The 107,399-nt window shown below is 41.2% G+C and overlaps 4 protein-coding genes and 1 long non-coding RNA gene across 14 annotated transcripts; 2 read left to right on the top strand and 3 right to left on the bottom strand.

Annotated features, from left to right (window-relative positions):
* Positions 1 to 14,849: 14,849 nt before the first annotated feature.
* Positions 14,850 to 52,695, bottom strand: CCDC125 (coiled-coil domain containing 125). Of its 2 annotated transcripts, none has more exons than XM_048851048.2 (12): positions 52,451 to 52,695; positions 47,842 to 48,199; positions 45,954 to 46,012; positions 43,635 to 43,721; positions 40,482 to 40,559; positions 36,495 to 36,580; positions 33,279 to 33,361; positions 30,893 to 31,008; positions 28,100 to 28,207; positions 24,702 to 24,876; positions 15,788 to 15,921; positions 14,850 to 15,635 (listed from the first exon to the last, which is right to left on the bottom strand). In XM_048851048.2, exons 2-12 carry the CDS (start codon positions 48,158 to 48,160, stop codon positions 15,246 to 15,248), a joined length of 1,635 nt encoding a protein of 544 aa, XP_048707005.1. In that variant the 5' UTR covers positions 48,161 to 48,199; positions 52,451 to 52,695; the 3' UTR covers positions 14,850 to 15,245. The 2 variants fall into 2 exon arrangements, with proteins under 2 accessions (XP_048707005.1, XP_048707003.1); XM_048851046.2 differs by having other exon boundaries at positions 52,395 to 52,694.
* A 1,867-nt stretch (positions 52,696 to 54,562) lies between these two features.
* On the bottom strand, positions 54,563 to 61,865 carry AK6 (adenylate kinase 6). Of its 3 annotated transcripts, none has more exons than XM_048849631.2 (6): positions 61,413 to 61,652; positions 60,676 to 60,768; positions 59,798 to 60,046; positions 56,914 to 56,972; positions 56,135 to 56,280; positions 54,563 to 55,982 (listed from the first exon to the last, which is right to left on the bottom strand). In XM_048849631.2, exons 3-6 carry the CDS (start codon positions 59,919 to 59,921, stop codon positions 55,793 to 55,795), a joined length of 519 nt encoding a protein of 172 aa, XP_048705588.2. In that variant the 5' UTR covers positions 59,922 to 60,046; positions 60,676 to 60,768; positions 61,413 to 61,652; the 3' UTR covers positions 54,563 to 55,792. The 3 variants fall into 3 exon arrangements, with proteins under 3 accessions (XP_048705588.2, XP_048705591.2, XP_048705592.1); XM_048849634.2 differs by having other exon boundaries at positions 61,479 to 61,652; XM_048849635.2 differs by lacking the exons at positions 59,798 to 60,046; positions 61,413 to 61,652 and adding an exon at positions 61,684 to 61,865.
* A 6-nt stretch (positions 61,866 to 61,871) lies between these two features.
* On the top strand, positions 61,872 to 90,838 carry RAD17 (RAD17 checkpoint clamp loader component). Of its 5 annotated transcripts, none has more exons than XM_048849623.2 (17): positions 61,872 to 61,955; positions 62,728 to 62,829; positions 64,777 to 65,037; positions 65,711 to 65,794; positions 69,747 to 69,903; positions 71,159 to 71,295; positions 73,683 to 73,735; positions 73,831 to 73,956; positions 74,047 to 74,116; positions 74,941 to 75,052; positions 77,884 to 78,075; positions 81,193 to 81,278; positions 81,478 to 81,624; positions 82,116 to 82,262; positions 84,047 to 84,167; positions 86,527 to 86,584; positions 89,900 to 90,838. In XM_048849623.2, exons 2-17 carry the CDS (start codon positions 62,785 to 62,787, stop codon positions 90,165 to 90,167), a joined length of 2,064 nt encoding a protein of 687 aa, XP_048705580.1. In that variant the 5' UTR covers positions 61,872 to 61,955; positions 62,728 to 62,784; the 3' UTR covers positions 90,168 to 90,838. The 5 variants fall into 5 exon arrangements, with proteins under 5 accessions (XP_048705580.1, XP_048705581.1, XP_048705582.1 ...); XM_048849624.2 differs by having other exon boundaries at positions 61,925 to 62,082; positions 81,214 to 81,278; XM_048849625.2 differs by having other exon boundaries at positions 61,925 to 62,082; positions 86,532 to 86,584; positions 89,900 to 90,039.
* LOC125636486 (uncharacterized) lies at positions 82,506 to 92,811 on the bottom strand. Its single transcript, XR_007356615.2, has 3 exons — positions 92,725 to 92,811; positions 90,406 to 90,488; positions 82,506 to 84,789 (listed from the first exon to the last, which is right to left on the bottom strand). It is a non-coding gene; the product is annotated as an uncharacterized LOC125636486 (long non-coding RNA).
* Positions 92,740 to 105,640, top strand: MARVELD2 (MARVEL domain containing 2). 3 transcript variants are annotated; one of them, XM_048849627.2, is made up of 7 exons: positions 92,740 to 92,817; positions 93,579 to 94,751; positions 98,859 to 98,891; positions 101,232 to 101,365; positions 102,022 to 102,193; positions 102,648 to 102,698; positions 104,498 to 105,640. In XM_048849627.2, exons 1-7 carry the CDS (start codon positions 92,752 to 92,754, stop codon positions 104,612 to 104,614), a joined length of 1,746 nt encoding a protein of 581 aa, XP_048705584.2. In that variant the 5' UTR covers positions 92,740 to 92,751; the 3' UTR covers positions 104,615 to 105,640. The 3 variants fall into 3 exon arrangements, with proteins under 3 accessions (XP_048705584.2, XP_048705585.1, XP_048705586.2); XM_048849629.2 differs by lacking the exon at positions 92,740 to 92,817 and adding an exon at positions 92,856 to 92,996; XM_048849628.2 differs by lacking the exon at positions 98,859 to 98,891.
* The last annotated feature ends 1,759 nt before the right edge of the window (positions 105,641 to 107,399 follow it).

The raw sequence follows: 107,399 nt of genomic DNA, 5'->3' as shown, positions 1-107,399 counted from the left end.
CTTGCTGTTAACATTATATACATAGCACATGTGCTTTCGTTACAAGGTCGCATTTTGCCTCCCCCCACCGCGTGGCTACCCCCTCAACCCTCCGCCCTCCCCGTGGCTAACAGTGGGGAACATTTCTGTTTAGCCACAGGCAAACAGCCCAGCAGGAATGGGCTCCTCTGAGTGTCCCCTGAAGAAAAGCACCCTATTTCAACCAGGTGACCATGAATAATATCTCACTCTCCTGAGGATAACACAGAGAGATAAAGAACGGATGTTGTTTGAACGCCAGCAAACGTACACTGCAATGCTTTGTTGTACAATGATTCCCGAGTACGTGTTACTGGCCTGGAGTGGTAAAGTGTCCTACCATGAAGGACGCAGTAAGGCTGCCCTCCCCAGAAACCTTTTGCAAAGGCTTTGGGAGTACATCCAGGAGAGCCGCGAATGCCAGGGCAAAAGTAATCCTTTCACATGCTTGCTTTTAAACCATGTATAGTATTTTAAAAGGTACACTCACCGGAGGTCCCTTCTCCACCTGCCAGGTCCAGGAAGCAGCCTTGGGTAGGTTCGGGGGGTACTGGCTCCAGGTCCAGGGTGAGAAACAGTTCCTGGCTGTCGGGAAAACCGGTTTCTCCGCTTGCTTGCTGTGAGCTATCTACAACCTCATCATCATCATCATCTTCGTCCCCAAAACCTGCTTCCGTGTTGCCTCGATCTCCATTGAAGGAGTCAAACAACACGGCTGGGGTAGTGGTGGCTGAACCCCCTAAAATGGCATGCAGCTCATCATAGAAGCGGCATGTTTGGGGCTCTGACCCGGAGCGGCCGTTCGCCTCTCTGGTTTTCTGGTAGGCTTGCCTCAGCTCCTTAAGTTTCACACGGCACTGCTTCGGGTCCCTGTTATGGCCTCTGTCCTTCATGCCCTGGGAGATTTTCACAAAGGTTTTGGCATTTCGAAAACTGGAACGGAGTTCTGATAGCATGGATTACTCTCCCCATACAGCGATCAGATCCCGTACCTCCCGTTCAGTCCATGCTGGAGCTCTTTTGCGATTCTGGGACTCCATCATGGTTACCTCTGCTGATGAGCTCTGCATGATCACCTGCAGCTTGCCACACTGGCCAAACAGGAAATGAGATTCAAAAGTTCGCGGTTCTTTTCCTGTCTACCTGGCCAGTGCATCTGAGTTGAGAGTGCTCTCCAGAGCGGTCACAATGGAGCACTCTGGGATAGCTCCCGGAGGCCAATACCATCCTCCACTTGTCAGGGTGGAGTAAGGAAATCGATCTTAAGAGACCTTTAAGTCGAAATAAAGGGCTTCATCGTGTGGACGGGTGCAGGTTTACATCGATTTAACGCTGCTAAATTCGACCTAAAGTCCTAGTGTAGACCAGGGCTTAGTGATCTTTCCAATGTTGTTTGTACCATTAGCTAACTGTTGTAAAGCACTGTGAATAAAAGCACTATATAAAAAAAATTTATAATTAAACTTTTTGTTCTACAAATAAAAGCACACAACTCATATTTTAATATCAGTAGTCTTACCTTTCTAATGCAGTGGATGTGCCCTCTTTCCTGCCGCAGCAGCCCCCAAACTGGAGCTGGGAAGAAAGAGGGTGTCTCCCTCTCTCTCCCACCATAGCAGCCACAGAGCTCAGGCTGGGAAGGAGGGCCGTCTCTCCCCAGCAGCCGCAGCCCCAGAGCTGGGGAAAGTTGCCTCTTTCTCTGGCCGCCGCAGCCCTGCACGTCCCAAATTCCCACCACCCCCACACCTGCATGGCTCCACTAATTAGGTGGGTGGCCCTTCATTCTCTTGTATGGTGCCGGCCAGGTGCGCACCTTAGAGGGAAATATCCACAGACCACCTGAATGGAGCTCATGGACCACAGTTTGAGAACCTCTGAATTATATGATCACATACTATCCCTAGCCTTGGGCAAGGAGACTGGTATGAGGAGGGGGAGGGTGGAGATTAGGACTGGCTGGATGAGGAGATGAAGACCAGGCCTTACCCAGCGTGTGGAGGAGACTAGGGGGAGGGAAACAAGAGGGAGGGACAAAACTGGCACAAAGGTTGGCTAGTGGGACAGAGGCAAAAAGTCTGGGTGAATATGAGAGCCCACTGTCATCCAGCATCTGCTGTGGAACCCAAGATTCCTAACTCTCACCATTCCTCTCTATTTACAGCTGCAATTGAAGTCAACAGGAGTTGTGCTCTGCCTATATCAATGCTACATGAAAAATCAGGCACTAAGTGACTCAAATTGGGCACCCAAAATAAGTGGACACTTTGGATCTTAATCTCTCCTTGCCTCAGATCCTTATTTGTAAAATTAGGATAATAATAGCCTGTCACCTCAAAAGACTGTTATTAAGAAAAAATAATTAATGTTTATGAAGCACTCAGATACTATAGTGATGAATGTCACAGTTTCAGGGCAACTGCAACTGGATTTCTCCCACCATAGTCTCTGGAGGGCACCCACTTGAAGGTTTCTGGCTCCACCTCTTCTGGGTGGAGACCCACATCTCCCTACATCCTGACCAGGAGTTTTAAGGCTGCACAGTTGCCTGTCTTACCATATGATATCCCCAGCAAGCCGTGCTTCCTCCCCAAAGGCTGTGACCAGTGTATTGCCTGCAATTGTAAGTTACCACACAGCTCCTTCTAAGTAAGTGTGTTTATTCGTATGGTAAAAGCATTACAGAGAAAACATTAAAACAATAAAAGTTCTTACATACATGTTAAAAAGCTTGCCAGAGGTCACCCTCAGCTCCAACCTAGCGTTCTGGTAGGCGAGGTTGCTCCGGGGCTGGAGCACCCACAGGGAAAATATGGTGGGTGCTGAGCACCCACCAGCAGCCCCTCATCAGCTTCTCCCCTCCTCCCAGTGCCTCCTGCCCACTGGCAGGCCTTGCAGATCAGCGCCTCCCACCTGCCACAATCAGCTGTTTTGCGGCATGCAGGAGGCTCTGAGGGGAGAAGGGAGGAGCAAGGACGCAGCGCGCTTGGGGAAGGGGGCGGAACTGGGTAGGAAGAGGTGGGGTGGAGGTGGGGCCTTGAGGGAAGGAGCGGAGTGGTGGCAGGGCCTCGGGCAGCACCCCCCAGCACATTGGAAAGTCTGCGCCTGTGCTGGTAGGTTTTAATCCTTCAAAACCCACAACTGGATTTTCTCTGTTAGAAATATATCTCTGTCTTAGATCCAGAGCAGAACAAAGGCATAACCTGTTTCTTTATATAGCTTTGATCTTGGCCTTGTGTACCAGGTAATCACCAGACAAAAAGACCCTCTCCTCACTGGGTAGCTTCAAAGGCTGGGTTTTTGCATAACTGGAGATGGGTAATTTGCATTCACCTCTCCTTAGGGATTCCCCAGGAGATCCACTTCACACTTATTATCCCACAAGTCCATACTTGTCTGGCACATTTTCAATATAGTCTTTTGAACTCCCAGGTCTCACATCACATCTCTCTCCTAGAGAGGTTACATACAATCCCAGCCCACAATAATACATACATTTCGTGCAATGAGATCTTCCTAAGACATTGCAGAATATTCCCATATCCGTTACAATGAGCACCATGGAAAAGCCCATGAGGAAATTAATAATTCTATCTTCAGAGCAGGGTTTGTATAATATGCAGTAAATAACGGATATGGGAATTTCCTGTGAGTACTATCCATTCTGTGCACTGAATAAGGCAAGGGTCCTATAGGAAAAATAAGTTGTGATCACAGAATTAAAGACTATCATAACGTATACACAAAAGGAGGATGAATTAAGGTTATACAAGTAACCTTACATCACCAGCTTCCTTGTACCACTCTGTCTTAATCCTATTTTGAAGCAAACACTGCATGAAAGAAGGATTTTTTTTTCAGGGGAAAGGCTAACTTAAATTGCTAGTTGGTAACAGTGTCAATTATGATGCTTTTAAAAAGTAGTAATATAGCCAATAGTAACTTAATCAGAGACCAGGGTCACTACTGACACACACACATCTGCACTCCAGTCAGTCACCTTAACACCTTTCATTCATAATGGCCCTGTTCCACACTTGAGACTGTTGTAAGACTCTGCCCTGGTCTACACTAGGACTTTAGATCGAATTTAGCAGCGTTAAATCGATTTAAACCTGCACCCGTCCACACAATGAAGCCCTTTATTTCGACTTAAAGGGCTCTTAAAATCGATTTCCTTACTCCACCCCTGACAAGTGGATTAGCGCTTAAATCGACGTTGCCGGCTCGAATTTGGGGTACTGTGGACACAATTCGATGGTATTGGCCTCCGGGAGCTATCCCAGAGTGCTCCATTCTGACCGCTCTGGACAGCGCTCTCAACTCAGATGCACTGGCCAGGTAGACAGGAAAAGAACCGCGAACTTTTGAATCTCATTTCCTGTTTGGCCAGCGTGGCAAGCTGCAGGTGACCATGCAGAGCTCATCAGCAGAGGTGACCATGATGGAGTCCCAGAATCGCAAAAGAGCTCCAGCATGGACTGAACGGGAGGTACGGGATCTGATCGCTGTTTGGGGAGAGGAATCCGTGCTATCAGAACTCCGTTCCAGTTTTCGAAATGCCAAAACCTTTCTGAAAATCTCCCAGGGCATGAAGGACAGAGGCCATAACAGGGACCCGAAGCAGTGCCGCGTGAAACTGAAGGAGCTGAGGCAAGCCTACCAGAAAACCAGAGAGGCGAACGGCCGCTCTGGGTCAGAGCCCCAAACATGCCGCTTCTATGATGAGCTGCATGCCATTTTAGGGGGTTCAGCCACCACTACCCCAGCCGTGTTGTTTGACTCCTTCAATGGAGATGGAGGCAATACAGAAGTAGGTTTTGGGGACGAAGAAGATGATGATGAGGAGGTTGTAGATAGCTCACAGCAAGCAAGCGGAGAAACCGGTTTTCCCGACAGCCAGGAACTGTTTCTCACCCTAGACCTGGAGCCAGTACCCCCCGAACCCACCCAAGGCTGCCTCCTGGACTCAGCAGGCGGAGAAGGGACCTCTGGTGAGTGTACCTTTTAAAATGCTATACATGGTTTAAAAGCAAGCATGTGAAAGGATTACTTTGCCCTGGCATTTGCGGTTCTGCCTTTGCAAAAGGTTTCTGGGGAGGGCAGCCTTATTTCGTCCTTCATGGTAGGACACTTTACCACTCCAGGCCAGCAACACGTACTGGGGAATCACTGTAGAACAAAGCATTGCAGTGTATGTTTGCTGGCATTCAACCAAAATCCGTTCACGCGGTGGGAGGAGGCAAAATGCGACCTTGTAACGAAAGCACATGTGCTATGTATGTAATGTTAACTTTCAAGGTTTACCCTGAAAGAGTGTAGCCACTGTTTTATAAAATGTGTCTTTTTAAATACCGCTGTCCCTTTTTTTTTCTCCACCAGCTGCATGTGTTTCAATGATCACAGGATCTTCTCCTTCCCAGAGGCTAGTGAAGCTTAGAAAGAAAAAAAAACGCACTCGCGATGAAATGTTCTCCGAGCTCATGCTGTCCTCCCACACTGACAGAGCACAGACGAATGCGTGGAGGCAAATAATGTCAGAGTGCAGGAAAGCACAAAATGACCGGGAGGAGAGGTGGAGGGCTGAAGAGAGTAAGTGGCGGGCTGAAGAGAGTAAGTGGCGGGCTGAAGACAGGGCTGAAGCTCAAATGTGGCGGCAGCGTGATGAGAGGAGGCAGGATTCAATGCTGAGGCTGCTGCAGGACCAAACCAGTATGCTCCAGTGTATGGTTGAGCTGCAGCAAAGGCAGCTGGAGCACAGACTGCCACTGCAGCCCCTCTGTAACCAACCGCCCTCCTCCCCAAGTTCCATAGCCTCCACACCCAGACGCCCAAGAACACGGTGGGGAGGCCTCCGGCCAACCAGCCATTCCCCCACAGAGGATTGCCCAAAAAAAAGAAGGCTGTCATTCAATAAATTTTAAAGTTGTAAACTTTTAAAGTGCTGTGCTTAAAGTGCTGTGTGGCATTTTCCTTCCCTCCTCCACCACCCCTCCTGGGCTACCTTGGTAGTCATCCCCCTATTTGTGTGATGAATGAATAACGAATGCATGACTGTGAAGCAGCAATGACTTTATTGGCTCTGCAAGCAATGATTAAAGGGAGGAGGGGAGGGTGGTTAGCTTACAGGGAAGTAGAGTGAACCAAGGGGCGGGGGGGTTCATCAAGGAGAAACAAACAGAACTTTCACACCGTAGCCTGGCCAGTCATGAAACTGTTTTTCAAAGCTTCTCTGATGCGTACCGCGCCCTCCTGTGCTCTTCTAACCGCCCTGGTGTCTGGCTGCGCGTAACCAGCAGCCAGGCGATTTGCCTCAACCTCCCACCCCGCCATAAACGTCTCCCCCTTACTCTCACAGATATTGTGGAGCACACAGCAAGCAGTAATAACAGTGGGAATATTGGTTTCGCTGAGGTCTAAGCGAGTCAATAAACTGCGCCAGCGCGCCTTTAAACGTCCAAATGCACATTCTACCACCATTCTGCACTTGCTCAGCCTGTAGTTGAACAGCTCCTGACTACTGTCCAGGCTGCCTGTGTACGGCTTCATGAGCCATGGCATTAAGGGGTAGGCTGGGTCCCCAAGGATACATATAGGCATTTCAACATCCCCAACAGTTATTTTCTGGTCTGGGAATAAAGTCCCTTCCTGCAGCTTTTGAAACAGACCAGAGTTCCTGAAGATGCGAGCATCATGCACCTTTCCCGGCCATCCCACGTTGATGTTGGTGAAACGTCCCTTGTGATCCACCAGAGCTTGCAGCACTATCGAAAAGTACCCCTTGCGGTTTATGTATTCGGCGGCTTGGTGCTCCGGTGCCAAGATAGGGATATGGGTTCCGTCTATAGCCCCACCACAGTTAGGGAATCCCATTGCAGCAAAGCCATCCACTATGACCTGCACATTTCCCAGGGTCACTACCCTTGATATCAGCAGATCTTTGATTGCGTGGGCTACTTGCATCACAGCAGCCCCCACAGTAGATTTGCCCACTCCAAATTGATTCCCAACTGACCGGTAGCTGTCTGGCGTTGCAAGCTTCCACAGGGCTATCGCCACTCGCTTCTCAACTGTGAGGGCTGCTCTCATCTTGGTATTCATGCGCTTCAGGACAGGGGAAAGCAAGTCACAAAGTTCCATGAAAGTGCCCTTACGCATGCGAAAGTTTCGTAGCCACTGGGAATCGTCCCAGACCTGCAACACTATGCGGTCCCACCAGTCTGTGCTTGTTTCCCGAGCCCAGAATCGGCGTTCCACAGCATGAACCTGCCCCATTAGCACCATGATGCATGCATTGTCAGGGCCCATGCTTTCAGAGAAATCTGTGTCCATGTCCTGATCACTCACGGGACCGCGCTGACGTCGCCTCCTCGCCCGGTATCGCGTTGCCATGTTCTGGTGCTGCATATACTGCTGAATAATGCGTGTGGTGGTTAATGTGCTCCTAATTGCCAAAGTGAGCTGAGCGGGCTCCATGCTTGCCGTGGTATGGCGTCCGCACAGAAAAAAGGCGCGGAACGATTGTCTGTCGTTGCTCTGACGGAGGGAGGGGCGACTGACGACACGGCTTACAGGGTTGGCTTCAGGGAGCTAAAATCAACAAAGGGGGTGCCTGTACATCAAGGAGTATTTCAGGCAGGACTGCACGGAGGGTTCCAATAAGAAATGGTGCACCTAAGTTATCGTTGTTATTGGAACAAGGAGGTTAGCCTGGCCTCTGATTGATACATGGCTAGATTTACCTCGCTGCACCTTCTCTGTGAGTGACTGCAGTGTGACCTAGAGGAATGAGTCCCCTAGACAGGGGAGGAGGCAAATGAGTACAAAACAAATCTGGTCTATTTCTTGTTTTGACCCACTCCATCTATCTTTTACATCTTTGGCTGGCAGCAGACGGTGCAGAAGGACTGCATGCCATCCACATCTCATGGCTGCTCGGCAGAAGATGGTACAGTACGCCTGCTAGCCATCCCCATCTCTTGCCTGCCTGGCAGAAGATGGTGCAATACGACTGCTAGCAATCCTCATCTCTTGCCTGCCTGGCAGAAGATGGTACAGTACGACTGCTAGCAGTCCGTATCGCCTGCCTGCTCACCATAAGACGGTTCAATAGGACTGACTGCAGGACTAAAGAGAATGACCTGGTCAAGTCACTCCAAATGTAGTCCCTGCGCCCATGTCTGCCCAGGCGCTCCCAGCCGACGCGGCCAGGAGCACCTCGGACACGATGAGGACGACTACCAGTCGTATTGCACCGTCTGCTGCCAGAAGGCAAGGGGTTACTGCTACTGTGCAGCAAAGCCGTACCGCGTCTGCCAGCACCCAGGAGACATAGGGTGACGGTTACCTGAGCGGGCTCCATGCTTGCTGTGGTATGGCGTCTGCACAGGTAACTCAGGAAAAAAGGCGCGAAATGATTGTCTGCCCTTGCTTTCACGGGGGGAGGGAGGGAACGGGAGGCTGACGATATGTACCCAGAACCACCCGCGACAATGTTTTAGCCCCATCAGGCATTGGGATCTCAACCCAGAATTCCAATGGGCAGCGGAGACTGCGGGAACTGTGGGATAGCTACCCACAGTGCAACGCTCCGGAAGTCGACGCTTGCCTCGGTACTGTGGAAGCGCTCCGCCGAGTTAATGCACTTAATGCACTTAGAGCATTTTCTGTGGGGACACACACACTCGAATTTATAAAACCGATTTCTAAAAAACCGACTTCTATAAATTCGACCTTATTCCGTAGTGTAGACATACCCTCTGTATCTGAATGCTGCCATTTCTTCTCCCCGACATAGGAATTATAATTTATATTTTAGCTATCATAACCAAACCTTACGAAAAGAATATTCTACAACTATTAGACTGATTTTTGTCAAAGCATCTGAACATATTCTCTTATTTTTAAAGCCCTCTAGCAGAAGGCACCATTCAGCATGCCGTCTGCTTGCAGCCTATGCTCTTGTGGAGCTAAGATTGGTACATTTAGTATTTGTTGCAAGATCTCCTTTACAATGCTCAAGGCCACAGATACTTTTGCACTACTTACAAACAATTCCATTATGATTTATATCGTACTTTCAATCTGCATGGAACTTTACAAGTGGCCAATTTCTCAAAGCTGAAAACAATTATGAGCCAGATCAGTTGGGAGGAAGAATCAGAAAAATCATTTAAGAACACCTTTCTAGATGCTCAAAAAAACACAATCCCAAACTCAAGAATGCCATACTGGTTAAAAAAAGTGACCTGGTATAGAGGGGAAGTGAAAGAAGCTATAAAAATAATACATAACAAATGGAAGAAGGGGGAAGTTGATAGTAATGAATATAAATCAAAAGTAAGGAATTGTAGAAAATTAATAAGGGAAACAGAGGAACACAATAAGCCCCACAAAGGGAGAATATTTGTCTAAGTACTCTGGTTTGATAGAAAATCACTGCTAGACCCAAGAGGGAAGAGAAGAGGGCAAATGGCCTGCAAAGACAGAAACTGCCACAAGGGTGTGTGTGCATGGATGGAGCCTATCTTTGGCCATTGCATTAGAAGCTTTATAAACACTTAAATAAGACTGTCCCTACTAGAGCTGGTCAAATTCACTGGCAGGTCCAAAAAAATCAGAATTTTGGTTTGGTTTGGAGGGAACTGAAATAGCTGTATTTCGTGATTCAGAAGCTGGAAAAATGTCATTTAGCCAGCAGTTAGGGCACTTAACTTGAAGGCGGGAGGGGGAAGAGGTGACTTCAAGTCCCTATTCCAGAGCAGAAATGAAAACCTTGCATCTCCCTCTTGCTAGGTTGAGTAGCCTACCCACAAAGCTACAGGGTATACTTGAATAGTCATTCATCCAGAGAGGGAGTGACACTTTAGTTCAATATCTCGGGCACTCACCTTAGAGGGATGGGACACCCAGACTCCAGTCCCTCCTGCACTATTTGTGTGTACAAAGTGGAACAGGTTGTTGAGAGACTGAGAAAGATCCCCCAACAGACTAGCCTATAGCTTGGTACGTCAGGTACTCACCACACACAAGAGAAAACTGGGTTCAAGTCCCTGCATTGCTCAAATGTCAGATGAATGCCTTAGCTTAACATTATAAGGGGAAGTGTCACTGCAACCAGTCCTGGTGCCTAAGTCTCCTTGTGAACCCAGCCTGAAAAATCAAAACAAGATGTTTCACAAGCATCAAAACTGTTCATTTAGATATTTCTGATTCTTATTTATTTTCTAACTTGGACTGAAACAATTTGCTGAAGTCGACACAAATTTGCAAAATGTTGTGGTTGACCCGAATCTGCCTTCTTTGTTTAAAAAAAGTTTCAGACAAAAAATTTCACCCAGCTTTAGTCCCTATCCCAGAGAGCTTAGAGTCTTAGATAATGAAAAGATGCAAAAGTGGAAGAAACAGACAAAAGGAGGGTGCAAAGAGCACAGAAGGATGAATGAAAACATCATGCACAGCAAACACCAGTGCCCAAGACCCATTGAGATTGCTGTCCCAACCTCTCCATGCAGAAATAAAAAAGGCCATTAAAAACCTTTCTGAGGTGCTTTCCTCCCACTTCAGTGGTGGAGCTGGAGGCCAAAAGTGAACTGAGCTATTCCTGATTGAAGCTGGAATGTTTCTTTCTATTGTCCTGTCATACAGTCCAGCAGATGGTGTCTGAAAGGGAAAAATTTGCATCGTTAGCCCTTCATTCCATCAAGGGCAAGACTTATGACACCACAGTGTGCCATAGCTTCTGCCTTTTGTAATTCCCTTATGTAAGGTGATCACATTCAGAGATTGAGAAATAGATGTTCTATTTATTTTACACTTTTGCCTCCCCCCCACCCCCCGATAAACGGCAGAACTCCATGTATTTTGGTTCCTTGGCCACACCATTTGCTGCTGCTGCCACTCCTTGCTTCAGGATTGTGATCCAGCACCTAGATGACTTCGAAAAAGTACTTAGGCTCAGGCCTTAAATTCTCATAGAGTATTTCCCACAATTCCCTTTCCCCCATCATTCCCCCATGCTTTAAAAACTCCAGGGGGGTTGAAAATATTTACCAGATCTCTGCTTCAGACAGCTCCGACTGAATTTAATCCCTGCTTAGGCTTTACTATGAGGATAATTTTACAAATGTGAATTAAGTGTAAACTGACGCAGTACTGTGTCACCAGCCAGCCTGAAACAAATGAATGTCCCCCACTTATCTCAAGGGACCGTAAATTTACATTTTCATTTGTTGTTGGACACACTCGTCTAGCTGTGGTAGGAGTTCAAGTCACCTCTGCCTCTGAACACTATTCCTTGGGGAAGCAGGAGTGAGGGGGAAGCAAACAAATTCTCATAGTAGGTATCGCTAGTGCACTCTCATTACTGGATGATATTATGGAGTGTATGATTTTTTGTTTTTGTTTTTAAAAAACACATGCACCTGAAAGCAACCTTTTTAGGAATATTTTTATAAACTTGGAAAATAAAGAATGCACATAATATGTCAAACTAGGGCTTTGTCTACACTACACAGCTTTTAACGACAGGTCCATGTCACTAAAAGTCGGGCAGTGTAAACGCTGTTTATCAGCACTTTTGCCAACAAAATACTTCCACCCCATATGAGCAGGGTTCATGTTGTCAACAGGAGAGCACGCCTGCCAACAACGAGCCATTTACACTGCCACTTGCCACAGCAAAACTTTCGTCTTTCGGGGGGGGGGGGGGGGGGATTCTTTAAGCACCTGTGAATGACAACATTTTTGTCATTCAATTGGCGGTGTAGACAAAGCCTTAGTCACTACAGAATGAGTAATTAAGGAAAAAATGTAAACATTTAATATACATGCTACACAAGAAAAAAAAAGTTTTATGGTCTGTTTTTCAGAGGTGCTCAGCAACCCAATCTTGTCAACAGAAGCACCTTTGTAAAGTTAGGCCACTACTGTAAGACTCCATCTAATGTACACATATATGTATTGCCTGCATCACTACAATGCTGATTGATATAATACAGAATTTCATACTCAAATTAAAAACAATATATTCATTTCTGTAAATGTTACAATTATCATACAATATGTGAAATGTTTGTGCCAGCATTTAAAACAATTTTAGAGAGGAAAGAAAGATGGGTAAAGAACAACTACAACATTGTTTAAAGATATTGCATTTCACATTTGGACTAATAAAAGTATTTTAATTCACATGCAGTTGATATTTCACAGAAATAAAGTCACCACTGATCTGTCCAGAAAGCACCAATTGTATGTGGACTCAGCAAGTAAACTTTTCGTGTAGCTTTCCTGATTTAGGAGATATAGTTAAGACAGTGCTCCTGTAGAACTGAAAATGTAAAGATAAATACAGCCATAAATTAACTGACAAGGAACATAGTGCATTCAAAAAGCCCCAAAGGTATATTTTTCTTACATTTATAGATCCCATTGACAATCATGTCATTCTCAAGTTACTGGAGTTTATTGGAATTTTTTTATTAACAATTATAATAAAAAAACAATAGTCTTTGCTAAGTACAGTCATAAAGACTTGTATTCCTAAATAAAAACTGAAGAGGATGTAAGTACAAGCAGTCCAATAGTAGTAAAACATTTAACAAATATTTTAGCTTATATTGAGATTTTATTTCAATAAAATGTATGTTTAAGTTTCAAAAATATTATTCTCTGTGGTTAAATTTCATCATTTATTATTCATGTTCTGCAAGCACCTAGTGAGGGGCTATACTGTACTAGTTGAAATCCCCACCAATTTCCAGGGAAACAGTATTGGGCCCAGAATCTTTTAATTTATAGGAAATTCAGTACTCACGGAACAGTGACAAACAGCCTTGGCATAGCGTTGGCAGGTGATCTGAAAGATTTCACAGCTCTGCTAATGTATCTTAGGGACGATATGCATTCTGAAATTGTCTGTGTTAAAACATGTTTGGGAACCACCATGTTACAACTCTGCTTTGGTCCTGGTCTTTGTGGATAGGACCAATGTTATAACCAGGATAAAGTACAAAACAATTAACCTGTTTTGGACTTAGTCTTTATCAAGTTGGTCCCCAGCTGTATTAAATCATCACGCTTTAAAATAGTCACTTTCATAACATAGATGGGAGCAGGATTTGGGCCTGTTCCCCAACTAATTAACAGCAAAATTCACATACCCTTCAATGAGACAAGGCTTTTGTCCTTAGTCCCTCAATATACTAGTCGTTAGCTTCCTTTGAGCAGAAACTACTGATCATTCCAAATTTCCTGAATTGCTAACAGAGCTGAAACCTTAAAAAGTATATTGTTCTTTTTGCTAGTTCCCTGTCTGAACCTGAGCATCCTCCATTATATCAGAATTGGTCTGCGTACAGATTGTTAAATACTATTCAATGAACATGTATGTAAGCAAACTGCTGTTTTCCTGAACCGTTTAGCCAAATAATATTTGGTTTAACTGTTTGGTCAAATAATATTAACTGAAAAGATTTTACTCTAAGAATAGCAGCAATATCAATCAAAAATATTCAAACTTATTTTTTCTGGTACTCAGCCTGTTCTAGCTAGAAATGGAGTTTATTATGTAACTATTTGCTGCAAATGCAGCCAAATAGAAATAATATTTCAGGAAATGACAAGTACTTGCAAATATTAAAGAAAGCCATGGAGTGATAGATATTTTTAATGAATGAGACAAAACCAACTTGGAACTGGAAGGCTATTTCCCAGAAAGTTTCAGTGTAAGTCAACTTTTGGACTGTGTCCAAATAGCTGATAAAAATTATGTTTAAGTGTAGTCTCAGAAACTTAATACCTGATGATAAGTAGGGCTCTACCAAATTCACAGCTATGAAAAACACATCACAGACCGTGAAATCTGGTCTTTTGTGTGCTTTTACCCTACACTATACAGATTTCACGGGGGAGACCAGCATTTCTCAAATTCGGGGTCCTAACACAAAAGGGAGTTGCAGGGGGAGGTCAGTTGCGGGGGGGTGTCACAAGGTTATTTTAAGGGGGGCTAGGTAGTATTGCCACCCTTACTTCTGTGCTGCCTTCAGAGCTGGGCGGCTGGAGAGTGGCAGCTGTTGTCCGGGTGTCTAGCTCTGAAGGCGGCACCCCACCAGCAGCAGTGCAGAAGTACGGGTGGCAATACCATACCATGCCACCCTTACTTCTGCGCTGCTGCCTTCAGAGCTGGGTTGCTGGAGAGGCGGCTGCTGCCCTACGGCCCAGCTCGGCAGACAGCAGCCCAGAAGTAAAGTTAGCAATATCATACCATTCCCTCCTTACTTCTGCGCTGCTGCTGGCAGTGGCTCTGCCTTCAGAGCTGGGCTCCCAGCCAGCAGCTGCCGCTCTCCAGCTGCCCAGCTCTGAAGGCAGCGCCTCCGCCAGCAGCAGCACAGAAGTAAGGTCAGCAGTACTGCAACAACTCCCTACAATAACCTTGTTACCCTCCCACAACAGCTTTTTGGGTCAAGATCCTTTCAATTACAACACCATGAAATGTCAGATTTAAATAGCCGAAATAATGAAATGTATTGTTTTTTAAATCCTACAACCATGAAATTGAACAAAATAGACCATGACTTTGGTAAGGCCCTAATAATAAGGTATATCAAAACACTGGTATAATTATAACTTACATAATAAAACAAAACAAACACTGAAACCATGAAGCTATTAGTTGCGACTTAATCTGGAATGGTCTTTGCTGCTGTGTGTTATATACAGGATTTTGAAATGCATCCAGCATTGCTAATGTTAATTAATGAACTACAGATACAGCACAGCACGACTCTTGGCTTTTCACACATTTCTTATGCCTTCTTTTTAAGCACATGGCAGAGTTGGAAGAGAATCAAATGTTTTTTTAACATCTTTATTTTGGTTATCAGACATAAGAGGAAAAGAACAGGTAAAAGACAAAACCATCCCCACAGCAAAAACAAGCCACCTTGATTAATTAATCTTTCCAAAAATTTTTGACCGACTTTTTTTCATAGTAGCAGGCACACACAGAAGCAGACAGTAAACAGACAGTTTATAAAGTCTAAAAAGGCTTTTACAGTACAACATAATTAAAAAAATAAGTATTTTAACATTTTTAACCTGAGTACTGAACTATGTTCTTTAGAAAAGTAGTTCATAAACCAGATATTCCTGGAATTTTATTACAGAATTAGAGTTTAAATTTAGGGATGCCTAGGACATGGTCTGCAAGGCTTACTTGTGCCTTGGCACTATCACAAGTTATTTTTTAATTCCGAGTGCTCTTGATATGTACAATTCATATCTGTAGTTTCAGCTATACCTTGCACATAATTTTCTTTACAATTCCTGGATGGCCAGGAATGTGATTTTTTAAGTGGTCTTGCTGATTTTTGATATATTTTCGTGTTGAGATTTGAGCAAGTGTTGTCCTGAGAGCCAAGATTTTGGCAACATGAATATTCAGGATCAGTTGACTCTTGAGATTCTGAAGCTGTACACTGATGGTTCTTCAGAATAATGTTCTCTCCTGAAAGATTGGTTTCGTTACTCTGCTTTGATGCATCTTCTTTTTCCTCCATTGTACGAGCCAGCATATAACTAACCTTTCTTTGATGAGCCAAAGCCTCTTCTTTATCATTCAACTGTATTCGTATTAAAAAGGAAAAAGGAAATCTAGTTTATAAATGATTCCTTAGAACATCATCATATGTGAGTCAACAATATTTGTTTGCTCAGAGGGAACAAAGCCAACTTTGATCAATATGCCTTTTTGAGATTTTTTGAAGATACTAACCAAATCTATTAGCATCCTAAGGATTTCATGAGGATTATCCAATTCTTCCATTTTCCTACAGTCAGCATCAGAAATAAGCATGCCCGTCAACTTTTGTCCCAGATTTTTCTTGTTCCCTTGCAACATAACAAGTCCTGAGAAAAGGAATGCACTTCATTTGAAATACACAAGGACATGAAAACTAGTATTCTTTAAGCAAAAAAGAGGTTGACTTTGGGAAAAAATATACATTTACAAAGTAAGATATGGAAGGAACTACGGCTTATAAAGTGGTAATCCAAATTATAGTTGACTTTCATTGGACACAATATGGAAAATGGTTTTGCATGCAATGCTGTGCTGGCCCACACCAATGATAAAAATAGTCTTTTTATTGCAAACATGGTTCAACAAAATGGAAACTTCTGGAACTGCATGAGAAATACACTTTGGCTCTTCTATAAAGACTGTGAAGTCCTTTAAGATCTACTGATGAAAAACACCATACAAGAGACTAGGTATTATTATAACAATCCCTACTTGTTTTGTTTTTTGTTTTCTAAAAGGGACACTATATGCTAGGTTAAAAAAGGTTTTTTGAAATAAATGTAAAAAGCTGTAAGTCTTAAACTGCTAAATAGATATTTTTTAAATTTCAATGAAGATTAAAATAAACGAAGGATAAACTATCCTGAGTTAAGTCTAGAAATATATGCTAATATCCCACTATAAAAAGAGTGTGGAATTTTTAAGTTCTTTTTATGTTTGCTGAAGATGCCTCAGGACATATAATTAGCGAACAAAGACACCAGAATAATCAGTAGTTTAATGAAAACTTCTAAAATATATCCCATGTCAGAATGTTACATTCTGGGGGCTCTTTAGCAAACAAAGAAAAAACCCCAGCAGATTTCACAAACCACAAGAGCAGTGGGTCAGTGGATAACACATGGGACTGGAAGTGGATTCTGTTCCCAGCTCTGCTGTGGATTAATGAACAAAGCACTTAATATTTTCTGTTCCTCGGTTTTCCTATGTGTACAATAAGGATAATGATATTTACTCCTCTCCTTTACAGATCAATCTGAGATCTGCAGATGGCCAGTGCCAAGTATTATTGATGATAAGAATGTTTTCTAAAAGTAGTTAAAACTTGTTTTTATATTATGCAATATTTCTTAAATTGCCTAGGGAGTGGGGGATATTCAACACACATTTCTGTGCTTAATTCAAAGTTGTAATTCCCTTACCGTGTGAATTTATCATACATCATAATTAAGGCTAAGATTCTGTCACACATATTTTTAGTAAAAGTCACGGACGGGTCACGGGCAATAAAAAAAAAAAATTCACGGAAGCCCGTGACCTATCAGTGACTTTTACTAAAAATATGCATGACAAAATGGGGAGCTGCAGGCTCCCCACATCACCCAAGGGCACCTGGGTTGGAGGTGCAGGGTCCCCTCACCACCTGTAGTGGTTCCAAGCTTGGGGCACCCCGGCCACCCATGGAGGCTCAGAGCTCCATGCTTCCTGCAGAGGCTCAGTGCTTGGTGCCACCTGCAGTGGCTCCGAGCCCTGGGGTGTCCACGGAGGCTCCGAGCCCCATGCCACCACTGGCGGCTCTGTGCTCCCGGGCACATGCAGCGGCTCCATGCTCCAGGGAGCCCACAGCAGCTCGGACTTCCCGGGAGCCCCGCTGCCCGCAGCAGCCAGGAGTTTGGGGTCTCCCCGTTGCCTCAGAGCTCTGGGAACCCTTGCCTCCGCCCCAGCTGGGAGTTGCCTGCAGGGCAACCCTGCCTCCCTCTGCGGCTGGGAGCTTGGCCCCCTGAAGTTCCCAGATGCTAGGGATCGCAGGGGACCCTACAGCTCTCAGGAGCTGGGGGCTCAAGTCACCAAGGTCTCTGGAAGTCACGGAATCTGTGACAAAATCATAGCCCTAATCATAATACTTCTATAAAATAAATTAGTACTATCAACAAATTTTTCTCTTTTATAAAAAAAATATAGCAACTAAAACTGTAGGTTAAATCTTGCCCAGAATTAAGATTTGTAACAATAAACTGGTATAAATCCTAAAAACAATATAAATCTTTTCACAAAAGGTCATTACAATTCTAAATAAAAGTTGTTGTTGGTTTGTTTGTTTTTTAAAAGAAAAGAGTACTCACCTTGTGCAGTAACTGCGGTTCTTCAAGATGCGTGTCCTTATGGGTGCTCCTCTTCAGTTACTTCAGGTGCCTCTCAAGCCATTGGTCAGAGATTTTCCATTAGCAGTGTCCATTCGACTCACACATGCCCTCTATACAACCACAGGCCACACACCAACAATATATAGGGCTGCACAGGCAAATTGCCCTCAGTTCCTTCTCTATCTGACCGTGCAACAAAGAGCAGTCTGAAGCAGGGGGGAGGAGGGTGGATAGTGGAGCATCCTTAGAGACACATGTCTCAAAAAAACAGAGTTACCCCACAAGGTGAGTAACTTCTTCTTCAAGTAGTGTCCCTATGGATGCTCCACTTCGGGCAGCTCCCAAGAAGTATCCCCACAGGGGATGGGGAGCTTCGGAATCAAGTCCAAGACTGAAGACAGTAGAGCAGAACCAAGTGTTACATCAGATCTGATGGCAAGAACCAAGGCACAATGTTTAGAAAAACTATGCACTAAGGCAGAGCTGCTAGATGGGCCCATCTCAAACACTGAAAGGTTTTTGACTAAAGCTGTGGAAGTTGCCTGCAATCTGGCAGAATCTGTATTATCCTTTGGAGGGGTATAGCACCAGCTGCATCGTAGCAAGCAATAATACACTCAGAGATCCACCTTGAAAGTCTCTGTGAAGAATTCATGGATTCCTTGAATCTTTTTGCAATAGAGACAAACAGTCTAGATGCTTTCCAAAATTGCTTGTTCTGATCCAGATAAAAGGTCAATGCTCATCTCAGATTCCATGTATGAAAGGAGGTCTCATGCTGAGTGGTTTAGGGAAAAATACCAGTCGATGAATAGAATGGGTAAGATGGAAATCCGTCAGCACCTTAGGTAAGAATTTTGGATGTGGTCATAAGTAGACCTCGTCCTTGAAAAATATCATAAATGGGGGGGTTTCCCACCAAGGCCCCATTCTCCCCAACCCTGTGGGCTGACATGATAGTGACTAGAAAGACCATCTTCATAGATAAATGAAACAAGGTGCTAGTCACCACAGGTTCAAACAGAGGTCTCACAAATTATCTAAGTACTAGTTTGAGATCCCAAGTTGGAGTAGGATCCTTAACCTGGGGGTGGAGTCAAGGTTCCCCAAACCCTTAATAAATGTAGAGGACACAGAGTGAGCAGGTATAGAAAATCCCTCTAGTGGGGACTGAAATGCTAATATTTCAGCCAAATAAATCTTAATGGAGATAACTGATAACCCTGATCTCTTCAAGTCTAGCAGGTAATTCAGGATGGCTGAGAGTGAAGAAGATTCAGACACAAGGCCGTGACAGCGATACCACTGGTTGAACCTTTTCCATTTCTGAAGGTAAGTTGACTCCCATCTACTGTTTAGTAATGCCTGTTGTACTCCTGTCAAGCAGGTGGATTCTAAGCCTGTGGACATCTATGAGCCATGCTTGGAGATGAAGGATCTCTAGGTTGGGGCGAAACACACAATTTGTATCCTGAGAAAAGAGATGACAGATGGTCAAAAGCTTAAACGTCAGTTGGACACACCGATTAAGAAGATAAGGATACCAACTTGGCCTCAGCCAGGTTGGTACTATAAGGAAAACCCTGGTCTTGTCCTGTCTGATCTTGTTCATCACTCTTAAAATTAGTCGTGTTGGAGGGAATGTATAGAATAAGCCCTTTGTCTATAGGAAGGAAGGAGAAAGGCATCTCCCAAAGACTTTGGCCTCCTCTTGAGCAGTATAAGGGGCACTTCCTGTTGCTGGATGTGACAAATATGCCCACCTTTGTAAGTCCCCACCTGTGGAATATCACATGAAGAATTTGAGAGTCCAACTCCCATTCATAGTCCTGGAGAAGCCCCTTCTGGGCGTATCATCTGTGACATTCTGGACTCCAGAGAATTAAATGGCTGAGATCTGAATCTGATGGGCTATTCACCAATTCCATAACTATAGCTTTGGCACATAATCAGGGGGATTTTGCTCCTCCCAGTTTGTTGAACATGCAAGCCACACCATCCCTCATGATCTTGACTGATTTGCCCCGATAAGAGGTAGGAACTGAAGGCAGGCATTCCTGACTCCTCTGAGTTCCAACAGGTTGACAGGGAGACTGGTTTCCTGAGATGACTATCTGCCCTGAGTTGTTAGGGTATTGAGGTATGCGCCTTATCCTAACAGTAATGCGTCTGTTGTCACAGATATTGTTGGACCTGGGTGGATGAAAGGGATGCCCACGCAGACACTGAACTGATTTTTCCACCAGTCTAGGGCACTCTTCACCCAGAAGTGAACTGTGGACTGTTTGTCCGAACAGTCTCTGGTTGAGGAACAGATCCTTTGGAACCAACCCTGAAAACAGTGGAGGCATAGTCTTGCACGCTTGGTCATGAAAGTGTAAGCTGCCATATGACCCAGGAGCTGCAAACAGTTCCTTACTGTAGTGCAAGGGCTTCCTTTAATTGTCTCCACCAGTTTTGCCAAAATTATGAATCTGTCTGTGGGAATCTGTCCCTGGCTGCCAATGAATCTAAATATACCCCTATAAATTGTATTCTCTGTAAAGGGGCTAAATTGTTTTTTTTTCCTTTTTTTTTTTTTCCTTTTTTTATTTGCATTTAGCTTCCAATTCCTGCAAGAGAAAGAGAGAGAGGGGGCTATCTGGATGGAAGTTAGTACTAGTTCATAAGATCAGTCCTTGAGTAGCCAGTCATTGAGATATGGGGAGACTAAAATTTCTTCTTGCTGAAGACAAATGGCTACTATCGCAAGAACTTTTGAGAACACCCTTGGGGCTAAAGTGAGGCCAAAGGGAATACTCAATATTGAAAATAATCGAGGTCCAGGGTGAAATATAGGTATTTTCTGTGTGCAGGATCTACTGCCATATGGAAATAGGTGTCCTGTAGGTCGAGGGATAAAAAACAATCTCCTGCCTCTAGAGAAGGGATTGTAACTGCCAGAGTCACCATTCTGAACTTTTAAGACTTTACAATTTGTTCAGTCACCCCTGATCCCACTGTGAGGAGATGGGACTTGTTCTATCACTTCTAAATGAAGGAGAGAGTGTATCTCTTGACTCAGTATAGTCTCCTGAGAGGCGTCCCTGAAGAGGGATAGGGAAGAAAGTGGGACGGACGTAAAGTGGATGATGTAGCTGATGTTATAATGTCCATGGTCAACTTGTCTGTTGTAATAAGATGCCAGGCCTGTTGGAAATGGGAAAGACAGTCTCAAAAAGTGGGATGGTGGGTGAAAGTTTGCAGCTTGCAAACTAGAAGAGAAGAAGGAGTTGAACCTCATCCATCAAAACTGTTGTTTTGACAAGGACTGGGTGTTCACTGAAGGCAGGTGAGAAGGTCTTTTCCTCAGGAATTTTCATCTCTTTCTAAGTATCAGAGGGTAGCCGTGTTAGTCTGTATCCACAAAAACAACGAGGAGTCTGGTAGCATCTTAAAGACTAACAGATTTATTTATTATTTATTTATTTATTTATACCACAAGTACTCCTTTTCTTTTTGCGAATACAGACTAACACAGCTGTTACTCTGAAACCAGATTTATTTGGGCATAAGCTTTCATGGGTAAAAAAACCCACTTCTTCAGATGCATCTCTTTCTAGCAGATTTGGTGGTTCAGTGAAATCCAGAGAACTGGGCCAGGTACAATCTCTATGCGATTTGAGAACTGCTATATCTCCTCTTGTTTGTAGAGGTGCACATACCTAGAGACCTCACTGTGGTCCTGGAGTCTTCAGCATGTACAGGGACTCATTCACAGTCCCTATGACAATCACAGAGGAGAGTCCTCAGTAGTATTCTGAACTCTTTCAGGAATACCGACAGCTGAGAGCCACAACGCCCCATACACGACAATCGTGGTGGAGATGGATCTAGCCACAATGTCCCTGGCATCTAAGGACACTTGAACAGAGGCTCTTGATAATAACTGATCCTCCATACTGATGGCCTAGAAATTCTCTCTATGCTCCTGTGGAAGATATTTAATAACGGTTGTAAAACTAGTTGTAATTCATAAAGTCATACGTGGCCATGATTGCCTGCTAGTTTGTGATCCAAAACTGGAGGGTCATAGATGAGTACGCCTTTCAGCCAAAAAGGTCAAACCTCTTCTGATCCTTATCATAAGGGGTAGACCTGGCATAATGCTGTTTACCACCTTGTTTATGGCATCCACCACCAGGGAATTAGGTGGGAAGGAGGAAAAACAAAAATTCTGAATGCCTATAGGAAACATAATATTTCTTATCTGACCATTTACTACTTGGTGGGATGGTGGCAGGATTTGGCACGCAGTCTTTGCTGGATCCAGGGGTACATCATTAATGGGTAGCACAACTGGGGTGGGTGGTTGTCAACTGCAGAATGTCCAGGAGATTGTGTTGTGAGTCTTTAACCTCCTCAAGAGGTATCTGGAGGGTGTCAGCCATCTTCTTCACCAGGTCTTGGAACTGGCGAAAATTGTCTGACATCAGTGGTAGCGGACGCATAACTGCATCGTCCAGGGATGAAGACGAAATAGGAGTTTAAGGGGTGGAATCTTTGCCCACCCCACTTGCCTGTTCCTCAAAGGTCTCCTCGTGCCAGGGGTTTGGTGGAAGAGACGGTGAAACCCTCGTCTCCTGGTGCAATGGAGCCATAAGTCTGGCAAATTGCTCCCAATATGCTGCCCGAAGATCTCAGTATAGCCACTAGGGAGGCCTCTACAGGAGAAGGGATGGTACCCAGGACTGATCCCACCATCCCTGATATGGATAAGAATCCTTGTCAAAGTATGGGTTCCTGTAATGATGCGAAGGGAACTCTGCACTGATAAGGAGATCACTTGAACATCTCCTTCATCCTCCTCAATGTCCTTTAATGGGGAGGAGGGACCCAGTAGAAAAGGGTGGGGAATCCTGAAAGGTAGCAATGGTAATCTGGTAATGGGGACTGGGGTCTCAGTACTGAGAGTCAGTCGGCATCCATTAGCAGTGAGGCTCCAGCTCGTCTAACACTGACAAGTCCCTGGAGTAGCAGAATTCCTGGGGTAGCAAGTGGGTTGGTACTGATGCAGCAGTTGAGGTGGAGGGTATTGTTAATCTGGAGCATATAGATGCTGAGGCCAAAGGAGTCTGGTGCTTTGATTTTGCTGGTACTGATGGACCAGAATGCAAAGACACCACTGCTGAGTCTGATGTAGATGGTGCTGTTCTACAGGAGTATATGTCCTGGGCCACTCTGTCCTCCCCAGATGGTACCAAGGAGCTGTGCTTCTCCAAAGTGCTCCAGGATCTCCCAGCCCCACTGGTACCACAGGAAGAGTCCTTCACCTCCATGGTACTGAGTCAAGAAGGCAAGGCCTCTGACACTGCAGACTTAGAAGGAGATTGGGGCCTTTTGGGAGCTGGCTCTTGTAGTGGAAGACCAAGGTCCTCTTCTTCGCTACCTTCCTTGAGTCCTCCATGGTCTTCCCCCACCCCTCTTAGGAAAACCTTAGCTGAGGTCAGGCACTGGAGGGCACTGGAGACAGATTATAGGAGGCAGTCCCTGGACCTGACTTAGAAGTGGGTTGAAAGGAATGCTCCATCATCCAAAGCTTCGATTTGGTTTCCCGATTCTTCCATGCTCTAGATTTTAGAGTCAGGCAGAAGCTACTTTTGGGAGACTTGGGACTCTCCCAAGCAACGGCAGCACTTAGATTGGCCATCACTGACCAGACAGCTTCCCGACAAGAGAAGCAACATTTGAAACCTGGGAAGCCAGGCATGCCCAGCCAGGCCAAATAAGCTCCCGAGGGGGAAAAAAAGGGGTGGGGGAGGGAGGAAAAAATCCAAACCTCTCACTACTATCTATAACTAATTCTAACTAGACACACTAAACTAACAATAGAACAACAGCAAAACATGTTGATGCATGCACAAGGTGGACACACTAGAGCTCCATCTCAGTCCAAGGTTGTAAAGAAGGAACTGAGGGCAGTTTGCCTGCTATATAACCTCGGTGTGTGTGGCATGAGGTTGTATAGAGGGCATGCATGAACTGAATGGACACTGCCTATGGAAAATCTCTAATCAAGGTTCTCAAGAGGCACATGCACATCTGAACTAACTAAAGTAGAGCATCCATAGCGACACTACTCAAAGAAGAACAAACATTTCCTCTGCAATATTTACAACTGAAATGTGATGCACTGTGCTACTACAGGATAACCTAAAAGTGAGATTGACTAAAGAGACCAGTCTACTTTCACAGTCCAAGTTGCATGCAAAAGATAAACAAATATCATAAATGGTGTAAAGTATGTTTGATTTTGAAGATCTCTGCAGCTATAATATCCAATATGTTATTAGTGCTATAGTTAAGGATTTTTTTCAGCGATTTTATTCAGACCATATCCTCTGAGTGCAGGATAAAAAAATTAGATTAAAAAACCTAGACTGATAGATCCAATATACTGTTAAAGTTATTGTTAGTGATTACAAGAAAGTTCTTTTTACATACAGAAGTCCTAAAATAGAAGTTGTGAAACTCCAGCAGAAAATCCCTAACTAGTTGACACAGTATTGTGATGTATTTGCAGTTTTCACATCACTTTTCTCCTTTTTTCTTGATTCTCAGGATTCTTAGGTCAGCAATTGGATCACAGCTGTGAATGAAACAGAGTGTTGTAACTCTTTAATAAACCTATCCTCTTTCCTATTGATACTTATTAATTTTACTTAAATTCCAACAACAACAAAATTATGAAACATCACAGTTACCATCCTCTTTCAGGCGTTTCCAGTTTATAAGTTTTGTTTCTTTTTTACAGATCTTATTCACTTGTGTGAGCCTCAAAGCCTGGTCCTTCCTCTGCATTAACTGCTGCTCAAACGCAATTCTGAAGGCATCTGCCATTATATACGCTTCTTCTTTACTCTTCTTCAGAGCTTCACACTATTTTTAATTAAGAGAAAAATAGAATGTATCACACAAACTAGGAAACCAAAGCAGTTAAAAAAATGTAGACTGTGTCTATTAACACAGATAGTAGGACTTCTTATACTATCAGGGAAAGAGCACCGCCAACACAGACACACTCATACCAGGCCTTTATGGTTGAATGGAGATAGAGGAGGAGCTAGCTCAGTACTTTTAGGGAAGTGATGACATCAGTCCTTTCTTCAAAACAATCTTTTTTTTCTTTTTAGAAACAAACTAAACACTATTTTGTTAAAAGAATAATTTTGAAGTGGGGATTGAAATCCTTACCCCTGAATGTGTGTGTGTATATATCTACATACACACACATCCTCTTCACTAATTGCCTCTCCTGCAGTACTGTTTGCCCTTCCAGAACAGCTTGAAGAGGAGCGGGAATCTTGCATGCCAGTTACACTCAGCACTGCTGTCACAGCTAGGCTGTGAACATGTGCAATACAGTTCTACGTTATGAGAAGTTGAGGCACTAGTGTCAAGGAGAACAACCCATGTACAACAGTGCCACGATAGCATCATTTCCAAATCTGTGCTGCTCTTTGGAAAGGGTACTGTTGCCCTACAGCTGCAGGACATTGAGGAAGGATACCATACTTATAAAAGTAATAAAACAAAACAAAACAAAAATGCACCACACAAATTACGGCTTTAACTAAATCTATTCTTTAAGCAAGATAGATAGGAAACACTTTTTCAGACATGATATAAATGACTAAAAGAAAGTCACAGTTGTACGTCTTTAAAAAAGAAAACGATTGTAGGACTTGCTTTTTTTTAAACAGACAAGCTATTTTCCCCCAAACGTTCTTGTTCAGGGTACATTCCTGATGGACATTTTTAGTTCACTTTACTTTTTCTTAGCCATTTTCCTGTTCAATCCAAATGAATCTTCAAATTGATGACAACTTCTGTGGAGGACTGTTACATATGCACAATGGACCTTTCAAAATAATACTTAATCTTACAGTCTCAAGATTTCCAATGGGCTTCCAACAAACTAAAACTAGAACTCACAAATATCATTTTCCATCTTTGAGGGATGGAACTTAGGTTATTCAATTTTAATTGTGTTTCTGTGCCGCTGTATTTATTATTTGTATTGCAGTAGTCCTAAAAAGTCTAAATCAGGATCATGACTCTATTGTGCTAGGAGCTGTACAAACACATGACTCTATTGTGCTAGGAGCTGTACAAACACAAAAAGTCTAAATCAGGATCATAATTCTATTGTGCTAGGAGCTGTACAAACACATGACCCTATTGTGCTAGGAGCTGTACAAACACATGACTCTATTGTGCTAGGAGCTGTACAAACACAAAAAGTCTAAATCAGGATCATAACTCTATTGTGCTAGGAGCTGTACAAACACATGACCCTATTGTGCTAGGAGCTGTACAAACACAAGCTGTACAAACACAATCATCCTTAACCCAAGGGGCTTAAATATACTTTGAGAAGATGCAACAAGTAAATGTGACAAACAACAGGAGGAAAAAAGAAGGACTGATATAGGGAACAATAAGTTCACATGGTTTCTATAGGCTAGCTCTGTGTAAAACTTCTGAAAAATTTCAATGTACCACACGTGGGTTTTCTCTCTCTCACACATACACATATATATTAATAAAAGTGTGGCCACAACTGGATATCTGCAAAAGGCAGCACTCTTAAATTAGGAGTGTGTGTGTGTTTACACACCTACACACTTATACCAGCTAACTCTAAGCAACAAATCAGTTTAGACTTTAAATTTGTAACATCCATTCAAACAAATGCATCATACCTCTTAATAATTAAGACTAGTATATGATTACCATGCTCAGGATCACCTATATTTAGCTTTAAAACAAGACCCTCATGCAGCAAATCTTTTTTAAACAGTCAAATTCCAAGAACATCCTTGTAAAGGAGCAGCCCTGGAAGGTCAGGACTGCTCCCCTGTCAATTAAATATAATTCCACAATATATATGCTATTGGGCCATAAAGTATCCATTCACTGTATGTTGTGAGGTACTCAAAAGGATTACATGGGATTCAGCAACTGAACATAAGATTAATAAAATCAAAGCAAATCTAGACTCATTTTACAAATCCTTTTCTCAATCCTGCAAGCTTTTTATAGCATATAAAACATTAACTTATCTTAACAGATTACATTAGGGCTCCAATACAGCAAGGAGCAGTTGTTGCTATTTTCAAGTCCTCTTTGAATCCTAGGAATGATGATAATGTGCTATACAGGGATGGTGCTTTTACACCAGAAAAGTGAAAAAAGTTATGAAGCTGTGTATGCGTTTCCTGTTCTTGGCCTTTTTTTCCCTTTACTGATCAGTAAGAGTTTAAAACTATCAATTTGCTTAAAAACACCCACAACTTTTAAAGTACTCATAATTACAATTTGGAGAAAAATTGGGCTCTGGTTTAAAGGCTGCCGCATCTTGCACATAATCAACTGTGGCAAAGATTGTAAAAAAAATAAGGGAGCAGTCCATCTCGGTTAAACAACAGGAGGAGAGATTTATAATGCTAGCAACTTGGATTTAAGAAAAAATTATGCCTGGACTATAGAAGATTGTATGAGTTGCAGAAGTGATATTCCTGATCTCTAGGGCACAGTTTTCCTCTATGGAAAATTGCCACACTTAATACCTGAAGTTAGTGCTGAAAAACTGATTTGGAGGCAAAAAGATTTCTCTGCCTCTCATGGAGTTCCTCCCTCTCTCTGGGAACTGCTAAATCCTCCCTACCAGTTGTGACTTAAACCTAGTAAAAATGGCTAGTAGAGAAGTTTCCTGGTATAGATATACTGGCAAACCTTCCTAGTATAGATGCAGCTTATACCAGCGAGAGTGCTTTTGCTGGTGTAGGTTATACTGGTTTATCTAACAAAATATGCTACACTGGCAAAAGTGCTTTTTTGCCAATATCACCATCTACAATAGGGCTTTTGCCAGTATAGAAATGATGTAAAACAAAAAATTACTACACAAGCAAAAGTTTCTAGTGTGTTATTACTACTACTAATTTGTGTTACCATAGCATTTGCTAAAGTCTGCAGAGACTTTTGAAAAGCACTATTTTGTTTTTGAAATGTACTAGATTCAAATAGCAGGTATACTCTAAACTTTTTCATGAAAAAGACATCTATGCTGCTCCACATCCAACTTAGGCTACATTACCTCTTGTCTGAGCTGAAGGAGTTGCTTTCGAGTTGCAGCTGACATTTTAGCACAGGAACAGGGCTCTCCTCCAGGAGCATTACAGGTGCAGGCTCCAAGAATCGCCAGCTTCAAATCCAAGAGCATTACACACCAGTTACTCAAATACCTCTATGTGCACACACAAAGTAATTTAAAGATTCTAGATCTTTACCAATAAAAATATCTTGAAATCCTAGTGGAATAGGGGTTAGGGAAACCCACAATATCTACACACACATGCCATTTATTTTTAATTAAAATAAACAAGTAATAAAAACTATTCAAACTTTACAACATTCATCATCAACCGCCCCTCCTCTCCTTCACAGTATTTTCTCTATTACTAATCATGCCAGTTTGGTATTTGCAATATCTTGGGCAGAGGAGGAGAAGGGAAGTAAACCCTTTTGGAGAGCATCCCCATAAGAGTTTAATGTGCTTTAACGTCACATATTTAGTTAATTCTTGACTGTCCCCATGTAGACAAGCCGAGAACAGAAAAAATTTCAAAGTCAGGGACAGATACTAGTGCTATATTATACGCTCTGATTTTATCTGGGACATGTGCATGGATAAACTTTTTTTTTTTTTTCCTTTTTAGAGTTTACCTGTTTGGGTACATAAAACCTGGAAAGATGTATTCTGCAAAATTAAGACTATGATTCTGTTATGGAGGTCATGGAATCTGTGATTTCCAGAGACCTCCGTGACATTGGGGCACTGCAGCAACCCAGCCTCTGCTGGCAGCAGGGGACCTTCTCGCAGCAGCCCTGCCGTGATGGGCAGTGGGGGGACCCCTACAACTGATCAGCCACTGCCACTGGCAGGGCTGCCCAAGCTGCCTAGCCACCAGTGCTGCTGGTGGGGGACCCGGAGCTCTCTAGCTACAGCAGGCAGTGGGGGGACCCCGCAGCTCTCCAGCCGCCGCAGGCAGCGGTGGATCCCCACCAGCTCCCAGCCCCACAGGCGGCAGGGGATTCCCTCACCAGCTCCCAGTCCTGCGGGCAGCGGGTGCCCCAGAGCACCCCAGCCACCACCAGTGGTGGAGGGTCCCTGGCAGCTGCTCAGCCACCGCTACTGGTGGGGCCCCCCCTCAGCTCCGAGCCCAGCAGGGAGGGGGAGATTCCCCCCCCACAGCTCCCTGCCACTGGGCATGAGTGGGGGGCCGCAGCTCCCAGCTGCTGCATGCAGCGGGGCAGGGTGCTGGACCCTCCTCCCTCCCCATTTTGTCAGTCATGCTTTTAGTAAAGGTCAGGGATGGGTTACGATTTCCGTGAATTTTTGTTTATTGCCCATGATCTGTTGTGATGGAGTGGACTAGGCCTATAGGCCCTCTGCTGGAGACCTCAGGGTCCTGCCACACTCATCCCAGGTAAGGAGCAGTGGCGAGATCCTTCAAGCAGGCTAGAGTGGCTGCAGGGGAAGCAGCCAATCAGGGCCCAGGAGAGCCCTATGAAAAGGAGCTACAGGGGAAGTTCCTTGCTAGAGCTGGATGAGCATGGATGGTGTGGCTGGCTGAGGGAACTGCAGCACAATGGACAGCCCAATCCTAGTAGGGACCAGGGGAGCAAGGAAGAACTCCTGGCTGGCTACTGCATCTGAGCTTAGAAGAGCCCTGAGCTGGAGTCTGGAGCAGTGGGGGGGCCTGGGTCCCCGCTTCCCCATAGGCCACTGGGGAAGGGCCTACAATTGGACATCAGTAAACCCGCAGAAAGGGACTGAACTGTCAGAAGGCCCTGCTGAAGACTGGGGCCAAAACAGACTAAAAGAGCAAAACCATTGCCTCCAGGGAAGAAATGTCAAGCTATTCCCTGAATAAATGGGTAGACAAGGTATTACTGACCTCATCAGCCTATGAATAAGTAGCAGTCAGATATTTAACAAATGTGGACATACCCACACATATTGTATATTATGAGATTATTAAAAGGTTGAGGTGCAGATTTTAAAAATGCTTAAGTGATTTAGGGGCACAAATCCCAATGACTTTCAATGGCAGTTGTGCTTCTAAATCCCTTAGCTTTTGAAAATGTTCTCCCTAGTTGTAACTGAATACCCAAGTAATAAAGAGACCATTACGTTGTCATCTTGCTAGAATGAACATTTCCAGGAATGTGGATTCAACCTGTCATGTCATACTATTTTTCCTTGTCAATAGGATTCTCCCCCTGGAAAGTTAAGGAAGTCTTGGATATATTCCAGCCTGCTCTCTGGAAATCTCAGACCTTGAATCACATACACTAGATTCTTGGTTGTTCACCATCATTTTTGCCACATTTGCAGCATGACAGACAGGATAGTGGAATATCTTCCACTGACCAGGAGCCTGCTAGAAGCATGGCTTCTACCATACAGCATAAGGACAGTCAGAAGAGTTGTCAGTATGTTGATACTGCTCCCTGAAGACCTCAAAATTGGTCTCCTCTCATAAGAGAAGTGCAGAGCTTGAGGAGATAGTGCTAAACCCATTGACATTAGTAGGATATCCTGATGATTCTTTAGTCCGCTCTTCCTTTCCACAACAGTAGCAAAGCAGATAATTGCCCAGGCTCAGACCATTTATTGCAAGCACTCCATTAATAACAGGAGGCATATTTCTCATTTGCTATAAAAGTCATACTGTATTCTGATGCATTATCAAAATGAATTTTTGGAAGGAAATGTTTCGTGAAACTTCATTAACTGGTCAAACAAAATGTTTAAAAAAAAACACACACATATCTTCCAACCAACCATACTTACTGAAATAAAGAAAACAAAATTCTCACTTACTTCAAGACCTGTAATTTCTGTAAAGCCACTTTTATTAATGGACATATTTTCCTGAATTATTTTCTGTTGTTTTACATCAAGCATTGCAAGAAATTCCAAGCGCTGTTGATTCAAAACTATGAAATTCAACATTGAAAATAATTAGTTTTTCATGCTTCTAATCTCTCAATATCTGACTTTGCTTACCAAGAAATTATGACAGAGTGATAGCTCTCCTACAGTTAAGGTTAAAATCAGCTTTCTGTTCAAAGCTTGACTCTGCTGAGTGCTCTAAAATCTACACTATTAGCTGTATTGCTTTGTAATGTGGTGTGCTGGACATGGGTTTCTGTTCGTGATCCAAATTTGGGGCCATTTGACCAAAGCATACCAAGATACAGACCCCGAAAAAACCCAGCTTCTCTTAAAGTTGAGAGTTTCTGGCAACTTTTTTTTTTTTTCTTACAGCTAGAAATCAAAACATGGCTCAGATCATTGCATCAGGGTCTCCAACATTCAAGGGTTGCCCCAACAAAGTGCCTGGTATCCAGCAGCCCTTTGGGCAAAATCAAATTAAAACATTATTTGAAAAAGATTTTGCTTCTCCAGTTAGGCTCTTTGCAAGCCTCGTGCTTATTCTCATTTCCAATAGATTATACTAAGAATGCATGGACAGAGGAGATAACAGGACTGTTACCTGCATATAAACTTGATAGCTCAAGGGGATAAGTAGTAGTCCTTTGAATCTGACTCATCCAGCCAGTGTCTGTTCAAGTCACACCGTGCGTGAAAAGGCTCAATGGCATATTGCTAAATCTGTCTGTTAGTGGGTTTACTTTGGGATAATATATTTTTGAATTTAAAAAACAAATAGACATGTGAATGTTTGCTGAGAGGTGAAAGGGGTTTGCTTAGGGCTGTCAATCGCAGTTAACTCATTAACTCAAAAAAATAATCACGATTAAAAATATTAATTGTGATTAATCACAGTTTTAATCGCACTGTTAAACAATACAGTACCAATTGAAATTTATTAAATATTTTGGATTTCTACATTTTCCTATATATTGTATTCTGTGTTGCTACTGATCATGATAGAACAGACACGATTTTTTTTTTAAAGTTACCTCATTGTAAGCTCATTCAGAGTGCCTTACTTCATTATTTTAATGCAAAGAGTGGCAACTAAAACAACTACCAGTGTGGAAGAAAAGATTTTAATAGTCAAATCATACATCTAACATGAATTTTGAGTCTACATTCAACCTATCATTCCGCCCTGTCTTCCTCATCCCAGAGGAAATACCCCAAATCTGCAACGCCAGTAGGACAAGGAAGAAAAAGTCAAAGACAACAAAGGTGGGGCTCTGTTGCTAAAGGTGAATATCCTATGATTCATCACAAATATGTCAGTGACGCTCCAACAGGTTGCTAAAGAACAGTGCTCAAGTTATGGCAAAGAGTCACATTTTAAAAGGAGATCGTGAGTGTGTCTCTCTCTCTCTCGCACACACACACATCCCACTCCTTATTATATTATGTAAAATATCAGTACATCCTGAAGTCACAGTTATGAAGGTAAGTTGAAATGAATGAAAAATTTTGTAAGCCACATCTGGCTTAAGATGGTATCTCCAGACATCAGCTGCTAAAGAAGTTTTCCAGATCCAAAGTTAAACAAAGCAAGATCAGATGAACATGAAGGCACCACTGAATAAGAATGTGTTGGCTCTTAAAGTAAAATAAACCTCTTTTGTGACACTACAGGTGCAATCTTTACCACCATGGCTGGCATACACCCCCATTTCCTGGGACTCGGAGCTTTCATCATCCTGATCCTGAGGGATGTCCTGACCAGACCGAAGAGAGGGACCTGGATAACATCACCACCCCTATGAGCTCAAGCTGAATCCCAAACACCATCTGGGATGAAATGGGATCAGACTTACAATAGCTCTAGCCCACCTCAAGTAACTTCTTCTCTTTTTCCCAAAAGGACAGTTATGATCATATTTAATACCATCTAAAAGTTTGTCAAACAAGGGGATTTTCCTTCTAAAAGGATGTTTAATAATATGTTTGCCATGGTAAGCAGGCTGTGATTTCTGTATAACAAATCCCGAACCTTGTTTAACATAGTCTTTGTCCAACATTAAACAACGTTAACACCTTTGGCCCATATATTCCAAATAAATTAATACGACAAACCCCTTATGCTTAACGATCTGTTCCAATTTGAATTTAGACACTCATTACATTCCCAAGACCTGAAGAACTCTGTGAAGCTGTCCATTCCATCCACAGAAGTTGGTCCAATAAAATATATTACCTCACCTATCTTGTGTCTCTCATTAAAAACAGTACGTTTAAAAAGGGTAAAGTATTGAGCTATGCAGTGTTTGCTTACTTGCATTTTCAGATTTAAGAGTTCTGACTTCATCTGTTCTGAGTTTCAATGTTTCCTTAAGGGCTGCATTTTCACAATATATCCTGCAGAAGTTGGAAACAAACACAGACTGTTTTAGCTTTGAAATAGTTATTTTAAAAAGGACTCAAGTTAAAATCAGTTGTGTCTTAAAATGTTTTCCTTAGCTTTATATATATATATATATAAATTAGAATTACTGAAAGATTAGAGAAAAATCCCCCTGCCCTACTATTTTTTCAATTTGCTTACTCTGTGCCTCTGACAAGACTGTGGGCTGGTCTTCACTACCGGAGAGATCTACGCTGCTGCAACTGATGCATCAGGGTTCGATTTAGCGGGTCTAGTGAAGACCCGCTAAATCAATGGCAAAGCGCACTCCAGTCGACTCCGGTACTCCAGCTCTCCAAGAAGAGTAAGGGATGTCGACTGGAAAGCGTCTCCTGTCAATGCAGCACAGTGAAGACATCGGGGTAAGTCGACCTAAGCTACATAGACTCCAGCTATGTTATTCACTTAGGTCGACTTACCCCCATAGTGAAGACAAGCCCTGTGTGTGTAAGCAGTTTCCTATTTTGTTTGTGAAGATTTCCCACAGCAATGGAAAGAGAAAAAAATATGTACAAGAAATGGAAGATACTGTATCATAAAATACAAAAACTGGCAGAGGGTTGGTACAAATAGCAAAATATAGAACCTGAAACTACTTTTAACTCTTTAAAAAAAACAACAGCTAGATATTAAGCTGATAATGTCCCTTCTACAGTCAATGATTCTTCGTGGGAGATTCTGCTAATAATATTTAGTGTACTGCCCATTATATAACAAACACAAAAAGAAACAAAAGTGCATATTCAAAGCCTTGCAAATAAGAAACATTTTGAAAATCTCAAACAAGTAAAATGGAACATAAGATACCTGTAAAACACCTGAACTTGAGAGAAAATGGAAGATACTATATTGTCACTGGGGACAGTCATTAAAAAGATATGTAAAAAATACATAATTATGGTACTTTGAAATATTTGTTAGACAATCCATAATGTCCATGAAAGGTTAAAATACAGTGATTTTATTGGGCACATTTGTCTGTTACGATATGGCTTTGTCCTTAGCAAACAGTGCAAACTTCCTGTTTCCTTAAGTACGGTTCTAAAACACATCTGTTCTTTTAATTCTGGAGTATATCAAAATGTAATGCACTTCACCTTGCATTTAAATTTTTCCTGTTCCTGGAAGAGAAAGGGACACAAGCCTTGTTTCCATACAATTTGTTCTGATATTGTATTAATAAGACTTTTCCTGGCACATCTCCGGAGTTTTTATTAAAATACATTTATTTACATCTCATGGTTTTGTTTTTGTTTGTTTTTTAAACAGTTAACTGGTGGACTGAAATCTCTTCCTTTAAATATACATTTAAAAGGCAAAAGACCCACACTTTTCATCTTGTTGCCTCAGGGATCAGAAAACCTTTTGAAAAATTGATTGAACTCTTGAATTATTGCAGTTTTCTAAAACTGTTTCTCAATTTCAGTTTCCAATCGAACTTTATTCTGGCCTACTCAGCAACTCTTGCTAGCCAGCACACAAGTTCCTCTTCTATGCAATTCTAAGCATTAACAGAGTACCGATATACCGTTTTTTTCCCTGGCCCTTTTTGTGTGATTCCACAGCATGTGAGATCAGCTGCGGTACTCACATTCATGCACTCATGATTTAAATCAGGGGTCTCAAACACGCAGCTATTTTCTCAAATATGAGTTATTTCCTGCGGCCGCCAAGCTCCCCTCCCCCGCTGCTCCCCAGCGCACCACATCCCCGCTCCTCTACCTACCTCCAGGCGTTTCCCGCTGCCAAACAGTTGTTTGGCGGCACATAGCAGTTTCCAGGAGGGAAGGGGGAGGAGCAGGGAGCCACACGCTCAGGGAAGGAGGCAGGGAAGAGGCAGGGCAGGGGCGGGTATTTGGGGAAGAGGTTGGAATAGGGGCAGGGAGGGGGCAGAGTTGGGGTGGGGTCTTTGGGGAAGGGGTTGAGATGGGGGCAGAGAAGGGGTGGGAAGAGGCAGGGCAGGGGCAGGGCCTCATGGAAGGGGTGGAGTGGGGGCAGGGGCCGGGGGCAGCAGGGGCAGTGCCTGTGATGCGGACCTCGGGCCAATTTATTCGTCTTCATGTGGCCCTCCTGGTAATCTGAGTTTGAAATCCCTGATTTAAATGGAAAGGGTCTGATAGCAAGCCCTTATATGAGAAGCCCTTAATTCTGGAACTTCCTTCCTCATTAGCTGGACAAAGGCAGAGTATGACCATCAGGACATGCCAAAAAGGCCTGCCTATCTGTTATACTCAAGCTTTCAAGAAGAGAGGATGAATTAGGAGGGTGTAGGTGTTTTTAAAGAGTATTTGTTGATAATCCTGATAGGTTAGATGAGTAGGAAAGAGCTGATAATTTACAAAACATAACAAACAAATATATAATAATCAAATAATTTACATGTACTTATTCCTTTGTGTGTTTTAAAAAAATCTAATATCTTCACTGGAATAATTGAAATTCTGCTGTTTGGACTTCAGAGAAGTTACTCATGTCTTTAAATACTCAAAAGAAAAAGTCTGGTGGGAGACTGCTTCTTAGTGCTCTCAGTGTCTGTTATTGGGTTACTAATTCAGTGTTTTTGGTTTGTCCTACATACCCAACAAATAACAGCTGCTGTCAGTCAAAAAGCAATTTTTATTAAAATGTGGGGCAAGTGGTCGTATCACATTCCACTTGAGCACACTCTTACTCATAGTCATAGTGTAAAAAATAAAAATATCATTAACCATTGTTTGACACTACTATATGTATGCATGTTTTCTACACCTCATTAAATAAAATGTTAACTTATAAATAGTTTTGTACAAGTTGGTTAACATAAGGAAAGACACCTAATTGAAAGCTCAAATCAGCAAAGCCACTTAACATATACTCTTCAAACAAGAGTAAAGAATTGCGAGTTAACAACTATAGTGCTCAATACTTAAAAACTAACATGTCTAGCATACTGATGAATGTTAAATACTTCTGAAATCCACAAGTAAATTAACATGAAGAACCAGAAAATCTGGTATGTTGGGGCATACAGATGACATTAGAAAAACTTCACGCAAGAGTCAACAAGATATTTAAAAATCAAGAGATTCCATAATTGGATTCAAATACCTGTCACATTTTTCTGACAATGTCTCTTCTATGTTTTTAAATCTTTCCTGATCAAATTCAATTTCCCATTGCAAAGTATTTATTTCCTAAGAAGAAAAAACAGCAACAGTTAATTACAGGAATGAGTCTAAAAGCACCACAATATTTAGTTTAAAAAAAAAAAATGTCCATAGTTCCAGACTTTGTATCCAAGGAAACTCTTGGTTCTGCTTTCCCTAATGTCAGAGTTCAGTTTCACTCTGTTACACCGCCAACTAACAGTTCTCTTTAAATTTAAACTGTTTTTAAAAAATATTTAATTGGTAATTTTACATGACTCGTTGAAACTAACTATACAGGAGATTTAAAAATAAACACACCTAGATTAATAGTGTGGAAAGCATCTGTAGGCAGCTTCCAGATTTGGTTACAAACTGCTGGAATATTTATCAGGATTTACAACATGGTATTAGCTTGTCCTTTTCTCTGAACATAGTCGGAGGGCAATGTGACAGACTACAGGATTGTCTGTACACCGAGTTGCATTGGTTTAAGGTGTGATTTTAAATGGATTTAGTTAAACTGGTGCAAGTCTCGTTTAAACCAGGTTTATTTTGGTTTAGTTTAAGATTATTAGGAACAGATTTAAAATAAACTGAAATAAGGGCTTGGCTACACTTGCAAGTTAGAGCTCATTACATTAGCCCAAGGCGCCCTAACTCCTGAGGTGTCCACACTGGCAAGGCATGTAGTGCGCCTGGACTCTGCACCTGCAGCACTCCTGATAATCCACCTCCATGAGAAGCATAAAACTTGCTGCACCCCGGCTGAAACACCCGGGTGTTACAAGTGTTGACGATGCGTTGCATTACTGTGATTGGCCTCCGGAAACGTCCCATAATCCCCTGAAGTCAAGAGGCCGCTCTTGTCATTGTTTTGAACTAGGCTGCAGGCATGCGTATATCCCCTTTCAAAGCTCCTTTTCTGACAGCCAGCATGCGTATCTGCTCTGGGACAAAGCAAACCATTACTATGGAATGCTGTGTGTGAATGAGTGAGAGAGAGGTGGGGGGGAAGGAGAGGGTCTGCAGCTGTCTGAACTTACAAGATAGCATGTTGACACACTCTCTGCCCTCCAAAGCACACTGTCTCTCCCCCCACATCCTCCCATTTGAAAAGCACTCTGCAGCCACTTTTTGCAAATACAGACTAACACGGCTGTTACTCTGAAACCTGTCAAATTGAAATTATTTGTATAAAGAATATCAGTATGTGTAGAAATCAGACCTAAATCTGGATGTAGCAGATAAAATTACTGCTTGACAGATGGCACACTGTTAGATACATACTGAAAAATTCCCACTCTGCTTTAATGGTTTTACTGTGAAATTTTGTCACCACTTCTCTGCAGTGGTGACAGTTAGCAACAATCTTCCACTGAGAACACAAGAGGTGTGTTTTACCTAAATACATTAGGCTGCACTCAAGTGGATAATGGTAAAGTTCTCCAGTATCCAAGTGACACTATCTCATGGTAACACTGCAGTAAGGTACCTTGTTCTACACTCACCTTTTTGAAGAAAAATTCTCCAAACCGTCAGCGTAATGGAGAAATTGATGGTGTTAGCTGCTTTTGAGTAATAGTTCACATTGGGAGAGAGATCACGTGATTATCCTCCTTCTAACATGCTATCATTCCAACTAATCCCTTTGCCTCACTACATAGCAGTATATAGTAGATGAAGAGGAGAAGCAGGTTTTCTGCATATTAGGAGTGGCACTATTAATAGCTTTAGACCCAAGTACAATTGAGTCAGAGAACTGGTTATAACATGTTTTTCTCCTAACCCAACTACAATTATATAACCCAATTATAGTGTACAAGGAAACTGCACTGTATCCAGTAACTGTACTAAAGCAGTAGGGATTTCCAATGTCCTGCCTATACTACAAATTGTAAGTGTTGTAGCCAGGTGCTGCAACTCAGTTTTATTTGCAGTGCGGACAAGTCTTCAGGATGGATTCCATGTGTTGAGGCAGTTAGGCCAGACGTTTTCCACAGGCATTCATGTAATCCCTATGTCTTATTCAGAAGGAAAAGCTGCCTCTTTGTGGCATATTACAGTATAAATTCACTGTGAATTAATACTGTTCACTTATGCATACTTAATTGCCAGATAAAAGGTGGAATTCTGTGTCCATATTTGACAGGTTTCAGAGTAGCAGCCGTGTTAGTCTGTATTCGCAAAAAGAAAAGGAGTACTTGTGGCACCTTAGAGACTAACCAATTTATTTGAGCATAAGCTTCCGTGAGCTACAGCTCACTTCATCGGATCCATTCAGTGGAAAATACAGTGGGGAGATTTATATACATAGAGAACATGAAACAATGAGTGTTACCATACACACTGTAACAAGAGAGTGATCACTTAAGGTGAGCTATTACCAGCAGGAGAGCAAGAGAGAGAACCTTTTGTAGGGATAATCAAGGTGGGCCATTTCCAGCAGTTGACAAGAACGTCTGAAGAACAGTGGGGGGTGGAGGGGGGGAATAAACATGGGGAAATAGTTTTACTTTGTGTAGTGACCCATCCACTCCCCGTCTCTATTCAAGCCTAAGTTAATTGTATCCAGTTTGCAAATTAATTCCAATTCAGCAGTCTCTCATTGGAGTCTGTTTTTGAAGTTTTTTGTTGAAGAATTGCAACTTTTAGGTCTGTAATCGAGTGACCAAAGAGATTGAAGTGTTCTCTAACTGGTTTTTGAATGTTATAATTCTTGACGTCTGATTTGTGTCCATTTATTCTTTTACGTAGAGACTGTCCAGTTTGACCAATGTATATGGCAGAGGGGCATTGCTGGCACATGATGGCATATATCACATAGGTGGATGTGCAGGTGAACGAGCCTCTGATAGTGTGGCTGATGTGATTAGGCCCTATGATGGTGTCCCCTGAATAGATATGTGGACATAGTTGGCAACGGGCTTTGTTGCAAGGATAGGTTCCTGGGTTAGTGGCTCTGTTGTGTGGTGTGTGGTTGCTGGTGTGTGTGGTTTGCTTCAGGTTGGGGGGCTGTCTGTAAGCAAGGACTGGCCTGTCTCCCAAGATCTATGAGAGTGATAGGTCGTCCTTCAGGATAGGTTGTAGATCCTTAATGATGCGTTGGAGAGGTTTTAATTGGGGGCTGAAGGTGATGGCTAGTGGTGTTCTGTTATTTTCTTTGTTGGGCCTGTCCTGTAGTAGGTGACTTATGGGTACTCTTCTGTATGTAATATTTTGTACTTGTCTAAATCCCACTTGTATATCTATAAAATGCCCATGTATTGGACACCTTAAAGGCTCAGTACCAAGCATAAAATTGCAGTAACGTTCCTTAGAAAGTCAGACAGCTGACAGTCTAACATTTGATTAGAGATACAAGTTCAAGTCTTAAAAAAATGAGTTAAAATAGTTTCACTCACTATCCTTGCCCTCAACTCTCTCCACCAGTTTCTAATGGATCTACATTTATATTCCTATTCTCAGAATGTCTCTCCCCCATCTTGCTCCCCTATGTTTGAAAAAGCCACCCACCCACTCATAAAAAATGAGAGAGAAAATGACTAAAATTGGAGAGCTGGACACTTAACTCTCTTAAGTTCCTTTGAAAATCCCAGCCTATAAACAAAGTGCTGTCAAATTCACAAAGTGAACAAGTTGAAAAACATTATTTTTTCTGTCTTTTCAATATAGTGATCTTAAGAATTATTTGTAAATAGAAGGTACGAATGTTCAGACATAAATGTGATAAGTTAACATTGTCTCCTTAAAGCTAAGTGGGATGAGACTTCTGTCAGCAAAACTTAAAACAAATAAAGTCAGATATGTATTATATCAAAAATAGAGGGACCACCTTTGTCACTTCAGAATAAATCCTAAATTATTGGTTTAGCCTCACAAATTACAAGGAATAAAGCCACTATGATATTAGCATGATTTTGCAGAGACAAGAAATCTGCACCCTTACCTTTTCTAAAGCTCTCTTTTGTTCCTCAGTTTTTTGAAGCATTGCTTTTGTATGACTTGTGGCTTTATTAAACACTGTCTGTGAGAAAGATGATCAACAACAAGATCATATAGATAAATCTAACAGTATTATATAACTAAATTAATGTATCATTTTACATCATGTGGAAACTGCCATTCTAGACTTACAGGTGGTATAAAGGATCATAAGCTCTAGGAGTTTTGGAAGAAGGAAAGGGAGGGGAAGCAAGATAGAAATTAGAATATGATTTTAAGGTTTGATATCTCAAAACCTGTAAAGGTTAGAACTAACCAGCATATGCTTTTGGAAAGCTGGGATATCAAGCCCTGTTTTTGAAAGACCAAACTTTAAATCTGTCATTAGTCCCTCAGCTTAGCTGTTCTTTTTGGCACTAGTTAAGGACAGAATATAGAAAATGCAGAACCTCAGACTGGTTTTCAGTTCCTAGAACACATGTGCGTGGAGACTCATGGAGAGATTAGGTATTTAACTCCCAAAATTAACCTGCTCACTGGTGACAAATGTCGGCACCTGTGAATCAAAGGGAGCTCTTCTTGACCATAGGTTTTATAGATTCCAAAAGCCACATTTTGCTTTCATGGCAAGGAGCAACCACTTCTTAAAAACTTAAGTAGATTGATATAGCATTATCTATAAAAAAAAAAAAAAAAAAAAAACTGTGGGTCAGAGTTGTGAGTGCAATTCCTTACTGACGGGTTAAGTCACATACACTTCCTCATATCAACAGAATCATAAGGAAGATAAAGAAAACTCTTTAAATTAAATTTACATTTAAACTGATTACAAAAATCCTAGTGGTTTTAGTATTCAGGATGTTAAGCTTTCAATAGCTGGGCTGCAACCACAGCTGTGTTTCAACTCCTGCTAGTCTTTGTTATTTTTAAAGTTTAGCAGCATTTCAAGAACATAGGAATGGCCATAATGGGTCAGACCAATGGTCCATTGCAGCACAATATCCTGTCTTCTGACAGTGGCCAGTGCCAGATACTTCAAAGGGAACAGAACAGAAGACATTAATTTCAAATGATCCATCCTGTTATGCAGTCCCAGCTTCTGGCAGTTGGCAGTTTAGGGACACCTGGAGCGTGGGGCTCTGTCCCTGACCATCTTGGTCAACAGCTACTGACAGACATATCCTCCATGATCTTAACTAATTTTTTTTTGTAACCAGTTATACTTTTGGTCTTCATAGCATCCCAGGCAATGAGCTCCACAGGTTGAATGTACATTGTGTGAAGACATATGTTCCTTATGTTTGTTTAAACCTGCTGCATATTAATTTCATTGGGTGATCCCTCATTCCTGTATTATTTCCAGGGGTAAAGACCTCTATTGTATCACTCCTCAGTTGTCTCTTTTCGAAGATGAACAGCCCCAGACTTCTTAATCTCTCCTTCTATGGAAGCTATTCCATACCACTAATCATTTTTGTTGCCCTTCTTTGTACCTTTTCCAGTTCTAATAGATCTTTTTTGAGATGGGGCAACCTGAACTAAATGCAATATTTAAGGTGTGAGCGTACCATGGATTTATATAGTGGTATTATGATATTTTGTTTTTTTATTTCTCTCTTTCCCAGTGGTTCCCTACATTCCATTAGATTTTTTTGACTGCTGCTGCACATTGAATGGATTGTAACAGCTAATTTAGAACCCATTATTTTGAATTCATAGTTGGGATTATTTTTTCCAATGTGTATTACTTTGCACTTCATAGAATACCACAGTTGGAAGGGACCTCAGGAGGTCATCTAGTCCAACCCCCTGCTCAAAGCAGGGCCAATCCCCAATTTTTGCCCCAGACCCCAAATGGCCCCCTCAAGGATTGAACTCACAATCCTGGGTTTAGCAGGCCAATGCTCAAACCACTGAGCTATCCCTCCCCCCTGTCAAATAAGTCTCAAAGAATTCTAAAGATAGGTGAGACATGATTTCCCTTTACAAAAGCCATGTTGACTCTTCCCAACATATTGTGTTTATCTGTGTGTCTGATAATTCTGTTCTTTTCTCAAGAGGTTCCCCAGTTCCTAATAAACCTAAAACCCTCCTTCCTACACGATTGTCTCATCCATGCACTGAGACCTTTCAGTTTTACCTGTCATTCTGGCCCTGCGTATGGAACTGGAAGCATTTCAGAGAATACTATCAGGGAGGTCCTGCACTTTAATCTCTTACCTAGCAGCCTAAATTTGGCCTCCAGGACCTCTTTCCCTATGTCACTGGTACCTATATGTACCACAACCACTGGCTCCTCCCCTGCACTGCACATAAGTCTGTCTAGATGTCTCATGATATTTGCAACCTTCGCACCCAGAAGGCAATTTACCATGTGATTCTCCCAGTCAACACAAACCCAACTATCTATATTTCTAATAATTGAATCCCCCGTTACTGTTACCTGGCTCTTCCTAGTAACTGGGGTTCCTCCTCAGGAGAGGTATCCTCAGTGCGAGGATACCATGACATCATCTGGAAGGAGGATCCCAACTATGGGATTGTTTCCCTACTATTGGATTGTTTGCCTCTGCTTCAACTTGACAAAAAAATATTAAAAAAATCAAAAAGATCCTTTTTTCTTTTAAGGCCTGTCTATGTTACAAAAGTAACTTTCAAGGACCCAGGGTACTGTATAGATGACCACTGACCCAGGTACAATGCCGATACAATTTTAAATGGACGGGACCTAACAGTACTGTAAATGGATTGTGTAACCACACTAAAACCTTGGAAATTGATTTTAATAGTAAACAAAAACATCACAACACATACAAAAAAGGGATACCCTAATAGTTATTAGGTATTGTCTCTTATTGTGAGAGATCTGGGCATGAACTGAAAGGAATCTCTGATTTGTGATGAAAGACACAGCACAGGAAGTAACATTAGTAAAAGGAGTCAAGGGAAGATAGCATCCACTGAATAAAGTGGATAGATCCTATAAGGTCAAACTACCAATGTGCTATTATAGCGGAACCTCTTTCAATAATAGTTGTGACTGTGTGTGGAAAGGAGTAATAACATCATAATTGCTAGCTCTTTAATATTCAGGTACAGTTAATACTTTAAATTAAAACCGTATTAAATAAGCTGTTAATTTAAAAGCACTTCTTACCATATTTTGCAGAATTTTAAGTGCTTCTTCTTTTCCTTCAAGTTGTCTCTGCGATGCTTCAAGCTCTACTTTTAAAATCTCTACCTCCTGCAAAAAAACAAAAACATAAAAACTAAAATAAAAGCCAGAACAGTCTTGTTATGTCTCAACAAGTTGTTACCAAATGAGCTCCCTTCACAAGATAATATTTCCTATTAATATGATTTACAGCTTGTTTCCAATATGACATAATGCTAATGAGAATGCAAATTTAAACAAAATGTATAATCAAGCATACATACAATTACTATTTCTTCCCATTCTCTGCAAATGTACTTTAAAAACATATGATTTCATTCTGTAGTTCTTTTGTTTCATGTTTATTCTGGCACAGGCTTTTGAACACTATGCCCTGTTCTGCTCTCTCCTTTTAATTTGCTACAACAGTCTATGGATATTATATAATATATGGATACTATTCTAGCATTATTTTGTATATCGATAATTAAGCAGCTGTCCAGGTAAAAAAGCTCCTACCCAACTGTATCCTCATTTGGATGCCTGGATCACCTTCCCTTCTCCTCTTACAAGGAGGTCAGTTTGCAATTTCCAAGAGTTAAAAAGAAAAACCACTCACTCCCTCTGCCCCTCTTCCATTTCTGGTGAGAAGCAACAATGACCTGCAAGCGCACACACACAAACACAAAAGTTCTGTCTTGGAACTTTAGGTGAGTCAGAGCAGAAAAGCAATGTTAAGGACAAGGTCTCAGAAAAAAATGTCCCAGATTCTTTTAACTGAAGTTCACGTTAAAAATAAGTCAGTCATATTAACAGCTGAAATTCATTTTGCAGATTTGTAGGTGGTAGAAACCTGACTGGCTGCCAGAACTAGATTCTGCTCCAAAATCGATGCTGACAACCAGCATTTGTTACAATTCCACTGATTCAGCAACTGATACTGAAATGTGCCTGTATTTGGAGGACTGACTTGGGTGTCCAAATTGAGCCATTCAGTTGAATATCTCAAAACAAATGGACAAAAATAAACATTGGTTGAACAGATAATGGCAATTGATTCATTCAGTACAGAACATGATTATATGTGCCCTACACAATCAAGAGTTCAAGTATTTTAGCGTTTCAAAAGTAGTCCTTTTCCTAGAAAATGACAATTTCCTTATCCAGTGATTTTAGCCTTCAATCTAGACTATATAGGCACATGTGCTTTGTATTTAGTTTCCACCTTACATTTGGTCTCCAGAAGCAGCACACGCCAAATCTTTGGCAAATCATTCCTCTGAAGTACTTCATGTTTAAACTGCAGGACTAAGTAGAGAATTTCAATAAAATATGTTCTTTCTCTCGCCAACAGATTCTCAGATGCATGATGCAGAGCAATCCTATTGAGTACGGAGTGCCTCTTGGAAGTTGTTGAACACCTTCAACTCCCATTGAATTTAGTGGAAGATGAGGACACTCAGCAAATCCTAGGTGTTGAGCACCTTCAGGGATTGGGCTCACATTTTATGCTGTTTGATGGCTAATAGAATGCTTTCTGACTTGCACATCCTCTCTATGCCAAAGCTTGCTATGCCTTTATCCATATACCCTCTTGAAATGGTTTTCATCTTTACTCTGCTAGAATGAATGCTAGCTTTAACTGGAGGCTCCTATTTTGTTCTCTTTACTTAGCTTTTCATTTTTGTGGTATGTTTATCTTGTTACTAAGACAATACTAATGTGTAAAGGGTTGTTTTTGGTATTTGTTTTACTTTGATAGTAATAAGATTTGTGTTCCTATGTTTGTCCTCAGGTAACAGAAGTTGCACCACAACACATTCAAATGACAATTTTTCTTTGTACTGTACATCATAGCACCCCAGTTTACCAGTATTTGATTAGTAAACTTGGTGATGTTCCTTGAGATTTTACTGTGCTCTGCATGCCAGGGTCCCTTCAACATAGCTGGCTTGAAGTAGGCCTGCCAGCTTCCATGTTGGTGCTCCAGGTTTCCAAACTGAGAGTGTAATGAAGAGACTGCTGCTAAATGAAGTATTTTCCCTTTAAGGCCCTCCACACTTTGGGAATCTAGAACAAAGAGTCTGCCTCTTCATTGCACTCCAGAATTAGAAAATCCAGAGGATACAGTGACCTTCAGTTTATAGATCCTGGGGCACAGAATTTTTTAAGTCTCCGAACTAGCTCTCTGATTGACAGAGCTCATATTTACCCAAAGTTTTGGGTATTCTAAGGTCTTCCAATGAAATAACATTGTATATATTTTATTACATTATAATAAACAAGCATTTCAAAAAAAGCCCATTCAGGACTAGTACTAACCTCTATAGCCTCCCGAAGTTGTTGTCTTAATTCTTCATTTGACACTTCAGAATTAGACTCTGTATAAAATTGATGAGATACCAACACATTCACAAAACTCCCAATTCTTTTAGTTTTCTTTACCTTTATATTGATAAGAGAGCCCATTTAGACACTCATTATCATCCGTGTAATTTTTATGAGGCTAAATAACACAAAATTACAAAATACATTAGAACAGTATCTATTATCTGGTCTGCAATATTTCACATGTAAAGACGAAAAGTTAGAAAAAGAAAAGTTTAGCCACACAGAGAATAAATTAATTTCAAGTGTTTCCTTTTATAAAAAAAAAGAGAAACCTCTTTCCCCCCCAAATGCATTTTCGTTTTTCCTGTATATTTATGAAAAAAAGTGTTTTCAGTTTTCAACGATTAAAAAACAAGACAACAGCTAGCTACCAGGTGTTGAAGAACTCTAATTGCATAGAGTGTGGATGATTTGCATGAGCCTTGCAGGAGTACACGCAGGGAAGCACTGCACTGGATCCCCTCATTCAACTCATATAGATCCCAGGTGCTTATTATGGGCAACTGCTTTTTCTCACCTAGGCCCTGATCCTTCAGAGACCTCCACTCCACATAGGTAGACCCCTATGCAGAGGCCCAATGAATTCAACATGGTTCCATGTGGGCTCAAGCTCTGCTTGCATGGAGCTCACTGCATAGACCCTTATCACTTAGGATGCAAGCAGAAGCATTATGAAATTGACTGGGATTGCACAAGTCTAATAAATTTCACACTGGTCCTGCTGACACCAGCAAAAGAGCAATTATGTTGGACAGTCTGGTTTATGTTGGAGGGGGCAGGAGTGAACCAGAGTGACTAGAACACCAAAGAGGGAAACACTCAGTTGGGGGAAGTAAGAATAACTGAAAAGATATTTGAAGGAGAGGGGGGAAAAAAGGAGAAGCACTAACTGTGGTTGACTATATTCACAGCATTGCCACCTTTACATAAAATTCAGCACTAATAATGAGAAAAGAGAGAGAGCTTCAAATGCTGTAGAGTAACTTTTTAAGGGTGAGATTGTTCCTGAACTATAATTTCAGTGAAATATCAAGCACACATGTTTGATATTTAGCTGGAAACTAAATTTGAGATATAATTTCAGGGATGATATACTTAAGCAACTTACAGACACAAGGAAGTGGAACAGGACTGTGTCATTCCAATTCCTCCATAAACAAAGAAAATTAGTCTGCTTCTTCCCCTGCCCCCTTATTTCCTGAGGTCTTTGTCAAACCTCACTTTCAATGACCCCATGAAAGAGGGGTCATAGGACCAGTAGCTGGAAGGGAAAAATCCAATATAGCTTCAACCCCTACCATTTGAAGAGGCTGGAGGGAGAGCCGAGACCATCCCCAAAGTAAATTGAAATTACAGTGGAATGCATTTGGCTGCATTTATACAATAGTTCAGTGTTTATCATGCTAAATCAACTCCCAAATTCTAATGTAAATAAATATTTTTATTCAGCAATTCAGTGTCTACATATTCTTCATTCTGTCATAAAAATATCTCAGCACTGCAGAGCAATATCAGAAAATATAAACAGCATAAGTAAAATTCTTAAGCAATATTAGACTTCTAAGGGTGACTAACTTTACAGTGACATGACATGAGCTCGAAAGACTGTACAACACTAACTTTTAAGATTATATCAGTTACTAAAGTATTGTGCAAACATTACAGGCACATCTTAAAAATATTTCATTAGAGGTTCTCAAAATGTTTTAGAAACATTTTGAATAAAGCTTCATAACACTCTGAGAAAATAATCTACCTCACAAATTTCACAAACAGAGAAACTTTAGGGGGCAAATAATGAACTAAAAGTTAGTCTTACCAGAACTATTTTGTCGGCTGCATCTAGTAATGCCACTTATTCCAAGCTTTTTGGATGACACATCATACAAACCATTGCATTTTGAACAGTGAAAAATTGCAGCATCACTTTCTTCCCCTTTCTTTAGCAGAAGCGGGTTGAAGATCTTATCAGACCCTTTCCTAGATCTAAATGTGTGCACATTTAAACCTTCCATTTCATAGACACCACCAGGTCTTCTACCAAGTCCATTTCCCAAGTCTCCACATGTCATGTCATCTTCTTCACCTTCTGAGTCTTTCTCCTCCTGTTTGCTCTGTAATGTGAATGCCTCACTCATTGGCAATGTGAATGGTGTCTTCTTCAGAACTCTGTATACCTATTTGAAAGGGAAAAGATCCTCAGACAAAGTAGCAGTACAGAAGGGAATGTAGTACTTTGTCTGAGATGAAGTGAAAAATCTTGTGTTTTTAGAGTCCCAGTGTTTTCCAACACCATGTTCAGGATCCCAGAAAATGTCTACTGTGCACATGAACAAAACACATTAAGGTAATCTAAGTCATTTGTGCATAAAATTCCCTGCTAGGTATGCAGGAGTGATTCTGGTGACTTGAATCTAAGATTAAACAAACAGATTGGTTTTAACTGACACAAAAGCAGCAGATATTTTCGGTTTGTTCAAAGTATGTTTCCAATAACATAAAACCATACCAGTGTTCTGGTCTCTGCCAACAAGGCACAAGAGAACACACCTACCCACCAGGTTTCTTTACTTAAAAAAAAAGGCAGTAAAGAGGAAGTATTATTAGGTTTACAATTCACTAGGTACAAGAGTCACATCAAGTTCTCTGAAGTGTGTAACATTTAGTTCATGCACAAGTAATTCATGTACAGTAGAAGTGTAAGAAAAATTATTCCCTTCTGAACTTTCTTGAATTTAATGGATTTAGTTTTAAACAATTTAATACTATTTTCAGTCAAGGCTTGTTAAGTGATAGACATTTAATTTATAAAAACAATTAAACCTTTATAAAGAGGAAACACTTTATATCCTTTCCTTAGTCATAGATCACCTTCATTCTGTGTGGATTATTTTTAGCATGCTGAAATGTCAACACCAGCTGACTTGGTAACATTTTCAATACTACAATAGTTGCAAGCTGATGTAAACATTTCTAAATCATATCCCACTAATGTGGACTTTACCCGTCTTCATTTTCAATGTGATTTGATAGATGTTGGAACCAGTAATCCCAGAATTTTTTTCTAAGAAAGGGGAGGTCACCATTTATCTTTTAGGCATTTCCATTGTGCCCATCGCCATGATGTCTAGGACTAGAAATTAAAAATCGAAAAACAATTTATCTCCAAACTTCCAAACTCAACTGCTGCTACTTATTTGGTTTACAAGCTCAATTCTTCCTGCCAACCCTGTCTCCTTATCTTCTCTCATGGAAGAAACACAGTGATAGACAGTCCTGGATTATTCTAATTAACAAAAGTGTGTAAACTCTAGTCACATTTGAAATATATTTCAAATTCCTCCCAGATGAAACAGAGCATCCTGCAGCCAGGAAACACAGATGATCATGCTGATACTGCAAGGTAAGAAAATCAAAGGCCAAATTCTGTCTCAAGGTATACTGGCAGTGCAGAGCTTCATCCTTCCTTGTGAGCAGAAAGTAGCAACACAGACCAAAACAGATATTCTAGAACAGCGATTCCCAAACTGTGGGTTGGGACCTCAAAGCGGGTCGCAACCCCGTTTCAATGGGGTTGCCAGAGCTGGTGTTAAGACTTGCTGAGGCCCAGGGCCGAAGTCCAAGTCCTACCACCCAGGACCAAAGCAGAAGCCTGAGCTCTGCTTCGGTTTTGGGCCCCCTGCCTGGTTTGGCAGGGCTTGGGCTTTGTCTTTGGACCCCCTCCTGGGGTAGCAGGGCTTGGGCGGGCTCAGGCTTCGGTCCCCACTCCTGGGGTCATGTAGTAATTTTTGTTATGAGAAGGGGGTCATGGTGCAATGAACTTTGAGAACCACTGCTCTAGAATCAATAATTCAGACGGACAGCCTACTGGATAGTGTGCATATTGGAGAGTGTATGAATATTGACTCATTAAATGTTTATTCATCAGCAAACCTAATTAAATTTCTATTCACAGTAATTTTTCGACAGACTAATGGATTATTTTTTCAGTAATGTTAGTTGAGTGGCCCACTGAACAAATATGTAAAGTTTAAAATTGCACCACGCTGCTTAGAAACGCATCTATCTGTTGAATAAGAAACTCTCAACATACACCTGGCTGTTTGAAAGAGGGTAATCAGCAAAGTCTGTGTCTAATCAGTTATTTCTTATTAGACTCAAATTTATAAGACTAGAGCAGATATTCAACATAGGGTAAATTCCTACTCTTTACACAAGGACATCTAGAAAGATGAAATGATACTTAGTTATTATGGTGAAGAGCACATTAGAAATACCACAGTGAATAAACTGTTTTGACAGTTTAATGATGAGCTCCAGTACAGCATGTATCACAGAGCTGAAAGTGCCCAGTAATCACAATTGAATACTTTAGCTCAGAGGTCAGCATCGTTTCAGAAGTGGTGTGCTGAGTCTTCATTTATTCACTCTAATTTAAGGTTTTGCATGCCAGTAATATATTTTAACATTTTTAGAAGGTTTCTTTCTATAAGTCCATAATATATAACTAAACTATTGTTGTATGTAAAGTAAATAAGGTTTTTAAAATGTTTAAGAAGCTTCATTTAAAATTAAATTAAAATGCAGAGGCTTCCGGACTGGTAGCCAGGACCCGGCCAGCGTGACTGCCACTGAAAATCAGCTCACATGCTGCCTTTGGCACGCGTGCCATAGGTTGCCTATCCCTGCTTTAGCTGGTTACAAACCATGATTTATACCTATTGTGAAAGAGGCTTACTTAGAATGTAAAAACACAACCTCTGAGATCCATCCTTAGGCAGCCTTCTGTATATAAGCAGCTATGTTAGGAACATGATAGCTCATTTTTCTACTATCAGATTGAATAAAAATATTAAAGCTCTCAGGTCACTGAAAGTCTTGTAGTCAGTTACTGTTCAGTTAGTGCTTATGTGCGAAGGAAGTTTCACAAGAGGTTCGCAAACAACTAAAGATTTTTTTAAAACTAGGTTTGTGCACTTTTTTGTACTTTATAATTTATATAGGTCAAAAGGCATTTTTTAAGATTCTTTTTTCCCTGCCTGTTTTTACACTAAAAATTCAAGTCACATCTAGCCTAAAGGACTACATGGCTTTGTTTACATTGGGAATTAAAGGTCTGAAAAATTCTAGCTGTGTAGCTCCATCACCAGTGGAATCGGTGGAGGCTACAGCATAGACAAGGCTCAGGCATTTTTACAGTGAGACCATTTTTAATGTCTGAGCCCATCTAAGTTTTGGCTACACTACTGGTTCCTCTGCTGCACCTGAGGTAAACCACAGGTATAAAAAAAAATCCTGCTAGATACAAAGACAGAGAGTCTTTCAGCCTAAATAGGTTCCGAATGTCTAATTTAAAAATATAGACAACTGTTAACCTTTTCAAGTCTTCTTTATACATCCTAACACCAAAAAAAGCAATGTTTCTCCTTTTGCAGGACACTTTTAAATAGTAGTGAGATAATGAAAGTCAGGGCCAAAAAGGTATTCTGGTCAACATGCAGGAGTGAAAAAAGTATCATAGAATATCAGGGTTGGAAGGGACCTCAGGAGGTCATCTAGTCCAACCCCCTGCTCAAAGCAGGACCAATCCCCAATTTTTGCCCCAGATCCCTAATGGCCCCCTCAACAATTGAACTCACAACCCGGGGTTTAGCAGGCCAATGCTCAAACCACTGACCTATCCAGTTTGGCCAATGTACCTGGCAGAGGGGTATTGCTGGCACATATCACATTGGTAGATGTGCAGGTGAACTCTAGTAGGTGGCTCTAGCCATGAAGCACCTAATTCCAGGAAGTGTGTGATGCCATTAACTAACACTCAAGAGATCAAACCCTTTGCGCTTCCCTGTGCACACGTGTGATTTCTCCTAAGGAGCGAGGAAAGAAATCACACCTGTGTACAGAGGAGCGCGGTCCCCCGCACTTAAGCTCTGCAGCATCCCCCTAGGCGACTACTCAGCCCTGACCCCAGAGAGCCTGGCAGCACCTGAACCCTGGGCGCGTACACACCCAGCACCCACTGCGTATTGCTGCTTCACATTGTGCAAACCCTGCTTTATTACCAAACCCAACCGCCTGCACCCCACCCCCACCAAGGCCTCCTCCTGCCCCCAGGTCCCCAACCTTTCCCCTCAGCCTCCCTGGAGCGCCCAACCCTGCAGCCCAGCCGCACCCCTCGCAGGCTCCCGGGTGCTGCGTTCCCACCGCAGCCGGGGGGAACTGCCCCAGGCGGCGCCGCTGCTGCCCCTTCTAGCCAGGGCGCGAGGGCCCCTCCGAGCCCGGCGGCGGGAAACCCCGCGGAGCTCCCCCAGCCGTCGGGACAGGCCCGGCGGCAGCCAACGGGAGGCTGTGACCACCCCGCGGCCCACCAACCTGGGTCTCTAAGCTCCGCAGCCACCCGCGCTTCCTCGTCCCCCGCCTGCGAGTACCTGCAGCGCCGCCCGCCCTCGGGGGGCAGGGCCTCAATCAGGGCCGCCCCCCCGGCAGGCGCTGTGCATGGCAGCGCGACTGGCTTTCCGTGTGGGGCCTCAGCTAGGGTAGGACTGGGGCAGGGAGGGAGAGAGCAGGTCGTGATGCTCCCCGGCCCCAGAGCCGTGGCCGAGCCCGCAGGCAGAAAGCAGCCAGGAGCCTGTGGCAGTGAGGGCATGAGCAGAGCTCAGCCTGGCGTCCAACTACCCTCTTAGCATTTATTATCTCCTGTGCCGCAGGAGAGAGGATGGGCTTTATACACACAGATGGGGTATATGCAATTGCTGATACTCATAGCCAAAAGGGGGTTAAAAGTTCCCCCTGCAGAGTGGATTCCATAACTGACTCTTGTATAGATGGCTTCTTGTAACTTCTAATGCATCTGGTGCTGACCCCTTCCGGAGACTGGATTCCACACTGGATGAGCCATTGGCCTGATGTCCTGTGACAATTCTTATAGGACAGGAGACATTGATGGAGCATCCCACAGAGTTCAAAATATTCAAAGAGCTATTAATGGTTAGTGATGTTGTCATAGAAGATAAAAAGCTAAAATAGATGTAGAGGCATACAAGTTACATGTCATAAGAACGGCCACACTGGGTCAGACCAAAGGTCCATCCAGCCCAGTATCCTGTCTACCAAGAGTGGCCAATGCCAAGTGCCCCAGAGGGAGTGAACCTAACGGGTAACAATCTAGTGATCTCTCTCCTGCCATCCATCTCCACCCTCTGACAAACAGAGGCTAGGGACACTATTCTTTACCCATCCTAGCTAATAGCCATTAATGGACTTAACCTCCATGAATTTTTCCAGTTCTCTTTTAAACCCTGTTATATAGCCCTAGCCTTCACAACCTCCTCAGGCAAGGAGTTCCACAGGTTGACTGTGAGCTGAGTGAAGAACTTCCTTTTATTTGTTTTAAACCTGCTGCCCATTAATTTCATTTGGTGGCCCCTCGTTCTTATATTATGGGAACAAGTAAATAGCTTTTCCTTATTCACTTTCTCCACACCACTCATGATTTTATATACCTCTATCATATCCTCCCTTAGTCTCCTCTTTTCCAAGCTGAAAAGTCCTAGCCTCTTTAATCTCCCCTCATATGGGACCCATTCCAAACCCCTAATCATTTTAGTTGCCCTTTTCTGAATCTTTTCTAATGCCAGTATATCTTTTTTGAGATGAGGGGGCCACATCTGTACGCAGTATTCAGGATGTGGGTGTACCATGGATTTATATAAGGGCAATAAGATATTCTCCATCTTATTTTCTATCCCTTTTTTAATGATTCCTAACATCCCATTTGCTTTTTTGACTGCCCCTGCACACTGCGTGGATGTCTTCAGAGAACTATCCACGATGACTCCAAGATCTTTCTCTTGATTAGTTGTAGCTAAATTAGCCCCCATCACATTGTATGTATAGTTGGGGTTATTTTTCCAATGTGCATTACTTTACGTTTATCCACATTAAATTTAATTTGCCATTTTGTTGCCCTTAGTTTTGTGAGATCTTTTTGAAGTTCTTTACAGTATGCTTTGGTCTTAACTATCTTGAGCAGTTTAGTATCATCTGCAAACTTTGCCACCTCGCTGTTTACCCCTTTCTCCAGATCATTTATGAATAAGTTGAATAGGATTGGTGCTAGGACTGACCCTTGAGGGAGAGGGTTAACTAGTGGTGTTCATTCTGAAAATTTACCATTTACTCCTACCCTTTGTTCCCTGTCTTTTAATCAGTTCTCAGTCCAGTGAAAGGATCTTCCCTCTTATCCCATGACAACTTAATTTACATAAGAGCCTTTGGTGAGGGACCTTGTCAAAGGCTTTCTGGAAATCGAAGCACACTATGTCCCTGGATCCCCCTTGTCCACAGATTTGTTGACCCCCTCAGAGAACTCCAATAGATTAGTAAGACATTATCTCCCTTTACAGAAACCATGTTGACTTTTGCCTAACAATGTCTGTACCAAGCCACTCTTTTCCTGAGAATATAGTTCTAGATGTTACATTCCACAAATCTGATAAATAAAAAAATAAATAGACCAATTAACAAATAAAATAGACCAATTAACATTTTTTATGTTAATGTACTTTAATTTTCATGTTTGGAAAAATACTTTACCAAAAATACCTAAAAAAAAAAAAAAAAAAAGCAAAAAAGCCAAAATTGCTTTATGGAAGTACACTCAGAACTTGTTTGCATTATAGTCCTTCAAATCAACCTGAACATTTTTCCTCTTCCAGCAGGTGATAAGTTTAAATAAGTCTGGCAATTTCCTATTCTTGTAAGATTTTGTGGTCCTTATTCAAGCAACACTCCCATTGGGTTCAGTGGGAATGTAACTTGCAGGATCTGGCTCAGAAGGCTCACAACCCACCATGAACAAACAAGATAAACCCATCCAAATTAAACACTATCCTTTCACATAGATCCTTGTTAACAGAGTCCAATCAGATCATTTCCATGCACACAGGCCACTCAAACAGTTACAGTGAAACCTATAAATAATGACGAGCAAAGAGCCTGCTATTATTGTAGTTGTAATAACAGCTGGATGCATAATGCAGTACAATTAATAAAGAGGAATTCTTGCAGGGACTGACATTTAACTGGCCATTATGACAGGTGACCACAGGCAGTCAAGCTCAGGTTTCACTGTAGTCACTTACATCTGTTCTCAAACAGTAATTCACACTCCCCTTTCCACAAAATGATATACTGCTGCTTCTTTAAACTTTCCATTCACAAAAACTTTAAAATTCACCCAAAGTGAGTAAAATAATCAACATAAAATGAGCAATGGTTTATATTATGGAGAAATATATGAGGATATGCTCCCCTATGCTATGAAGAAGCTTCTACTGTTTTAAAATATCTTAGCGTTTGAAAACAGCTCACAAAAGTCATGCATTTCACATATCTGCCATGAACATAAGCCTCCAAATATATACACGCTCCACTGCAGCCTGGAGCTTTCTCTAATGCAAGAATAGCCTGTGCGCTCCTGACTTCCCTCTATAACCATTTGATAATATAGATCTCAGCTCCTCTCGGTACAAAATCCATCTGTCAGTGATTGGCATTATTTTAATTTAACCATGTCAGATTCATCAGTATGATCAATCGTTATTATAATTCCTCAGTTTTTCCTCAGATTAAAAAGTTATCATTGTTCAATTATACTTCAGTGACTAAAAAAGGTTAATTTACCATGCCACAATTACAAATTTCATTTATTGAACAGCCAGAATAACCTGAAAAAAAAAAAAAAGTCCGTGTTCCTTTTTCCTCAGATTTCAGTTGTTGTCTTTCATCCACTGCTCAATCCACTGTATAATCTGATCTAAATTCCGCTCCAGGTCCTCTGGCGTGTTACTAGGCAACTGGTGTACAATTTCTTCCTTATAAGATGACATTGCCTCTTCATAAATAGTCTGAAAAATCTCACATTGAATGTTGTCCTGTAGTTTTTTCCCTTTGTACCCTCTAAACACAAAACCAAAAGAACACTTAGATAAGCAAATATAAAAGAAAGAGGACTTTATATCCTTATCTTCTACAAAACCCTGAATTTATACTCTTGAAAGGCTCCTGTGAATCCGCATGACAATTCACCTTCATTTACTCCACTGATTTACCTGCTTTCAAGTCTGTCGTACAGAAATGAGTTTTCAGTGCGAAGTACAAATACTATATGAAACCAGCGTTCTGGGAAGAAGTCACAGCCATGATAATCAACAATAACTCCACCTTCATTCATTTTGTCTTCTAGTTCATCAATTACCTACAGAAAAGTCAGACAAAGGCTCAAGAAAACTAGATGCAGCTTCTTTGTACAGTAAAAGCTTTGTTATCTGGCAACATTGGGGGAGTGAGGGGTGCCGGTAAGTAAAAAATTCTGGTTAACTAAGAGGGAGGGAGTTTGGGTGGGGTCTCAGGGTTGAGGTTGGGGGGCTTGAGCTCTGGGAGGGAGTTTGGGTGCAGGAGGGGGCTCGGGGCAGGGGTGCTGGATCCAGGCCATGCTTACCTTGGGCGGCTCCCCGCAAGCGGCAATGTGTCTCTGCTGCTCCTAGGCGGAGGCGTGACTAGGCAGTTCTGCGTGCTGCCTTCCCCAGCAGGTGCCACCCCTGCAGCTCCCAGAGCCCATGCCCCGCACCCCCTCCCGCACTCCAAACCCTTTGTGGCTTTTCCTCTGCCTAGGAGCAGCAGGGACATGTCACTGCTTCCGGGGAGCCAAGCAAAGCCAGGTAGGAAGCCTGCCAGCCCCACGCCAACCGGGCTATAAACCAGACTTTCAATGAAGATAGAAAAGCCGGCTTACAGAGCTTTCCGGTTGGTAAAGTACCAGAAACACAGCTTTTACCGTAATTAACCCCACCCCCACTTTCAATATGATAGATTTTGAAGTTGGACTCACTCGGTCTTCATCCAAAATTGGGCATTCATATTCCTCATCAAAGCCTTCATATAATTCCCCTATAGAAAAAAAAAGAGTCCATGTTATTTTGTGAGATAATGGTAGTCATTTGACAACACATTTATGTTAATCTGACATGGACAGTCAATAGAAATTATGTTTATTTTTCAAATTCTTTAAAATCTATTGTATAGATTTGTTTCAATAAAACAAATGCCATGGATAAAAGCATTAGCTTGAACATTAAAGCCGGGTGGATTGATTTAAATCAGCAAACAGGAAAACTGGATTTAAATAACTGATTTTAATCATGTTTTGCGTTTGAACTTTTTAGTTACTTTCCTTGGGAAAAAAATTGTTTCTTCTTGGTTGGTACCAATTAACACACTGATTTACAACTAAATATGGCCTTTTCACTAAATTTGTTGCTTCCATTTGCAAACCAGGAGGGCACTACAGCTATATAAATGTATTTAAGCAATCATACAGCTTAATTTACATTTATCCAAATTCTTGATTTTTACAGTTTTTATGATGTTAGAATATGGTTAATGATGCATTTCTTATTTACTAGATGATTAATTTTTTATTTGTGATTTATGTCAGGCTCTCTTTAGATTTTATGCGTTTTTAATTGAATATTCAACAGAATTTTTATTTAATAAAGTACCTTAAGATACATAAGAAAAAGGTTTATCAAAACATGTTTTGCACTTAAAACTAATATATTAAACAAAGGAATTACTCTCTGCAGTTAGTGAATCAAACTGATTATTTCTGGACACCGTGTCCTTCAAGATTTTAGAACTAGTAAATATCATCCTATTGCAGCTAGTATTTGATTCATATATTGGAAGAGGAAAACAAGTGCTTCTCCTTTTTCAACTTCCAATTGGTTTCCTAACTTTGAATGAACTAGTTGAATAAACTGAAATGAAGAAAATATTCTCTCTGCACCTCAGAAGAGGCTATAGCTGTCAAAAGCTGGTTTAACACTTCAGAGAATTCTCGTTCTAGGTGCATAGGCATTGACTTCTATCAGTTCAGTAGTCTGGGGTTTCTTTAAAACTTGTCTGCAAATATGTATTGCTTCATATTATTTCTGGTATTTAATTTAAATGACTAATAGATTATAACAAGTGTAAACCTTTACATAGGTTGTCAATTTCAAATTTAAATAGTTTATTTTATAAAAATCCTGTTTTTAATTTAAATAAAAAATCCAATTCATTTTTAACATATCAATTTTTATCCACACTTTATTAAAACATCTGTCATACCACAAGCATCTTAGCACTGAATTATGCCTCTACATGGCAAAGCTACTGAGGGAAATGAAGACATGAGGTGCAATTGTATAAGGGTGGGAGGTATGGTGAGCAGCTGGTCATGCTTAACCTTTAAAAAGGTGCAGTTAACACTTTTCCAAGTGTTTATCTTTCAGTTGTCTCAGGGCTTCATCCTGCAACTCTCACTCCCTTAAGTAGTCCTCATTGATGCAAATAGTCCCACTGATTACAAAAGCCCGATCTTGCATCTGAATCTATACAAGCAGACCCCCCTGGGTGGTGGGTATCATAGGTGAAGGAGGCTGTGCCTCCCCAAACAGCCGGGGTGGCCCTGCCCACGTTCCGCTCCATGCCCTCCCTGCTTCCTTCCCCCTATGCAGTGGCCTCGGCTTGGGCTGGGTCCGCGCCACCTGGTGCTCCTGGGGCTGGGGGAGCTAGCCTGGGTGAAGGCCAGTGGCCGCAGTGTGGAAGCTCTGGGTTCCAGCAGTTGCAGAAGAGGTGAGACCTTGTGTGGAAGGGGCGGGGCGGGGCGGGGCGGGGCTCGGCTCGCCTTCTTCAACCAGCGGTTCACATGCCACCCATGCAGACTCCTATGTCTACATGGGTCTACTTGAAGGAGAGGGGCCAGCGGGGCTGTTTGCATGAATGAGGATTGCAAGACAGAGCCCTGAGTTTGTAGAAAACTTTTTTGAGAAATAGTTTATCACATAATTAGACTATAATGTAATGTCTATGCTCAAGGGAGCAGAGTTAAGGTTATGCACGAGACTCTGACCTTAGCATCTCCAGATCTGAGTGCCTTACTGTGCAACCTTAATTTTCTCATAATGTAGTTCTTCAGATGGAACAAGAAAATACAGTACTGAGCACTAAATCATGCTCTTGCTTTTATACTAGTGAGGAAGATAAATAAAAAGGAAGGGGAGGCTGCTGAAAAAGAAGTCACTGGCTAATATCCCTATTATCCTACCCTGGCTTGTCAGCACTAAGGTAGGACTTTGCCCTAAAATGCCATTGTCAAGGTTCCTTCCCCACTCTGAACTCTAGGGTACAGATTTGGGGACCTGCATGAAAGACCCCCTAAGCTTATTCTTACCAGCTTAGGTTAAAACTTCCCCAAGGCACAGATTTCCTTCTTGCCTTGGGAATCAGCTTAAGTTAAAAACCTGGTACGCTGCCACCACCAAGCGATTTAAACAAAGAACAGCGAAAGAGACCACTTGGGGGGATATTTTTAGGAAAGATGTCTCCAAGCCCTACACCCCCTTTCCTGGGGAAGTCTTAATAATAATATCCTCACCAATTGGTACAGGTGAACACAGACCCAAACCCTTGGATCTTAAGAACAATGAAAAATCAATCAGGTTCTTAAAAGAAGAATTTTATTTAAGAAAAGGTAAAAGAATCACCTCTATAAAATTAGGATGGTAAATACTTTACAGGGTAATCAGATTCAAAACATAGAGAATCCCTCTAGGCAAAACCTTAAGTTACAAAAAGACACCAACAGGAATACACATTCCCTCCAGCACAGCGAATTTCACATCCAAAAAAACAAAGGAAAATCTAACGCATTTTCTAGCTAGATTACTTACTAACTTTACAGAAGTTGGAAGGCTTGCATCCTTGATCTGTTACCGGCAAAGGTATCACGCAGACTGACAAAACCCTTTGTCCCCCACTCCAGATTTGAAAGTATCTTGTCCCCTCATTGGTCATTTTGGGTCAGGTGCCAGCGAGGTTACCTTAGCTTCTTAACCCTTTACAGGTGAAAGGATTTTTCCTCTGGCCAGGAGGGATTTTATAGCACTGTATACAGAAAGGTGGTTACCCTTCCCTTTATACTTATGACAGCCATCAAGTCACATTTGGAGAGATTGAGGAAAGGAAGAAAACATGGCAAAGTGTAAGAAAAAGTGTGTATAATGGACATCAGTCTGAACTGTATTTTGTAAATGCACTCAGTGTGATGGACAGATACATGATCAATATGGTGGCATCCTATTAGACTATTAATTTAACAAGGAATACTTATTATTTTAACAGGATTTACATGAACATAAGTCTAGTATTTATCTCAAAATAAATTATTACAAGCTCTCCTAAATGTATCACGCCCATCAACCCACCCCAAAAAATTATAATTTTGATTAAGCAGCAATAATGTACATTTAATATTTACCTATTGTTTGCAAAAAGAAAAAGAGTACTTTTGGCACCTTAGAGACTAACCAATTTATTTGAGCATAAGCTTTTGTGAGCTACAGCTCACTTCATCGGCTGTAGCTCACAAAAGCTTATGCTCAAATCAACTGGTTAGTCTCTAAGGTGCCACAAGTACTCCTTTTCTTTTTGTGAATACAGACTAACACGGCTGCTACTCTGAAACCTATCTATTGTTTGCATGTCTCTCTTATACAAAGCAAATATATTCTAAATACTCCAATGGAGTATACATTGTTATACAACCTACCTTCTTTTGCCAAATCACCCACATTAACATATGTTGCCCCTACTCTTCCTGCAAGCTCTTTGCCCAGTGTAGTCTTCCCTACACCAGGAGTACCTATAAAACAAATTATATAAAGTGATACATTATTTAAATCAATGCCGTACATATAAAGTATTTGTATCATACCTAACGTAAGTACTTTAGCAAATAAATACATTATGGTACATCACAACCATAAACTCATTGATAAGCAGAAACACAATTATGTTAAAATGTTTAAAAAATAAAGTTTAGATTTACAGGAACCAACTCAGCTGTGCAGATCTTAAAGGCCACAAATGTCTCTTTAAATAAGTCAGCCAGAAAAGTGTACCAAAAAACCCCACAACAAAATAACTACCACTAAACCCCACCCCCACAGAATAACAGAGGAGAAGGGGGAGAAGAAAGTTTGGCAAGAAAATACAGATCTGAATGGCATCAGCAAATAAAAGTGAAATCTGCTCCACACTACGCAAATTAAAACTGACCCCAAACTGACTCTGGTATCATCATATGGTTATGGTAAAGTAAAGTCCTAGCAACACTCTGCCAAAACCCTGAATTTGAAAGCCAGTTGTCAGACTACTTGTGCGAATGCATCACTGCCATTCTCAGCAAAGAACTGATGGGAAAAAACTCCTCGATCAGACCGTGACGTATCAAAAGCTGATAACGGATCGAACAAAATTAATGAAACAATCGTTAAGCCACTTAACCCAAAGCAGTTCCCTAGTTTCCGGACCACTCCCAGATCCCCACTGGCAGGGACAAAGGAAACGGACATTTGCAGACTCGGCTGCGGCTTCTCTATGGATCTCGTCCTGGTCGCTCAGGCCAGCAGCGCACCCCTCGTCGCTCAGCGACCACTTGCAGCGTGAGGACGCACAGCTCAGCCAGCCCGGGGCAGGCGGCGGGGCGACCCCGCGCTGCCCCGGGATCCCATGTCGCTGCTCCGGCGACAGGGGCGCGGCTCTCACGGTTTCTTACCCGTGAGCAGGATGTTGGGCCGCCGCATGTCTGGCGTCTCGCCGGCTGCTAGGACGAAAGCAGCAGACGAGTCACCTAGGAGACACGTGAGCACCTGTCCAGGGCCTTCCCTGGCCTCCTGGCGCGGCGCACCCTGAGGTCGTCAGCAGCTGCGCCGCCGCCGCCGCTTGTTCTGTTTGTTCGGCTCCCTTTGGCCCGGGTGCGGGGCAGGCGCTGTGCGGGCAGCTAAGTGCCGCGGAGCGTGGGAGGTCCCTGCGGCTGTAGAAGGCTGGGTCGGTTTCCCCTGCGTCGCTCTTCTCCGCTAAGGAGAGGCCTCGGCGGCTGCGCGCCCCAGTCCTGCCCGGTGCCTCCCCCTCGCTGGAAGCGGGTGGTCCGGCGGCCGAAGCGCGCTGTGCCCAGGTGTTTGTGCTGCAGGGTCCCGCGGTCGCTCGTGCCGGGCCCCGGGAGGGGGATCTCGATCTCCGCCCGAGCCCTGCGGCGGGACCCGACTACAGGGGGAGAAGAAACAATTCTGTCAGCTCGCCCGCCCCAGCGCCCGCCTGGGACCGTGACAGCAACGGGGAGGGGGCTCTGAGTTTACCGGGATTGGGCCCCTCGCCTGGTGCAGGCGGGGCCCCTGATTAGCCACGGATGGGCCCGTGTACGCTACAGCGACAAGCGAGTCAGGGGAGCTGGTATCGACAGCCAGACTGTGCCCGGACACTGTTCCAGCCAGTGCCAGGGAAAGCTTTACGCTGGGTGCCTCTGTAACCGGGTCACTGCCCTTGGGCAAGGTAGGGCATAACCCAGTTACAGGGTTGCAACCCAGTCCCGCCCACACTACAGCTGGGTTGTAACCGCCCTCGCCCTCCCCCGTCTCCTTTGTAGAGCAGATAGGATGTATTTTTAACCTTGTATTTGCATATACATTTATTTAAATATCACTTAGTAATTCACATAGTTTCAGTTAGAAGACTAGTTAATCTTTAATGGCTACAAATGGTTTAGATTCTTTTCCTCAGGAAGGAAAGGATTATTCTTAAGGTCTGTTCCACCACCTTTCAGTTTCAGGTCACTTTCTTTAACGTGGTCATACACTGCGGATGGGAATGATAAAGGTTGATGATGTCAAAAAATTCTTCTAGAAGAAAGATAGTGCCAACTAAAGTAGGTGATTGATAATTAAAAATATTTTTTAAAATAAATTGTTTTGGATTATGTGTGTAAATTGGAGCTTTAATCTTGCTACAGCACAAGCACATCTTGGTACAAGTGTGTGTAATTAAATATAATTTTATGATATAGCAATAAGCCATTTCTACCCTTATATATTAATTAGAAACTTAAATGAAGGCGAAAGTGCAAATAATCTTTTGCCTTTTTTCCTGTGTTCCTTGTTTTTATGCTGAGTGTAATTACAGTGTTCTCTTGGAATGGTTTAATTTGTTTTTCATACTATATGACAGTTTGTGTTAAATCTGAGGTCAGTTTAAGTACTGATTGCTTTGTATCATATTTTTTATACCTGAATATTGCTTTTGCCATCATTGTGGCTTAAAGTGAGCCATTTAAAGGAAACCAATTTGAAAGCTAGCCTTAAAAATAATAATAATAATAATAATTTAAAGTACTTCCAAGTACTGCAAGTGCTCCTTAATCTCTGTGCCAGTATTTGTTATCCAGTCACATTTTCCTATACAAAAAGGTTTTTTCCTCTCACTGATGCAGAGTGAAAAATCCACATGAATCAAAGAGATTACTGACTTAATTCACACAATGCTGTCGAGTGCACAAATTTATCTGGGGGAAAAAAAATCAGTTCTGGTAATCTTAGATGTTACTTGTGTGATTAAAAACTACTTGAAGCTTAAAATCAAGTCTGATTTTCTTTTTCCAGTTGATGGTACCCCTTTCACTCAGTGGAACATTTTTAAGCCCTCTGCAAATATGTGTCGGTTTTGTAAAAAGTGTGCAGAGTACTGAGTATGCACGAACCCTCTTGATGGGGATAATATTGATTTAATTAATTCTTATTAGGTTCTTTCAGGCAGGGCTCTGTGTATTGTGCAGCTATAGAACATGTGATGGATTCCACAGAATTGTTCTTTAGAATCTAAATTTTCATTTTAAAAAATGGTTCTAGCCCAGCGGTTGTGAAGATAACCTTGAAAATGTGGACAGAATGTAAACTGTGCAGTGTTGTCGTTGAGTGTACATACAGTTTGAAAAAGAGCTCTGAGTTATATAAACTTCCCCACCTGTGTCAACGGGCTATTAAATCTGAAACCTAAAGATAAACATTTTAATGTTAGCTTTGTTAGCTATTTCATTACTGATCATCACTGTAGGAGAAACTTCTGGTAAATGTGCGTGACCCACAATCCAAAATCAGTTTCCATATCTCTCCCTTTATCGAAGCCCAACTGTTTTCTACTGAGCTGCCAAAACCTGTTTCTGCTGCGCATGCGCGCACACACACGCACACACTTAAATTTGTGCATTGTAAATACAAAAATGTGCAGCATATCAAACATTCAAAATATAGAGGCAATGTTAAATACATTGAATAACATAAAAATACTGAAGAGGCTATTGTGTTCTTTGTTATTTCATTTTTAACTCATTCTAAACCTTGGCTTTTTACTTAATAAAGGAAGCTGCTTCAGAATTTCCCATGTGCTCCACAAGAGTGCGATGATACAATGTCCTTGCCACGGAATTTAGGTCAAGCTTCTTGTGGTGCATAAGAGGCTTTCATTGTAGAACTTCAGTTAGTGGTGAGCAAGCGAACATTTGTTTATAATTATCAGTACCTCCTAAGGACTTCTAAGAGCTTCTTTTCAAATATTAAAGGGACAAGTTGAATGAGATACTATCTTTTGGACCAACTTCTGTTAGTGAGAGACAAGCATTCAAGCTTACTCTTCAAATATGGCATTTCATTATATTTTCATAAGGGAAAATGATTGGTTGTTACTGAAAATATTCAAGATGTAAATGTATGTATTTGATAGATAATGCCAAGTTATTCAGAGTCAACTGCAGCTGAATATAGAGCAAAAAAGAAGTGAAAAACTGTCTGGCATTAACCTTCACAAATTTGTGTTTTGTCAGGTAACAGATTGGGTGGCATCTTCATTTGATGATTTCTTTGGGAATACAAATACTTCATCTAGTACCCTTCTTGTGAAGTCATCTGGGGAGGCTAATCAGCATCAGAAGAGAAAAGATCATTCCTCTGTGCCAGAAAGTAACAAGAATAAGGTTCTGGCCAGAATCAAGGGAAAGTCATCTTCAATTTGTGATCACTCTAAACAAAATCAAAGCCAGTCTCAAAATGAACCATGGGTGGATAAATACAAACCAGGAACACAGGTATGAGAAGTATTCTAAATGTTAGATGTGGTAAGGGACATAAAATCATTTTTGTGTAAATTATGAATTGTTCTATTTCTGCAAACTAGTCCTACCCAGAGTGCAGTTTCTAAATTTTAGATTGTCTTGCATCACTGTAAAATCTGAATTATTAGTTGACTGTGCCAACTATCTGTAGAGAAGACCTTGAACAAACTCAGGTTTTCACAGCTATTTATCCACAGAACTTGCATTTTTACTGATGCATTTCAAATATGTTAGTGTGTGTATTACCTATTACTCTCGAAATGAAGAACCTTGTGGTATGAACTACTGTGGAGTAGTAAATTAACATTCTTATGCTTTTAAAATAATCCACCTCTGAAATGGCTTTGTTGGTATGTATGTAAATAATAAACAACTGTACTTCAGGGATTGTTTCAGGGCTCATCTTTGATTCTTGGCATTTGGAAAACTGGTGGGGAATTGGAGTTAAAGGAGGGGATTTGTGATGGGTTACTTTCAATTGCTGTGCTTAGGATGTATTTAAATTGTTAAGGGTGGCTAGGTCATTCTCGTATGTAAGCACTGTTTGGCATTTTTAGCAACATAAGTACTATTCTTGAACTGTATCAATAAAAGTTAATAAATCAGAGCTTATATGTATTTCTTATATCCTCTCTCATCATTCTAGAATGAGCTTGCTGTACATAAGAAGAAGATTGAAGAAGTTGAAAGCTGGTTAAAAGCTCAAATATTTCAAAGGGAGCCAAAGCAGGTAGTCCATAAATTTTCTTTTTTAAATTTATTTTATTTTATTTAAGTTGTAAGAAGTTAAACTTGCAAGTAATCATACAAATGACACTACAGACCTTTTATAGCTTATATAGACTCCACGTCACTGAAATAGAATGAATTATGTGGGGTTCATGGGATTCATTTGGATAAACAGGATGTGTCTTAATGCACAGCTGAAGACAAATCCAAAATTGGCTTAATGGGGTTTGAAGTAAGAGAGAGCCTCTGTATTTTGTTTGGGAGACACTGTGTTTATACATTTAAAGAAAAAATGGACCCATGTGACAGATCACTGCAATCTGAAGGAGCTCATTGTGAGACAAGCATGACACCACAAACAATAAGAAAAGGAGTACTTGTGGCACGTTAGAGACTAACCAATTTATTTGAGCATAAGCTTTCGTGAGCTACAAGCTCACTTAATTGGATGCATACTGTGGAAACTGCAGAAGACATTATATACACAGAGACCATGAAACAATACCTCCTCCCACCCCACTCTCCTGCTGGTGATAGCTTATCTAAAGTGATCACTCTCCTTACAATGTGTATGATAATCAAGTTGGGCCATTTCCAGCACAAATCCAGGTTTTCTCACCCTCCCCCCCCCCCCCCCCCCCACACACACAAACTCACTCTCCTGCTGGTAATAGCCCATCCAAAGTGACCATTCTCTTTACAATGGTTTCAGAGTAACAGCCGTGTTAGTCTGTATTCGCAAAAAGAAAAGGAGTACTTGTGGCACCTTAGAGACTAACCACTTTATTTGAGCATAAGCTTTCATGAGCTACAGCTCACTTGTGTAGCTCACGAAAGCTTACGCTCAAATAAATTGGTTAGTCTCTAAGGTGCCACAAGTACTCCTTTTCTCTTTACAATGTGTATGATAATCAAAGTGGGCCATTTCCAGCACAAATCCAGGTTTTCTCGCCCCCCCACCCCCGCAAAACACACACACACACACAAACTCACTCTCCTGCTGGTAATAGCTCATCCAAACTGACCACTTTCCTTACAATGTGTATGATAATCAAGGTGGGCCATTTCCAGCATAAATCCAAGTTTAACCAGAACGTCTGAGGGGGGGTAGGAAAAAACAAGGGGAAATAGGCTACCACAAACAATGACACTCATTTGAAAATATAACTTCTATTTTAAACTGCTGTGTACAGATGCTCAGAAATGCTTGTCTTGTTGAAAACTGAATATCTTGGAAGTTTAATATAATGCACAAGGTAGTTCGGATTCTATTTTAATATTGAAAGGACTGTGTTCACATTTTAATATCATATAAAATTATTCTAACAATGTAGGCGAGAGCTTTACTTTTCAAACTTACTTATTCTTATATCCCTTCAGAGTCTGTATCCGTAGGAGAAACAAGAACTGGATTCTATTTCTCCTTCAACAGAATTATTTACTAACTTCTGGTCAGTTTACACCTGTACAATCCCATTAAAAGTAATGGGGTTGCACAGGTGTCATGGAAATCCTAATTTATTCTGCAGAACTTCTGTTGACAATATGTTAGTGTGCAGGAACTAAGCTTGAATTATATAATGGCAGATTGATTTTGTAGAACTGGTACTCGTACTTGTAAAAGGATGGCTTTTCTTCATAAACTGAAAACACTGATGAAGAATCATTGAGACACAATTAACATGTAACCCCAGATGTTGTTTCTGATCATTTTTCAGAAAAGAACCAAATTATAAATGTTCTACCGTTGCCTTAGAGGAAATCTCAAAATGAAATGTTTAATACTAAACTGGATGAGCCCTAGACACAGATACAGCAGGGGAACAATTTGACATGGTCAAAGGGATGGTCTCTAGAGAACCTGAAAAAGGCCCTATCCTGTTTTCTTTGTACACCCAACATTCCCATTGAAGCCAAAAGGGAGTTTTGGTAGTTCATGGAATGGAGGACTGGGCCTCTACTAGGTCATTTTCTATTGCATTTTTAAGATTTTTCTGTGAAGGCCCATTTTAAAGCAGGACTGGTGTGCAGCATCCTATTGCGGGGGTCTCAAATTGTATCTCTTATTAGCAAAATAGTATTGCGAACAATGGGTGTTATAATGTAGATTATAATTTTATTTTTCAGAATTATTTCACATTTTATCTATGGTGAAGTGCTACAAGGGATATGAACTTTCAGATTCCGTAACTATGGGCCATTTTGCTCAGTGTTTTAAAATGGCAAGTCCACACCTCTTTTCTTACCATCACAATCCAGAGAAAAATACATAGAATATATTTATGATAAATTGTCACTTCTCCTCTGTCCACTAATTATGTAGCTTTGTATATTCACCAAGTGTGAGTCAGATCATTGAGAGATAACAGGCACATGCATACAAATACTTACTGATAGTCTTCACAAGGTGGAAACTGAGTGCCTGAGTCTCCAGTTCACTAGATCAGTGCTGTACCAATATATTATTAGAACATTAACTTGACAAAAATATTTTTAACACTGAAAATAGGACTATAAAATTTGTCATATCAGACCAGTGGTTCAACTAGTCTGGTAATCTGCCTTTGCCAGTTATAAATACTTTAGATCAGTGGTCTCCAAAGTGGGGTGCGCGCACCTTAAGGGGTACGCCGGAGGATCCCATGGGGTGCGCGGCAGGAGGAGCACTGCCAGATGGCACTCTGCCGTTTTTTTTCCTTCGGCGGCAGCTCTGCACAACTGCAGCAGGTCTTCCCTTCCGGCAGCACGCCTGCGGCAGGTCTTTCCTCCTTCTTTATATACACACAGAGAATATGAAACAATACCTCCTCCCACCCCAGGAGGAGGTATTGTTTCATATTCTCTGTGTGTGTATATAAAGTCTGCTGCAGTTTCCACGGTATGCATCCGATGAAGTGAGCTGTAGCTCACGAAAGCTCATGCTCAAATAAATTGGTTAGTCTCTAAGGTGCCACAAGTACTCCTTTTCTTTTTACATCTAAACAGTAACAAAACATTTATATGCATTTGATGAAGATATTTACAAATGGGCTAAACCCTGCGTGTTTAGACCCATATTGGTTGGCTCCAATAGGGGGAAGCAGGTATTAGCAATGAACTCTTTAAGAGTTTACTTTTTATACTCTCTAACAAACGAGTGATGTCATTGCCAATTACTGACTTCAGCTAAAAACCAATTGGAGATCGTTCACCCTTATTTCCAGTATTAATCCGGGTAAGATATAGAATCTCCTTTTTCCCTCAAGGCCTTTCCTCCCCATCTTCTGGGTGTGAAACAGTTTTTCTATTGCACCTGGGATTATGTGGGCTTTAACACTGGTGTGAGAGTTGGGTAAGGGCCGTGTTGGCTCATTTTAAAACACATTCTCTTTCTGTGATTTTAAAATCATCTGCAGTCACCCTTGGCGGTCAGAGGCCTTCTTTTTAGAAATTTCCCCTTAGCTCATTAGTTATTTGTTGAACCAGAGACGTCCTCCCTATTTTATTCCTTCTGGCCTGATTGCTTCTTTATTTTCAAGACATTCCTTCTACTTGCTAGTCAGGGTCTTTCTTTACAATACACACATTTCCTTAACCAAACTTAAGTTAACTTTAATTCTATACTTGGCCTACATAAGGTAAAACAATTTAAAATTGGTGTGTTGGGTTGGGTTTTTTGTCATTCGTGTTAGAACCTTTACTGACGTGGCCAGATCTACTTAGGCTCTGCATTGGGATCCTTTAGCATCCCTGGTGTACCCATGAGGAGTCCTTTTGACTTTGAGAGTGGATCTCCATGTAGAATTGAGGCTTAAATATTGCATGCAGTGTGTATAAAACTAACCTTTTCCCATTTTAAAAATCAGGTTTTTAATAAAGCAGTGATACAATACTTCAAAAGAATAGAAACCTTAACCCAACATTTCTCCTCTGTCACATTTGAGTCTTGGCTTATAGTGCTCTATTTGTTACAGGGTGGCTCTGTTTTAGTGTTAACTGGACCCCCCGGTTGTGGAAAGTCTGTAACTATACAAATATTAGCTAAGGAACTTCATGTTCAGGTGCAAGAATGGACCAATCCAATATCTCTAGACTTTAGGAAAGAAGACTTCAAGGACGCTTTTAACTATGGTAATTTCCCCCCAATTATTTTTATAGTTTCTTAACTGTAAAAATTTTTAATACCTCAGAACCATTAAATAAGGAATAACTTTAAATTTCTTTCTGAGAGATTTCATGCTAAAAAACATGCTTGGCAAAAAGATTTTTATATATTTGTTTGATGTGCAACGTCAAATTAAGGCCAAAATGCAACGTTCTGTTTTTTAGTTTTTGTTTGAAATGTGATTTTTATTTTTTTTAAAAGGTCTGTTCAGCTGGTGGGTGAAATTCACTTCCATATGGAGGGCCTGTATAATGTCCTTAGCACCATGTAAGCCCTCTAAGTGAGGGCATGGCTACACTTGCAGATGTAGAGCGCTTTGAGTTAAACCAGCCTTTGTAGAGCGCAGTAGGGAAAGTGCTGCAATCTGTCCACACTGACAGCTACAAGCGCACTGGCGTGGCCACATTAGCAGCTCTTGCAGTGGCCACAGAGAGCAATGCATGTGGTAGCTATCCCAGCATGCAAGTGCCTGCAATATGCTTTTCAAATGGGAGGGGTGGGGTGGAGTGTGACAGGGAGTGTGTTGTGTGTATGTGGGGGGAGAGAGAGTGGGGTTTGGGGGGGCTGAGAGCATGTCAGCATGCTGTCTTGTAAGTTCAGACAGCAGCAAACCCCACCTCCCCTCTCTCTCTCACAGCATTCCACAGTAATGGTTGCTTTGTCTCAGAGCAGATAAGCATGCCGGCTATCAGAAATGGAGCTTTCAAAGGGCATATCCGCATTCCTACAGCGAGCTTAAAACAATGAGAAGAGTGGCCACTTGACTTAAGGGGATTATGGGACATTTCCGGAGGCTGATCAGAGTGCAGTAATGCAACACCTCGTTCACGCTGACACCTGGGCATTTCAGCCAGTACGCAACAAGCGTTAATCTTCTTGCCGAGGTGGAGTACCAGGAGCGCTCTAGCCGTGGAGTCAGAGCGCTCTATGTGCCTTGCCAGTGTGGACGGGTAGTGAGCTAGGGCATCTGGTGCTGCCTTAGTGCACTCTAACTCGCAAGTGTAGCCAAGCCCTGAGACTTAAATGTATCAGAGGGCCTTTGGCAGACCCGTTGCACTGGAGTCAACTTTATTCTTTAAAAAGAGATTTGGCATATATTTGACAGTAGACTGTTAAATAGTCATTAACAGAAAATATCAAGGGGATATGATGGCTCTTGTATGAATTTATAATATTTGATATAATATGGTAAAAAAATTTTCATGCATTTTCCTTTTCCAGAATCAAGTTTTCAGATGCTTCCCAGTCAGGCCCAGACTACTCTCTTTCAAGACTTTCTGTTAAGAGCAAATAAGTATAACAAACTTCAAATGCTAGGGGAATCCACAGAGGCAGCTGATAAACTTATTCTCATTGAAGTAAGTAAAAACTCTTGAAATTATTTACTTGTATTACCATAGCACCTAGAGGCCCTCATGATGGACCAGGATCTCCTTGTGCTAGGTGCTAGAGGACAAACAAAGGACAAAAAAAGACACTCCCTTACCCCAGAGAGTTTACGTTCTAAGTATAGGACAGGAGATAAAAGATAATTCAATACAGACAGTACAAAGAAACACTGAAACAGCATTGGTCAGGGTGAAAGGTTGTGGTCCCAGCACAATTAGTATCCTAACCATTGTCATGTTTTTGTAGATATCGCAGCAGAGAGGATGAAGGAGGATAATGAGGGAGCTTTGTGGATGTTTATGGGAGCTTCTCCCGAGCACGAGGGGCAGCACAGGAGGAAGCACAAAGCTGCTTGTTTGAAAATTTAACAAAGGGTGATGGAGGCTGACATCACTGGCCAATTGAAGGGCAGGAGTCAACGTGTTGACAGTGAATATGAGATGATATGTAGGATAGGGATAGGCTATCAGAGCCTTGAAAATAAAGACAAGTAGCTTATCTTTGATACAATAGAGAGAAAGGAGCTAGTGGAGGGATATAAAGAGAGAGGAGACATGGTCAAAGCAGCAAGATAGGAAAATGATCTTTGCCGCAGCGTTCTGAATGGATATGAGTGGGGCAAAATTGTATTTGTGAAGGTCAATATAAAATATATTGCAGTAATCAAGTTAGGAGATGAGCACCTGGATGACAGTTTTAGCTATATGGGTGGACATGATAGGTTATGATGAGATTATAGGCCAGAGTGACAGGCAAAATGGTGGTGTTGTCCGCAGTAATTGAGAAAGAAGGTAGCAGAGAGGACTTTGGGGAGGGGAAGATTAAAGAGTTCTGTTTTAGATATGTTGATCTTGAAGTTGATGGGTAAACATCTGTAAGGAGATGTTAAAGAGACAGGCTGAGATTTTAGTTAGGGTAGAGAGGTAAAACTGAGTGGTAAGCCTAGAGAAAGAGTTGAGTTGAATTTGTGTTCGCAATGAGATTATCAAGAGAAAAGGTGTACAGGGAAGAGACCGGGACCAAGGACAGATGTGTATGGAACCCCCACAGAAATCTAGAGGGAAAGAGCCAGAGGGGGGAGAGGTTAAGGAGAAAAGTAAGGGGGGGGTGAGAGTGGATGGTGTAAGGGAGATCAGCAAATGGAATGGGGCAAATTGAGGGGTTAGAGGAGGAAAGTAGACAACTAACTTCTGGTCATAGGAGGGAAAGGAAAGATACGATGAAGGGATGGAGAAAGTTACTTCATATTTACCAGTTTCCTCTTGGAAGAAATTGAGATCCCATGCAGAGAAAAGTGGAGGTATGAGGAGGCGTGGGTTTGAGGAGCGAGTCAAAGGTGGCAAAAGGGTGCTATTGAAAGCTGAGATTCATGATCATTTATGTGAACATGATATTAAACGGATACTATGTTTCCAAAGGGTTTTGTATCGCAGACCAGAGTTCTGCAGTCTTCCTTGAAGCTGTATAAGTGGCTTTAGCTATACCCATGTGAGTTGATTGGAAGGCAGAAATTGCTTTAACCTCTGGCCATAGAAGGGAGTGAGTGTGCTACCAAGGGATAGCTCAAGACAATGTTGAAGAGCAGCACTCACACTCGGTTCCCATATATAACTTTAAAGGTAGCCTGAAAAGTGAAATTATTTGTGGTTGTACCCTCTTTTTGCTGTTTTGTGATGTATAAAGAGAGCCTGAAAGATTTGTTTTTTAAAATGCTTTAATTCTGCTTGGTTTTCTCCTTAGAAATATCAAGGATGTAAAGTCTAGTCTTCCTTGTTTTGTTGTGGGACGTTCTTGGAGGGCTAAGACATGTGAGTGTGGATCTTTCACTGTCCTCACTAGAAGGGGCCAGGAGAATAGTCTTTTCTTCCAATTATTTGTTCAACCATTTTTGTTTAACACCTATTTTAATCCATTTTAAACAATCTGAATGAAAATCACCCCTTGTCAATCATGTTTCTCTGGAATGATCATTCTGAGCTCATAAGTCTCCTAGTTCTCTAGTTCTCCAGTTCTCCATAATCTCCAGGATAAACAAAGTAGACAGAATTTGAATTCCTAATTTAAAAAAAAAAAAACCAAGAAAACATTTTTTTGGAAAGCAGGGAAATTTTCAGGCCTCTTAATCCATAATAGTGGTTCTGTGTCCTTTTTCTTCTGCTGCTCTGTTCCTATATTAAGTTTATTTGAAAAATTATTTAACTAGACATTTACGCAGCTTATCTGACCACATGTTGAATTTTGCTTGAAGCCAGTGTGGATTGGAGAAAAACTCTGTTTTCATAGAGGGCTTTAACTTTCAGTCCACTAGCAGAGAACAGATACACTTGAATTACAATACTTCATTTGTTTTCAATAGGATATGCCTAACCAGTTTTATCGTGACCGTGACAGTTTACACGAAATTCTGAGGTGAGTTGTAAGTAATCTGCTTATGGGCTAAAATTCTTAACAACTGCCAGTAAACCAGAGTTTGTGACCCTTGTTATGCTTATTTTGTGTTTTAGGAGGTTTGTGCGGACAAGTAGATGTCCCCTTGTATTTATAATCTCAGACAGTCTGAGTGGAGATAGCAACCAAAAGTTATTATTTCCAAAGGAAATTCAGGAAGAACTGTGTATATCTAGTATTAGGTAAGAGATCATTCACTGCATAAAATTGACCAGAAGGTTAAGTATAGAAGCAATAGTTTAATGAAAATTTTTTCTTATTGAATTTGATAGTTTTAACCCTGTGGCTCCAACAATGATGATGAAAGTTCTTAATCGAATAGCTACAGCAGAAGCAAGTATGGTAAGGCATCAACTGCTTGACTTCCACATGGTGCTAGGATCACAGCAAAACATTGCAGGCTGTTAAATCTAGAATATTAGTTTTTGATCATGTTGTGGTTTCAGGCCTGTTTTCTTGTAATCCGGGGATCAAGCTTTCAGAAGTGGCTTGTTTGCCAAAAGTAGTGACTCTGGATTCGTAGAGAGGGGTCTGGTCTAATTCCTGAGGTGACTTTTGAAAATTCTTCTGTATGCTACAAAAAGCACCTGCTAAAGCATATGAAGCAAATTATTTTCACAGTGGTGATATTGCAGATGGACTCCACGCTGGCAGTAATAGTAGGCTATGGGTATTGTGGTAAACCCAGGACAAACAGCTACAAAAGAGGGGTAGTAATTAGTCCCAGGGGATTAAAAGGCCCCTCCCTATCCACTGAAGAGAGAGAGAACCAAGGGGCAATAAGGTTCAGCTGGAAAAGGGGTTGCTAGGGAACCAATTAAGTTCAGCTGACTCCAACTACTTGGGACCTTTTTAAACCCTCCCCTGGGTGGTAGGAGGGGGGGAGCAGGGAAGTTGCCAGTAGGCTGTTTGCAGCAAGATACCAGACCTTCCTAGTAGGGAGGCTGCACTTGCTCCCCAAAAGGGAAGGAAAACAAGCACAAGGGACTGACTGAGGAGAGGAGTAGCAGGACCCTGTGCCACCTATAAGGATTCGCCTTGCCACAAACCTGAGTCTCCAAGGCTAAAAAGGACTGAGCCTACTGAGGCGAACAAGGTATTTTGCCACAGTATGCAGTAAAAATTTGAAAGTTGTTTTTGCAATTATTTTTGCTTTTATCTTTTAGAATGGAGAAAAATTTGCTGTCCCTGATAAAACCTCTTTAGAATTGATTTGTAAAGGCTGTTCAGGTGATATTCGAAGTGCAATAAACAGTCTTCAGTTTTCGTCTTTGAAAGGTAAATATATAGAACTTAGCTAAAAAATATAGGATAGTATCTAACCAGTTCTGTGGTAGAGACTTTTATTTATTTATTTATTTATTTTTTTAAACCCAACTATGCCAACCTTGCAGAAAACCCTCTCCAGATGCACATTGCCAGCAGGGATAGGAGGGAGGAATTATTTTAATACTGTGGTTGAGTGTCTTAGATGCCTTACCTTAATATTAGCATAAGAGCAAGAATTTTTCTTAATATTAGCCAACTAGACTTTGAGTTAATACACAGCTTTGGAGGAAAGGGGGTGGGGGTTAAGATTTTTAAATTATTATGCTCTTTCTTCTTCCTGACTCCTGATGTGTTTTCCTTTTGTTTGCTTTTACCAAGCAAAGCTTTCATTACACACTACTTCATCTGGAAACAGATGTTTGCCTACCCACAGAGCGCAGCTCCCAGTCACCCCCACACCCCAACAGTCCTGCTGAACTGGCCTGGGGAGGGAGATGGAGAGAGTAGCAAGCGATGAGGAGGGAAAGAGGAGCAGTGGGCAGGGCTTCGAAGGAAAGAGGCGGAGCAGGGGATGTGGCCTCAACAAAAGAGGCAGAGCAGGGTGCAGGAGAGGTTCTGTGTCTGGTTTTAACACACTAGAAAGTTGGCCACCCTACCTGCTCCCAGCTCGGAGGGTGATCAAATAATCCGTCAGTGTCCAGTCTTTTGCTGGCTGAGGGAGGGCAATACTAGGCCTGACTAAAGCTAAGGGTTTCCAAGTTTTATTTTAAATGTCATTTACTTAAAGGAGAGAACTTCCAGGAAGTAATGTACTACTTTCTACCACATAGATAACAACCCTTCAGTGACTTTACAGGAACTACAACTCCACATTCGACTCCTCATGGCATCCAGAATTCATAGAATCATAGAATATAAGGGTTGGAAGGGACCCCAGAAGGTCATCTAGTCCAACCCCCTGCTCAAAGCAGGACCAATTCCCAGTTAAATCATCCCAGCCAGGGCTTTGTCAAGCCTGACCTTAAAAACCTCTAAGGAAGGAGATTCTACCACCTCCCTAGGTAACGCATTCCAGTGTTTCACCACCCTCATAGTGAAAAAGTTTTTCCTAATATCCAATCTAAACCTCCCCCACTGTAACTTGAGACCATTACTCCTCGTTCTGTCATCTGCTACCATTGAGAACAGTCTAGAGCCATCCTCTTTGGAACCCCCTTTCAGGTAGTTGAAAACAGCTATCAAATCCCCCCTCATTCTTCTCTTCTGCAGGCTAAACAATCCCAGCTCCCTCAGCCTCTCCTCATAACTCATATGTTCCAGACCCCTAATAATTTTTGTTGCCCTTCGCTGGACTCTCTCCAATTTATCCACATCCTTCTTGAAGTGTGGGGCCCAAAACTGGACACAGTACTCCAGATGAGGCCTCACCAATGTCGAATAGAGGGGAACGATCACGTCCCTCGATCTGCTCGCTATGCCCCTACTTATACATCCCAAAATGCCATTGGCCTTCTTGGCAACAAGGGCACACTGCTGACTCATATTCAGCTTCTCGTCCACTGTCACCCCTAGGTCCTTTTCCGCAGAACTGCTGCCTAGCCATTCGGTCCCTAGTCTGTAGCTGTGCATTGGGTTCTTCCGTCCTAAGTGCAGGACCCTGCACTTATCCTTATTGAACCTCATCAGATTTCTTTTGGCCCAATCCTCCAATTTGTCTAGGTCCTTCTGTATCCTATCCCTCCCCTCCAGCGTATCTACCACTCCTCCCAGTTTAGTATCATCCGCAAATTTGCTGAGAGTGCAATCCACACCATCCTCCAGATCATTTATGAAGATATTGAACAAAACCGGCCCCAGGACCGACCCTTGGGGCACACCACTTGTAAGAGGAATTCCACAGTAAGAGGAATTCTGTAACAAATTATTGTAGCAGAAAACAGATCATGCCCATAAAATCGGAATAATAAAATTTGTGAACTAATAGGAATGGAGTTATTGATACATCTGGAAAAAAATAGACAAGGGACAGCAGATAGATAAATAGAAATCTGGCTCTCCTTTATTGTTTGAATATAGAATGTTCACCTGTCACCAAACTGAATCATCTATGTTACTCTTGAGTATTCGAGAATTTGAGTAAGGGGCCTTTTTTTTATGGTTCGGGTCACTGCAGAAGCAGTAGACTGTTGGAAGACACACCGCAAGGACAGAGTCAGTCAGTCAGTGTCTCTCTCTCTCCCCTTTCCCCACCCAGTTGGACTAGGATGTTACATAGAAGATTCATATATATGATATATTGATAACTGAATGGAATGTAACTGACCCATCGCAAATATGATTCCTGTGACATGTTAATAAGGAGATAATGTCAAATAGCGTGTCTGGGAGGGATTTTGTACTTGTTCATATATATGAAAGCTTCTATAAAATAATTACCTAAAAAAGCAAGCTAGGTGACTTGGGCACATTTTTTCAAAACTTGAGTGAGTAAGTTTGAGTGCTTAGTTTTTGAGGGGGCTTTCATCTTGACACTGAAACAATTATTTTGTCACTTCGGTATTAGCCTATAGTATAAATGTGGAACAGGACAATGACTTAGGTGCATATGTACCATCAGAATAAATGAGCTTGGTACTTGTGTCCGTTACTTATTAATAAATAGGAAACACATTAAAATCTGTGAAATAGAAGACTTATTTGTTTCAAGATGAAAATCAGTCTCTTAATGAATAAGAGGGCTAATATAGTTCTAAAAAGTGACGGTTCAGGGGCTCTCCCTTTTTAGTTCACTAATGTTAATACCTGCTTTATTCTAGTTGTTTTGTTGCTTTGATTGTTAGAGTACTCATCAGAGAACAACTTGTGGTCAAGGAAAAAAGGGAACTCTACATTAAAAAGTAATACAGAAGCATCCAGAACCAAGAAGAAAAAGAAAGCTAAGACCTTAGAAAACCAGGAGATACAAGCTATTGGTGGCAAAGATGCCTCCATCTTTCTTTTCCATGCTTTGGGGAAAATACTTTACTGCAAAAGTAAGAGGAGTTTATTTACCTATTATTCATTGTCTAAATAAGAAACAATTAATGATCTGTAGATGGTCACTGGGTTTGCAAAACTATGTCTTAGAATTACCTGTAACTCAACTGTTAGTTTAATCATTAGTGGTAGTGTAAAGAGGTTAGCAGTTGCCAACAGCAATTTGTTTCTCATAGCTTGGACTGTCATTGGCTGTCCACATCCAATGTGTAAATAATGCACACTTCAGAAAAGTTTCAGAGGAACAGCCGTGTTAGTCTGTATTTGCAAAAAGAAAAGGAGTACTTGTGGCACCTTAGAGACTAACCAATTTATTTGAGCATGAGCTTTCGTGAGCTACAGCTCACTTCATCAGATGTATACCGTGGAAACTGCAGCAGACTTTATATACACACAGAGAATATGAAACAATACCTCCTCCCACCCCACTGTCCTGCTGGTAATAGCTTATCTAAAGTGATCAACAGGTGGGCCATTTCCAGCACAAATCCAGGTTTTCTCACCCTCCACCCCCCCACACAAATTCACTCTCCTGCTGGTGCTAGCCCATCCAAAGTGACAACTCTTTACATAATCAAGTCGGGCTATTTCCTGCATAGATCCAGGTTTTCTCACATCCCCCCCACCCCCATACACACACAAACTCACTCTCCTGCTGGTAATAGAAAAGCTTTACTATGTGAATATACTAAGATTACATGGTTATAATTCCATCCAGTGATTCAGATGTCGTCATAAGCCATGAGGGATAACTGCTGTGTAGCCTTCAGAACTCTGATGAGATAGTTGCCTTGTAATATAAAAACTACTTTTCTATGTGATATGAGATGTGGAGGTGTGCTCCTTGTAGCATCTCCATGTCCTCTTAATGCTGCCTATCTTTTCCTGCTCCTACTGAAGGATCCTGCTACCTTCAGTCCACTGCTATTTCCCGAACTATTGCTGCTACCTTTCCCTTCCCTTTTTAAGGATTACATTTGCTGGTTCTTCTCTGGGCTGTTACCCTTTTCCCTACCTCCTCGTTACTTTTTCTGCCTTACTACTATTGAGGCTTTTGCTTTCCATACCTGCAGGCTCACTCAAACTTACTTTTTTTTCTGATCTGTACACTTAATGATCTTTCCTTCGTTGCTACCCACTACAGTTCCCTGCTGCCAGAGTAGCTTTCCTTTACTCTTGGTGGCTCCTCTTTAACTTTCATGGGAGCAGCTTTGACACTTGCTCATCTCTTGGAGTAGTTTGTCTACGAACATGACAGATCGATTTGACATACCATTTTTAAAAAGCTATAATTTAGTTATTTATTTAACACTTTTATACTGGAGTACCTCCTAGAGATCTAGTTGGTCAGAGCCCGGTTCTGCTAGGTGCTGTACAGACATAGAAAATCAAGTCCGTGTCCAAAGGGAATATTAGAAAATGGGGAGACCAGAAAATACTTTCTGCAAGTGGTTGATGACATCACAATTAACCCATAATGAGGGTTGTCAAGCTTTTAAAAAATAATTGCATAATTAATTGTGCTGTTAAACAACATGGTAATAGAATACCATTTATTTAAATATTTGTGGATGTTTTCTACATTTTCACATATATTGATTTCAGTTACAACACAGAATACAAACTATACAGTGCTCACTTTGTTTATTTTTGTTGCAAATATTTGCACTGTGAAAACAAGAGATGGTGTATTTCAATTCACTTAATACATGTCCTGTAGTGCAATCTCTTTATCATTAAAGTTGAATTTATAATGTAGAATTTTGTACAAAAAAAAACTGCACTCAAAAATAAAACATCAAACTTCAGAGCCTACAAGTCCACTCAGTCCTACTTCTTGTTCAGCCAGTTGCTCAGACAAACAAGTTGCAAGATATTTACTTGCCAGATGGGCTAACAATTCATATGTCCCTTCGTGCTTCAACCACCATTCCAGAGGAAATATGTCCATGCTGCTGATGGGTTCTGCTCGATAACTATCCAAAGCAGAGCAGACCGATGCGTGTTCATTTTCATCATCTGAGTCAGATGCCACCAGCAGAAGGCTGATTTTCTTTTTTGATCTTTCGGGTTCTGTAGTTTGCACATCAGTGTGTTCTTTTTCTAAGACTTCCAAAAGCATGCTCCGCACCTCGTCCCTCTCAGATTTTGGGCAGCACTTCAGATTCTTAAACCTTGGGTTGAGTGCTGTACCTATCTTTAGAAATTTCACTTTATCTTCTTTGCATTTTGTCAAAATCAACCTTCTGCTGGTGGCATCTGAGTCAGATGATGAAAATGAAGGTGCATCAGTCTGCTCTGATGTGGATCTGCTTTGGATCGTTATCGAGTAGAACCGCCCCTCGCAGCTCCCATTGGCCAGGAATGGGGAACCGCAGCCAATGGGAGCTTCGGGGGAGGTAGCCACAGGTGAGGGCAGCAGGTGGAGCCCTCTGCCCCCCCTTTCTGCAGGGGCCACAGGGATGTGGTGCTGGCTGCTTCCAGAAGCCGCACGGGGCCAGCACAGGCAGGCAGGGAGCCTGCCCTGGCCCCACTGTGCGCTGCTGCCACCCCGGAGCCGGTCCAAGTAAGCAGCACTGAGCCAGAGCCTGCACCCCAACCTCCTGCCCTGACCTCCCTGCTGCACCCTGCCTGCACCCAACCCCCTGCCTGAACCCCCTCCTGCACTCTGCATCCTCTCCTCCACCCCAGCTCCCTTCCCTGAGCCCTCTTGTACTCCCCACACCCCCTCCTCTGCCCCTTCCTGCACACTGCACCCCTGCCCAGCCCTACATTCATGGCTCCGCATGCAATTTCCCCACCCAGATGTGCCCCTTGGGCCAAAAAGTTTGTCCATCCCTGCTCTAGGCTTTTCCTAGCAATTAAGAACCAATGCAGTAACCAATAGGAAAATAAGACTTCATTCTCAGTATTCTAATAAGCTGATAATAAGCATCTTATTATCATTATACATCTCTAGCATTACCCCCCACCCCTTCTTTCCCAGCATAAGTTTAAATATAAAATATAAGACTTGATTTTATTCCTCATTTTTTTATTAATGTTCAGTACAAACATAAAAACAATGCTATGTTTAATATTAAAGACTGTGGGACTATTTAAATTGCTTATAGGAGAACCTCTATCTGATTCAGAATTTCCTCGGTTACCTTCTCACCTATCTGAATATGACAGAGACACCTTACTTGTTCAACCTGAGGTAAAGGCCTTTGTTAATCATTTGATATCAATTAATAAGACTTACTGGTATTGATGCAATTTGATGGACTCAGCACTTTTGTCATTTAGTGTGTATATAATTATAAATAAAATATATGTATTTAATAACATTACATGACACTTCTCTTTGTGCAGAACATAGACTAATTTGTGTATTTTTATTTTTTTTAATTAAATAGGATATTGTAGAAAAGTGTCACATGCCTGGGGACCTATTTAATTTATATCTTCACCAAAACTATGTAGATTTTTTCACTGATATAGACGATCTTGTGAGAGCCAGTGAATACTTGAGTACTGCTGACTTCCTCTGTAGTAACTGGAATGTAAGTTTGATTCATTTTCACTCTTAATTTTCATATCCTGCAACCACATATCTGTGCATTCTTACTGATGTATAGTAAAATAAAATAACATAAGTTTTTACATTTTAGTTTATCTATAGCTATTCAAGTCTGTCTCCCGAGGGTGTAGGCATAATTGTTACTGCATCCTAAAATATGTGTACATGTTAACCAGCTGTACACATTTTTGGTATGCTTTGTAATAATATTTCCTACAACATACAATAGTGTGTACAAAATACTTGCCTGACGTGCTGTCCTTTTCGGTTTATGTTGAATACATTTTAAAAATTGGTTCAGAGAATATGCCTTTCACTTGAAATAACTAAGCCTGTTTATGCTTTCATCCTTTAATGAGTGTTCCAAACATGGATGAGTAGCTGCAAATTTACAGGAATATTTGCTCACCTTTATAGTCTTCCACAGTGACTCAGCAAATTTCACAATTTGCATAATATCATGTTTTGTTTTAGTCACGACCTACACTCAGAGAATACAGTGCATCTGTGGCCACAAGAGGTGTGATACATTCAAATACTGCTAGAGCTTTTGCCCATTGCCAAGGAGGAATGGGTTTTCGGCCTTTTCATAAACCCCAATGGTTCCTAATCAATAAAAAGGTAAATACTTCCCATTTAAGGTACTTTTGTTTAAATTTGGAAATGTAACTGCTGTGATTTGTAGTGTTGTTTATGAGACTATTCATGTTAGAAACAGTATACTAAACAAATATAGAAGTGTATGCGAATACTTTTTTTAATCAGTTTTCAGATATGTGTTAGGGGGCTTATTCCTTCACCCACTTACTTCCCTAGTCCTTCTCACATGAACAGAGAGCAGAAACAATACCCAAAGTCCAAAGGTGCAAACAATTCGATGTTTATTGGGGTGAACTTCCAGCAAGCATGATTCTAGTTTCCTTCCTTAGTGTCCCCCTTCCCAGCTCTGAAACCACAGAGCCTTACACCTGTGTCCCTGTTCCCATTCCTGCCCTTAGCCAAACATGATTCCCATTTCCGCCACCCACACACCCACCCACTCACTTCCTGATTGACTGCAGACTATATAGTAAAACTTGAGTTCTGCTTAGCTATACCTTTACCAATTATTTTCCTGAAATTTAACTAACCAATCCTAACACATTTTAACATGATTATGTAACCACTTATATTCCACCACCTTAATTAGTTTACACCCAGCAAAATTAATTATACAGCAGACAGAAACAATCACAGAACCAGACAGAGATTATACAGACAAACAATAGCAAAGTGGGAACTATAATGACAAAACAATACAGAAGTGTGGATTTCACATCCCAGCTATTGATAAGTGAGTTCTTGCCAGACAGGATGTTATCGAACTAAGTTTCCTTTTACATCTTCGAGGCCCTCCCTTTCTCTGGAAGCGATAGGAATACGCTCCTGTCCTGATAATGCCTAACAGCCCAATAGCACCTTTCAATGTGACTAGTTTGGAATGTGAGGATGTGACCGGTCACTTCCCAGCTTATGGCTGCCTCTGTTGCTTAGCCAAAGGCCTTAGCCTAAGAACAGGGCCTCAGAGTGTCACAGTAAGAGAAGGACCTTACACCAGCAGACAGTGATTTTGATTCTTTTATACCTCTATAACTAGCCAAGTGATAAGAATACACCTACATTCTTAAAGGACAGGCCTTTACAGACAGGCCGGAATATCTATATCCTAACAATATGGACTTATTTTCTACTAATTAGAAAATAACTAGAGGTCCCAGAAAACAGCCTGTTTTCCACCCAAAATGAATATATTTCTGAGATCCTTGAAATTCAAATTCATACAGTACAAAATTAGTGCAAAAGAAATATAATGAAGTGTGTTGTAAATGAAATCAAACTCATGCCCCTTAAGCTGTCTTAGTCTGATTTGTAAGATGGACAATTTTTGATTCCCTTACTGCCTTGCCTTATGTGTTTGTGATAAACAGCTCAACTATAAGATTACAAGGCTCTTGAAAAAAATTTGTACTTCATTTAAAAGGTGCCTTATTCTGTCTAAAAAGTGTGAACGAGGCATCCTGTAATTCAGTTATAAGAATCCTCGGGAAACTTGCAAGAGAAACACAAGACAGATTTGAAGGAAATAAAATGAATAATTTTTTTTTTTTTTAATTCAACCTGGTTGCTTATCTTTTGTCTGAACCCTCACCCCTTAATGGCTGTTTGAAGAACAGTCCAGTAGGCTAGGACAAGGCTTATTATGCTGTTTTGTATGATGTGGAATGTTCGGGTGAACATTCATTCCTGTTTTTAGCATATCGTGGTAACCTACATAATTATACTGACAAAATAACAAAGCTTTCAGGTAGTATGTTTTCTCACTTGTGGGTTTTGTGTTTTTTTTTTTTTCCCCCAACCTTTTACAGTATCAAGAAAACTGCCTTGCTGCAAAATCTCTGTTTTCAAGTTTCTGTTTATCACCTTTATGCCTTCAAACCCAGCTGTTGCCTTTTCTTGCCATGCTGACAAATCCAATGAGAAACCCAGGTAGTATAAACATAACTTTTTTGTTTTAAATTAAAAAATAAGTTTAAATTTCTATCCATAATACATATGGAAGGTTCTTGTGAGCCAAAATCAGAACACAGTCTGCAGTGTTGCCTAGATAAGAAAACAGCACATTGTGGAATAAATAGGTATGTGTAAGACTTCCAGATCTATTTTTAGCAACATCATTTCAAGCCCACAATGCTTTATTGGCTTAATGTTACTTAAAAGATATTTTAAAAATATTATTTTACACCAAAAGAATTAAAACAAACCTTAATATACGTGTGAGAGACAGTTTGTTTTCAGTGCACCATAAATACACATGGTGCTTTACATATACGCAAGACAATGACCCTGTGCTGAAAAGTCTCTAATTGAAGAGCCCGATCCTTCTCCTTGTTTGCATTCCTTCTGATTTCAAGCATTAGGGAGTAACATTTTGCAGGATAGGGTTCTATATGTCCCAATCTGTTTCACAATTTAGGTCCCACTCAAATACATAGTAATTACTTGGACTGTAAGCCATTTGGGAGACGGACCATCTTTTTGTATTGTTCATGCAAAGCCTGGCACAATGGGATCCTGATCCATGACTGGGGGTCCTCGGTGTTACGTATATCTATATATAATATATAAAGTGATAAATACTAAATTATTTTGGTTCTTCATAGTACTTGTCAATGTTCTACATTTTCTGAGCTATGTCAATTAAACATGGACCGATTTAACAGAAGATACTGAATTCTCTGTAAGAGAGGCCAATAAATACGTTTAACTAGGTTAAATCCTGCTGTCCCTTTTACTTCAGATATTTCTGGAAGACTCATATACCTCAGTCATTCACTTTAATTTAAAAAGTTGTATCACTGTGTAAAATAGTAATGTAGATACAGAACTGCCACCGGGATCACCATATAGCAACAAAATTTTATATTAGTTTGAGTCCAGTATACTTCCCTGTGTGAGTAAGGGGTTACAGATATATCCCAAATGTTCTTAAATGACAGGATATTTGGGTCTCTTTCTTGTGTTGAGGTAATGCACATAGCCATAAACAAGGTGACTCATTTGAACAGGAGTTCCTTGCTTTTGTATGGCATCTCCAGATTACGTATTGCTATTGAGGTTTTGTACTGCAACCTAATCCTTAATCCGGTTCACTTCATATGGCAGGGGTCGGCAACCTACGGCACGCGTGCCAAAGGCGGCATGTGAGCTGATTTTTAGTGGCACTCTGCTGCCAGCTGGGGTCCTGGCTGTTGGCCCCGCTCATCCCGCTGCCGGCCTGGGTGGACGGAACCCCAGGCTGGCAGCAGGCTGAGCAGGACCGGTGGCCGGGACCCCAGGTCAGCAGCTGGGACTCCAGACTGACAGCGGGATGAGTGGCTCAGCCCGCTGCCAGTCTGGGGGTCCGTCTGCCGGCTCTTGCCAGCTGGGGTCCTGGCTGCCAGTCTGGGGTTTCGTTGGGGGAGCCCTGTAAATGTAAAATTTATTACTGGCACATGAAACCTTAAATTAATGAAGTCTTGGCATGCCACTTCTCAAAGGTTGCCAACCCCTGTCATATGGAAGACACTGTTAGTTTTTCCCAATGAGATATATATTTTGATTGCTTTCATTGCACCTCTGCATTCTTTGACAGTACTTCCATTTACTAGTGGATAAGCCAAAAGGCTGAAAGCAGAGTATCTTATCGAAGTGCAGAAATCTGATTATACTATAATAGGAAATCAGAGAGGGTCATGATATTGCTGTTTATAGTAGAAGTTTAGCTGCCCACTTTATTTGAGGTTTAGACAAAATAAGTTGTATCTTCAACAATTCCATTTTTTCATTTTCTGGCAGGTTTAGAAAATGTGTTTTTTCTTCCATTTGTATGGAGAGTATGGGAAATATGAGGCCACTCAGTTCAGGAAGTTGATGGCAATCTCAGTCATTTTATTTAGAATAAAATTATTTGTGACATATCACAAAGTTCATTGTTTGGACAACGGGATCCACTTATTAGATATTGAACTAGATACCTTTAAGCATACATAAACCTGAGATAAGGCCCTTCCAGTTTCAAGATGAATTCATCCTGAAGGCTATCTGAATTGGTTACTATAACATAATTACAGATGCATGCATAGGATAAAAAATCCCAGCCAGTTTATTCATTGCTAGTCCCTAATTTGATAGGTGTATGGCATAATACATTGTAAAAATTCATAATAGTATAACTTTAACTACAATACCAAAAAATCTTGCAGACATTTACAAGATTAGTGAATTACATTTTTATTTTTCTTGTGTGCTTTATTTTATGTGCATTATGACCAGTCCAAGATGACAGTGATTCTATCTTTATTCTCAGCTCAGATTGCCTTTATCCAGGATGTTGGAAGGCTTCCCTTGAAGAGACACTTTAGAGGGTAAACTTAAATCTTATTTGTGTTAGAAAAGTCCCATTCATGTTTATACATTGAAAATCAAAGATATTCTACAGTGCATCATCTTTCCTGCACATCATCTCCAAGATCAGCAAGGAAATACCTCTTCACACTGGCAAAACAGTCTCTCCAGCTCTCATCATCTCCTACCTTGGCTACTGCAACCTCCTCCTCTCTGGCCTTGATGTCTACAACCTGCCACCACTCAAATTCATTCCAAATACTGCTGTTAAGATCATCTTGCTGGCTTGTCACTCTGACTATATCCTCTCCCCATTGGCTTCCTCTCTTCCACTGCATCAAATGCAACCTTGTGCTGTGCCTACTACCATGGGGACGTGACCTGGTTGAGGCTTGTGTGTTACTAAATGTTAAATGAGTACAAATTAACTTACGAAAGCCAAAAAGAAGAGTAAAAATTATTCTGTCCTTTTACTCCTCACATACTATGAGATCACCCCTGACATTTTGACACAGCACTATATTAAGTGTAATATTAGATGAGCGAGAAAGATGATATAAAACAAAAACTATTCTTTTCTTTGAAACAGTTATACATTTATAAAATTATGATCTATTGAGAAAGTGATTTCAAAGTATTCCTATTACTTTGAAGTTAAAAACATTTTTTTAATATATATCATGGAATTTTATACTATTGCTGTGTGAATATTTGGGAACTATTTTTGAATATAAAATAGGCATAAGTTAATTTATAGTAGGCTTATGATTTGTACTATATATGCAGTTATGAATTTCCATTGTCTGTGTTCTAAAAATCCTTACATAAGGGAGACAAATTGATAGTCACAGGGACCAAAATCCTACTTATCCACAGAACATGTAGAGCCCAGACAGTGACACTGCAGCCTATCCCATACTTTGAGATCATTGGGCCTCAACTAAAGGACCTATTTCTGACAGTTAAGTTTCCATAACCTCTCAGTCCTTGATCTCTGAGACCAGCAGTTTTAAATGTGATGTGTTGGTGATTTTTTTTTGGTTTTGGGGGGATTTTTTTGGTGATATGTGAACTTGATCACAAGAAACTGGAAAGAGATTATTAAATCACTTGACCTATCAAACTGTTGATCACTGAACAGATCAGATGGTTATGACTTTGACCCTCTACCTCCTTTCACTGAATTTAAAATAGTGACTCTGAAGTGAAAGCGTCTATTCCCATGTTTCCCAAGAAATGTAATTTTAGAAATAAAAGCCATTTAACTTAAATAGATTACGGGAAAAGCACCCTTGCATTCCCACTGACTGATTAAAAATTGAGAAATGTACTAGTCTCACATTATTTTTAGACTTCTCTATGGAATGTCTCTGTCTGAAGCAGACTTTTAAGAGTGTGATAATCCATTAATACCTGCATTATTGGGTATTGCTGTAGTATTTTGAGACGGGTTTCACCTGCAGGACCACTTCCTCTTGAGGGGAAAAAAAATTTCAGGTTATAGCTCATTAAGTATTTTTGGAGATGGGGTAAGGGGAAAAACATTGGTTTACCATTTTAATGCCATTAAATACATTAATATATATTAGTAATGCTATGTTAAGTATTGTTGGAGCCTTGTTGGTCTCAGGATATGAGAGATACAAAGTGAGTGAGGGAATACGTTTTATTGGACCAACTTCTGTTGGTGGGAGACAAACTTTTCGTCTCTTCCACCAACAGAAGTTGGTCCAATAAAAGAGATTGCCTCACCCACCTTGTATGTCCCATGAAATATATTGACACTGGTAAAGCATTTGGTACTGTCATGAAATTCTAACATAAGAACGGCCATACTGGGTCAGACCAAAGGTCTATCTAACCCAGTATCCTGTCTGCCAACAGTAGCCAATGCCAGGTGCTTCAGAGGGAATGAACAGAACAGATAATAAAGTGATCCATCCCTTTTTGTCCATTCACAGCATCTGGCAAACAGAGGCTAGGGACACCATCCCTGCTCATCCTGGCTAATAGCCACTGATGGACCTATCCTGCATGAATTTATCTAGTTTTTTTTAACTCCGTTATAGTCCTGGGTCTTCACAACATCCTCTGGCAAAACATTCCACAGATTGATCGTGTATTGTGTGAAGAAATACTTCCTTTTGTTTTAAATCTGCTGCCTATTAATTCCATGTGTTGACCCCTAATTCTTGTGTTATGAGAAGGTCCCAGTCTTAATCTCTCTTCATATGGAAGCTGTTCCATGCCCCTAATCATTTTTGTTGCCCTTTTCTGAACCTTTTCCAATTTCAATATCTCTTTTGAGATGGGGCGACCACATCTGCACGCAATATTCAACATTATTGAATACCATGGATTTATAGCGGGGCAATATGATATTGTCTGAACCTAAAAAGAAAACTAATTCATGTTGCCTAGGATAGGACCACTGTCATGGGTAAAGACTGTAAACAAAGAGTTAATATATATTAGTTTATCAGTTGGAAGTGTCTAGTGGGTTACTATGGGGATAAGCATTAGGACCAGTCCTGTCAACATTTTTAATTATCTGGAAGAGGTAAAAAAAATCATGTTTCACCAATTAATATCATCTCCAGTTTCCATTAAGGTGAACACCAATCATGACATTGTAGTAATACAAAGAGACCTAGATTAGAAACATGATCAGAAAAGCAAAATGAGAAATAGTAATCTCTTCCTTCCCCCTTTCTGATCTTTTATACCGTAATTCCGTAAGGGGCAGGGAACAATGCCATCTTCTGTGTTTGGAAAGTGTCTAGCACACTGTACGCACTGCTAGAAATAAATAATTCAACTTGTAACAGTTTACATTTTTAGGCAAAGTAATCCAACCACAAATGCGTCATGGCAGAGAAAAATCTAAAGTACTAAGGCTAAAAGAGACTTAAGGGGTGAAGCAGAAAATGTAGCAATGTGATATCCTTTAAAACCAGCTATTTGTAGTTTTGAGCTGCGTACGCAAATGCAGCACTTAAAGAGCAAGGAGCAAGTACTCCTATACAGCTCTGGTGTAAGTGCACTTGCAATGTTGTGTTTAGTTTTGGGGGGCAAATTTCTGTAACTGGAGGATGCACAAAGAAGAGCAATACAAATTATTAGAATTACTGATTTAGAAAGGAGGAGAATGTATATTTTAGCTATGGTTATAACAATGCAAATATTTTGAAAGCTGTAAATACCAAAGAAGAAAAAGGATTATTTGGTGTGATAGATACATGGGTGACTTATTCCATTTCAACTTCCATGATCTTGTGAAAGAGAGTGCTTCATTTTATTTTTTCTTGTTACTGATGGTTATTATGATTTTGCAGGTTAAAGCTTGAAACTCTTACAGATAAAGATCTTGGTATGCCAGGCTTTGAAAATATTGACGAAGGGGACCTTTCTGCCACACAGCCTCTGGAGGTGCTAGTCCAGTTGGAGAAAAACCAAATAAATGAGACTGAGCCAGATGAATTTCCTCTTACTTCCAGCCAGGCTAGTGGAAGCGAACTACCAGGTAGTCAACCCCAGCCTATTACAGCACAAGCAATCATGGAGGAAGATGAATTAAAAATAGATGAATATGATAGCAACTGAGTGCAACAAAATGGCAGTGGCATTGGTCTAACATTGTTTAACGGAATTTTTTTTTACTTTGTGGTAAAAGTCTCTTCCTTAACTAGATTGTAACAAACAAATGATGTATTAAAGCGTGGACCAATTCTATAGTAATTCTACCTTAATATTCCTGTGACTATTCACATGAGAGTATGCTACAGCCTTAAGCCCAGTGTGTACTGGGGGAGTATCAAGATGCTAAACTTCCTTAACTTACCTTGACATTGCAGTATCGAGCCCCAAGTGTGTGTACTTAATCAAAGGTGTTGCTCCCTGCCTGTCCTGAGCCATCAAAGTAACCTATATTTAAACAAAATTAAAATTATAAATGAGCTGAAATATTTGAGAGAAAATTAATGGTTACTAGTAAATCACATTTATTTTTATATTTACACTTTTTTTAATTTAATCTTGCAGTTTCTGGGTATACCTTGTATACTTTTTTGTCAGCACTGTGAGGTTTTACTAAATCTCACGTACTTCTTAAGACATTTACTATTGTTTTGAAACCTTCTGAGGGAAGAAAGAATAAAATGTAAATTGTAAAAAGTTAACTCAGTATTGATGTAAATAATGTTGCTGTTAAAATTTTGTACTTTTGGCTAGATACTTAATGTATGTTTATAAACAGATGCATATGTTGTAGATTATTTTAGTTTTGTTTTTTTTAATAATTGCATAATCAAGGAATACGCCATTACAATTAAGTGCTTTGTATTCTTTAGAAAATTAATAGTTTATCCTGAAGACATTTTTTCCTCTAAATGACATCTAAATTCAGATATACTTTACGGAAGAAGAAAAGGAGTACTTGTGGCACCTTAGAGACTAACCAATTTATTTGAGCATGAGCTTTCGTGAGCCACAGCTCACTTCATCAGATGTGAAAGCTCATGCTCAAATAAATTGGTTAGTCTCTAAGGTGCCACAAGTACTCCTTTTCTTTTTGCGAATACAGACTAACACGGCTGTTCCTCTGAAACTTTACGGAAGGTATCTATTTAAATAAATAAAATCCTGTGTTATGGATAAATGAGGAGATATAGGAATGTAAGTATTCTTTATGAATAGACCATAAAACAGCATATGAAGGTGAAAATTTGTATATCCTTAGTACAGCAGTAAATAATAGAGTTGCTTGATCTGTTCTTATACTGAAATTTCATCTAGCCATCCCTCTAATCTTAATAGTGGCCTAATCCTAGGGTGACCAGATATCCCATTTTTAAAGAGACAGTCCTGTTTTGGGGGACTTTTTAATATAGGCACCTATTATTCCTGCACCCCCTGTCCTGTGTTTTCACAGTTGCTATCTGGTCACCCTACCTAATCTTCCATACTCAGGGGAACTTGTGCTTGAGTCAGGACGACAGGTCAGGTTTACTCAGCGCAAGGCAAAGTTTCAGCTACAGCAGTAAACACAGAGCATATCCATAGAGCATGTTTTAACTCATGGTGTTCAAAGGCTTACGATGGTCTCACTTTAAAAGCTTTCATTTTCTATATTTGGCAATCAGCAACCAGAAATCAGCTACACTATGGCCCTTTATAAGTGTTATGGCTGGAAAACACTGGCTCTTTTTATCTTAAAAGTAGGAAAACAGGACTGAGTATGTTAACATGACAATTTTCTAATTTTCCATTTAAATAGAAACATGTATCTCTTCAGAATGTAAGCAAACTTGAGACAGGTTCTCCAAGATTGAGAAAAGATATCACATGGAAAGTGATCATTCTATGTTTTAGAAAAGTTATAAGGCATTACAACGTTGAAACCATCTTTTTGTTAGTCTCCTAATGAACATGAATGCAGTAGTTTATTACATCATTAGTACTCCAGTATGTTTCTAGGGGCAGGGGAATGAGATACTAGTAACTAGTGCTTAGGTTTTGCTCTGTGGTACCTTGAAGGTATGGGGTGCGCTCTTGTTGTAGCTCAAGGCAGGAGCGGTTATTGGCCGCACAAGCTTCATTCTCAGCTCTCCCCGCTCCCAAGGCCATGCCCCTTTACATGGCCTTCAGCGTCTTTCACCTCGCTGCCACGCAAAGGAGCCTTGGTTTAGTTGAAAGAAAAGTAGTACTTGGGGCACCTTAGAGATTAACAAATTTATTAGAGCATAAGCTTTCCTGAGCTACAGCTCACTTCATCGGCTGCATACAGTGGAAAATATAGCAGGGAGATTTTATATACACAGAGAACACAAAACAATGGGTGTTACCATACCGACTGTTACAAGAGTGGTCAGGAAAAGTGAGCTATTACCAGCGGGGGGACCTTTTGTAGTGATAATCAAGGTGGGCCATTTCCAGCACTTTACAAGACCAGTAGGAGGGGAAATAAGGGGAAATAGTTTTACTTTACTTTAGTTTGCAGCCCAGGGTAAAGCAGACTCAGGCAGGTTCCCTGGCCTCACCCGCCCCATAACAGTTGGGATTTACTGCCGGAGGCTGGCGTGAGGACGGGTCCGTAGGTTTCTCGCTGCAGAGGGAGCCCGGCAGGCGGGGGCGCAGAGCGCTGCCGTTCAGCGTAACTTACCGTCTCTGCCCCCAGGGCAAATGGCGCATGGACGGGCCAGGCCGAGCAGGGCGCAGGTGCCCGCGAGGCCCGGGCTGGAGGCGGGGCCGGCAGGTGAGTTCCCGGGGCGGGGCTGGAGGGGATGGGCGGTCGCCTGACTCGAGGGGCGGGAGCGACCCAGGCGACCGCGGATCCAAGCGGAGCGGCCGGGCCCGACCCCACAGCGGCTGGGCGTTGTGCGGCGGGGCCGTGCGCGGAGCTGAGAAGTCGCTGGCGGGACGCGGAGGCTCGCGGTGAGCGGGGCGGCCCTTTGTCTGGCCGGGGGGAGAGGCGAGGAGGACAAGGGCTGTGCAGGGGCGGAGGAGCCGGCTCTCTGCAGATCCCCTTGCAGAATCGGGGCCCAAGACCCCCTGCTCCTGGGACTCGGTGAAACAGCGGCCAGAGAAGTGCCTCGTAGGTCTCTGCGCGTCACTTGATTGGGACGGGCTCGGTATAAAATCCCTGGAGTTTAGTTTATAGGCAATTAAACACTTCCCCACGCTTCGCTCTTAGACCTTGCATTGTCAACGTGAAATGGCTGCTGCGGTCATTGTTGGTTTCTCTGCGTTACCTTCGCTGTAACGCTAGAGGATAAAATATGAAGCATGATTGTTTCCAGGTGGAATGGGTTTATTTTTTTTCTAAAGTGTTGGCCTTTCTTTGAAGAATGCCCCAGTTTTGGTGGGGTTGTAAGTCTGTCGAGGAATAGTTTTTATTTTTGGCTTGTTCAGTGCTGAGCCCGTTGTTGGTGTTTAACAGTTTCTTCAATGATGTTTGTAGGAACCGCACGTGAAGTGGGAAGGGGATAACTTATAAATATTCATACAATTATCTAGGTGTTCCTAGAACAGGAGATCGAATCACAAATGTCTTCCAGAAGTGCGTTGTCGCAGCACAGATCGAGGGAGCATGGCAGAGCTACACAATATGATGAAGTATACGTGGATTCCTCTTTTTTGGAAGATACAGCAAGTCTGCCTCAAAGTTCACAAAATGATGAACTGCTACTGAGTGTGGATGCCTTGCCAGCACCACCTCTCCCACTGCAACCACCTCTCGGCCCTGAATTGTACCCAAGTGATCAAGAAGAACCCTCTGATCTCAAACCAGTCAGGCGGTTCATTCCAGACTCCTGGAAGAACTTCTTCAAAGGGAGAAGAAATAATCCAGAATTGGATAAGCCAGCATCAGATATAAAATACACTTCTGGTGGAGTTGAGTGTTCTCCACCAGCGTCTCCAGTACAGCAAAACCACAAGTCAGCTGCTAGTTCTTATAAAGACCCATATGGAGGGTCAGGTGGAAGCTATAATTCACGCAAAGAAGCTGAAGCCATGCTTACCCAAGATCTTTATCCCTCCCTAGAACGACATACTCAAATGGCTCTAACTTACAGTGAGAAAGTGGAAGCTTATAATTTGAGATACTCCTACATGAAATCATGGGCAGGTTTACTCAGAATTCTGTGTGTTGTAGAGCTGCTTTTAGGTGCAGCTGTCTTTGCTTGTGTCACAGCCTATATACACAAAGATAATGAATGGTACAACATGTTTGGATACTCACAGCCGTATGGTTTTACAGCAAACAGTATATATGGAGGCTATTATTATAGTGGCCCCAAAACCCCTTTTATACTTGTTGTAGCAGGCTTGGCTTGGTTAGTGACCATAGCGCTTCTAGTGCTTGGCATGTCAATGTACTATCGAACTATTCTTCTGGACTCGAATTGGTGGCCTTTAACTGAATTTGGAATTAATGTTGCATTATTCATTCTGTATATGGCTGCTGCGATAGTCTATGTGAATGATGCTAACCGAGGTGGACTCTGCTATTACCAATTATTTAAAACACCAATGAATGCATCATTTTGCCGCATAGAAGGGGGACAGACAGCAGCAATGATCTTTTTGTTTGTCACAGTGATTGTCTATCTTATTAGTACAGTCGTTTGCCTAAAGCTATGGAGACATGAAGGAGCAAGGAGGCATAGAGAATTAATGGAACAAGAGGTAAGTCAAAAACTATCAGATCAAACTGATTGCATCAATTTTCTTGTGTGCATTTAGAGTGCACGTTGCAAGGTGGGATTAAGTAGTAAACATTGGGTTCCAGTTATCATTGTGCTTTGGGCTAACTGTTATGTTAGGCACGTCATCTTGGTACTAGTTTTCCCAACTATACAACAGGAATATTTACCCACTTTTGTAATATTCTGAGCTCCCTAAAGGAAAGTGTCACATTGCAAGGTGCATTTCAGACCAGTGAGGGGTTGTGTCACTGCCTGCCCTCAGTGCTTAATTTGTAATGAAAGAGGTGCTGGGGCCCAAGCAATTTTTTTTTTTTTTTTTTTTTACTTTCATAACGATGCAGCAACCCCGGAGGTGCCAGGGCTATGTACTGCCAAACCCAAAGGTGCAACGAGCCGCCCTGGCACAAATGAAGCACTGCCTGCTCTGTAATCTTGGGTGCCTCACAATGCTTTGCTGCTGTCGTTCTCAGCTAGAGCAACTCACAAACAGCTAAACAGCCTGCAGGTCACACCCTGAGTTTGTCTGTGTAGCTGCAGCTCTGGTCCATCAGCTCAGACCCCAGCAGCCTGTCAGCAGCATCCAGTCACACTCTGGCCTTAGTTATTATTTGCAGGTGATCCCAATACATTTCCAGTCCTGAATTTCAGATAGTAAAGGTCCATTGCCGCTGTAAAGAGTCAACATTGAACAGTTTGCTACTTTAACCGGAGTTACCAAACGGTTCAGTTTAAACACAGCACTGAATTAGTTTAGATGAATAATAAAACAAGTTTATTTTACTACAAATAGAACGATTTTAAGTGAGTATAATGTATTAAAGTCAGAAATAGTTACAAGAGAAATAAAGATAAAATGCTTCCTAGTAGCTGAAATTTAACAAGCTAGACTTGGTTCAAAGTAAAGTCTTTACCACGTTTCCAGCAACATGGCTGACTAAATTTTAGGTCACACCCTTTCCCGCCAGCCCCCACAATTCAAAGGGGTGGTTCCTTTTGTCCTCTTCGGTGAGAGAGAGATTGGGGTGTGTTTGCCTCTCACTTCTGTAGTTCAGTAATCCTTTGAAATGCATTTTCCTGAGGTTTACCCCTAGATAAAGTTCATTCCAGCTGTGAGAAAGGAGATGTGAAGTGAAAGAAGTTCCCTGCTGTTGTTTGCCGAAATGCAAGTCGCTCTGTGCCTGACCTTGTTCTTTGCCAGATTGCTGATCAACTTTAATGACACTTGGCTGGAGGTGTCACCTTGTCCTTTCTTTGAGAAACCAGTTACCCTACAGCAGTGGTTTTCAAACTTTTTCTACTGGTGACCCCTTTCACACAGCAAGCCTCTGAGTGTGATCCCTGCTTATATGTTAAAAATGGGGGAGGGGGAGATAAATGTAATGGGGGCTGGGAGCTGTCAGCCCCAAGGAGCTGATAACTTGCAACCTGCATGTAACCACTTTGTGACCCCCCTGAGGGGTCAAGACCCCCAGTTTGAGAACTCCTGCCCTAGAGTTGTCTTGTAAACACATTGTTGGCATAATTTCAGTTTATGTTAATAACTCTTAATACGTATTTCATACATACTTTACATAAGAATATTGATGATTGTGTTATAAATTTTTAACAAGGCATATTTTGCACAATTATTACAGTAGTGTGTAGGGTTTGAATACAGGGGTGGTTACAGAAAGGCACTAGCAAAGCACCTGATCCAGCATCCATTGAAGTCAGTGGTAGTCTTTCCATTGATTTCAGCAGACCTTGGGTCATGCAGTCACATGGAAAATATTGAAGTACTTTCCCTAAGTCAGCTGGTCAACTGCTTCTTAGTACATACTCTCTTCTGAAAAAAAGATAGGGAAGAATATAGTATAAACTGACTTACTTTAACACTTTAGTAGGAGGCCTTAAAGCAAATGAGCCTTTGAAGACAGAACTTTCAATTTAGAAGTTTGTCAGAGCTACTCTAAGGATATTAGAAACTGATTTTGTGAAGTGTGCGAAATACCAGACCACCACTCCTGACATATCTATGCATTTTCAGCTTTCCTCACACTACTAATTCAACACTGTGTTCTTGGATCTGAGAAGCCAAAGCCAAGCCTAAGTATTTGTCACTTATGTAATGATAAAAAGAAAAGGACTTGTGGCGCCTTAGAGACTAACAAATTTATTTGAGCATAAGCTTTCGTGAGCTACAGCTCACTTCATCGGATGTGAGTGATGAAGTGAGCTGTAGCTCACAAAAGCTTATGCTCAGATAAATTTGTTAGTCTCTAAGGCGCCGCAAGTCCTCCTTTTCTTTTTGCAAATACAGACTAATACGGCTGCTACTCTGAAACCTGTCATGATGTAATGATGTTTCTCTGATATTTAGAGTAAGAAAGGTTGGCAATTTTTTAAATACAGAAAGCTAGATAACTGAGTACTGCTTTTTACTGGTTTCCTATGGTCTGGATATCCTGTGTGAAACAAAAAAAACTTTAATGCATTAGTCCTTAAATTCTAAATCAGTTTTCAGGTCTGTTCCTGCAAGCCCTTTCTCATTAGCATATTTACACTGTTTGTATGCCTTGTAGCTCTTGTATTAAAAAAAATCATAATTCTTGATTTACCATGGTCAAAAATCATAATTCTAGTTATTTTAGCAATGTTGGGCATAGGTGGAGTGGCTTAAGGCTTAAAAGGAAAAAAAATCCACTGAAATAAAATATATTTTCATTATGCAGCCTACAAATCTGCTATAAAGCATCATGCTGTAACTTTGATAGAGTTCAGTACAAATTATGTTCTAGGGGCTCTAAATATAACACTGCAGGATCACTTGTGCTCTGTTTCAACTATTTTGCAAATGGATTCGCAACATATTAGGAACATCCTTTATTATTAATTGCTTAATCTCCTATCTGGTGGATGATAACAGAAAATTTGTTTTATTTTTGCTTTATCAGCTAAAGCATTCCAAGTGGGTTGTGCAAAACATGATCAAATTGAAACTCACATTTTATTAAAAATGACTAAAATATCACATTCCACAAAATTCAGAGGATATACTTGAGCCACACCTAAATAGGATTCAGTTTTTGATTTTCCTTCTCTCACTAGAGAGGAAGAACAGTGGATTTCCTCCACTTTCTAATTTCAAACTTTAATTTTTCCTTTGTAAAATTTTCCTTAAAAGACACAGTTTTACTCATGACGTGTCCTAATTTTAAATTAAATGAGTAGCTGTATCATTCTCACAATATTCTTGTTAGAAGATTAATTTTATATTATAAAAATCTGAAAAAATAAGTTTTACTGAAGTTTATATATAAAATGATCAATTTATTCCCACCCACCGTCCAACATTCTTCTACTCTATTTACTTGAAAATATTCCTAAATAGATTATTTTTATAGTGGTTGGTTTGACTGAGCTGAGTATGATGGAAAATTGTTGAGGGCTGAGTTATTTTCCCAAAACAGAGTTTAAAAAAAGAATGATTACTGCCCCCAAAGAGTTCATGGGTTAATATCAGACAAAATATAAGAGAGTAACAAAAATGGTCGGGAGGAGATTGAAGTATCTTATCTAAAAGTAGTAACTGAAAGCCTATGCTGTCCCACGGGTGTAATTCTTAAAGTTGTGTGTGTGGTGGTGTTTTTAAATAAATGCCAAAAATGGCTCAGAACTAAACTGGATGGTGGTAAACTGAATCTCATTGATGGTTCAACCTGGCGATGAACAATAAAAAACAACCTGTCAGCCATTCTTGCAACCGTTTCTATCACTTCTCAGTGACTCAGCAGACATCCTGGGCTGCAGAGTGACAATCCTGGAATCTTCTTATAAAATGCTCCAAATAAACTGGTCTAAATTGTTACAATATTTTTTGAATTACTGGCTTCTCTTTAAAATTTTCTTTAAAACTAATGACATCATACTGCCACACCCAGCTTTCCTGAAAATAATAGATTTATTCATATTTAAACATTAATTGATCACAAATACCCTGTGTCCTATGACTTTTATGGAGTTTAGGATATTAAAGGTTTGTGCTTTTGCAGAATACATGTGTGATTCAAACCTTCGTTAAGCAATAAACTGTCTCCTTTTTTTTTAGATGAAAACACAATCTTTTTTACCAAAAAGGATGGTAAGAATCAAATTTATTCTCTCCTGTGTCTCTCTCCTAATTTTCTGACTGATATTATTATAGGATGGAAAGAGGTAAAGTTTTCCAAAGTGCTGACCAGAATAAGTTAATCTCTGTGTCAGATTCTCGCATTAAGTCTTAGCTCCTTAACACAAGACCGGTGGAACGCCACTATTTCTCAATCTTCTCTGGTCTTGAGGGAAGTCGTGGTCAGGTAGAACTCAAGCAATACCCCCTTTGGAGTATATCAACATTGCCTTCTGAATATTGTGGTTAACTTCCTTGACCATGGTAAACAAAGGAACTCCCTGTAGGAATGAGCAGCACCCATTGTTCCAGCTCTCCTCTAGAGCTTAGTGATGCTCATCAAGTGGCCTTTCTTGGTTTCAGCCTTGTTTTCCAGCTGGATCTGGTTCAGAGCTCTAAATTTTAATTCTTTGCCTCAAGTGTTTTGGTGCACCTATGGTGCCTTTTTGTCTGTGTGTCAGTTTCTTGTTTTCAACAGACTTAAGACCGTTTGTATCGGTGCTTGGTCTGCTACTTTTTTGAATATGCTTGGGTTCAGTACTTCTTGGCACACGTTTCTCTTGTTGTTCTGGTGCCTCCCTTGACAGGTCAGGACTTGACCCATTCTCCTCCCCCTTGGTGTTTTGGCAAGTATGACAGTGAGGAAGAAAGAAAGTTCGGTGTCTTCACATCTTGGCCACGTTGTAGGACAGGGGTGGACAAACTTTTTGGCCCGAGGGCCAGACTTGTGGGGAGGAAGGAACTGCCCCCCCAGCACTTGCTGGCCACGCGGCTGGGAGCCAGGGGAGTGGAGCAGGGTCACTCCAGTTCCCGCAGGAAGTGGCCAGCCCGCCCCCCCAAGGAGGCCTGGGGCCCCACACAGCCCCCCCAAGGGGGCTGTGTATGGCACCAAAATAGCTAGGGATGGCCCTGCAACCATGATATGCAGGATATATCTGCACATGTCATCTGATGAACAAAAAGGTGTGGGAAGTGCCTCTAAACCGTTACTGAGGCACCCCAGAGAGAAAAGGCTAACCTGGAGCACTTTGAAGGGTAAATCCTTCAGGCTGAAACCTGAGTTAACCAAGACTACTTTGCCTTCTCTGCTCAAACCCCTAGTTTAGCAGTTTAAACTAAACCAGTTTAGTAAGAGTCGGGCAGTTTTACCACCAAATGCCTTGTGTAGTCATCAGCGAAGCTTTGCCAAGTGTTGGAATCTTGGGAATTTAAAGTCAAGGATATTGAGCGGTCTTTCCTCAGACGAGGCAGAGCCTCTGAGCAAGTGGTTGAATAAGGAGACAAGGAGAGAAACTCTGCTATTCTCCAGCATGTCTGAACTTAAGCTCATACTTCAGATAGCTCCACACTGAGACGTCTGGATTTTCCCCTCTTGTGTGCCCAGAGAAGAGAAGCCAGTGATTTTGGGTAACTGTGTGTGCTCAGTAATCGAATCCAGGGCTCCTGGATCTCTCTGGAGAAGCCCCAAAGCCCACAGTAGCGTTCTGGAGACACGCCTCTAACTGTGCGCCAGCAAAGGCAGTATGTCTTGGTGCAGCCAGAACGCTTTTTGCACTGAGGCAGATGCTTATGCCCAGAGAAGCTCTGCCTTAGACACCAGTGCCCACAGCACTTCCTGTGCAGGGGCTCCAATGGTACTGATGCTCCCAAGGCAATACTTCCCACACAACCTTAACTCTGCCCCCATAAAAGCTGGGAACTTCACCGTGACTTTCTCCTGCCTAACAGAAACTACCCTTTTCTCTGTGCCCACCACAACGCCAAATAAGGATTCTTATTCCTACACTCCAGCAGGACCCTCAGGGAGTGGGAAAAATTTTTGCTGATTGACAGAGATTAAATTAGATCCACTGAGCTACCTTTCTTCATAGTTTTCTTGTTGCACAATCACAATTAGTCTAGTAATACCTTAGGGGACTTCCTTAAACTTTCCAGTACTTCATTCAAGTCACACAAGACTAATACAGTATTCCCAAGCCCCCAGAGGAATGCTGTATTAAGGAACTGGTGTCACTACTGGGGCAGATTTAAGGTGGTTGTGTTGTGTGAGAAATCTCACTTTATATTTCTATATCCCGTGGTGGTGTTGCCATGTTGGTCACAGTATATTAGAGAGGCAAGGTGGGTTGGTCCAATAAAAGATATTCACCCACTTTACATTTTCCAGTTTTCTAACTCATGCTTTGTTTTTGTCTCTAATATTACAGTTGCATTCAGGAAGGCATAGGAAACCGTTTAATACCTGCAACTTTAACTCCACACTAACAATTATTTTGTGTTTTTTATGTTTATCATTTTTACTTTTAAAATTAGTATGAAAGTGAAGACAGACCAAGAGAGGTCAATTACAGACAATTTAAATCGGTGGAAATGAAACCTGAACTACTTAATGGCCACATACCATCAGGGTACATTCCTAAGCCTATAGTGATGCCAGACTACTTAGCGTGAGTGTTTTTGAAATTTTCCATTGTTTGTTTCATCAAAGAGGTGGTATTTTTTTCTATTGGCTTATTTTAGTATCTAACCACTTTTTCATACTTCATACTCTATTGGTCTCCAATTTCTTAGACATGAATTTTAAATAAGAGAATGATGGCCTGTGGACGTAGTATGTACATATTTAATATAAATGCATACTTTAAAAATGCATACTTAAAAAACATAAATGCATACATAAAAATCAAAATTTTGTAATAGATTAAATAATTAAAATATCTAACAGAATATTTACCAAGGGGATGAGGAAAGGACATACAGTGATACAAAAATAACTGAGAGAATAAATGTACAGGCATTTCTTTGAACTTTTCTAGAACCTGCAATACTTGTTAAACAGTCTGACTGACAAAATCAGAATCAAACCTTAGCAAAGGAAATTTAGAAATGAGTAAAATTCACAGAAAGTAATAGTCTTTGCAAGCTAATGAAACGCCATAGGTCCATAAGGACATGTTTCAAATAATGTTAATTTGCATAACACTTAACTCAGATTTCAAAGTCTTGCGTATAACCTGCTGAAGTTTGCATGTGCTCAAAAAGCCACATTTACAGCTTTTTTGGAAAGTCAAAACTCCAGCACTAATAATCGTTTTTCTTATAGGAAATACCCAGCAATTCAGACAGACGATGAGCGAGATCGCTATAAAGCTGTGTTTAATGATCAGTTTGCTGAATATAAAGAGCTCTCTGCTGAAGTTCAGGTGGTCCTAAAAAAATTTGATGATTTGGATGTATTGGTGAGCAAGCTGTCCCTTCACCCTGGAAACATGCTGGTAAGTAGCTAATTAGATGCGTGTGTTTTTAAAAAAATTAATCGCAAAGCCAAACTAATTTGTTTTTGAGAATTGAGCACAATCTTAAACAGCTAGACTGCCTATGGGAAGAGAGAGACCTGATAATGCTAAAGATGAACAAACAGGATGGATTTGATCTCCTGAAAACCTATTATCTTCATATTAAAGAAATAGTGAAACACTTCATAACTAGCTTTGACCCATATTTTCATCTGTTTTTATTTTAGTTGTTTTCAGTTAGTTTCCATCTTAATTGAAAGTTTTGACTAATTTTAGTTGTTAGTGTTGACAAATTCAAACTAATGTTTTCAATGAAAACAAAAACTAAGCTATATCTCAGTTCACCCATTTGACAAGTCTGGGTAGAACTTATGGGAGAACACTAACAACAAACATAAGGTTTTTAAAATGCTTCACCATTTTGTTTTAATAGGAACATGACAGAATTTCAAAAGTTCTGCAAGAATACAAAAAGAAGAAGAATGTGAGTATTTTCAGATTTACGTTTTAATACTAGTTTGCAACAGGGGCATAGGCATGGTGGGCCATGGCCCACCCACTTAGCATCCAGGCCCAGCCCCAGCACCCCAATCCCACTTCCTGGCAGGAGCACTGCGGGGGGGCAGAGTGGGTAGGGTCACGGGAGCTCCCATTTTTCTGGGCCCCACCTGGGCACACCCCCTTGGCCCAGTGGCTAATCTGCCAATGGGAGGAGGGCAGGTGAGTGAGCAGGCAGCCCACCAGCAGCAGAGGAACCCTCCAAAAGGGTAGGCCTGCCGTTGGGGGAGCCAGGCCCAGTTTGGGGCAGTGTAGATGGGAACTGTTACCACTGGAGAACGCCATCTCCTCCCGGAGCTGGGTGCACACCTAGGGCTCAGGGGCCTCTGGCCAGAGCGTCCATCGCCCGCCGCAAGGCCGGCTGGAGGTGGGGACGAGGCGGCCCCGAACCCTCATGTCCTCCTTCCCCCACCCCCTTTTGTTGCCCACCCACCTGAAGTTGGGGCCCACCCAAGTGTCCCGTCCTGGCTATGCCGCTGGTTTGCAATGATAATCCAATGGGTGGTTAAGAGGATGTAAGTCAGTGGTGGGCAACCACTCTGCTGGCGGGCCGTGAGACAGTGTTTACATTGATGGTCCACAGGCACAGCCATCCGCAGCTCCCAGTTCACGGCCATTGGGAGCTGCGGGCGGCTGTGCCGGTGGATGGTCAACGTAAACACTGTCTCGTGGCCCGCCAGCGGATTACCCTGACTGGACGCAGGTTGCCCACCACTGATGTAAGTAGACAAAAGCAGCTTGAACAGCAGGCACAATCTATTAGTTAAGGGTATGCCCAGCCTTTGCATGTTACAGTGTTCAGTGTACCTGTCACATAAAACGCTGGAGACTTGAGAAAGCAGGTAAAGTTTGTTGTCCAACTCATTACAATTTCATGTTGGTTGCATCTTGTGATAGCTCTAAATATATAAACTAGATTTCAAAAGAAACCGTTGATGTTCTTTGGCTAAGATGTTTTTCTGTTTGACGGTAGGTCCCATATATTAATGTCTTGCCTTGAGAAGGCTTGCTAACATTGTTCAGTTATTTTTTTGGAACCAATCCATTTTCCATCCACACATGCAACAAAAAGCCAACATTCCTTGTAAGTGATAAAAACAACAAGGTACATATGCTTAATCTTGAAAGGAAGTCTCTCATTTTCTTTTTAATCAACTCTTTTTTGGGGGGTGGGGGGGTGGACTATATATTAGTTGCAGAATAACTATTGCTGGAATCCAGAAGGGGTTCTATTTTATTGCTATTAAGTAGGTTAGGTAGGGGTGTGTGTAATTACTTGCATTCCAGTAAAATCTTGGCAATATAATCTCCTGATTTGTACCTTTTTGGTTTTTTTATTCAATGCAAATTGACGGTTCATATTAGTCTGTTTTGTCATTTGTTTTGTACATTCATTTTTTTTTGTTTGTTAAAGATCACCAGATACAAACCATCAGAACACAAATATATAACTGAAACAGGGCAGCATAACAAATAAAATTGCATTACTTTACTAAATGGCTAAAATATATCAAAACCACAGCCCGTTTTCCACCCACCAAGAAAGCAGGAAAAGGGCAGGTAGAAGAAATTATGTTCAGGAAAGAACAGCATGTGTTTGGAGGGCATGTATCCATATGCATATGTGCTGTCCTCAGCCAACTACATTATTGATTGTTCTTGGAGAAAACTGAAAGATACATTGTATTAATATGAGTTGTTCGTTTGCTTGTATATTTCTTGCAGGATCCTACATTTCTGGAGAAAAGGGAACGTTGTGACTATCTAAAGAACAAACTTTCTCACATAAAACAAAGAATTCAGGACTACGATAAAGTTATGAATTGGAACACACAGCCATAGTATCACTCTAACTTTATGTGGAAGCTGCTTAGTATATTGAAAGAGAAATGATTTTTAAATATTTATCTTCAAAATTATCAACTTCCTAATGTGAAACTGATTGCTTCCTCAATCAATGCCGATATGTAGTCTCTTTAAATCTTGTGCATTTCGAACCAATTTTGTACAGAATCATATTTTAAATGCAATATAACAAATAATTTAACAAGCTGTTTTATGGCATCTACACTAATTGTATGTTTTATTAATAGATAAATGCCTAAGTCTGTCCCTTTTTATGCAGTCATAGGTATGGTTATTTTTACTCATCTGTTCTCCCTTTCTTTTGTCTCTCTCTTTCCATGTGTGCACCCTTTCCACCAGATCTGGTTCTTCTAGATCTAGTCAAGAACCTGTGCAGTAGTGCTGTAACAACCTCAGATAATGACTTGGTGTATTTCCTGTATAGTTAGAGCCCTGCAAATCTGCAGATATCCACTTCATATCTGCAGACCATGTTTGTGGATCAGATGCAGATACAAATTTTGTATCTGCATAGGGCTCTACGTATGGTACTGGAAAAAACTGCCGCTATGGAACTAGCACTCTCTACAAACCTCCCCTTGGTGACATAGGTAGAACTGCATGTGTTAAATTAAGGGAAGAGAACACCCAGAGGAACATGACTTTCTTGTTTTGAGAAAACTGGAGAGAGTAGCTGATGCAGGTAATTGTAAACACTAGGAGTCGAATGTACATAGTAAATTTTAAACTTAATTCTCAGTATAAAACCTCCCAAAAAAGTTATGGTACATAAACCATAAGCATCTGATGTAAATCCAAGTGAAATGTTTTTCACTGGTGAGACACAAGCCTCCAGAGATTTAGCGTACCTTTATACTAAACCTTACAATGTGGTCTGAATTTGTAAATCTGTTTCGTATCACAGTTGTAAATACTTACAAACTTATGCAAACAATGTCATCTTATATGAATTTTATCTTTGTATGAACTTTTTTTTACTAATTAAAATACACTAAAATTGTTTGTCATTTTCTCATCGGTATTAGCTTCTTCACTGAACAGTTTTCTAGAACCAATATGTCACTGGACATTTCATTATGAAATATGTTATTTAAATGTCCAAAACATAATACTTGCTATAAGTACTTGGAACCAATTGCTTTTGTTAGGATTACATCATGGCTTTTGTTAGTCTTTTTTCTGAAACTTTCCATGCTTGGTCTCAGTTTAGAAGGGATTATATCGCCAAGCTATCATCAGTTATTAACTATGGTAGCTTTCCAAGTGTAGAGGAGAGGTATGTTCACAGCTTCTAGTGTAAGGCTGTGGTGTTTCCATGTGACCTTACACCGCTGTTCTAAAGCACTGCAAGTGTCTGTAACTCAAAGCCACTTCTAGCTCCCCCCCCCCTTTTTTTTAAAAAGAAATGGGGAACACTTAAAGTGAAAAGAATTATGTCACTGTAATATCAGTGATGGGTTTCAGTACTCAAGATATGAAATTGGGATCGTTGACTTTTCAGCATGCTATAAACTGGTCACATTGCTTATCCCATATATTTGAGAGCTTTATTATGCTACACACTTAAAAAGATAACCAGGAATAAAAACGTACATGCCACATGACCAAATGAATGTTAGTTCAAGAACCTAAACTCAGGTTCTGACAGCTGAGAATTTAAACTGTAAACCTAAGTTTTTTTACCAAACATACGTGTGTGTTTCTAGGTATATTGTAGGTAATCTCTTGTTAGTTTTAACAGCTGGTCTTAAAATGTGTGCCCATCCAAACAACCAGTAAATCTATAAAATACTTATCAGAAGGTTCATATGAGCTAGATTTAACATTTTTGGGGTACTATGAAGTGAGCCTGTGAAGTTTCTTTTTTTTAAATATAATATTTTGTTTTATTTTTGGGGAATGTGGTGGTGTCTTTGTTTTGTCCCTTGGGGAATAGGTTGCCAGGTCCTGCTCTCAAGGGTTGGGGGCACTGGAGGGGGGTTGCAGAGTGAACCCACTCCACACTTGCGCTGCAGTGGCGGCTCCTGTCCCACAGGTCTGGGCCTTGCTGCCTGCTTTGGGTGCTTGCGTACGGGGTCACAGTGCCACTCTCAAATTTTGGTCCCACAGGATAGATGCCACTGGTTTGGGGTGAGATTTTTGTTCTATTTTGTTTCGTTTTTCATTTTATTTTGTGGTGTTTTTCAGTTAAAAACATGAGGCTTTAACTATGAAACATGGCTCTGGAATTTACACACACACATTTAACTTTCACATGTTTATATTCTCTAGTATGTAGAAAGTTTCACTTGTCACAATCTGGGTCTGTTCTGTTTCTTGTGGATGGTCACCAGTCTCGGAAGCTCCCTGAGTCTGGGTAGTGACCATTCAATATTATAACTTTGCATCTCTCAGGCACACCCCCAGGTGCAGACGCTGTCTGGATTTTAACTGTTGTTGTCTTTCAATGTTAATGTAAAAGTAATCCACAACTGCTGCATGATTTCCTCCCTTCTATAAGAGAACTTGTGCTGCTTGTGTATATATGGCAAAGTTCTATTTCCATTGTTGGATCATATTAAAGAAGTTCTGTATAAAATCACAAATAAGTTTGATTCCCCATAGTTTAAATTCTAGGGTATTACTAATTAAGAGGTCTCTTGGTTTTTGGTACTGTTTCTCTCCCTCTATGTGTGAAACTTGCAAGCTGCTAATTGCGTTAGTACATTCTAAGACAGAGTCTGTTCTCAAAGCAATTCACACAGAGAGAGAGAGAGAGACT

Source organism: Caretta caretta, chromosome 5 (assembly GCF_965140235.1).
Source record: "Caretta caretta isolate rCarCar2 chromosome 5, rCarCar1.hap1, whole genome shotgun sequence".
Lineage (NCBI taxonomy): Eukaryota > Metazoa > Chordata > Testudines > Cheloniidae > Caretta > Caretta caretta.
This window is presented reverse-complemented; position numbering and strand designations above follow the sequence as displayed.

Bases quoted from the DNA above. Each gene is read 5' to 3' on its own strand.
- CCDC125 (XM_048851048.2), bottom strand. From the start codon at position 48,160: ATGAGTGAGGCATTCACATTACAGAGCAAACAGGAGGAGAAAGACTCA. The intron at 28,208-30,892 runs GTAAGTGAGAAT...TTGGATTTGAAG, and splicing joins CAGAAATTACAGGTCTTGAA to CTGGCGATTCTTGGAGCCTG. The intron at 15,922-24,701 runs GTAACTGTGATG...TCCTTTTCTCAG, and splicing joins GAAACGCCTGAAAGAGGATG to GACTTGTTATGTTGCAAGGG.
- AK6 (XM_048849631.2), bottom strand. From the start codon at position 59,921: ATGACCAATGAGGGGACAAGATACTTTCAAATCTGGAGTGGGGGACAA. The intron at 56,973-59,797 runs GTAAGTAATCTA...TTTTTTCTATAG, and splicing joins TTCCAACTTCTGTAAAGTTA to GGGAATTATATGAAGGCTTT. The intron at 56,281-56,913 runs GTGAGTCCAACT...ACTTTTCTGTAG, and splicing joins CAATTTTGGATGAAGACCGA to GTAATTGATGAACTAGAAGA.
- RAD17 (XM_048849623.2), top strand. From the start codon at position 62,785: ATGATGTCAAAAAATTCTTCTAGAAGAAAGATAGTGCCAACTAAA. The intron at 73,736-73,830 runs GTGAGTTGTAAG...TTTGTGTTTTAG, and splicing joins AGTTTACACGAAATTCTGAG to GAGGTTTGTGCGGACAAGTA. The intron at 75,053-77,883 runs GTAAATATATAG...TTTGATTGTTAG, and splicing joins TCAGTTTTCGTCTTTGAAAG to AGTACTCATCAGAGAACAAC.
- MARVELD2 (XM_048849627.2), top strand. From the start codon at position 92,752: ATGGACGGGCCAGGCCGAGCAGGGCGCAGGTGCCCGCGAGGCCCGGGC. The intron at 92,818-93,578 runs GTGAGTTCCCGG...ACAATTATCTAG, and splicing joins GCTGGAGGCGGGGCCGGCAG to GTGTTCCTAGAACAGGAGAT. The intron at 102,194-102,647 runs GTAAGTAGCTAA...TTGTTTTAATAG, and splicing joins TTCACCCTGGAAACATGCTG to GAACATGACAGAATTTCAAA.